Source organism: Hyperolius riggenbachi, chromosome 9 (assembly GCF_040937935.1).
Source record: "Hyperolius riggenbachi isolate aHypRig1 chromosome 9, aHypRig1.pri, whole genome shotgun sequence".
Lineage (NCBI taxonomy): Eukaryota > Metazoa > Chordata > Amphibia > Anura > Hyperoliidae > Hyperolius > Hyperolius riggenbachi.
The window spans coordinates 232072796-232216974 of NC_090654.1; the positions used below are offsets into that span (position 1 = coordinate 232072796).

The window sequence follows — 144179 nt, forward strand, 5'->3', positions numbered from 1 at the left end:
ACTCCCCATCGCTCGGTAAAAGGGAGCATCGCTCAGGCTTTCGCCTGAGTAATGCTCTCTAACGATCGGCCATCGCGCGAAGGATATGGGCAATAGGATTTGCCGGTAATCCTCGCGCGATGGCAAGGTGATAAGTAGCTCGCATCTGCAAGCTACTTATCACCTTGAATAGGATATGGCCCTTTGTGAGAAAAAAAAAAAAAAAAGTTTCCATTTCTTCTAACTTGCGACATAAAAAAATGAAATCTGCCACGGACTCACCATGCCCCTCTCTGAATACCTTGAAGGGTCTACTTTCCAAAATGGGGTCATTTGTAGGGTGTGTTTACTGTCCTGACATTTTGGGGGGTGCTAAATTGTAAGCACCCCTGTAAAGCCTAAAGGTGCTCATTGGACTTTGGACCCCTTAGCGCAGTTAGGCTGCAAAAAAGTGCCACACATGTGGTATTGCCGTACTCAGGAGAAGTAGTATAATGTGTTTTGGGGTGTATTTTTACACATACCCATGCTGGGTGGGAGAAATATCTCTGTAAATGACAATTTGTTAATTTTTTTTACACACAATTGTCCATTTACAGAGATCTTTCTCCCACTCAGCATGGGTATGTGTAAAAATACACCACAAAACACATTATACTACTTCTCCTGAGCACGGCGATACCACATGTGTGGCACTTTTTTGCACCCTAACTGCGCTAAAGGGTCCAAAGTCCAATGAGTACCTTTAGGATTTCACAGGTCATTTTGAGAAATTTCGTTTCAAGACTACTCCTCACGGTTTAGGGCCCCTAAAATGCCAGGGCAGTATAGGAACCCCACAAATGACCCTATTTTAGAAAGAAGACACCCCAAGGTATTCCGTTAGGAGTATGGTGAGTTCATAGAAGATTTTATTTTTTGTCAAAAGTTAGCGGAAAATGACACTTTGTGAAAAAACACAATTAAAATCAATTTCCGCTAACTTGTGACAAAAAATAAAATCTTCTATGAACTCGCCATACTACTAACGGAATACCTTGGGGTGTCTTCTTTCTAAAATGGGGTCATTTGTGGGGTTCCTATACTGCCCTGGCATTTTAGGGGCCCTAAACCGTGAGGAGTAGTCTTGAAACGAAATTTCTCAAAATGACCTGTGAAATCCTAAAAGTACTCATTGGACTTTGGGCCCTTTAGCGCAGTTAGGGTGCAAAAAAGTGCCACACATGTGGTATCGCCATACTCGGGAGAAGTAGTACAATGTGTTTTGGGGTGTATTTTTACACATACCCATGCTGGGTGGGAGAAATACCTCTGTAAATGGACAATTGTGTGTAAAAAAAATCAAAAGATTGTCATTTACAGAGGTATTTCTCCCACCCAGCATGGGTATGTGTAAAAATACACCCCAAAACACATTATACTACTTCTCCCGAGTACGGCGATACCACATGTGTGGCACTTTTTTGCACCCTAACTGCACTAAGGGGCCCAAAGTCCAATGAGTACCTTTAGGATTTCACAGGTCATTTTTGTTTCAAGACTACTCCTCGCGGTTTAGGGCCCCTAAAATGCCAGGGCAGTATAGGAACCCCACTAATGACCCCATTTTAGAAGGAAGACACCCCAAGGTATTCCGTTAGGAGTATGGTGAGTTCATAGAAGTTTTTTTATTTTTTTGTCACAAGTTAGCGGAAATTGATTTTAATAGTTTTTTTTCACAAAGTGTCATTTTCCGCTAACTTGTGACAAAAAATAAAATCTTCTATGAACTCGCCATACTCCGTACGGAATACCTTTGGGTGTCTTCTTTCTAGAATGGGGTCATTTGTGGGGTTCCTATACTGCCCTGGCATTTTAGGGGCCCTAAACCGTGAGGAGTAGTCTTGAAACCAAATGTAGCAAAATGACCTGTGAAATCCTAAAGGTACTCATTGGACTTTGGGCCCCTTAGCGTACTTAGGGTGTAAAAAAGTGCCACACATGTGGTACCGCCGTACTCAGGAGAAGTAGTATAATGCGTTTTGGGGTGTATTTTTACACATACCCATGCTAAGTGGGAGAAATATCTCTGTAAATGACAATTGTTTGATTTTTTTTACACACAATTGTCCATTTACATAGAAATTTCTCCCACCCAGCATGGGTATGTGTAAAAATACACCCCAAAACACATTATACTACTTTTCCTGAGTACGGCGGTACCACATGTGTGACACTTTTTTGCAGCCTAGGTGCGCTAAGGGGCCCAACGTCCTATTCACAGGTCATTTTGAGGCATTTGTTTTCTAGACTACTCGCGGTTTAGGGCCCCTAAAATGCCAGGGCAGTATAGGAACCCCACAAGTGACCCCATTTTAGAAAGAAGACACCCCAAGGTATTCTGTTAGGTGTATGACGAGTTCATAGAAGATTTTATTTTTTTGTCAAAAGTTAGCGGAAAGTGACACTTTGTGGGAAAAAAACCAATAAAAATCAATTTCCGCTAACTTTTGACAAAAAATAAAATCTTCTATGAACTCGTCATACACCTAACAGAATACCTTGGGGTGTCTTCTTTCTAAAATGGGGTCACTTGTGGGGTTCCTATACCGCCCTGGCATTTTACGGGCCCAAAACCGTGAGTAGTCTGGAAACCAAATGTCTCAAAATGACTGTTCAGGGGTATAAGCATCTGCAAATTTTGATGACAGGTGGTCTATGAGGGGGCGAATTTTGTGGAACCGGTCATAAGCAGGGTGGCCTTTTAGATGACAGGTTGTATTGGGCCTGATCTGATGGATAGGAGTGCTAGGGGGGTGACAGGAGGTGATTGATGGGTGTCTCAGGGGGTGGTTAGAGGGGAAAATAGATGCAATCAATGCACTGGGGAGGTGAACGGAAGGGGGTCTGAGGGGGATCTGAGGGTTTGGCCGAGTGATCAGGAGCCCACACGGGGCAAATTAGGGCCTGATCTGATGGGTAGGTGTGCTAGGGGGTGACAGGAGGTGATTGATGGGTGTCTCAAGGTGTGATTAGAGGGGGGAATAGATGCAAGCAATGCACTGGCGAGGTGATCAGGGCTGGGGTCTGAGGGCATTCTGAGGGTGTGGGCGGGTGATTGAGTGCCCTAGGGGCAGATAGGGGTCTAATCTGATAGGTAGCAGTGACAGGGGGTGATTGATGGGTAATTAGTGGGTGTTTAGGGTAGAGAACAGATGTAAACACTGCACTTGGGAGGTGATCGGACGTCGGATCTGCGAGCGATCTATTGGTGTGGGTGGGTGATCAGATTGCCCGCAAGGGGCAGGTTAGGGGCTGATTGATGGGCGGCAGTGACAGCGGGTGATTGATGGGTGGCAGTGACAGCGGGTGATTGATGGGTGGCAGTGACAGGGGGTGATTGATAGGTGATTGACAGGTGATTGACAGGTAATCAGTGGGTTATTACAGGGGAGAACAGATGTAAATATTGCACTGGCGAATTGATAAGGGGGGGTCTGAGGGTAATCTGAGCGTGTAGGCGGGTGATTGGGTGCCCGCAAGGGGCAGATTAGGGTCTGATCTGATGGGTAACAGTGACAGGTGGTGATAGGGGGTGATTGATGGGTAATTAGTGGGTGTTTAGAGGAGAGTAAACGCTGCGCTTGGGTGGTGATCTGATGTCGTATCTGCGAGCGATCTATTGGTGTGGGTGGGTAATCAGATTGCCCGCAAGGGGCAGGTTAGGGGCTGATTGTTGGGTGGCAGTGACAGGGGGTGATTGATGGGTGATAGGTGATTGGCAGGTGATTGACAGGTGATCAGTGGGTTATTACAGGGAAGGCTAGATGTAAATAATGCCCTGGCGAATTGATAAGGGGGGGGGGGGGGTCTGAGGGTAATCTGAGCGTGTAGGCGGGTGATTGGGTGCCCGCAAGGGGCAGATTAGGGTCTGATCTGATAGGTAACAGTGATAGGGGGTGATTGATGGGTGATTGATGGGTAATTAGTGGGTGTTTAGAGAAGATAACAGATGTAAACAATACATTTGGGAGGTAATCTGACGGCGGGTTTGCGGGCGATCTAATGGTGTGGGTGATCAGATTGCCCGCAAGGGGCAGGTTAGGGGCTGATTGATGGGTGGCAGTGACAGGGGGTGATAGGTGATTGACAGGTGATCAGTGGGTTATTACAGGGAAGAACAGATGTAATGAATGCACTGGTGAATTGATAAGGGGGGGTCTGAGGGCAATCTGAGCGTGTGGGCGGGTGATTGGGTGCCCGCAAGGGGCAGATTAGGGTCTGATCTGATAGGTAAAAGTGACAGGTGGTGATAGTGGGTGATTGATGGGTAATTAGTGTGTGTTTAGAGGAGAGAATAGATGTAAACAATGGATTTGGGAGGTGATCTGATGTCGGATCTGCGGGCGATCTATTGGTGTGGGGGGGTGATCAGATTGCCCGCAAGGGGCAGGTTAGGGGCTGATTGATGGGTGGCAGTGACAGGGGGTGATTGACGGGTGATTGACAGGTGATTGACAGGTGATCAGGGGGGATAGATGCATACAGTGCATGGGGGGGGGGGGGTCTGGGGAGAATCTGGGGGGTGGGGGGGGTGATCAGGAGGGAGCAGGGGGCAGGGGGGGGTATAAAAAAAAAAATAGCGTTGACAGATAGTGACAGGGAGTGATTGATGGGTGATTAGGGGGGTGATTGGGTGCAAACAGGGGTCTGGGGGGTGGGCAGGGGGGGGTCTGATGGGTGCTGTGGGCGATCTGGGGCAGGGGGGGGGGGGGAAATCAGTGTGCTTGGTGCAGACTAGGGTGGCTGCAGCCTGCCCTGGTGGTCCCTTGGACACTGGGACCACCAGGGCAGGAGGCAGCCTGTATAATACACTTTGTAAACATTACAAAGTGTATTATACACTTTGTATGCGGCGATCGTCGGGTTAACATCCCGCCGGCGCTTCCGTATGGCCGGCGGGATGTTGCGGCGAGTGAGCGGCGACAGGCGGAGGCGGAGGATCGCGTCACGGATGACACGATCGCTCCGCCCATGCCCAAACAAGGACCGCCGCCATTTGTCAATACGGCGGTCCTTGCGGCGTCTGCTTCCCGGCCGCCATTTGTCTATACGGCGGTCGGGAAGTAGTTAAGGTTATTTTTTTGATTTTCCTTTTGATGTGCTATCTGCCACTGTTAAAATAAACCTACCATTGAAATGATACTGTTCTGAGACTTTTCATTTCTTTGTCATTGGACAAACTTACAAAATCAGTGAGGGGTCAAATAATTATTTCCTCCACTGTATATACAGTATAAATACAGTAATAGCTGTGCTTAGTCCACAAAAATGAAATAAACCAATCAAAATGAGTTACTTGTGCTGCTTCAATAAAGCAGTCCCCGTATTTTTAAAGTCAGATATACATATCTGATTGTGACTGTATATATGATGTGTACACAGGAATCTCTTATATATGTTACGGCCAGAACCCGAAGTTTGGCCACTTTGCGTTCTGGCCGGCCACTTCGGGTTCTGGCCGGTCAATGTGCGAACTGGCCGCGGCGGTGCGGCCAATGTTAGAAATGAAATGATTGCAGTAAAGATTAATGTATGTTCTGGCCGTCTCGCTGCGGCCAAATGTGTCAAAAGTGTGTTCATTTAATGAAATTAAGCCGGCGGCAATGTAGCAGATGAAGCCGCCGGCTTTCTCTCCTCCCCCCTGCCTCTCTCTCTCTCTCGCTCGGGCAGCCGGCGGGGACACGCGTGTCCCCGAGATTCATTTGTCACGCCAGGGCAGCAGAGCGGGGAGGCTGCAGACATTGCTTCTGCCACCACCCGCTCTGCAGAAACGAACAACAGGATTCCCTGCCACGACGAACGACTCTGGGGGGACACGCATGTCCCCGCCGGATGCCAGGAGAGAGAGAGAGAGAGGCAGGGGGGAGGAGAGAAAGCCGGCGGCTTCATTTGTTACATTGCCGCCGTCTTTATTTCATTAAATGAACGCACTTTTGACACATTTGGCCGCAGCGAGACGGCCAGAACATACATTAATCTTTACTGCAATCATTTCATTTCTAACATTGGCCGCACCGCCGCGGCCAGTTCGCACATTGACCGGCCAGAACCCGAAGTGGCCGGCCAGAACGCAAAGTGGCCAAACTTCGGGTTCTGGCCGTAACATATATACTAAATAACATCTATGCTGTAAGTATAAAGCCTGATGTGTAGCTGTGTCACTAATAGAGATGGTCAACGAGATGGAAATAATTCTGCACTGATGCTGATTTATGCAAATGTATGCACTCTCTTTGCTGATGAAATCAAATAATTTGATATGTTATTAAAATTTGGTTTGGTGACTACAAATTAAAGGGTAACTGAGACGGATGAAAAGTAAAGTTTTATACATACCTGGGGCTTCCTCCAGCCCCCTTCAGGCTAATCAGTCCCTCACTGTCCTCCACCACCCGGATCTTCTGCTATGAGTTCTGGTAATTCAGCCAGTCAGCGCTGTCCGGCCGCATGCCGCTCCCACAGCCAGGAACATTCTGCACCTGCGCAATAGTGCTGCACAGGTGTAGTATGCTCCTGGCAGCGGAGTGTGTGCATGTGCACTACGCCCGACTGGCTCAAGTACCTGGACTCATAGCAGAAGATCCAGGTGGGGGAGGAGGACAACGAGGGACTGATTATCCTGAAGGCGGCTGGAGGAAGCCCCAGGTATGTATAAAACTTTAATTTCATTTGTCTCAGGTTTACTTTGTTACACAGTAGTACTATACTCTACATATGCACTCTCCACAGAGCTGCAGGGAATCCACTGAGAATGCTGTGCACATTGAACATTGTTTACAATCTCCTCATTCCCCTGCAGAGTACCTGCACATCATTCTTACATGTACCCACACTTACATTGCCTAGGGCCTGATAGATGTTCTTTGTTCCGGTTTGTACCTTTTACAAGTACTCTTACCAAGGACTAGTTTTAGTCTAAAGGGAATAAATATAGTAGTCTACATATCCTTCTCACTTCAGTTGTCTTGTAAAATTCCTAAGCGTTGGCAGTTAAGAGACGAATTTCATGTTACATACTTTTAACCTCCTTGCCGGTTATCCCGAGCTCAGCTCGGGGTAACCTGCGCAGGAGGATATCTCAGGCCCCGCTGGGCCGATTTGCATAATTTTTTTTTTGTTACAAGCAGCTAGCACTTTGCTAGCTGCTTGTAACTTCCGATCGCCGCCGATCCGCCGCAATCCGCCGCGCCGAGTCGCTCCCCCCCCGCCCCAGAGCCCTGCGCTGCCTGGCCAATCAGTGCCAGGCAGCGTTGAGGGGCGGATCGGGATTCCCTATGACGTCCCGACGTCCATGACGTCATCCCGCCCCGTCGCCATGGCGACCGGGGAAGCCCTGCAGGAAATCCCGTTCTCAACGGGATTCCCTGCATACTCTGATCGCCGAAGGCGATCGGAGTGGGTGGGGGGATGCCGCCGCTTAGCGGCTATCATGTAGCGAGCCCTTGGCTCGCTACATGATTTAAAGAAAAAAAAATGTGCGGCGCTGCCTCCTTGCCGGATTTTTTAGACCGGCAAGGAGGTTAATCAACAAAATTGTAATATGCAAATTAAAGGAGTCTGAGTCAGTGGAATCCTAAACTGAGGAGTCGGAGTCGGTGGATTTTTGGACCGACTCCACAGCCCTGGTTTAAAAGAAAGTGTTCCTTTTACTTACCTGGGACCTGCCGCATATTGCCGGAAACCTGGGTCCCGGCTTGATGACGTCAGTTTTTAACTATCTCTGCACGGAGGGGGCTGCCTGATGGGGGGGGGGGGGGGCATCTGGCTATAGATTCTTGGGGAGAGGGGAGGGGGATATGCAAAGGGGGCATACATATTTACTGGGGGACATCTGAGTAACCAAGGGGAGGGGGGGTTTACAAATTTTGCACATCTGGGCACCTGGGGGGGGGGCATACCTTAATACTGGAGGCACATTTGGCTATAATGGGGGGGGGGCAGCGCTAATCCTGGGGGTACATCTGGCCATAATGGGGGTAATCCTAATCCGGGGACACATCTGGCTATAAAGAGGGGCACTATTCCTGGGGGTGCATCTGTCAATCTATTCTGGGGGTGGCAAACACAGGGGACTCATCTGGCTATGCTAGGGGGGCTGATATTGGGGACACATCTGGCTTTACAGGGGGGGTGATATTGGGGACACATCTGGATATCTATACTGGGGCGACTTTAACTGGTGGCACAGTTTTTATGTCAATCGCACTTTTTGTTTTTAAACAGAAATTGGTCAAAATTGAGAAAGTGTATTTTTTTTATTTTTCCCCCCTTTTTCCCATGAACATGCATAGAGAGGAACATTTTACTTGGGACCAAATACCCCCAATGAAAGCTTAGTTTGTCTTGAAAAAAAAGATATATAGATCATTTATGTGGCATGAGTACAGATGAAGTTATTGGTGATTAAACAGGGACACCGCTAAAGCGTCAAAACTGCTCTGGTCAATAAGGGGAAAACAAGGTCTGGGTGCGAAGTGGTTAAAGGACCACTCCCGCGAATAAATTCATTTTTAACTAACAGTAGATGTATCAAGTATATAGGAGCCTTGCTGTGTCTTTTTTTTTTTGTTTGTGATGTCCCTTTAATGTACTGTATGTCACTGAAATGGGAGTCCGTCAGTCCCTTGCATAACGTTGACGGACTTATGAATCTAAATAAACATAAATAAACGGCTAAAGGTAAGCCCGAGCAGTATAATATTGTCAGTTGAGATTGCGGGGCTAAACCATTTTTTTTCCCCAAACCCTGAAAAGGCTCCCTCTGCAATGTTTATTTAGATACATAAGTCTGTCAACGTTATGCAAGGGACTGACGGACTCCCATTTCAGTGACATACAGTACATTAAAGGGACATCACTAAATAATAAAAATAGACACAGCAAGGCTCCTATAAACTAGATACATCTACTGTTAGATAGCTAAAAATTAATTGATTTGCGGGAGTGGTCCTTTAAATGATGTCATGTAGAAGAAGGGGCTGTGTGTGCAGCTGGCTCTGTATCTGCCTCAGGCTGGGAATGAGGTGGGGTTATCCTGCTACTGCAAACTGTCATTAACAACACAGTTAAATGCAGAAAAATCCCTATTTATTGTTCAGGCTTGCGTAATATGATCATGCTTTATAAATAAAACACTATAAAAAAAAAGACATTCGTCAATGTGGACAGCATTTTAAATTTTAAGTTTTGTTTAGACTTTTATTCACAGTCCTGCTTAAACGGATACTTAAGCCTAGATGAAAAAATCAGTTTTACTCACCTGGGGCTTCTACCAGCCCCCTGCAGCCATCCCATGCACTCGCTCACGGATCCTCCTGTCCCCCACCGCCAGCTAGTTTTGCGTTCCTGTCAATTTTGCGCAAAGAAGATGCCTGGCGACCGAAAGCGAAACTAGCTGGCGCATTGGACAAGAAGATCCGCAAGTGACTGCGAGGGCACGGGACGGCTACAGGGGGCTGGTAGAAGAACCAGGTGAGTAAAACTGATTTTTTTCATCTAGGCTTAAGTAACTCTTTAAAGAGACTCTGAAATCTCCTAAAAACAAGGTTTTTACTTTAAAAACCTCTTTAATCTAATTGCCCCTCCTAAAACGCCGCAATGCCATAAACCACCCCAAATTAGCTGGGGAACATCTGCAGCGCTGCCTCTACATGTGTCTATCAGCACGGATCGCCGCCTCTCCCCCGCCCCTCTCAGTCTTCTTTCACTGAGAGGGGCGGGGGAGAGGCGGAGATACGCGCTGATTGACGCGCATGAAGGCAGAGCTGCAGCTGAAAGCTCTGCCTCCTCCAGCAGCAAAATCCACGACCAAGAAAGTTGTGGATCTTGCAGGGGGTAATTAGGGGTGATTTATGGCGTTGTCAGCTGCGGGGATGCAGCGTTTTAGGAGGGACAATTAGGTTAAAGCGGTTTTTAAAGTAAAAACCTTGTTTTTAGGAGACTTCAGAGTCTTCAGACTTAGGAGCTGCAGCTCTCAAACGCTTTGAGTCCAACAGGAGAAAAGTGCTATACAGCCGTCAGCATGCTATTTGGTTGACTGTCTATTATGCCATAGCACACCTGACAAAATACCACATTTTCAGCACTGCAGTAGAGCGCAATGCAATTGCAGTGTATCCATGTACAAACTCATAGCTACCTGTGCTGTATAGTGCAAATAAGGCCTTAAAGAAAAAAAAAAAAAAAAAACCATCACCTTGGTCTGATGTTATCCATATTTCAGTTCCTTGTCACTTAGTATCATGTGAATTTTAATCCATTCGGTACAGTTATGCAGAACCACTCCTGTTCCCATATTATCTCTGTCCTGGAAATGCCTTAATAAATTACGATAGTCTCTCTGAGGGCACATTTCATGTCTCTAAACCCATTTGTCTCTTTGTAATATAGATGAGCCGTGTATTTCAAGGCTACAGCTGCACAAGTTGGAACTGTTGAATTCTGCCTGTGCCAGCCTCTCCAGCAATGCATTCGATCAGCTGTCCACACTGAGAAGCGTGTGCTTGCGGCACTACAAATCTCTTCAGCACGAGGAACTCATCGAAACCCTCCTAACAAAACTCCCGCAACTGACCGAGCTGCGCATCGAATGTAAGTCTTTCCCTGATTTCCTTCTTCTCAGTTGTCTCTCCTTTCATTTGGTAAAAAGAATAAAAAACAAAACCTGAAACGTAAGCGTTATTTTCCTCATTTCCCTGTCACTTCTCTTCCTTTCACCCCGCTTTGTCTTCTCGTGTCCTCCCTGTGCCTCCAGGGTTGGAACCTTCTGTTACCTCCTCCATGGGGTGAGATGTAGATTATTCCTGGAACCTCTCTGTGTGTTAAGCCTTGACAAGGGGAAAGCAGTCCCAGTGGCAGAGCTCTCCCTCTTTGCTATCAGGTGCGGGACAGTTTTTTGTTTTTTTAATTTACTTTTTTTTCCTTTTTATTTGGGTGCATGTAAGCATTCAGGGGATTAAAGAGTCAGTTCAACATAGTGTGACGTTTTCAGGTATTGGTGGAGCCCAGGGAGCCTGAGTCACCCACTGGATTTTTATATCTTTTGGAGACTCCAGAAATGAGATTTCCCTGCCACAGTTTTTTTTCACCTTAAGGTGAACACGCCGGATTACTGCAAACGACGGGTCGTCAGACGTGCCCGCGGGACGACCGTTCTGCCGACAGTTTGCCTGTGTGTACAGTCTGTCGGCAGGCTGGTTTTGACAGATCCGCCTAGCGGATCTATCAAAACCAGCCTTATCAGCCTGCCGACAGACTGTACATACTGGCTAACTGTCAGCAGACTGGCCGTCCCGCGGGCGGGTCTGATGAACCGTCGTTTGCAGTAATCCGGCATTTGTACGCGCCTTAAAGTTGCATTTGTTCCTATTCCTTTTCAGTCATATAAAACAAAATCCAAACACGAGAGCATAATCATGTGGTTTTGCCATCAATGTCCTGATACTATGGCCTCGATTCATAAAGCATTCCCGCATTCGGAAATGCAGAAAACCGCTCACTTTACCGACCACACAGCAAAATATGTATTCATAAAGGCTTTTTCCGCATGAAAAGCCGACATTCGCGAGCAGAGTGATCAATCACCGCCTTGCGCGGTGATTATCACAGCAAAAGTAACAAATGTCAATTCATAAAGATTAGAGGTAGCGGTATGCGGACGGGTATTACCGCTACCTCTGATGTGGCGAGAAGCATGCGGAATACAGTGCAGTGAATGGGACAGACCTCCCAAGCAGCTGCAGAGAGAACACCGCACGGAGGGACTCCGCCTGCTTCTCCTGTTTCCGCATGTCTCCCGACAGCCTAACGCCTGCCTACAGCGGAATATCACCGCACGCCTGTCACAAGTAGCAAAATTTTTATGAATTACCACCCTGAAGGCGGAAATACCGACAGCGGTGTTTCCCCGCTCGACGTTACCTTCCCGACAGCACTTTTATGAATCGAGGCCTACGTCTTCTGGACACAGTATATTGGTGGGATGAGAGGAAATGTTAACGTACAGTATACCTGACCTGAAGAAAAGCTACCTAAGGAAAGCACAGAGGTATGTCCATGGTGGATTCACTTACTACTTTATGTTGTCTGTTTTACTCCTGGTTCCCCTCCCCCCCCCGGTCTCCATATTTACGCCTTGACTTTTGGCTAAAGTGAAATTTTTAGACAGGTAGATGCAGAATTGCTGCAATGTTTCCTTCTATCACCCTCCCATTCTCTGCTTTTTCCCTGCCCTGTTTACTCCATTTAAAGGACAACTAAAGTGAGAGGGATGTGGAGGCTGCCATATTTATTTCCTTTTAAGCAATACCAGTTGCCTGGCTATCCTGTTGATCCTCTGCCTCTAATACTTTTAGCCATCGATCTTGAAAAACCATGCAGCAGATCAGATGTTGCTGACATTATTGTCATATCTGACAAGATTAGCTGCATGCTTGTTTCTGGTGTTATTCAGAGACTACTGCAGCCAAATAGATCAGCAGGGCTGCCAAACAATTGGCATTGTTTAAAGGAAATAAATATGGCAGCCTCCATGTTCTCACTTCATTTGTCCTTTTAAGGGGCATGAAAGAGGAGGGATAGGAAGGAGTGATTACGAGGACCAGGGGGAACAAGGAAAAACAGAGAACACACAGGGGTATGTGGATACAGCATGACCATACCTTTGTGCTTACCGTAGGTAGATTTTCCTTGGGTCAGGTATACTTTTACGTTCCACTATCTTAAAGCGGATCCGAGATGAAAAACTAACTATAACAAGTAACTTGTCTATATATCTTATCTAAAGTTTAGATAGTTTACACAGCAAATCTAGCTGCAAACAGCTTTAACAGAAAATGATTATTTTTTCCTGTGATACAATGACAGCAGCCATGTTGTTTGTAAACATTACACAGAGCCAGGGTCTTGTGCAAAAAAAACTAATCCCCCCTCCTCCCTCCTCCCCTCTGCCTCTCAATGGTTAGTAACACCCCCCCCCCTCCTCCTGCCCAGACTGAGCTCCCATGAGCCCTTGCTACTGCCAAGGCTCTCTGAAAACCTGTGGGCGTGGTTTATTTAGTTTATAGGGAATTAGAGTATTAAAACAAAAACAAAAAAGTGTTTGGCTTGGGGAATGCCCTATAAACAATAGGAAAGGAACACAATTATGCAATGAGTAAAACCTCATCTCAGATCCACTTTAAGTATATCCCCTCTTTTGTGACTTAACTCAAAACTACCCTAACTCAAACCAGGCCCTTCACAGACCTAAACCTACCCCATTCTCCTTTGCCTAACAAGGACCTCATCGCCACTCTAACCAAAACCTACCAGCCAAACATCCTGAATCCTTTCCTTGATAAAGTCTTAATAATAACCCTGATATTACCTAGAGACTAACACCTGTTGGTATTACTGACCTGAGGGGACCTTAACTGATGGTAAAGAGCTGAATTTACCTGGGGCTTCTACCGGCCCCCTGCAGATGCCCTTGTTTTATATCAGTTAGGGCCCTTTTCCACTTGCAATCGCTAGCGTTCACGCTGAACGCTATCGATTGCTGAATCGCAATTACCGGCGATTCCCCGACGTTCGCCGCCGCGATTTTGCTATGCTATGCACTGCATAGCAAAATTGCGGCAAATATCGCTCCGCCGCGCGTTCGCGTTCCTGACAAAAACGAATCGCGGTAGTGGAAATGACCTACCGCGATTCCTATGTTAAAAAGCAAACCGTAGCGATTGTAAAATCGCTAGCGGTTTGCGTTTTTGCGATTCAGCCAGCGCAAACGCGCTGGTGGAAAAGCGCCCTCTAGGTTTACTTTAATCTATCCTGGTCTAACAGATAATCCCACACTAAATTCCTAACACTAACCTCCCCTGACTTCCAATACTATCAATACTTGCCTTTGAGGATTAGGCGTTCCAATAATGACTTGTTTTCCAACTGCTTCCAGTTGTCATGATGCTGAGATATCCAAATACTAGTGTGGAACCACTCATGAAAGACATGACCTTGTGTGAGGAGGTCTCATTTCCTGCGAGATCGGCAGTTTCCCAAAATATATAAAAAAATTTTGAGTGATGTCAGTTTCCCTTAGCTACAAAATGCTGCAATACCTATTTTGCATGGATTGACCCTTTGTGGAGGGGGAGGTGGGAAACTATTTTCATGTCATTTTCTTTCTAGTTCTCCCTCACTTTGCTCCATCAACGTATTGTAGTTTTTAAGAGGAACTTCAGGCTTAGCATTCATTATAATGACTAGACTAACATTTGAATGTTTTTGTTTTGCTCCCTAAGAAATATTTTAAAGGTGTCTTCTCAAACCATGTTTTTGCTGCATGTCAGATTGACCATCAAGGAGCCTTAAGCCACATATTCTAAGAAGACCACTTTAGGCATGCCACACACGCATCGATTTTCACAGACCGATTCAATCACTGTTATCAGGGATGCAACAAGCTGCATTGATTGCAATTTTGATTGTTTCATGGCAAAAAATGATTGAAATTAAGATCGGACCGAAAGTTAAATTTTGGTCCATTGGAAGCAATGGGGAAGGGAAGTGTAGGTAGCTTGATGGCCCATAGCTTTGCACTGTATTGAACAGTGCTAGGCTGCAGTTTGATAGGTTTGTAATAGATTTCATGGTGAAATCTGCTAAAAAAAGGAGGGAGGGGCTTTGCCTGAGGGGAATTGATCCCTCTCTGATCAGATTTAGATCAGAGAGGAATTGATCTATTTAAAAATCCGTATCTATATGTCCAGCTTAAAGGATAAGCAAGGCGAGAAATTAAATAGCTTTTATTACCTGGGGCTTCTCCCAGCCCCTAGAAGTCATGTGTGTCCCTCGCCATAGCTCCGGTCTTCTCCAGAGTCCCGCTGACAGCCTCTAAGGATCGCCGACCCTAGATGGGTCAGCGTCTTCTGCGCATTGCATTGGTTTCAGTGTTAATGCAAAAATGTGCATTGTGATTTCACACTCGTTGGAAGTGGGGCCCGAGTCCCACTGCGTAAGTTTGCTATAGAGTCAGAATATAGTGTCATCAAGAACATCCTCCTCCCCCCAAGGATAAAACAAGAGAGTACATTGCTGGGGGCACGACATACTTTATCAGAGGCTTTCCTAGGCTTATTCCAATAATTAAATATCAGTAGCTGTAGTTCCTCTTCTGATATAAACTGTGTAGAGAATAAAATGTTTCTAGAATGTGTAATTATGTCTGTGTGAGTCTTTCACCAAACTGACTGAGGTTTTTGTTTGCCAGGGGCTGCCCCGTTTGTGCCAATCATGGGTCCAATACCATGTAAATTAGAAAAGTTGAGCATGGTAGGAACTAAAATTTCCAACGCTACTCTCAACTGGATCGCTCGCAGTGCTGGACAGCTGAAGTGCCTGAACCTCAGTTATTCCCATGGCTACGACCAGGAGATGGTGAAAAGCTTTCCACGGTTGTTTCCACACCTGCAGAACCTCTACCTCAGGTAATTCATCAATGTGTTCATATCAGGGAAGCTTTTGCACGGCCTTAAAAGACCAACCGAATAAACGACCAGAGTGATCTTCAGGTGTACAGCTTTAGAACTAATACAATCTTGTTGTCTACACACTTGTGCAGCAGGATAGATTGATTTGGTTGTTTGCCACCACGTGGACCGGAGTGGACTGCGCAGGCCCAAGTGGCAGTGATTGACAGCGCCGCACGCGCAGGCGCAGTACAGGCCGACCTGCAGGTCGCCCTGACGTCATCGCTGGGGATCAGGACGGAGCTGCGGCGAACGGCTGACTGCAGAGGTGCGGCGAGGGACATGCTGGGAGTTTGGGGCTGGAGGAAGCCCCCCGGTAAGTAGGACTTATTTTTTCTGTATATTGCCTGCTGACTCCTTTAAAGGGGACCCGAGATGAGAGTGATATGGAGGCTGCCATATTTGTTTCCTTGCAAACAATACCAGTTGCCTGGCAGCCCTGTTGATTTTTTGGCATAAGTAGTGTCTGAGTCAAAACCCTGGAACAAGCATATGACTAATCCAGTAAATCCTGAGTCAGGGCCCATTAACACTAGAGCGTTTTGCCGTGATTTCAGCAAACCGCTGAAACGCTAGCGCTTTTAAAAAGCGCTAGTGTAATAAAACCCTATGGGCCTGTTCTTACGTAGGTGATTGCGCTAATCGCAGCGAATCTCCCAAAATCTCTCCATTTTCAGGCGATTTCCCGGTGATCGCGTTTCTGTGCTATAGAAGCGCATAAACATGATCGTGAGAAAATCGCCGCAGTGTCCAGTGATTTTTTTTCATGGGAAATTACCCACGCAAAACGCTGGCAAAAATCGCCAGCGGTTTGCGATTTTAAGTGTGAATTGGCCCTCAGAGTACCAGATCTGCATGCTTGTTCAGGGTCTATGGCTAAAAGTATTAGAGACACAGGATCAGGAGGACTGCCAGGCAATTGTTTAAAAGGAAATAAATATGGCAGCCTCCATATCGCTCTCACCTCAGGTTCCCTTTTTAAGAGGAATTGTCAAAATAACATAATTAATAGAATTGCTTTTTTTTTTTTTTTTTTTTTTTTTAACAATATTCATTTATACGTTCTGTTCTTTAGTGTTGCCCATTGTAAAATCTTTCCTCTCCATGATTCACTTTCTAAAATGTATCACAGGTGGCGACATCTAGTACTGACAGGTGATTTCTGCAGGATGGTTGTTAACTGATAGTTCTAAAATCACCAGAAAACAGCTCATCTCCCAGAATGCGCTGGTGGGTAGAATTCTAATCAGACTAATCAGGCTAATCACATGGGGGCCATGCAGCACCTCTTCATATTAGCATGGCTCCATGATACTGCGCGGCGGGCTCGGGTAGCCACACTATAGAAAGAGGAGCTAAGCGGTCCCGATGTGGATGACGACCATGGAGTAGCGAGGGAAGCCTCAATAGGACCCAGAGGCTTCCCTCTCTTAAAGGGGTTTCCTGGAATGCTGCAAAAAATGACACTTACCTGACGCTTCTATCAACCCCCTGTAGCTGTCATGCGCCGCGCTGTCCTCCTCCAATCACCCGTTCCCCGCCACCAGCAACGATCAATTATTCGCCTAACAAGACGAATAATGCGCGCTCGCGTCTTCGGGAGCTTACTGTGCAGACGCAGTACAAGGTTTTCTTGTACTGCACAATAAGCTCCTGAAGATGCAAACGGGAGCGAGCACGCACAGCCGCAGTAGCGTTAGACGCATAATTGGACCGGCGGCGGGGAGAGAGTGATCTGAGGAGGACGGCGTGGGACATGACAGCTACGGGGGGCTGATAGAAGCCCCAGGTAAGTGTCAGTGTTTGTTTTTTGCAGAACTCCACAGAACCCCTTTAAGGTAAGTATGTGATTCTGATTTTTAACATACTGTATATACTCGCGTATAAGCCTAATTTTTCAGCATAAAAAATGTGGTGAAAAGTTACCCCCTCGGCTTATATGCGAGTCAGTGGAGCAAAACGGATGGTGGAGCAAGTCTTGTTAATGGCAGAGGAGCGATAGAATTGTGCTCTAGTGATCCTGCTCTTACCAGCTTGTGCCCTGCTGTGTCCGTGCCCCGCATCCCCTGCAACATGCAATGATCTGGGATTCTTCCTGTGTGGCAAACGCTGTGTCTCATATCTATGACTCCATCTAGTGGCTTCTTCAGACACAGCTGTATCATTCTGGGGCACATCTGGCTGTGGGGAGGGGGGCTGACTTGTACTGGGGGAACATCTGGCTACTGTGAAGGGGGCTATACTGGGGAGGCGGGCTTATACTCAAGTCAATCACCTTTTCCTGGTTTCTGAGGGAAAAATGGGTACCCCGGCTTACACACGGGTCGGCTTATATGCGACTATATACGTAAAAGTGGGTGTCCTGAATCATTTACTGCATTCTACTATGTGTCATTATGGTTCCAAAGGTTAGGTGACCTGACAAATGTATGTTTACTTAACCTTCTAAACCCACCTTGTGTGGCATGGACAAGTGTGAAGGACAGAATTTAACATGCCTAAAAAAATGTCATGGTTTCCATGATTCATTGCCTGAACTGATCAGCCATTATTTGATCTGATTCTCTCAAAAGCTGAGGACCTGTTTCATATCGGAACTGAGAGGGATAATGGAGGCTGATGTATTTATTTCATTTTAAACCATGCAGATTACCTGGCTGTCCTGCTGAGCCTCTGTCTCTAATTAGCATATCCGGTGCTCTGGTTGAAGTCTGATTGAATTAGCACCATGCTTGTTTCAGGTGTGTGATTCAGACACTACTGCAGCCAAGTAGAGCAGCAGGACTGCCAGGCAACTGAAAAATACTAAAAGTAAATAAATATAGCAGCCTCCATATCTCTCTCAGTTCAGGTGTAGTTTAAGGTACCATCTGGTTTAAATGATGAATCCAGTTTTAATGGATTGTGTGAAAGTGCTATTTTAAACTATAGTTCTTCCTTGGGATTCATGTTACTGTTCCCATGATAATTGGTACTGTGCCTGCCCCTCAAGGAATCTGTTTATTTTATCGTTATCTGTATGTGACCATTCTCAGTGTATTTTCACTCAGCTCTTGAGAAAGGGGCCAATGCTGCCTGAAACCCCTGCATTTCACTATGGTGCTCATTCTCTAAGTAAGGCCGGATCCACACTATAACTGCTTTTTTGGGCGCTTTGTTATGGATTTGCGCTTTTTTTAGCGCTTTTTAAACAGTTTTACCAATCACTTTCATTAAAATTGCAGCCATTTTTTCGCGTAAGCGATTTGTGATTTTTCGCATAATTTTAATTACTGTGAATGGGAGAAATTTTTAAAAGCACTCAAAGGGCTAATCAATCACAAAGCGCTTATAGTGTGGATCCGGCCTAAAAGAGATCATGCCCAAGCTGTTGTAATGTTGAAGTTGCAAAATCACGGTTTGTTTTGTGTGAGAGACATCAGCAGACAGATAATCTCACAGCTTCAAAATATACCTAAATTGGGGGTTTGGGAGTTCGGAGTTATATACTTGCCTCAGTAGTGGGAAGCCTCTGGATAGTTGCAGTGTTCCCCAACCCTGTCCTCAAGGCCCACCAGCAGTGCATGTTTTGTGGAAATCCACAGAGGTAGTTAATCAGCTCTGCTGAGACACGAATTACCTCACCTGTGCATGTATGTGGTTTCCTGCAAAACATGTACAGTTGGTGGGCCTTGAGGACAGGGTTGGGGAACTCTGTTCTAGAGGCTTCCTGGATCCCCTTGCAGCCCACTGATCCAGCATAGGGATCCCTTCTTCAGGCCATGGACAAGTGTATCCAGACCTTTGTTCTGCTGGGTGTACGCAGATCTTGCACATGCCCAGTCCACATGCGCTTGTCATGGCTGGAAACACAGCCGGAAGAAACTATTTGACTTCTGTGCTTAGTCAAATAGATTTAGAGGGTCCCTCTAGAGGTGGTCAATGAGATGCAAATAACTTCATCTACCATGCAAATTGTATGCAGCTTGGAACTGAACTTGTCCACATCAACAGGAAATATATTGGATTGTCCCATTTTTCAGCTGCATATACCGTAGTTTGCGTTCAATGTGCATGCAGGCCAGCAAAATTTGCATCTCATTTGGCCATCTCCAGAAGACAGAAGTACTTCATTGTGATGCAGTGACCCTAGGAAGGGATGGTCAGTGAGCTTTGTACATATGAATTGGCCGCCGGGAGACTTGGGCACAGGACATTGCCGGTATATGGCTTATCCTGCTACTGCACAAGTTCCCGGCACCATAAATACTATTCCCCCTCCCCTCCACATGGATAGTGGGGAATGATATAATTCGGCTTTCAGCTATTGCTAGAGGCCGAATTATAGTGTTTTAAGAGCAACTTCAGCTCCGACTTCTGACGGCGCTGAAGTTACTCATAGTGCGCTGTCTATGGTGGCACCGGCTGCACCCACATCTCCTGCGCTGTTATTACAGCGCTCACAGTGAGATGCTAATGATGCAAAGCTGGAGGAATTTTTATATATGTAGATTGGAAATGGACTGATAAAATGCAACTGCTACATCTATTCAAAGCTTCATACATTTGCATGAATTTTGTTTTTTGTCTTATTGACCATCCCTAATTCTGTCAAATTCAACTAGCCTCTACTCTTCCTACTTTGAGTGTCATCCCTGACTGATCTGTCTACCAGTTGCTATTAGGGCTGGTTTCCAGAGGTGCCTGGCTCTTCTTCTGACCACATATGCTATTGCTCCGTTGTTATTGCCTGATGAAGTGGGATCAAACCTGCGAAACGCGTTGCATATTTGGAGTTCATAAATAAAATATATTGACTGTCTTTACTACAGTCGTTGTGTGTCTACTTGGAGGAGGCAAGTCCACCACCACCTCCTCTATTCACCAAGAATTTGGTTTTTAAGCTCATTTAGCTTCCTTTTATCCTTTTGGCGCTTGAATTAATTAAGGACAAGTGCTAGATTTGGAGAGTTAAAGAACACCTAAAGTGAGAAGTATAATGAGGCTGCCAAATGATTTCCTTTTAAGCACTTGACGACCAGTGGATTTCTGTCTGATCTGTGCTGCGTGGGCTCTCCAGCCCGCAGCACAGATCAGGATTATGCCAGGGCGATCAGACTTACCCCCTTTTTTCCCCACTAGGGGGATGTCCTGCTGGGGGGGTCTGATCGTCGCCGGCTCTCTGCGCTTTGCGGGGGGGCTCTTCAAAGCCCCCCTCCGCAGCGTTTTCGTCGCTCCGTCCCTCTCCCTTCCCTTCTGAGCTGCGCAGGACGGATATCCGTCCGGGCGCGCTGACGTCATCAGACGTCCTCCGGGCTGTACTGCGCATGACATCAGCGCGCCCGCGTGGGACGCAGAAGAGCCCGACCTTGGAGCGCAGAAGAGCCCGACCTGGCAGCCGGCCTGGCCAGGTCGGGTCGGCCACCGAAGACGACCGGAAGCCTCTGGAGCGGTGGCAAGGGCACCTCCTGCCTGCCACGGGCTGGAGGAAGCCCCAGGTAAGTGGATAGGGATTTTTATTTTTTTACAGGTTTCCCTGAACCTTTCCTTTAACACTGTACATATACACAAATACAGTGGTTAAACATTCGTTAGTGCTGGTGTGCTCTGTCCACTGGTTCAGTTTGCAGAGAGATGCATTCCAGAGCGATAAGGACACTAACGTACAGTTGCCACAGTTGCAAAAGTAGCGCATGTCTAGTTTTTCTGAATTTTACAGCAGTCTCCTAATTGAGATATAGAGATTTAGGAGGCGCCCTTAACCACTTCCGGGTTTCGGGTGGTTTTGCTGATCTGTGCTGCGGGGGCTCTTCAGCCAGCAGCACAGATCAGATAGCAGCCAGGGCGATCAGACTTCCCCCCCATTTTTTCCCCACTAGGGGGATGTCCTGCTGGGGGGTCTGATCGCCGCCGGCTGTTTGCGCTTGCGGGGGGGCTCTTCAAAGCCCCCCTCCGCAGCTCTTTCTGGCCTCCTTCCCCTTCCCTCCCTCTCCCCATGAGCAGCGCAGGATGGATTTCCGTCCTGCACAGCCTCAGATAGGCTTCAGCCTATCAGATACCGGCGATCCCCGGCCAATCAGAGGCCGGGGATTGCCGATCTCCTCTACGGCACTGCTGCGCAGCAGCGCCATATGTATGTAAACAGCGGGGAAGATCTTCCCCGCGTGTTTACATTTACCCTGCGAGCCGCGATCGGAGGCTCGCAGGGTGTTCACGGAGACACCCTCCGTGAACTGACATGGAACGGCCACTCCATGGAAACCACTTCAGGATTCAGGGGCGTACTTATGCGCACGCAGAATCCTGAAGTGGTTAAGATATGCTTTAAAAAAAAACAAATATGGACACTCAGAACTCGCATACAATAAGAATGTATAAAAATGTATAAAATAAATATATGTACCACTGCACTGTATAGTATAGTATAGTATAGTAATAGGGTTCTTTTAGATCTATATAGGTATTGACAGCAGTAAAAGTGCATCCAGAACTACATAGGTATAAAATGCCACAAGGTATGTTAAAAACTATTTAGAATAATCAATAAAAAAACCCAGCATTGATAGCAGAGGTATTTATAGACAGATGGTAGTATTGCAAAATCCATTATACATATCCCATATAAGCATGGTATTGCTGTATCAGTGTCCCATATAAGTGAGGCACAGAGGGTAGGCTATTTAGAATACTGTAGAAGGCGTGCAAGGGAGGAAATAGCCTAGAAATGAGTCTCACCTCTAGGAAGATACAGAGACTGGGCACCATTACCTGCCGTTAGGTGGGAAGGTCTAATATAGTTTTTTTTGCAGTCAAACGAACGGAGAAAAGGTGGGAGAGTGACGTCAGCGCTCAGAAGCACTGTGCGCTGCGTCATCAGAGGGCAGGGTGGAAGGAGGAGGCATGGGGAGTGAACGTAGGATAGGTTGCTGTAGCAACATGTAAACGAACCTAGGATAGGTGGCTAGCCAGTAGGGCAGACGTGACGTTGTATGGGGGGAGAGGTGACGCGTGTGATGCGTTCCAAGAGCGGGAACGTGAGGAGAGGAAGTCACGAGACCTTAAGTCATGTGACTGGTATCCATTGTGATGAGACGCTGTAAGTGGAGGGAGGAATACCTTTGTATGCCCTAAGTTAGAAAGATCGATGTGGTCACATGATTGTGTGCCATGTGACCTGTAGTCAGGGCAACCAGATGCTAAGAGGAAGGCTGTTCTTTGTATGATAGTAGGAAGAAGTGGTAATAACGCTAATGGGGCATAATTGGCAGAAATTAAAAATGGATGTTATATGTTAAGGGGAATTTTAGGGAAAGTATATCATAAAGAATCTATGCATCCCAGTGGCTAGTGGAAATAGTTGCTGGCAGTTAAAAGGGGGCCGGTCTTAGTATGGTAGGAGTCAAGCCTTCAGGTACTGATTGTAGGGAGAGGATTAAAGGCCTGTATGCTGGATAAGAGGGGGAGGGGCATGTAGAGCGTAGTATTCTATATGTTAAAGGGGATTGTAGGTGCAAAAAAAAGGGAGATGTGGGGGGGGGGGCTTTTATGCCCACTTCTATGGGGTAGCGATTAATCAATCATAGGATTATGGGACCTAGTAAAACAAAATTCAAAGTTTCAAAGATGCATAGGCGTATAAAATTTACATTAAATACATATGTACATTTTTACAAATCAAGAACATAAGGTATAAAACTAGATAAAAAAATGCAGAATAGTTAAAAACAAAGTATACGACAGAGTAGTTAAAGATTATACATACATTTTATACCAATTTATATTGTATGAATCCCTCATTATATAATTTGGGCTTGGTTATTGGAATCTCCTTCATATAGACATATGTTGGCCTTCTGTTATTCAAAAACTATATGGGGGTAAGAAATGATTTGCTGAGGCGGGGAAAAGGGGTAGGCAGTGAGGGTAGGGGGCAGGGAAGGGGGATAGGTGGGGTGGGGGAGGAGGACGTAGGTAAAGGCAGAGATTGGAGAGGAAAAAGGACTGGGTAAAAGGATGACATGGAGTGGGCGATGGTAGAAAGGGACTCATCATAGGTTATGCTCTAGGCAAATGTTCAGGCCTCTCGGCTGGAGGGTCCTAAATTTAAAGACCCAGAACATTTCTCTGACTTTTAATCTACCTTTACGTTTAGCCACATCGGGAGGTATTCTACAGGACAGACATCCACTATATTGGGGTCTTGATTGTGGAATTTTCTATGGTGTTGAGATAAGCCATGCGCCTCCTACATCTCTATAACATGTTACGCCACCCAAAGAGGTGGGTTCTTCACGACATCCTTGAAGTGAAGGATTTTTTCAAAGGAGCTGCGACCTATCCCTAGAAAGACCAAGTGGGGACGGGATTTCCCCACATGCCTAGCAGAGTGGTTGCCTCATATAGCAACCCAGACTTGTGAGTATTATATACGCTTACGTTCAGTTAATTATCTTACGATAATACACCAAAAGGGCTCCCGGTGTCCCTGTTTGTTCTTTTGAGTTTTACTATAGTTAATTGAGATGGAAAGATGCTTCCTACTTATACCCTCTTACCCTGAAATTAAGACATCCCCTGAAAGTAAGCTCTAATAGGAATTCAGAGCATGCTCAAAATTTAAGCCCTACCCCGAAAGTAAGCCCTAGCTGCAGTAATGGGAAAAAGTATGGCAACTTGTCTGTCTGGAGCCGATGGTCTCACAAGCAGGACCAAGGCTCCTGCAGTGATCAGCCCATTAACAGAGCCATGGTCCAGCCTACGTGATCATCATCTCCAATAGAAGCACAATTTGCCGTACTTCTTCCCCATAGGCTGAAGATCGGGGACAGAGCAGCATGGAGCTGGGGGGAAGAAGAGGATAAGGTAGACATTGCAGTGCACGGGGGGCAGCGCGATATGGAGCTAGGGGTAAGAGGAGGACACAGGGGACACTAGGAGGCCATAGGGTTACATGGGACACAGGCGTTTAGGGGATAGAAGAGGACACAGGTACAGAGGGGGACACCAGAACACTAAAGTTACAAGGGGGACACAGAGGCACATAATAGTTGGATCCAGCAGATGAAGATGTGGCGCAGTGGGGAAGGCAGGAGGACAAATAGCACAGGAACTTGTGTGTTCATAGAAATATGACATCCCCTGAAAATAAGCCCTAGCACAACATTTGGAGCAAAAATGAATATAAAACACTTTTATTTTCAGGGAAACGCAGGTATTAAATTCCAAATACTTGACTTGGATCAAAATATGACTTTGACAATTTGTTTTGTTTTTAAAGAGAACCCGAGGTGGCTTTGTATAACGTTAGTGGGGCACAGAGGCTGGTTGGGCACACTAACACCAGCCTCTGTTGCCCCATGGTGTGTGTCAAAGACCCCCCTGCTCGCCGCTATCCTTCCCGCAGTGCTGGCGACACGCAGCGCGTCGCCAGCACAATGTTTACCCTAGCGCTGTCTGTCAGCGCCGCTCCCCCGCCTCCTCCGCATCGCCGCTACCCGCCCTCGTCCCTTCCCTCCAATCAGCGTGAGGGAAGGGACGAGGGCGGGTAGCGGCGATGCGGAGGAGGCGGAGGAGGCGGCGGAGCGGCGCTGACAGACAGCGCTAGGGTAAACATTGTGCTGGCGACACGCTGCGTGTCGCCAGCATTGCGGGGGTATAGCGGCGAGCAGGGGGGTCTTTGACACACACCATGGGGCAACAGAGGCTGGTGTTAGTGTGCCCAACCAGCCTCTGTGCCCCACTAACGTTATACAAAGCCACCTCGGGTTCTCTTTAATGAAAGCAGATTTTCTTACAAACGTCTCTTCCCTTTCAGTAACACCAGATTGAGCGAGGAAGCTCTGGTTGTCTTGGCCAACTTGTACTCTTTGCGCGTTTTGGATATTTCAAACAACCTGCACCTGACCAGCGAGACTATCCTGGCCTTCAGAAAGATGACCTCCAACAGAATCGGCTTAATTCTCGAGCGGCCCATCGATAGCATGAAGTACTGCTGCTGGTGAATTGCAATCTAAAATAAATGCTGAGGATCTCTGTTGCTTCCTAACACATTCCGCACCACTTCACACCGCCTGGGAAATATTATTTATAAAAAAAAAATGCTGATTTTTCAAAGTTCTTATTTATTTTACAAGCTTTTTGAGTGATGGTATTTTGCAAAGAGAAGAAAATGATACCTTCAATTTTTTTCTTCTTAGCCTTTAGTCTTTGAAATCTACGAATAAAATTTAGCTATGAACATATCGGATTCTTTTTCCAAGCAATAATTGTCTGACAAGACTTAAATCCGTTGTTACAGAATCTCCTGTCTTTTTTCACTGATCCTCTTTCTTGTTTCTTCTCAATGAAATTGTACTCTTTTACATTTTACCTCTAATGAGTAATGAATTCTTACAAACTGTATGCTGGGATAATTCTTCTGTTAAGTGCCTATCTTTTTTTTTTTTAACTTTTGTACATCTTTGAATTCCACTATATTGTAAGTAGCCCAAAAAACCTGTTAGTTGATACTATATATTTTGACTATAATAATGTACGTAAATATTACCATTACCACTTCCCCATATGGTATATAATGAAGCAACCCTGTATTGGATCCGGGGTTAGGGCTATTGTGCATGGAGTCATATGTCACTGTCTTCAACCTTTACTCAAACTTAAAGGACACCTGAAGTGACATATGACATAATAAGATAAACAGAAGTACATATAGTACTAGTCCTACTAAGAAATTGTTAGAAGTGTTTATCCGTTTTCCTGTACAGCAAATATTAAAGTGACACTAAGGCAAAAAAACCTTATAAGAATTGTACGTGTAGAACATTAGTAATAAAGAAACGAGTCTCATTTTTATTTTCAGTTATACTGTATAGCTGTTTTTCTATAACATTGCATCATTCTCTAATATTTGCAGTTTACAAATTACACTCTGTATTTTAAATGATAAAACAGAGCAGAGCTAATGATCCTTTCAACTTCCTGGTAGAAAAACCTTAAACAAACAAGAACCAGTTAGAGACAGCTTGAGATAAGTGCTTCAGAAAATAGCATTTCTCGCTGACTAAATTAGTTGGAGAGCTCAGAGAAGCTCTTTTGCATAGCTACACTAGTGTAACAATAGGGCCTGCAGCCCCTGCACCCACGGGGGGGGGGGGGCGCTCGGGGCCGTTTTGTGGGGGTTGGAGGGGACGCAGCATGAGGGGAAAGCCATGCAGCAATTCGGCGGGGAGGGGGGGGGATGGGATTCCCCCCCCCCTCACCTCGGGGCTCTCCCCTCCCCTTTAAGTCTAAGTCCGGGCAGTGTCTGGGCAGCGGCGGGCAAGCATGGGCTTAAATTCATCTTCGGGTGATCCGGATAGTAGCTATCCGGATGACACCCAGTACTGCTGTGCTGTGCGACGGGCTGGGCGGGGGATCAAGCTTACCCTTCTGACGTTTTCTCTGGCCGTCCCTCGGCGCCTCCCACGATGCGTTCCATTCGGCGCTCACGTGACTTCCTCCTTCAACCCGGAAGGAGGAAGTGTTTGAAGTCACGTGAGCGCAGAGTGGAATGCATCGTGGGAGGCGCCGAGGGATGGCTGGAGAAGACGTCAGAAGGTTAAGCTTTATCCCCTGCCCAGCCCGTCGCACAGCACAGCAGTACTGGGTGTCATCCGGATAACTACTATCCGGATCACCCGAAGATGAATTTATGCCCATGCTTGCTCGCCGCTGCTCAGACACTGCCCGGACTTAGATTTAAAGAGGAGCTGTTAGGTATAAGGTCTCAGAGAAAAAAAACACATATATCAGTAGCTAAAGATTGGCTGTACTTACATTACATATGCATTTCACTGTCCACGTTTGGATTTCACAGAATTTTTATATAGTATTTGCAGAGAATGATGCTCCTGACAGCTCATGGCAGGTTCCATGTTTGTCTGTCTCCTATGAAGCCAAATGTGTCCTCATGTCCTGCCTGCTTCCTGATGATTCACTCACACAAAAGATCCGCAATGATAAACAGTACTGTGCAGTGAATATTGATTAGCCATGTGGCTAGGAACAATAGCGGACTCCTGCAGTGTACTCTGCCTGGAGATTTTTCACTGCTATGCTGTTGTAACATTGTAACATGAGCCTGTACTTTCTCCCTAGCAGCCGAGGGGAGGACCCAAGCAGCCCCAGAATGCTTTGCAGTATGGTATGTGGCTTTTCGTCATTTTGAGAGCTTGGGTCTAACAGCTTTGCTGATAAGCACACATTAAAAGTAAGAGAGATTTTTAACTTCAGTATTGCCTTTTTGGCTTCCTTCTAAACTGTTTAACACAGGAGAATAGAGGTTTAAATTAGCTTTTGCAGCCTGACAGTTACTCTTTAAAGCGGAGGGGAGAGCCCCGAGGTGAGGGAGGGGGGGGGGGACCGTCCTCCCTCCCCGCCGAATTGCTGCATGGCTTTCCCCTCATGCTGCATCCCCTCCAACCCCCACAAAATGGCCCGGGTGGGGGGTGGGGATGGGGCCCGCTCAAATTCTGCAGGGGGGCCCGGTGGGGCCTAGTTACGCCCCTGCATAGATAACTGGTTTCTTAACTGTTCCTGCACTGGAAACAATATGAGACTCATATCTGCGCTACTAATGTTCTATTTCTTAGCTGTACTACACATACAAATCATTATATCATAAGTTTATTTTTACTTCCGATTCTCTTTAAACTAGAGCTGTTGCATTCATGTACAAAAGGCACCTGGAAAAAGGGTGCGTGGGATTGCCGCTAGTAGAATATAGGTAAAATTACAGATATTCAAATACTCAGTTCTAATAAAATATCAGTAACCTTTACCAGTATTTTTCTATGCCTTAAAGAGAACCTGAACTGAAAATTAAAAGTCAAAATAAACATGCACACGTCATATTTGCCTCCTGTGTAGTCTAATCATCAGTGGTTTTCTCCTCTCCTGAGTCCTGTTTGCCCACTGTGGTCAATGGAATTCTGTCCTCCATCTTGAAAATGGCCATTACCCCATAACAGCTTCCTGGTCAGCACACTGTTAAACTGTAATATGGCCCACTTGAGCAATAGGAAACATGGATATTATCTTGTAACTGACAGCAGCTGGTATATTTCAGTTTTTGACAAAATATTGTCAGAACTGGAAGGGATCACTGGTGAGCTTCGGAGAGGAACTGACGGTAAGGTAAGTATGTAATATTCATTTGCAGCTACATCATGTGTTTATTTTAAATCATTTTACTCAGTTCAGGTTCCCTTTAACCTAACCCTACTCTCACACATAACTTTACAGATGCCTAACCCTTAAAGAGAACCCGCGGTGTGTTTAAAGAATGTTATCTGCATACAGAGGCTGGATCTGCCTATACAGCCCAGCCTCTGTTGCTATCCCAAACCTCACTAAGGTCCCCCTGCACTCTGCAATCCCTCATAAATCACAGCCATGCTGTGAGGCTGTTTACACATCTGTAGTGTCAGTCTCAGCTGCTCCCCCGCCTCCTGCATAGCACCGGTTCCTGCCCCCGTCCCTTCCCTCCAATCAGCAGGGAGGAACGGGCTGAAGGCGGGGACTGGAGTTCTGCAGGAGGCGGGGAGAGCAGAAGACTGACACTATAGAGATAAACACAGCAAGCTCTGACAAACTGTTTGTCAGCAGCGTGGCTGTGATTTATGAGGGATTGCAGAGTGCAGGGGGACCTTAGGGGGGGTTGGGATAGCAACAGAGGCTGGGCTGTATAGGCAGATCCAGGCTCTGTATGCAGATAATATTCTTCAAACCCACCTCGGGTTCTCTTTAAAGAGAGCCTGAGATGGGATCAAAAAATGAAAAAAAAAAAAAAGTAGGTTACTTGATCCGTGGGGCTGAGCAGATCAGCTAGCCGCGAAAACCGCTGCTCCCATGGGCTGCAATGGCCCACTTTCACGACCTCTGGGTCATGATGCTGCACTGAGAGATTGTATGTCTCATAATGTGCAGGGAGACGGGTGACCGGCAGGAGGCGCGGCCAGGGAGAGAGAGCTGCCCAATGGCAGTGCAGGAACGCCCCTTGCAGGTATTTTGACCAGGGAATTCCTCTCCTTGTGTTTACCTCCGATTTAGCAACAAATCTTATCACTAAACTCGGGGGGCTATAGCTGGGCCGGTGGGGGACACAGAGCTATGTCATTAGGCAGAGGACATGCCTCTGTGTCCCATCTGCCCCCCAAAAGATCCACCTCGGGTTCTCTTGACCTTCCTATATGCCTAAAGGTGGCCAAACACCATACAATTAAAAGATCCAATTTTACACCAATTCGATAAATACAATTAGTTGTACTAAAAAAAAATCGAAATGTTTTTTCATTTAATTGCAAAATCTGAACGAATTTTCCATTTTTATTCAATAAAAAAAGATCAGTAGTGTTAGATTTTTCTGATCAATTGATATGAAAATTGTATGGTGCGTGGAAGATTGACGATTTCTTGATGTACAGAATATAATTTTTTTAGAGTTTTCAATCATTTTTATCATAAGTGGGGAAAACATAACCTAACATATGTGGTACATAATTCAGATTTTTTTAATGTTACAATCAGTCAGAAAAATTGGTTGCAATTCTTGAATTGAAAAGCTGCTTCAAAAATTGTATGGTGTGTGGCCATCTTAACCCTTCCTCTACCTGTGCCTAAGGGCTCGTTTCTATATAGCACGCTTTCAGGCGTGCTTATGAAAATGCGATCGCATAGACTGCACTCATGCTTTACTTTTGAATCGCAGTGCATGGTTGCCTGCATTTCAGGGCGATTGCACCTGCTATCCCATTCAGTATAATGAATGGGATTGCAAGCTCCGCCCCCGGGAGTGATACACGGCTCTGCATTGCAGTGGAAACAAGCCCTTGCCTTAACCCTCCCAGGTGGTGCTTAACAATTAACCCCCTCCTCCACCACAAAGACTCAATTTGCAGCAAAGAAAGGAAATGTGAGCACGTGATGTGTAATGCCGCAATTTGCATATCAGAAAGCCTCAGCGCACACGTTTTTTTTAAATCAGGCACCTATGTGCACACAATTTCCCTTCTTTGCCACAAATCACGGCTATAATGGGTGCTTATGGCAGCGCCCTTTTTTCCTGTTCCAAGAGCTGTTATCTATGCAAATAAGGCAGTCAGAGAGCCAATTTTAGCCTGATGTCCTTAAAAGTAAATAGAAGGCAAAGCACTTTATCTGGCCAGTAAAGTTTTAGTATTGAACGTTCAAATGGTTCTTCTGTTTGTTTTGCAAAAAATTGAAGCAGATTTTAGATCAGCCCGTCATGGCTGCTGTTTAGAATTTATTTTTTAATCTTAAAGCAGACCTAAACTCATGTACAGCACACAATGAAAACACATAATTGCCAAGAAATGTGTGTGTGGGGGTTTTTAGTTAGACCAGCCTGTCTAGTAATTATCGGCAAATGTGAATCAGGGCTGTGAGCTGTGCCATAGCTCTGTGACAATAACGAAACACTGAAGCTTATGGTGCATACACACATCAGACTATAGTCTTTGGAAAATGAAAGATCACAGACCAATCTTACCACCCTTCATGTAGTATGAGAGCATTTCTACACAGTCTATTCTATGGAGCTGAACTCCCCATCAGAAAAAAATCTTTGCAAGATGCTGCACACAAAGATGCTGTACAGACACAAAAGATCAGTATCTGCAAAAGATCTGTTTCTGCAAAAGATCTGTTCCTGCAAAATGCATTCATAGTCTATGAGATCTGCAGATCATCATACACACCTTGTTTAACTGACATTCATCTGCAGATCAGACAATCATCTGCAGATCTGAAAATCCATCCTGGTGGATCTGATCTGCAGATGAATGTCAGTTAAACAAGGTGTGTATGATGATCTTCAGATCTCATAGACTATTAATGCAATTTGCAGGAACGGATCTTTTGCAGATACTGATCTTTTGTATTTGTACAGCATGTTTGTGTGCAGCATCTTGCAAATATTTTTTCTGATGGGGAGTTCAGCTCCATAGAAAAGACTGTAAGGCCACATACACACATCAGACCATAGTCTTTTGAAAATGAAAGATCACAGACCAATCTTACCACCCTTCATGTAGTATGAGAGCCATACTCTACACAGTCTTTTCTATGGAGCTGAACTCCACATCAGAAAAAAATCTTTGCAAGATGCTGCACACACAGATGCTGTACAGACACAAAAGATCAGTATCTGCAAATGGATTTTTGGCAGGAACAGATCTTTTGCAGATACTGATCTTTTGTGTTTGTACAGCATCTGTGTGTGCAGCATCTTGCAAAGATTTTTTTCTGATGTGGAGTTCAGCTCCATAGAAAAGACTGTGTAGAGTATGGCTCTCATACTACATGAAGGGTGGTAAGATTGGTCTGTGATCTTTCATTTTCAAAAGACTATGGTCTGTGATCTTTCATTTTCAAAAGACTATGGTCTGATGTATGTATGTGGCCCTAGGCTTCTTGCACACAGGGACGTTACAGACGCACGTTTGTGCAGCCTGTAACGCTCCCCCAATGCACAGCAATGTAGCACAAGTGGGCTGTTTACACTGCCCACGTTGCGTTACATTGTAACGCAGCAAAGTGCTGCATGCTGTGCGTTCTAGGCGGCTAAGCCGCGACTGTTTGCACATGCTCAGTCATGTTGGGGAGAAGGGGAGAGTGGCCGGGCACATGGCTAATTAATATTCACTGCACTCAGTGACGTGCAGTGCCCTATAACGTCCCCTAAACGCAACGTCCTGGTGTCACTAGCCTGAAGGTATGGCTCTCATACTACATGAAGGGTGGTAAGATTGGTCTGTGATCTTTCATTTTCCAAAGACTATAGTCTGATGTGTGTATGCACCTTTAACCCTTTCTGTGCTCACAGGAATGTGCAAGAAGTGAACACATCAGGGTTTTTTTTGTAGGATTTCCACAAATTGTAATGAAGACATTTTCCCCTAAGGGCCTGTTTCCACTATAGCGTTGTGGAATCACCGGCAAATCACTGCAGGCGAAATCGCATGCGGGTGCGATTCCGCATGCGTTTTTGCCGCGAATTCGCATAGGTTAGGGTAATGCGATTTTAACCATGTCACTGCGTGTGTGAATTAACATGGGTACCTATGCGAAATCACATGCGAATTCGCGGCAAAAAACGCATGTGGAAAACGCATGCGATTTTCCTATTAAATACATTGCGTGCGATTCGCCTGCATTCCACACGCAAGCGAATTCTGAGGGCTCTGCCGTGCAGAAAAATCCTGCACAGAAAAACGCACAGCAAAACTGACAAGTGGAAACAGTCCCATTCACTTGTATTGGCTGTTCGAATCTGCATGCGGGCAACGCATGCGGATTCGCGATAGTGGAAACGGGCCCTAAAGGTTAGCATGCTATGGCTGATCTTTTAGAGCAGAGAGGAAGTTATGAATTTAGTTCCACTTTAAGGCCTAGTGCACACCAGAGCGGTTCTGCTGCAGTTTGCGATCTGCTTGCGGGTGCGGATCCGCTTCGGTAATGTATTTCAATGGGCTGGTGCACACCAGAGCGGGAGGCGTTTTGCAAAAACGCATACTCCCGGGCTGCTGCAGATTTTGGATTGCGGATGCGTTTCTGCCTCAATGTTAAGTATAGGAAAAACGCAAACCGCTCTGAAAACCGGCACTTCAGATCAGTTTGCCAGGCGTTTTTTGTTACAGTAGCTGTTCAGTAACAGCTTTACTGTAACAATACATGAAATCTACTACACCAAAAATGCTTCACAAAACCGCAAAATGCTAGCTGAAACGCTACAGAAAAAGCGTTTCAAAATCTGCTAGCATTTTGCGGATCTGCTAGCGTTTTTTGGTGTGCACCAGGCCGAAATCAATACTTCAAATTATTATCTCATAAATTTCAGTTCAGGTTTGTGAATACCTGTGACAAACTGAATTCAAACTGCACTGGATCTAATGTTAAAGGACAACTGAAGTGAGAAGAGCATGGAGGCTGCCATATTTATATCCTTTTAAGCAATACCAGTTGCCTGCCAGCCCTGCTGCTGTATTTGGCTGCAGTAGTGTTTGAATCACACCAGAAACGAGCATGGAACTAATGCAGTCAGATCTGACATTGTCAGAAACACCTGATCTGCTGCATGCTTGTTCAGGGTCTATGGCTGAAAGTATTAGAGGCAGAGGATCAGCAGGAATGCCAGGCAACTGGTATTGCTTACAAGGAAATGCATGTCAGCCTCCATATCACTCTCCCTTCAGCTGTCCTTTAAGATGACGGCTAAATAGATATGGTCAAGGACATGCAAATAATGCTGGCTTGCATGCAGACTGTATGCAGCTTGAAATCGGGTCAGACTAAACCAAAATGAAGTGAATTTAATTGGCCCAGTTCCATTCTGCATAGATTGGCATTCAAATTTACCAGAAGTATTTGCATCACGGTTATTGACCATCTTTACACAAGAACTGAAGTCCAGGTTCTGCTTACCCTATTCCATACATTCAGAAATAAAGTGTTTATAAAGTGAACCCGAGGAGAAACTCCAGTCAACAAATACCTAAGGAGAAGAAAGCTCCTGGATCCTCCAGAGGCTTCCTATGCTGCCCTCCGGCTGTGCCTGGCATAGAGCCGCTTGTGCAGGCGCACTACGGCAGTGCTCATGCTAGAAGGGGGAAGCAGCTACAAGCTTGGAATCCAACAATGGTGGACCAGAGGACAGTGTGGGAAGCCTCCTCTATACGATTCCCTCTTTTTAGGTACGGTAAGTATTTGACTTTTCACTTCCGGTACACTTTTTCTTCCTCGGTCTTATCCAGGCCTGTGAAAATCATGCAATTCAAACAGACTGTTGAGTAGTCGAGTCACTGAACTTGCTTACTTCCATGTCGTCACTCTGCACATGGGAGAAAAAGTAAATTGGATTAGGCCCCGTCTCTGTTGTGTCGCAATGGACAACAATCATATTCCTATGGGGCTCTCGCATTGATTGCAGTGTGTAGGGTACTGTTGGAATAATGCAGAGCATTCAGTGCATTTTCATTGTACTGTATGCCTCACTGTGTGGTCCGACTGCAATAGTATCGCGTGATGTGATTTTTCAGCCACGTTCCCGATTGCATGGCATTACAATGCAATTTAGATAATGTGAAAGAAGCTTAAAACAATGGAAATTGCATGGCTGCCTTTAGTACACCAAGGGCCCAGAGTGCGAATTTTGCATAGCGAAAATACAAAAATGAGCACCGAAAGGAATGCAATTTTAATGGAATAGTTTCAATTGAATGCGTTTTTTCTCGCTGGATAGTGTACTGATTCAGGGCTCTGCCTCTGACGCAGGAGACCAATTTTTAATCTCAGCTCTTCCTGTTCAGTAAGCCTATTTAGTAGACCTTGGGCAAGACTCCCTAACACTGCTACTGCCTACTGAGCGCGCCCTCGTGGCTGCAGCTCTGGCGCTTTGAGCTTGCCAGGAGAAAAGAGCAATATAAATGTTATTTGTCTTGTCTGTTCCAATCTGAAAACAAAAATGGCTTGCTGCTGATTTTCACACCACTCTGCAGTCTCCTGTGTAATGCTTGTCAATTACGCTTGATGCATGCAACAATTTGCATAAAAGGACTCAAAAATTGGCCTAGAGAAAAACTCATGCAAAATGTATAATCCTTGTGGAAACATGGCCTCAAGGTGCGTACACACATGCGACTATAGTGGTTTGAAACGATCGTTCCCCGATCGTTTCAAAAAAAAGCAGCCAACGACCATTAAGTCTAACGACGGACGAGCTAGATCGTTCAAAACGAACAATCTAGCTTGGCGGATTTTTCCCAACGACAATCGTTTGCAAAAGTAGTACATCGTTGGAAACGATCGTTCGTACTAGGCTTGACATGCGCATTTCACAATTTCTCTATGGAACTTTTCATTTTTATGGGCAAGCGCAATAGTTGCTTTTACGTGATGTAACGTTCGTTCTAACGATCAGATCGTTACACACCTTTTAAAACTAACTTTACTTAGGTCGTTCCTTCATCAATTAAAAGTTTGTTCGTCGTTCTCAACGAACGATCGTTGTCGCATGTGTGTACGTAGCATCAGCCATAGACCCTGAACAAGCATGAACATTGGATGTTTGACCGAGGTCAGCCTGGATTTGCTGCATGCTTGTTTCAGGTGGGTGACTCAGACACTTATGATGCATTAAAGGTCAGCAGGATGCCATACCTCTGGTATTCTTTAAAAAGGAAATCAATATGGCAGCCTCTATATCCCTCGGGGTGAAAAAAGGTTGCAGTAAGCGGTAATCCAGAGCCTAGCTCGGGGTAACCACGGGAGGTATATGCACGCAGTGCTGCGCGGTTATAACTCTTCCGGTCCTCTGAGGCTCTTAATCTCTTAGGTGAGGTCACCGTTTGTCACATGACAACAGACTACAATCTCACCATAGAAGTAGAGTGCCACCTGGTGGACAGGAGGAAGAATTGCAGCACTAGATCCTGGGAAGATGCAGGGGCTGCTGCAGATCTCTCTTCAATATGAATTTTAGGCTCTAAAAGCTAATAAAGTTGTACCACTTTTAGACCCTAAAAATCCAGAAAGAATCATACTGCCAGGGAGGTTAAAGAGTTTCTCTTTTGCAATAAAACATCTGATCCACACTTTGCATGTCCTGTGTATACAAATTATTATCTGCAAGTGCTGTATAATGATGTGCTTGCATCATTAAAATGTTAACAGTAAGCTGCACAGCTAGAATTCACTTTATGGCAGTAGTGACCAATACATACCTCTGTTCACAGCAATTGGTGACAAGAACTGCAGTCGCCATGGCACACAGGTGCCCAATTCACAGAGACCAAGAGGACATTGGTCCTAGCTTTATTAGGAAGTGTATAGTCTTTTGTGGTAAAGGTTTATAACTCTTGTTTTTTCTCTTGAACCTGATTGGGTTTACGTGAAAAAAGGCAGAATGAAAATGCGCATACATCTTAAAGTATATACGAGGTGACCAGGGTTAAAATAAAAAAACAGTAAATACCTGTAAGGCTGCATAATCCTTCTAGGATGAGGCCTGCATCCCTTTCCCCCGCATTGCATCCAAATGCTTTGCAAAGTGCCCGGACTGGGCCCTGACCCTCCCATGAAAGAGAATTCTGCCATAGCCACCTGCGCAGTTCACATTGTTGCTCGCACAGGTCGGAAGCTCTCTGCCGCTGAGTCCTTGCTCCGGGCGGCCTCCATGACATCCTGAATGCCTGAGCAGCAATGCAAACTGCGCGGGTGGCTATGGCAGAATTCTCTTTCTGGGTTGAGGATGCCAACCCATGGGAGGATCGGGGCCTGGTCCAGGAACTTTGCAAAGCATCTGGATGCAATGTGGAGAAAAAGGAGGACGCAGACCGCAATACTAGAAGCATTATGCAGCTTTAGGCTGTAGCCACACTGTGAGAGCTTTCCGAGCGGTTTTCGTAAAAATGTTACTGCAAGTGAATGGGAGCGTATTTTTAAAAGCTGTCCGAAAGCTCCGATAGTCAAAAAAGCACCCAGAAAGCACTCAGTGTGGCTACAGCCTTACAGTTATTTACTTTTTTTTTTTCTTTAACCCAGTGTTGGTCACGCATTGGCTTGACGACATCAAAGCTGACAAAGGATTGAGCTTAACGGAATACTAGGGGGGGTGTCAGGGTAAAAGAGTTGAACTTACCCGGGGCTTCTAATGGTACCCCGCAGATGTCCTGTGCCCGCGCAGCCATTCACCGATGCTCCGGCCCCGCCTCCGGTTAACTTCTGGAATTTCAGACTTTAAAGTCTGAAAACCACTGCGCCTGCGTTGCCGTGTCCTCACTCTCGCTGTAGTCACCAGGAGCGTACTGCGCAGGCCCAGTATGGTCTGTGCCTGCACAGTACGCTCCTGGTGACTTCAGTGGGAGCGAGGACATGGCCACGCAGGTGCAGTGGTTTTCAGACTTTAACCGCTTGCCGCCCGCGTCACGCCAGCAGGCGTGGCCGCGGCGGCAGCCCCAGGACCAGCTAACGCCAATTGGCGGAAAGTCCTGGGGCAGCAGTTTACGGGAGATCGCGCGCATCTCCCGCTTGGGCCTTCAGCCTTCGAGCGGCGATTGCCGCTCGGGAGACTGTTACACGGCGAAACCGCCGTGTATTTACATGTGCAGCGCTGCGATCAGCAGCAGCGCTGCACTGGGGACAGCCGTGTGACACGGCTGTCCCCATGGGGGACAAGAGAGCGATCGGCTCTCATAGGCAGAAGCCTATGACAGCCGATCACCGTGATTGGCCGGCTGGGGGGAGGGAGGGGATTTAGAAAAAAAAAATAAAAAAATGTCAAAAAATATTTAAAAAAACAAACAAACAAATATTTATAAAAAAAAAAAATAAACACGGGGGGGCGATCAGACCTCACCAACAGAGAGCTTTGTTGGTGGGGAGAAAAGGGGGGGGGGGGGAGATCACTTGTGTGCAGAGGTATACGGCCCTGCAGCTTGGCCTTAAAGCTGCAGTGGCCAATTAATGTAAAATTAGGCTGGTCACTAGGGGGGTTTACCACCATGGTCCTCAAGAGGTTAAAGTCTGAAATTCCGGAAGTGGGCCGGAGCATAGGCGAGTGGCTGCGCAGGCACAGGACATCTGCTGGGGACCACTAGAAGCCCCGGGTAAGTTCAACTCATTTTCCCCCGACCCCCTACAGTATTCCTTTAAGGCAACTGGCAGAAATGGTACAAGATTGGACTGCATGGAGAGAACTAACCCATAGAATCGTCAAGAGTCGGATAACATCATCATCACCCAGTGTATCCTTTAAAGTACACCTGAAGTGAAAGCACATTGTAGCTGCCATATTTATTTCCTTTTAAACAATACCACTAGCCTGATATCCTGCGGATCTTTCAGGCGTCTGAATCACATACCTGAAACAAGCATGTGGCAAATTGAGAGACTGATCTGCATGCTTGTTCAGGGTCTGTGGCTAAAAGCATTGGTGGCAGAGGATCAGCAGGACAGCCAGGCAATATGCATTGTTTAAAAGGAAATAAATATGTCAGCCTCTATATTCCACTCACTTCGGGCATGCTTTAACATAAAGAGAATAGGAGCCAGAATGTGACCTAGTCAGGCGGAGGCAGCTGTCACTGCAGCAGATCTCTGCTTCAAATAAGATTTCGCTACCAGACACTGTAATAAAAGTATTTTATTCAACAATATAGAGAATTATTTAACAGGTTAGACTTGATTTAGTAGATTCATTGGTTTAGCTGTGCTTCAAAGACCTTCTTCAGACACCAGTGTTCTCCTTGTCTTCTGTAGGCTCTCAGTTGCAGCTTGTATCTGTGTACCAGCGTCCTAGTTGCAGAAGCTTTATTGCACATAGACAGGTAACACTGATTACTAAGACATTATTGTATTGTCAGATCTCTGTCTGGTGGTGAGCTTTAGGCTGGTTTCACACATGATGCGGTGCGACTGTTCAGTGGCGGAGGAGCCCGCCGCAGGACAATCGCACTGCACCATTTAGTATTTACTGTAAATCACCCTGCAGCAGAGTCCACCGACAAAGCGATTTGCATAGCTTTGGTCCCCACTCAGTGACGCGCTCCCTGCTGGACAGGAAGTTTGTCACTGATTTTTGAATGATTGGCACATGTGCACCACAACAATCAGTATCGTCATACTGTGGGTAGTGTGGCCAGTCTAGAGACTAATGGCCACTTCGAATAGCTGCAGAGTGGGAGCGTCGAAGGAGAGTCCCGCGACACAAAGGGAATACGAATGAGTATAAAACATGAAGTAACAAAAGTGGTTGTGATCTGAATCTTGCTGCAGGGTTCATGCCTGCTTAATTCCATCCTTTCTTCACTGTGTAATGACGGAGGCAGGCTCACTGCTGTACATTTGCACTGTCACTGGTCAGACCCAGGGCTGTGGAGTCGGAACAAAAATCTTCCAACTCCGACTCCTCAGTTTCTGAAACCACGACTCCAACTCCGACTCCGGGTACCCAAAATGGCTCCGACTCCTTAGTCTAATACTTAACACTTGTACAAAAATCATCAGACTCCGACTCCTCAGTTTATGAAATCAACGACTCCGACTCCAGGTGCCCATAATTGCCCCAACCCCAACTCCGACTCCACAGCCCTGGTCAGACCTACTCCTGGGCCATTTCCTAGGTAGGAGCAACAGGCTGCTTGTCTGGGTTTGGAGATATGGATATACATGATGTTTAAAGAGACTCTGAAGCCTCCAATAAATAAGGTTTTTACTTTAAAAACCTCTTTAACATAATTGCCCCACCTAAAACGCCACATCCCCGCGGATGAAAAAATGAATCACCCCTAACTCCCGGGGAAAAAAATCCATGACTTTCCTGGTTGTGGATTTTGCTGCCCAGGGGAGGCAGAGTTTTGGGCTGTAGCTCTGCCTCTATGCGCGTCAATCTGCGCTGATCGCCACCTCTCCCCGCCCCTCTCAGTGAAAGCAGACAGGGGCAGGGAGAGGCGGAGGATCCACACAGATTGACGCAAGTAAAGGCAGAGCTACAGCCCAAAGCTCTGCCTCTACATGGAAGGAGCCCTGAAATCAGCCCCAGGGATTTTGGGATCATTAATCGAGTTTTCAGCCGTGGGTATGCAGCGATTCAGGTGGGGCAATTATGTTAAAGAAGTTTTTAAAGTAAAAACCTATTTTTTTTGGTGAGTTCAGAGTCTCTTTAACCACTTGATGACTGAGGGTTTTTCCCCCTTGTGGACCAGAGCAATTTTCACCTGTCAGCGCTCCTCCCTTTCTTTCATCAATAACTTAATTACTACTAATCACAGCGTAATGATCTATATCTTGTTTTTCTCGCCACCAATTAGGCTTTCTTTGGGAGGTACAGTATGCCAAGAATTATTTTATCCTAAATGCATTTAAACATGAATAATAAGAAAAAAACTTGAAAAAAATGCACTATTTTTCAGTTTTTGGCCATTATAGTGTTAAAATAAAACATTCTACTGTGGATAAAAGCCACACATTTTATTTGCCCGTTCGTCCCGGTTATTGCAACGTTTAAAAAAAATTTCCCTAGTACAATGTATGGCGTCAATATTTTATTTGGAATTAAAGGTGCATTTTTTCAGTTTTGCGTCCATCACTAATTACAGGCCCATAAATTAAAAATGAATAGTAATATACCACCTTGACATACATTTTTTACACACACACACACACACACACACACACACACACACACACACACACACACACACACATATGTTTGGGTACTAAGTGTGGGAGGGAAATAGTTAATAAAAAATCCCCACACTGACTTTTATAATTAAACAAAAATGAATTTTGGTGTAATATACTATTTGGCCACAAGATATCCTCAGTCATTATTTCCGATTCACGTAGGTAAGCATGTGAATCGGAAGTAATACATAGCAGTGTAACAACAGGAAGATACAATGAATGCCGGCGTCTCCTTGAATCGGGGACTTAAGATTTATCCCCTCTAAGCGGTGGTAACGGCGGTGCGCGCAGGCGAATGGGAGCGAGCGTCGGCTGCACGGCTATTCACGGCCCTGGTGCATCCTGTCTTTGCACGTGTGAGGAAACGAGAAAAAGCCGCCGCAAGTGCTCTGAGTGAGGCGGCTGTTTTCGCGTCCAACATGGCGGCACAACGCGAAGAAACCGCCGCATGGGCAGAGCGGTGGAGTCTGCGTTGGATGCGGCGGATAACACGCATAGCAATGCTGCTGACACTGTGGTTGGACGCGGGGAGGCCACCGCTTGCTTGGAGAGCGGTGCGGCGGCTCCCGCGCCTGAATCAGCGGATACATTACAAAACATATTTGGTGTGGCTGGGACTGCTAGTCCACACAGGTTCAGAGGGATGCGCGCGCTGAGAGGCAAAGTTTATATGACAGCCAGAGAAGGGTCAGCTGGTCAGCTGACATTTTCACCACCTTCCATTGGTCCAGCACTTAGGGGTGGCGCTGGAGAGCGCTATAGTATATATACTGGGTGCTGGTCATTTCTCTGGTGTCTGACGTTGCGATCACTACGTGGTAGCACTCAGACCTTGCCAGTATCTGTGTTCTAGCATAGTTTCCAAAGGTGTTGATGATCAAGGAGCTCACACCTTAGCATTAGGAATATTGAACTGTATTATTTGTTATGACCTTCTGCCTGCCTATTCCTCTGAACTCTGATTCTGTACCTTGCTATTTCTGATATCCTGTTGCCAAACTCTGCTCGTTCCTGGACTCTGCATCTGTCTCCTGATTCTGTACCTTGCTATTCTGATACTCCGTTGCCAGACCCTGCCTGTTCATTGGATTCCGTATCTGTCTCCTGAATCTGTACCTTATCTGTCTGTGTGTTAACGACCTTGGCTTGCCCGACCTCGAGAACTGGCCTTACTGTTAGAGGCAGTACCCAGAACTGTTAGTGACACCCCCTCACTGGTGTCACTCATGCTCTGTCCTTCCCACGTCCTGCCTAGCTCCTCCCCCGGGAGAGTCTAGGCTATCGGAAGGAACTTTCTCCTGTGCAGTACTCCTTACTGCTTCTGTACCTATTCCTGAGGTACAGTCCTCAAAGTGTTACATCAAACACTCACTTCTCACCCAGGTGTCCAGAGGTTAGAGATATATCTGATTATCGGTGATACTGCAGATCATCAATAATCGGGTATATATCTGTATTCTCGGTGATACTGCAGATCACCGGTAATCAGACCCTCTCTGTGTTACACCGATCGTTACAGCAGGGCTGTGAATATACTGCACGGCGTGCATCAAGTAGTTAAATTAGGCGCCATTTAATGTACTCAGTAGGGATGGTCAATAAGGTGCAAATAATTCCAACTTGATCCAGGGTTATGTAAATTTTACATGCACATTTATGCAGCTTGAAAATGGACCATCAAGACTTAACTTAATTGGCCCATTTTCAAGCCACGTATATTTGCATACATAATTTGCATAATCCTGCATCAAGTCAGAATTATTTGCATTGCAGTGGCTGGACAGTGTACTGGTTAAGGGCACTGCCTTTGACATGGGAGACCAGGGTTCAAATCTTGGCTAGGGTCAGTACCTATTCAGTAAAGAGTTGAAGGCAAGACTCCCTAACACTACAGGGTGGCCTCTTGAGCGCGTCCCAGTGGCTGCAGCTCTTAAGTCCAACAGGGGAAAAGCACAATACAAATGTTAGGATTCGGATTATTGACCTTCCCTAGTTCTCGATACTCACTGGTCAATGGTGCTGATGCTGTAAAATTACATTTACATATCAGTGTATCTAAGAGTTCTGGTGTCCTTAGTTCACTTTGTATCACCTGTTAAAAATGTACCTGAAATGAATTGAAAGTAAAAATTTATACTTAGGGCTTCCTCCAGCCCCCTTCGGCCTGATCGCTCCCTTTGCGCCATTCTCCGCCTACCGGAATCTCCGCAATCCTCCCAGTAACTTTGGCCAATCAGCGCAGGGTGGCCTAACGCGCTCCCTTATTGAGTTCCCACAACCGGGAGTGTTCTGCGCCTGCGCAGTAGCACTGCACAAACGCAGAACGCTCCTGGCAACTGGAGTGCAGCTTGGCCACGCATGCGCAGTAAACCCCGACTCCCAAAGTTACCAGGAGCTATAGCGAAGAATCCAGGAGGCAGAGGACGGCACCAAAGAGGTGATCAGGCCGAAGAGGGCTGGAGGAAGCTCCAGGTATGTATGGATTTAAAAATGTGGCAGATGCTCAGTATTTAGCGATTTAGGCCTCTTTCAGGCAGGAGGTGCGATTTCAGTGGTAATTTAAATGCAGCTGAATTGTAGCGGTAGTAACACCACGCGTGTCAAGCCCTGACACACAACGATGTCACAGGATGGCGTGGGAATACATCATGTTGAGTCTGATCCCTGCCGCATTTGAATATGCGCAGGTATCGAGCACTAACCAGCTCCCGGCCGATGCATGAGAGCAGCTGACAGGTGGTAAAATCATTGCCTGTCAGTTGCCCATCTGAATGTATCTGTGGAGAACACATGGAAACACACAGATTCTATATACTGCAGTTTAAAAGTACCAAAAAAAGGAATGTACAATCAATGTAGCTTTTAACCACTTCACATCTTGCATACAGTATTATTCACGCCATTGCAAGTGGCTCATCAAGCCGGGACCCAATCCATTCAGCATACTGAGGCTGACAGCGGTAGTGCAGGGAGGAGATCGCGATCGCCAGTGGAACAAGGTCAGGTGAGAGTTTGTTACCTTTAACGCTTCCCTGCACCCTACTCTGCAGGGGGGGGGGTTAGTGACACACCTGGGATTTGGGGGTGAGAAGGGTGTCTTAAAGGGACTAACAACTGGCTATCCATGGGGGGAGGGGGGGGGGCATTTGAATTAAGGGGCACACAAATGGCTATCAATGGAGGAGGGATACAGGGGCACACATTCTGCTATTCATGGGGAAAGGGGGGGGGGGGTAATAAAAAAAAAAAAAGCACATCTGGCTAACTATGGGGGGGGGGGGGGGGTGAGGGGATAAACAGGCAGGTTTGGCTAACTGGGGGGGAAAGGGGGGGGGGGGGTTACAGACGCACATCTGGGGCTGGGGAGGGGTACAGAGGCAAATCTGTTGGGGAAGGGGGGATATAAAGGGGCACATCTGGCTAACTAGGGGGCGGGGGAGGATTAAAAAGTGCCACATTAACTAAGGGAAAAACTAAAGACATAATGGAAAAAAATGCACCTTTATTTCCAAGTAATATATTGTCGCCATACATTGTACTAGGATCATACTTTAAACACTGTAATAGCCAGGACAAACGGGCAAATCAAATGTGTGGTTATAATCTACAGTGGCACTTATTTTCAAACTATAATGGCTGAAAGCTGAGAAATATTTTTTTTTCATTTCTTCCCCTTATTACCTTTAAAATCTATACAAAATAAAAGAATTCTTAGCAAAAAGTACCACGCAAAGAAAGCCTGATTGGTGGCGAAAAAAACCAAGGTATAGATCATTTATATGTGATAAGTAGCGATAAAGTTATTGGCTAATGAATGAGAGGAGTGTGAAATGTTGAAAACTGCTCTGGTTTTTAACCTCCTGAGCGGTTACGCCCGACACTGTCGGGCATACCGCTGCCTAGAATTACAAGTCCCCCACAAAGATTCTAAAAGATTTAATGTCCCCAAAAGCTTTAGCTAGCACTAGGCTAGCTAGAATAAGTAGCTGGCACCCTCCGATTGCCACCAATACCCCGATCCAGTCACTTGATACATTACCCCACCTGGATCCAGCGATCAGCGCAGCCTCCCCGCACAGCTCCGGTCTCTCTACGGGGAGGATCGGGTCTGCGCATGATATCATGACGTCGGTGACGTCACGTATGATCCTCCCCATGGAGAGACCGGAGCTGTGCGGGGAGGCTGCACTGATCGCTGGATCCAGGCTGGGTAAAATATAATTGTGCGGGATCGGCAGCGATCGGAGGGTGCCGGCTACTTATGCTAGCTAGCCTAGTGCTAGCTAAAGCTTGTGGGGACAATAAATCTTTTAGAATCTTTGTGGGGGACTCAATCTGCAAAACCACCTGAGCAGTGTAACGCTCAGGAGGTTAAGGGGGAAACCCCTAGGGTAGGGAAGTGGTTAATAATGTTCCCATAACAGTCCTAGATCAGTCCCCCATTTGGTGCTAGTTTTCTTTAGGGGTTCCAGCAGGAAATATCATAGGGGACAGTTCTCCAATCACCTTACAGCACAAAGCGTTGTGACTGGCCAAATAGTGAATAGTGACTGGCCCTATGAGATCTCCTGCTGGGTCCCATAAATCAGACTAGTGCCCCTCCTTATATAATATAAATAAATGACAATAATTAAACACCCACACTGATTCATTCATTTATTAATTAATTGAAGTGCCCACACTTAGCCATTGAAGTGCTTTGAAAACCATTGCAAATGTGTTAATCAATTTTGAAAATCGCTTGTGCAAGGAATTCCTACGAGAGCGTTCACATATAAGCGGTTCGATTACGATTCCCACACTAAAGCGCTGCCTGTACCATTTCCAGGGCGATTTGCCTCGATTGAAGGTAATGGATTGTATTTATTCATTTCCAGGTGAAAGAGTTCACTTCCCGACTGACATCAGGAAGTGAAAAAAACAGAATTGCAGTGCAAAAGCGCTTTAGAAAAAAGAAAAAGAAAAAAAAAATGCAACCTGCAGGTAAGCACCGGTGGCGCTAAAGAAAGAAAGACAAACAAAAAAAAAAAAAACATACACAAAATCGCAGATCAAATGTTTGAAGTTTGACTGGATTTGCCTCATGCTTGTTACAGGAGTGCGACTTAGACAGTACCGATGCATGAGAGATTAGCAGTATGCCAGGCAAACGGCATTACCGATGCATGAGAGATTAGCAGTATGTCAGGCAAACGGCATTGTTAAAAAATCACTTATTATATCACTATCACTTAAAGAGGAATTGTCGCGAAAATCTTAAAATTTAAAACCCATACAAATAAGAAGTACATTTCTTCCAGAGTAAAATGAGCCATAAATTACTTTTCTCCTATGTTGCTGTCACTTAGTTAGTAGAAATCTGACATTACCGACAGGTTTTGGACTAGCCCATCTTCTCATATGGGGGGGTTCAGAATTTTCTTTATTTTTGAAAGCACTTAGTGAATGGCAGTTGCTCCGTCCGTGTAGCAGTGAGCAGCGAGGCTGGCCAGCTTCTCTGTATAAATCATTTTCTGGGAATGTCTTTATAAAGAATAAAGGCCATGCTGAGAATCCCCCATGAAGTAATGAACTAACCGAAAACCTGTCGGTAATGTCAGATTTCTACTACTTACTGTAAGTGACAGCAACACAGTCCCTCTTTAAGGTGTTCTTTTGGCCTGGTACAGTACATAACCATGCCATTCTCCTGTCAGATCGAGGGAAGTTTAATGTCATTCGATAATATCTGGCATGTCTGATCTGCATCCGATCAAGAAACAGATCGATTTTGTGCAGTACTGATCCCAAAATTGATCCTTTTCTTGATCGGAAACAGATCGGACACACCAAAATGTTCTGACTAACAGGAAAATTGCATGGCGTGGTCCAGGCATTAAAGCAAATCCGAAGTGATCTTTCGAAAAACCCCAAACAAATAAAAAACATACTACCTGATGCTGATCATGCTCTGGATCACAGCACTTCTTGCTGCACTTGGGAACGAGGACACAGTGAGGAGAACAGGAAGGCTCTATAGGACCCAGAGCCTTCCCTCTCCTTAGGTAAGTATCTGCTCTTTATTTTTATTTCCGCTTCAGACTTTCTTTAAAAAGGAGTCTATAGTGGATCCATGCATGTGAATCACTTTTAGTAGTCAAATCTGTAGCTCAGCTTGCTGACTCCTGTGTGATCCATCTTTCCTCACACCTACCTTCTAATCACTCCTGCCAGGTTTCCGAACTTGGGATAGAAGACAGGATGAGTCATCTGAAGGGAGTGATCACTTGGAAGTCAGTATATGCAGGCAGGTTTCTGAACTTAGGAGAGAAGACAGGATGAGTCTGAAGGGAGTGATCACATGGAAGTCAGTATACGCAGGCAGGAGTCCGATCTTGGGAGAGGACAAGATGAGTCATCTGAAGGGAGAGATTACATGGAAGTCAGTATATGCAGGCAGGAGTCCAAATTTGGGAGAGACAACAGGATGAGTCATCTGAAGGAACATAGCAGGCATGAGTGATCTGCAGAATCTTTTCATGTGGCTAAATAACACCGAAAAAAAAACTTTTTTTAGGGCAAGGAACTGTATCAGTGCTTCTATTAAAGGACAACTGTAGTGAGAGGAATATGGAGGCTGCCATATTTCTTTCCTTTTAAGCCATGCCTGGCAGCCCTGCTGGTCTGTTTGGCTGCAGAAGCGTCTGAATAACACCAGAAACAAGCATGCAGCTAATCTGTCAGATCTGACAATGTCCACAACTCCTGATCTGCTGCATGCTTGTTCAGGGTCTATGGCTGAAAGTATTAGAGGCAGAGGGTCAGCAGGGCTGCCAGGCAACTGGTATTGCTTAAAGAGTAACTGTTAGCCCCCAAAATGGAATTTAAATCTCTATTGCAATGTTTTATTTAGTATTTAAGTGAGCCAAAAAGCCAATGCAGAACTTAAAAATCAATCTATTTTTTTTTACTATGTAGCCTTTTCCCCAAGCTCCGGACGCAAAGCCGCATATCAGATACTGCTGAGCATGCAGAGCACAGTCTGCCCGACCCCCCTCTCCCCCCCAGGACCAGGTGCCGATATATTCTCACCCCAAACAGCTGACCGCTCTGACACGGAGAGAGAGTGGGAGCACTTCCAGCGCCGCCACCGCAGAGCAGCCGCCGCCGAGTCACATGTGAGAGAATCACATGTGAGAGAGATGCACGGCGGCGACCGCAGAGCAGCCGCCGCCGAGTCACATGTGAGAGAATCACATGTGAGAGAGATGCACAGTGGCGGCTGCTCTGCGGTGGCGGCGCTGGAAGTGCTCCCGCTCTCTCTCCGTGTCAGAGCGGTCAGCTGTTTGGGGTGAGAATATATTGGCACCTGGTCCTGGGGGGGAGAGGGGGGTCGGGCAGACTGTGCTCTGCATGCTCAGCAGTATCTGATATGCGGCTTTGCGTCCGGAGCTTGGGGAAAAGGCTACATAGTAAAAAAAATTAGATTGATTTTTAAGTTCTGCATTGGCTTTTTGTCTCACTTAAATACTAAATAAAACATTGCAATAGAGATTAAAATTTCATTTTGGGGGCTAATAGTTACTCTTTAAAAGGAAATAAACATGGCATCCTCCATATACCGCTTGCTTCAGTTGTACTTTAAACACTTATTTTTCAGGGTATAACAGTCTATTGATATAGATGGATACTCTACAGTGTCACTTAAATAATCGTATTAACTATATCCATTCTCAATAGATTTGGAGGTGGTATGGCCACCAAGCAGCAGAAACCAGATCAAAGCACAAAGACAGATTCTGAAACAGGATTCACACTGTGTGCTTTGCACAACACATGTTCTAGTGTGTGTGAACTGCAGTGGAGACTGGACATTAATGCAGAGCCTGCATGCAGCGAGTTAGAATAACGCGATTTGTTACAAAGCAGAGAGGTAAACAGACCCATAGAATTGTATGTATAGATTTTAATTGCAACTCATGCAGTGTGAAAGGACCCTTAGGGCCCATTCACACTTGAGCGGTTTGCCGGCGACTTCAGCAAAACGCCCAAACACTAGCGCTTTTGAAAGCGTTAGTGTAATAAAACCCTATGGGCCCGTCCTTACTTGGGCGATTTGCGCTAATCGCCGCAAATCGCGAAACGAAAACACGTAGCCTACACCATTTTCAGGCTATTTCCCGGCAATCACGTTTCAGTGCTATAGAAGCACTAAATGCGATTGCGGAAAGAGTGTTCAGTGATTTTTCCGCTGAAAAAAAAAAAAAAAAATCACTCACGCAAGTTTTGCGCTTTTAAGTGTGAATGGGCCCTAAGGCCCCTTCCACTTCTAGTCTCTTGCATTGTGATCTTATCGCAATGCAACGTAGCTGAAAAGACGCACCGCATGTTATCGCTGCGATGCAACCAGGGCTGTGGAATCGGTACAAAAATCATCCAACTCCTCAGTATATGAAACCTCCGACTCTAGGTACCCAAAATGACTCAGACTTCGACTCCTTGACACGTTAGTCTAATACTTAACAGGGATGTGGAGTTGGTACAAAAATCATCCAAATCCAACTCCTCAGTTTATGAAACCACCAAATCCAGGTACCCTCGACTCCACAGCCCTGGATGCAACGATACAGTGAAGCATACAGTACAGTGAAAGTATGCCTCACTGCCAAGTAAATACATGCGTTTATCAGTTAACACACGGCATGCCATGCGTTACTGTGTTGGAACCTGCGGTACTGCACTCAGTGTGGAACGCCCCATAGGTATATAAGTGATATTGTCCATTGTTATGCAGCACAAGACTCAACACAAGAAGTGTAAAAGGACCATAATGGAACACTTATTATTTAGCAATGCATTATCCTGCTCCTCAAGGGGTATGGATACTCCCGGTTTAAAGTGGACCCAAATTAAAAATACAAGATTTCAGAAATAAAATCTATTTTCTAAATTATAATAATAAATAGCAGCCTTTTTTCAGCTGCATGATGACAAATATAAAATATTTGACATTTATTGGAGGAACCCCTCCCTTCCTTTCATATTGCCGGGACAGGATCCGGGAAACTGGTGGAGTAGATGGTGTCCAGCAAAGGAGGAATTGCTAATGGCTGCCACCTGTATAACCCTAGTTATGAAAAGAGAAGGGTGAAAGGCACTCACTGAAATGCTCATAGGCTTGAAGGAGTGTTTATTTATATTTGTATGTGTCAGAGTGGTGCAACTAAATATTTTGAATTAAAAAAATGTTTGGTTTGGGTCCGCTTTAAGTGTACCCGAGGCAGTGCGGCGAGGGGGCAGATGGGACAGAGAGGCATGTTCCCTGCTGCAGGACGTGCCTGTGCCCCCCCTGCACCGCACTATCACCCCCCATAATTGGCCACACGCGATTACCGTCAAACTCAAGGGGAAGGGAGAAGTATTGCCGGCTTAAACGCCCACTGAGGCCATTCCTGCAGGCCTTCCCCAGCTGCCATTGGGCAGCTCTGCCTCTCCACAGCTGCTCCCCCGCATGCTGCTCTGTGTGTGACACACAGAGCAGCTCTTCCAGTGTCGTGACCACGAAAGTGAGCCCTAGCGGGCCACGGGAGCAGCAGGGATTGTGGCTACCTGATCCGATCAGCCCCCGCATCAGGTACCATTGCTCGTCCACATGATGAGATGGCCGTGCGATCGGAAAGGAACACGTACGATCACACGCCATCTGCGTCGCTAATCCCACGCTGCTGCACAGGAACTGTATTCTATTATGTAGTATAAGTTTGTAACCCTCTATTTTTCCTCTTGAACCTGATTGGGTATTTGAACTGAAAAAAGGCAGAATGAAAATGCATTAGTAATCAGTGTTACCGCTTTATGTGCAATATAGCTTCTGCAACTAAAGATTATGACTTTCAGGGCCCGTTTCCACTATCGCGAATCCGCATGCGTTGCCCGCATGCGGATTCGCACAGCTAGTACAAGTGGATGGGACTGTTTCCACTTGTGCGTTTTCCTGCACGTTTTTCTGTGCAGAAAAAATCTGCAGGGTAGGGCCCTCAGAATTCGCCTGCGTGTGGAATGCAGGCGAATCGCACACAATGTATTTAATAGGGAAATCGCATGCGTTTTCCCCATGCGTTTTTTGCCGCGATTTCGCATAGGTACCCATGTTAATTCACACAGGCAGTGACATGGTTAAAATCGCATTACCCTAACCTATGCGAAATCGCGGCAAAAAACGCATGCAGAATCGCACCCGCATGCGATTTCGCCTGCGGTGATTCGCCGGTGATTCCGCAACGCAATAGTGGAAACGGGCCCTCAGTCTGTGTGGGTGGAGCTGCTGCTTCTGCTCAAATTGTATCATCCTGTTGTTCAGACTGCAAAGTGAGAAGGCACAGACTGAATCTCTCTGTGAAGGCTGCAGACACACTATCACTCTGTGGTACGGGAAGTTGTCAGTGCCCGGCTCCTGATCAAGTTCTTTAAAAGTGATACACCTCAACATAGAGTAGACACTAAGGGCCCATTCACACTAGAAGCGCTTTTCTGAGGGCTTTGTGATTGATTAGCGCTTTTTAAAACTCGCTCCGATTCACTTTCGCGTACGTGATCACAAAATTGTTGCAATTTTTACTGCAATTTTAATGTAAGTGAATGGGAGCGATTTCTAAAAAACGCTAATCAATCACAAAGCTCTTAGAACAGCGCAGAGTTTATTTACATAGCACAGCGTTCTCAAACTCAAATACAATGTGGGCTGAAATTGAACACTGGGATAAAGTCACAGGCCAACCTCAATGTCTAATGGCCACCTCCCTCCCCTATACAGTTCGCTGTTGTCTAGTGGCTCCCCTCCTTCCCCTATACTGTTCCCTGGTGTCTAGTGATACAGTTCACTTGTGTTTAATAGTCCCCCTTCCTTTACAGTTCCATGGTGTCTAGAGGCCCCCTCCCTCCCTTATATTTATTTGGTGTCTAGTGTCCCCTCGCTCCCTTATACATTTCCCTGGTGTCTAGTGCTTTCTCCTTCCTTCCCCCATATGGCTACTCTGATGATCTAAGTTTTACCTTCAAAATAGCTTCGTTGATGGTTTAGAGTGGAACATAATGCAAATTGGGGATACCACTTGTGGGCCAAATTTGATGGCTCTGTAAACCAGATTTGGAACGTCTCAAATCCTATTATACATAAAATAGCATGTTTACTCCAGTTATCATCCACATCTGGTGGTGGAGAGGGTGGGGTAGGAGTATAATAGATCACACTATATTAGGGAGTATTTTGGGTCAGAATAATGAGCACATTGATACACTAGAATAGGGAGACAGTATAATGAGGGACACTATAATAGTTGATAGTATAATAGTACAGCTATAGGGGAGCACTATAATTTTGGGAGCTATAAGAAACACTAACGTGCACTACTATGATAAGGAGCACTGTAAGAAAGAAACCTGGAATGTGGGCCATTCTTAAAGAGAATCTGTACTCTAAAATTCTTACAATAAAAAGCATACCATTCTATTCATTATGTTCTCCTGGGCCCCTGTTTGCTGTTTCTGACACTCTCTGCTGCAATCCTGGCTTGTAATTGCCAGTTTTAGGCAGTGTTTACAAACAAAAAACATGGCTGCTAACCAGCATGCGATAGGCTGAGAGAATCTCAGTTTGTGACTCATACAGAGTCTGGAGGGGGCGTGAAGAGGGTGTGTATAGCTTCTATCCTATCACAGCAGAGCAGCACATTCTTGCCTGAGCCGACCAAGCTGACAAAGGAGAAGATTACATTATATAACAGAGATAATACAGCCACTGTGCAACTAGGAAAGGCTGCAGTAAAACAGACCACATTAGAACAGGTATAGGAACTTATAGGATAGAATAAGGCTGAACATTTTGTTACAAAGTCTCTTCAAAAGAAAACCTGTAACTACAAAAACCTCCCCTGGGGGATACTCACCTCGGTAGGGGGGGGAAGCCTCCGGATCTGACCGAGACTTCCCCCGTCATCCTGTGTCCCACGGCGGTCTTGCTGTGCCCCTCCGAACAGCGGGCATGTAAATATTTACCTCCCCGGCTCCAGCGTAGGCGCAGTATCTATTCTCCGCTCGGAGATAAGCGGAAATGCCCGATCGCTGTCGGCCACTCTACTGCGCAGGAACAAGTCTCCTGCGCCTGCGCAGTAGAGCGGACCCGACAGAGATCGGATAGTTCCGCCTATCTCCGTACGGTTTGCCGCAACAGCGCCCCCGCTGGAGCCAGGAAAGGTAAATAAATCAGTGCTTATCAGCGCTTCTCAGCCTTGTCGAGTGAGGATTCCGGGACACTTCGGGGGAGCCAGCGCTGCACTGCCTGCAGCTACGGCGGAGGGGGAAGCCTCATTGGGACCCTGAGGCTTCCCCCTCCCGAGGTGAGTACCACCCAGGGGAACTTTTTTTTGTTACAGAGTCTCTTTAAAGACTATCCCTCCTACAAAATAAATCCCTATTCCCCGCTAATGTTGAGGAGCCTTGAGATCCACAAATTATTTTAAGGGTTCCTCCAGGGTTGAAAACCACCAGAGAGAACCAAAAGTTAAAGACGAACTGTAGCAAAAATAACATAATGAATAAAATTGCTTATTTTTACAATAATCATTTATAAATGATTATATTCAGTGTTTGCCCATTGTAAAATCTTTCCTCTCCCCGATTTACATTCTAAAATTTATCACAGGTGGCGACATCTTTAGTTCTGCCAGGTGATCTGTGCGGAATGTTCATTACTGAGAGTCCTATGCACAGAGGGAAATATTGCCTGCTTGGCAGTTGGAAAAAGCTGTAATTTCCCACAATGCAACGAGGTTCAAAGACAGCAAATTGTCAGGAATGTAGTCATGACATCACGCTGTGGGAGGGGTTTTACCATAATATCAGCTACACAAAGCCTCCTGATGATCTATTTGAGAAAAGGTAAAGATGTCTCTTGGGAAAGATGGTATCAGCTACTGACTGGGATGAAGTTCAATCTTTGGTTTAAGTTCCTCATTAAATTGGTAAATGTTCTGTGAAGTTATAGGTACTTGGCATTACCACACCTGTGGTTTACACGCATGAATCAATCCCAAAAATGTACTAAGTGTGACATACGTCACAAACCAGTAACGATATACATTCTTAAAGCCATTTTTACCATAAAGCCCATATATGCCCCCTCCCCCATGGGAACACGCTTACACAAATAGTGTGAGGCCTGGAACCCACTACAAAACGCTATCGCTAATCACAATCACTTTGTATCAGCAGTTTGTAAGCGATTTCCTGAGCGTTGTAGGGAGCAATTTTAAAAAAGTGTATCAATTAGCCAGCGGTTGTGTAGCGATTAGCGTTTTAAAGTCTGATTGGACCTTTCAATTAATTTAGTTACAGTGTGCAGTAACTTCAAAACGCTAGCAAAATCGCTCCGTGCTGATTTTGATGAACGATTACGCCAGCGATTATATACATTACATTGAAGCGCAAACGCTAACAAAATGCTGCATGTCATGCGTTTGCGATTTTGCTAATCGCAATTGCTTCTGTGGAATTTGCACCATCCATTTGCATTGGCAGAGCGTTTAGGGAAATCGCTAGCGATTTATCACGCTCCCTAAACGCTCAAAAAAAAAAAAAAATCGCTCTAGTGGGTTCCAGCCCTTAGTGTGCTATAAAGTGCATACTAATTGTTTTCTACGTGAGTCATAAGTTATGCATACTCTCACCCGAATGTGCATCCCATACATGTGGCATGTCTACATCCAGGTTATGGATATGCCAAGTTGCACATACATTTTGACTTCCAATATATGATAAACCCTGCATGTAACTGCCCATTTATACACTCAATTAATTGGTGAGAAAGCAGTTGATGTCAATGTCTAGATCAGTGTTTGTCAACATTTTATTGGTAGGTACCCCTTTTACAACCCTGTACTCATCAAGTACCCCCTAGCATAGTAAACATCATTACAAGTACCCCTTGACAAATTTATATTTAATCGTAGTACATGATAATTGGTTCTAAACAATTTTCTGAGCATTGACTATTGCTTTTAATTAGCTAAAATACTAATTTGGTGTTGATTAAATAAGGTGTATCATTTTCTAAAACTCTAAATTTGTTCTTCTTGGTTAAGCATATCAAGCCCAAGTACCCCCTGGAACCATCAGAAGTACCCCCTGGGGTACGCGTACCACACGTTGAGAACCTAGGGTCTAGATGACCCAAACCAAACATTTTTTGTAATTCAAAATATTTAGTTGCACTACTCTGACACATACAAAGATAAATAAACACTCCTTCAAGCCTATGAGCATTTCAGTGCCTGCTTTTCACAACTAGGGTTATACAGGTGGCAGCCATTAGCAATTCCTCCTTTGCTGGATACCACCTACTCCACCAGTCTGCCGGTGTTGTGTCTGATTACGCTGCCTGTGGATTTGCGCTGCCCCGCATGCGCAGTAGGAGACTGTGCGGCCACATTTCCTATAGAATGATGCTGCTGGAGGTAAAATACTAAATATCTCCACTGCCACACCTCTTACACTCCCCAAATTTTCAGGGTAGAGAGGGGACCCCCCGAATGACCTCTATGCCAAATTGCAGCCCCCGAGACCCGCTGGTTCCCGAGATAGATTTCTCTAATCCATCTCCTGAACCAGCGGGGCTCAGGGGCTGCAATTTGGCATAGAGGTCGTTCGGAGGGTCCCCTCCCTACCCTGAACATTTGGGGAGTGTAAGAGGTGTGGGAGCGGAGATATTTCGTATTTTATCTCCAGCAGCATCATTAACTTCACACTGAGCATGCGTGCTACTCAGTGTGGAAGGGAGCTTCCGGGCAGCGCAATCAGACATTACACCGGATTCTGTCCCGGCAATATGAAAGGAAGGGAGGGGTTCCTCCAATAAATGTAAAATATTTTATATTTGTCATCATGCAGCTGAAAAAAGGCTGCTATTTATTATTATAATTTAGAAAATAGATTTTATTTCTGAAATCTTGTATTTTTAATTTGGGTCCACTTTAAAGTGTACCTGAGACGACGGATGGTAAAAGTTTTATACATACCTGGGGCTTCCTCCAGCCCCCTCCGTGCAGATCACCCCCTTCCTGGCATCCAAATCCTCCTGGATTCTCCTGTAGCAGCTCCGTTATCTTCGGCCAGTCAGTGCAACCAAGCACGCCCTCCCTTCTTGCTCCCGCGGTTGGGAGCGTTCTGCTCTTGCACAGTAGTACTGCGCAGGCGCAGACTGCTTATGGCAACGGGAGCCCGGAGGCATGCACAATACACCCAACAGGCCACGGAGAACGAGGCCACTATGGGAGAATTCAGGAGGCTTTGGACGCCGGGGAGGGAGCGATCTGCACGGAGGGGGCTGGAGGAAGCCCCAGGTATGTATAAAACGTAATTTCCATCGTCTCAGGTACCCTTTAAAGGACAACTGAAGTGAGAGGGATATGGTGGCTGCCATATTTATTTTCTCTTAACCTCCTTGGTGGTATGGACGAGCTCAGCTCGTCCATAACCGCCGGAGGACACCGCTCAGGCCCTGGTGGACCGATTTTCGTAATTTTTTTTTTAAACCACGCAGCTAGCACTTAGATACCTGCATGTTTGGGACGATCGCCGCCGATGCGCCGATATCCGCCGCGTAACAGGGCGCCCCCCGAGACCCCGTGCGCAGCCTGGCCAATCAGTGCCAGGCAGCGCTGAAGGGTGGATCGGGACTCCCTGTGACGTCACAACGTCGATGACGTCATTCCATTCATCGCCCTTGGCGACGGGGGAAGCCCTAAAGGAAATCCCGTTCAGAACGGGATTTCCGGATGGGCTTGATCACCGGCGGCGATCGGAGGGGTGGAAGGGATGCTGCAGGGAGGGGGGAATCATGTAGCTAGCGCTAGGCTAGCTACAGGATTTAACCACTTGATGACCCAGCCTTTACCCCCCCTTAAGGACCAGCGCTGATTTCGCAGATCTGTGCTGGGTGGGCTCTACAGCCCCCAGCACAGATCAAATAACAGGCAGAGTGACCAGATCGCCCCCCTTTTTTCCCCACTAGGGGGATGAAGTGCTGGGGGGGGGTCTGATCGCTCCTACCTGCGTGTGGCTGGGGGGGGGGGGGGGGGGCACCTCAAAGCCCCCTCCACCGCAGGATTCCCCCTCTCCCTCTCCTCCCTCCCTTCCCCGGAGATCGGAGGCTGCACAGGAACGGATCTGTCCTGTGCAGCCTCTAACAGGCTCCTGCCTGTCATGTGACAGCGATCCCCGGCCGCTGATTGGCTGGGGATCGCTGATCTGGTACATCGCTGCTACTGTTAGCAGCGTTGTACGAATGTAAACAAAGCGGATTATTTCCGCTTGTGTTTACATTTAGCCTGCGAGCCGCGATAGGCGACCCGCAGGCTATTCACGGAGCCCCCCGCCGTGAATTGACAGGAAGCAGCCACTCGCGGCTGCTTCCTGATTAATTAGCCTGCAGCCGGCGACGCAGATATGCGTCGCTGGTCCTGCAGCTGCCACTTTGCCGACGCGCGTTATGAGTGCGTGGTCGGCAAGTGGTTAAAAAAAAAATGCAAAAAATACAGCTGCGCCGCCACCGTGGCGCAATCAATAGAACGCCAGGGTGGTTAAGCAATACCAGTTGCCTGGCTGTCCTGCTAATCCTCTGCCTCCAATACTAGACAAGATTAGCTGCAACACGGTGGGGTAGTGGTTAGCGCTCTCGCCTTGCAGCGCTGGGTCCCCTCTTCTAATCCCTGCCAGTTCTGCAAGGAGTTTGTATTTTCTCCGTGTCTGGGCCAGTGCACACCAACAACCTCTAGCAGATCTGCTAACGCTAGAGGTTTATGAAGCAGATGTTCAGAGTGATTCTAGGCATGTTTAGAGAGACGTTTTCTAAACGTGTTTTTTGGAGCGTTTTTGTAAAGCAGATTTCATATATTGTTACAGTAAAGCTGTTACTGAACAGCTTTTCTGTAACAAAAACGCCTGGAAAACCGCTCTGATCTAATGTCTTTCAGAGCGGTTTTCCACTTTCCTATACTTTGACATTGAGGCAGAAACGCCTCAGAAATCTACAAAATGCTGCAGCCCCTGAGTTTGCGTTTGTGGAAAAAACGAGCCGCTCTGATGTGCACCATCCCATTCACTTTCATTAGCCAAGCGGTTTTCCCCCTGCAAGAGTTTTAAAAAACGCTCCAGAACTGCTCTTGGTGTGCGGCAGCCATCCGCATGGGTTTCCTCCATGCACTCTGATTTCCTCTCACATCCCAAAAACATACCGATAAGTTCATTGACTTCCCCCTAAATTGACCCTAGACTATGATACATGCACTACACAATACATACATAGTCATATGCCTATGGTAGAGACTAGACTGTGAGCTCCTCTGAGGGACAGTAAGTGACAAGACTATATACTCTGTACAACGCTGCATAATATGTCAGCACTAAATAAATAACGCTTGTTTCTGGTGTTATTCAGACACTACTGCAGCCAAATAGATAAGCAAAGCTGCCAGGCAACTGGTATTGAAAAAGGAAATATGACAGCTTCCATATTCCAATCACTTCAATTGTTCTTTTAAGTTTATTTGACCCTCTCCATGACCTAATTTTTTTTTGAAGCCCGCAAAATCTCATGCACCTAGGATCCGATCCATGCGCAAGTATAAAGTGGGCTGATACACTATGTTGCATGCACCTTATTTCAATACTGGAAATACATTTTTTTCCTGCTCTCGTGGTCCTGCCCATATTGCAGATCACTTTCTTACTACATAAGATATACAGTGTGGGTATGATAACAGGTAATAAACCGTCTAATGGGGAATTCAGGAATTTGAGAGGTGTTTTGTTCTGTTGCATGTGGTGTGCCGCCTCTTCATTTCCTTGGATTTATGTATAGTTTGACTCAAGCCTCCTTTGGGGTTCCCACAGCACATGAACAAGCAGCGGGCAGGTGTTGTATATGTGCTATACTAGATAGACTAGCAGGTGCCCAAAAAAGAATTTGGTGTCCCCCTGCTCGGCGCTGTACTGCGAGGCATGCTAATTGACCTGAGGAAGAGGCTTACGCTGTGAAATGCGTTGTCCTATGTGCTGAATAAAAGTCTGTACCTTTTTGTCATAAAGTTTTGCGAGCCTCCTTATTAAAGGAGTCATCAGGGAATATGATGACAATAAGTGCTACTTACCCGGGGCTTCTTCCAGTCCCAAGCATGTCCCTTGCTGCAGCTCCGCGGTGAGCCGTTCGCCTGTGAAGCTTCCCGGTCCCTGGCAATGACGTCAGGCGACCTGGAGGTCGGCCTGTACTGCGCCTGTGCGAGCAGCGCTGTCAATCACCGCCACATGGACTGGAGCATACTGCACAGGCACAGAACTACTGCGCCTGCACAGTATGCTCCAAACCACGTGGTGGTGATGGACAGCGCCGCTCGCGCAGGCGCAGTACAGACCGACCTCTAGGTCGGCCTGACGTCATCGCCGGGGACCGGGAGGCAGCGGCGGTGAACGGCTGAGCTGCAGCGATGGACATTCTGGGAGCTTGGGGCTGGACGAAGCCCCCGGTAAGTAGCACTTATTTTCGTTATAATCGCCCTGATGACTCCTTTAACCACTTGCCAACCTCCCACTCATAACGCGCGTCGGCAAAGTGGTAGCTGCAGGACCAGCGACGCACATCTGCGTCGCCGGCTGCATGCTAATTAATCAGGAAACAGCCGCTCGCGCGAGCGGCTACTTCCTGTCAATTCACGGCGGGGGGCTCCGTGAATAGCCTGCGGGCTGCCGATCGCGGCTCGCAGGCTAAATGTAAACACAAGCGGAAATAATCCGCTTTGTTTACATTTTTACAACACTGCTAACAGTAGCAGCGTTGTACTATGTGACGGAACCGCTTGCTAGACCCCGACCCGGGCCACTCCGTCAAGTCAACGCTTCCAGAACCTCAGGAACCAACTCAGCTGCAGGACGGTACTGGGATAAGCCTTTGCATTGGGCAGAACCAATGTCATTAAGCAAGCCCGCACAGAAGCAAGAGACAGCACTCTGAACTTCTGTGATTCCAAACAGTAACTCACTTTATTTAGTCAAACAAAACAATTTATACATTTAAAGGGAAGGTTCAGGGACTATCCGAAAAAAATAAAAATCCCCATCCACTTACCTGGGGCTTCCTCCAGCCCGTGGCAGGCAGGAGGTGCCCTCGGCGCCGCTCCGCAGGCTCCCGGTGGTCTCCGGTGGCGCGCCCGACCTGGCCAGGCCGGCGGCCAGGTTGGGCTCTTCTGCGCTCCAAGGCCCGGCACTTCTGCGTCCCACGCCGGCGCGCTGACGTCATCGGACGTCCTCCGGGCTGTTCTCCTGCCTGCCACGGGCTGGAGGAAGCCCCAGGTAAGTGGATGGGGATTTTTATTTTTTTCGGATAGTCCCTGAACCTTCCCTTTAACAACACCAGAGCCCCCACCTTTGGGAAGCATTGCCCATCCCAACCATGTGGTACTCACTATACAAAGTTTATCTTATCTATCTGTACACAATAAGGTCCAGCACCTGGAATACACTGCTGTACACATCACAATGGCTCCCCACAGAGATAATTAAATCAGGTGATGATATTCCTGGACTGATTGTCTTTTGAGGACACACTGTCTCTAAAGGCAGCCATACACTGGTCGATGTGCCACCAGATCGACCAGCTGACAGATCCCTATCTGATCGAATCTGATCAGAGAGGGATCGTATGGCTGCCTTACTGCAAACAGATTGTGAATCGATTTCAGCCTGAAACCGATCACAATCTGTTCAGCTGCTCCTGCCGCCTGTCCCCCCCCCGCGCATACATTACCTGATGCGGGCTCCGGGGCGCCTTCTCCTCTTCTTCTCAGCGCTGCACCCGCTCCATCCCGGCGCTTCCTGTGTCACTCCGTGACCAGGAAGTTCAAATAGAGCGCCCTCTATTTGAACTTCCTGGGTCACTGCAGTGACCCAGGAAGCGCCGGGATGGAGCGGGTGCAGCGCTGAGAAGATGCGGAGAAGACGCCTGGGAGCCCGCATCAGGTAATGTATTTTTCGTCGGATCGGCCGCCGCTAGCGACGCGCACTTTACCCGCGGGCGATCGAGGGTAATTTCCCGCACGGCGCGATCGATGGACCGATCCGATTTCGGGAGGAAATCGGATCGGCGGCGGCGTTTACCGCGTACGATTGGCAGCAGATTCGATCCCAGGATCGAATCTGCTGTCGAAACGGGCGAGAATCGGGCCAGTGTATGGCCACCTTAAAGGTGTTAACTGTCTCCAGCCATGTGAGCACCTTCCAAGGGCCTGTGACTTCACAGGGCTAAGTAAGTCCGAGATAGCCCTGAGCCAGTGTTTAAGTGAGGACACAGTCTATCATACAGTCTGTAATGTAGAAGCCTGCTTCTCTCCAACCCATGCATGCTTCTCAAACACCTGGGCTGGCCGGTGCATCAGAGGAACGCTGTATACTTTGAGGACCCCCAAATATCCCCCAATCCATTTGGTCACGGCTCATGTAACATACTAGATCAGCGATCCCCGGCCAATCAGCGGCCAGGGATCGCTGTCACATGACAGGCAGGAGCCTGTTAGAGGCTGCACAGGACAGATCCGTTCCTGTGCAGCCTCCGATCTCCGGGGCAGAGGGGGAATCCTGCGGTGGAGGGGGCTTTGAGGTGCCCCCCCCCCCCCGCCACCCACACGCATGCAAGAGTGATCAGACCCCCCCCCCAGCACATCATCCCCCTAGTGGGGAAAAAAGGGGGGCGATCTGGTCGCTCTGCCTGTTATTTGATCTGTGCTGGGGGCTGTAGAGCCCACCCAGCACAGATCTTAGAAATCAACGCTGGTCCTTAAGGGGGGTTAAATGCTGAGTCCTGAAGTGGTTAAGGTAGGATTAGTCCTTTTTATGCACTTTTATGATTTATTACTTCACAGTTCCACACTGAGCTTTGCAGTACTTTCCATGTTTTGGGCACCTCCTGCTAGTCTATCCTGTTTCCCTCAGTTACCCTACTTCGGTAGGGGACTCAGCCCACAACCTGGCTGTGGCATAAATCCTCTTTTTTGAAGCAACGGTTGGTATATCCTTCCTGAAGGCCAAGTGGGGATGGTACTTTGTCTTGGCTCCCGGGCATACGTTTAATAAAGCCGCAAGTTAAAATAGGCGCAGCTTACAGCAAACTAAGCAAATCAGTATTGCACGCGGCTTCATTAAACCGATACTCTGTCCCGTATTCACTTGCGGTAAATTGTAACACTACAAATCAGCATGTGCCCGATGTAATCTAGTCATTTACCGTTTTATAGACTGCGCTCACAGTAAAAGCCCTTATTTTTCAAAAGATATTACGGTAAATTGTAAAACTCTACAAATCGGCATTTGCCCAATGTAATCTCGCTTTCTTTACCGTTTTATAGACTGGGCTCACATTAACCACTTAACGACCGCCTAACGCCGATAGGCGTCGGCGGGTCGTTAGTGGTATAGCATGGAAACGGCCGCTCAATCGAGCGGCCTCTCCATGCCAGTTCACGGAGGCTGTCTCCGTGAACAGCCGGAGAGCCGCCGATTGCGGCTCGCCGGCGAAATGTAAACAGGCGGGGAAGAAATCCCCGCTGTTTACATCACACGGCGCTGCTGCGTAGCAGTGCCGTGACGTAGATCGGCGATCCCCGGCCTCTGATTGGCCGGGGATCGCCGGCATGATAGGCTAAAGCCTATCCTAGGATGCGCAGGACGGACTTCCGTCCTGCGCATTACGGGTGAAGAGGGAGAGGGAGGTAAGCAGAGGGAGGGCGGAAATGGCTGCGGAGGGGGGCTTTGAGGAGCCCCCCCCGCTGAACGAACAGAGCCGGCGGCGATCAGACCCCCCCAGCAGGACATCCCCCTAGTGGGGAAAAAAGGGGGGAAGTCTGATCGCCCGGCCACATTCCTGATCGGTGCTGCGGGCTGTAGAGCCCACGCAGCACCGATCATTAGAAAAACCCCTGGTCCTTAAGTGGTTAATATCCCTTATTTTTCAACGGATATTACCAGTCTATCATCTAAATACAACGTTAGTGATGCACACAGATATTAGTCGTTAAAAAATAAGTGCTTTGAATGTGAGCAGTATTGCATACGGCTTCATTATACACTCGCACGTATTAGCTTACTGTATATTGTAACACTACAATTCTGCATGCGCTCCATGTTATCTAGTTATTTACAGGGCTGTGGAGTCGGTCCAAAAATCCACCGACTCCGACTCCTCAGTTTAGGATTCCACCGACTCCGACTCCTCTAATTTGCATATTACAATTTTGTTGATTAAAAGTATGTAACATGAAATTCGTCTCTTAACTGCCAACGCTTAGGAATTTTACAAGACAACTGAAGTGAGAAGGATATGTAGACTACTATATTTATTCCCTTTAGACTAAAACTAGTCCTTGGTAAGAGTACTTGTAAAAGGTACAAACCGGAACAAAGAACATCTATCAGGCCCTAGGCAATGTAAGTGTGGGTACATGTAAGAATGATGTGCAGGTACTCTGCAGGGGAATGAGGAGATTGTAAACAGACAACACCTCTGTGTTCAATGTGCACAGCATTCTCAGTGGATTCCCTGCAGCTCTGTGGGGAGTGCATATGTAGAGTAGAGTATAGTACTACTGTGTAACAAAGTAAACCTGAGACAGATGAAATTAAAGTTTTATACATACCTGGGGCTTCCTCCAGCCGCCTTCAGGATAATCAGTCCCTCGTTGTCCTCCTCCGCCACCTGGATCTTCTGCTATGAGTCCAGGTACTTGAGCCAGTCAGGCGTAGTGCGCATGCACACACTCCGCCGCCAGGACCATACTACACCTGTGCAGCACTATTGCGCAGGTGCAGAATGTTCCTGGCTGTGTGAGCGGCATGCGGCCGGACAGCGCTGACTGGCTGAATTACCAGGACTCATAGCAGAAGATCCGGGTGGTGAAGGACAGCGAGGGACTGATTAGCCTGAAGGGGGCTGGAGGAAGCCCCAGGTATGTATAAAACTTTACTTTTCATCCGTCTCAGGTACCCTTTAATTTGTAGTCACCAAACCAAATTTTAACAACATATCAAATTATTTGATTTCATCAGCAAAGGGAGTGCATACATTTGCATAAATCAGCATCAATGCAGAATTATTTCCATCTCGTTGACCATCTCTATTAGTGACACAGCTACACATCAGGCTTTATTCTTACAGCATAGATGTTATTTAATGTATATATAAGAGATTCCTGTGTACACATCATATATACAGTCACAATCAGATATGTATATCTGACCTTAAAAATACGGGGACTGCTTTATTGAAGCAGCACAAGTAACTAATTTTGATTGGTTTATTTCATTTTTGTGGACTAAGCACAGCTATTACTGTATGTATACAATATTTTTATTGACTATTATCTGAGAAATAGAACATTTTATCATATTTTTTAGTTTAATTACAGTTACAAATTCATTAGGAGTCGGAGTCGGTGCATTTTTTCCCGACTCCGACTCCAGGCACCCAAAATTGCCCGACTCCACGACTCCGACTCCACGACTCCGACTCCACAGCCCTGGTTATTTACCGGTTTAAGTTGTCTCCTAGCTCAGACTGTGCTCGCATTAACAGCCCTTACTTTTCAACCTATATTACCAATCTATCATTATTGAGGCTACTTACACACTAAGACGTTGCGTTTTAGGGGACGTTATGGTCGCATAACGTGCCCCTAACGCAACGCGTGGTGGTGTTGAAGTTAGACGTCAGATTGAGATGCGTTATGCAGCTCTCAAAGCAGCCGCTCCAGGTTAGTGATAGGAAGTCCGGATCTTTTTAAAGAGAACCCGAGGTGGGATTTACTTATGCTAGTGGGGCACAGAGGCTGGTTGTGCACACTAACACCAGCCTCTGTTGCCCCATGGTGTGCCTCCGAGACCCCCCTGCGCGCCGCTATACCCCCCGCAGTGCTGGCGACACGCAGCGTGTCGCCAGCACAATGTTTACCTCTTGCCTGTCTGTTAGTGCTGCTCCCCCGCCTCCTCCGTATCGGCGCTACCTGCCCGCGTCACTTCCCTGCAATCAGCGGGAGGGAAGGGACGCAGGCGGGTAGCGCTGATACGGAGGAGGCGGGGGAGAAGTAAATCCCACCTCGGGTTCTCTTTAAGGATTGGATCATTTGAATCGGATCATTGAAAAGATCTGGATCTTTGAACCGAATCATTTGAATCATTTTACTAAGGAAGCAGACTGGGTGAAATGACTAGCAGGACAGCACTTTCCCTGCATTGTACATTCTGTATGTTCCTGTTTTTTCCAGACAGACATCAACTGTGAACTGAATCTTTCATTGTGATGATCCGGATGATTCGACTCACAAAAAAGATCCAGGTCAAATGAACGATTCATTCATGATCCGGACAACACTACAGTCCTACCATGAGTCTCTGCAGTGAATATTAATTAGCCATGTGGCTGGCGGTGGAGGAGGAGGGGAGACCTCCTCCTCCAACATTACTGAGCATGTGCAAGCAGTCTAACGCTGCTTAGCCAAGTATAACGTACAGTATGCATCACTTTGTTTAAACGTGCTGCGTTACTATGTAACGCAACATGTGTACTGTGAACAGCACAATTGATTTTACAGTGCTGTGAGTTAGGCTGCGTTACTGGCTGCTGTAACGTGGGACTTTGACGTCCCACTGTGAAAACAGCCTTAATGTTGTATATATAAATACAACATTAAATCATAACACACAGGTGTTAATCGTTGAAAAATAAGTGCAATTACTGTGAGCGCAGTCTATCAGCTATGAGGCATCATAAAGCGATAAATAAGATACCATCGGGAGCATGTTGAATTGTAATTGGTAGGGATATTCAAAAAAGCGTTTGGTAAAAAAAAAAAAAATACGCCCATTATTCCTGACCGTACAATATTGGTCTTTAATACAGATTTCTTTATATTTAACAATCCTCTCATACAGAACACCATGCCTAATCACAGGTGCTATGCCTGATCCCTTCTGTGGGCGCACACTACGTTATCAATGTCCTCGATGTGTCGCTCACCATACTTTCTTTGTTAGCCACGCTATGAAAAATATAACAAATAGCCGCAGATGACATGCCGATTACAGGCATATCTGTGACCTGCGCCCATATTATGCAGTCTGCGCCATGAAAAGAAGGCATAGTGGATAATTGCATTATCGGAATAGCCACGCCTAATTTAACTTGCGCTGCTATTAGTGTGACCGCTTCCCAGAGTCTGTGTGTTCTTTATGTCACCGCTAGCACTGTATATGTGCTATGGCATTATTGTAATATGAAGGTGGAGCTACACAGGAGGGCTCAGCAGAACCTTGTGTGACCCAATCGGTGGTGTATCCGCCAGCTTCAAGCCTCACGTCTCCGTACGTGTGACGGGTGGCGTAAGATAGAAGGTGTAGTTAACAAAATGCTAGAAGACTAGCGCTGCTCAGTTACGTCCTTTACAATGTAGTGGTTTCAGTTCTATTGCTTCCTTCAAATCACACATGTACCACTAGAAAGATAGCGCTACACAACATACAGAAAGAAACCAACGTTGTCAACAGACATAATGAAGTCCACGTGGATCGTGTATCAATACTGTTCCAAACATGTTTAAATGATCCTCAGGCCACAATATTCATCCATAAACCCACCACCACACCCGATGTGATCAGACTCACCGGATGGGAAGACCTATAAAGCAGGTCTAATCGCACACTGGGAGGATGCTTATGGCCATCCCCCACCACACTGGCCGAGATGTCGATCAGATCATATGCGATAGCCTCTTCAATATAGCAGAGCACTTCTACTCCATCAATCATTATGAAACCTCGAGAAAGAATGAAAAGAAACCTTGAGAAAGAGCACCACAGTGTAAAACTATTTAAATTTAAATCAATAACATGATATTGCACTCACAAGTTTCCCGCAGAATCCGCACTTCAAGCTTTTTTATACGGGCTCTCCCCCGTGTGCTGGTTCCATCTCCACCCTTGATTGGCGCACTTACAATAGATGTGTGCGGGGATATCAACACTGCCTCGAGTGTGTCACACAGCTCTCATTTCCACACTAGAGTGGAGTGTGGATGCGGAATTGAGAGCTGTGTGACACACTCGAGGCAGTGTTGGTATCCCCGCAAACCAGAATCGTGAAGGTGCCAATCGAGTGTGGAGCGGTGGAGACTGAGCCAGTCTGTGCGCAACAAGCCTCTTTCAGACCGGCAGCTAACAGGCGGTGAATTCACCACCTGTCGGCTGCTCTCCTGCAACGGCCGGGTGCTAGTTAGTGCTCAGAACCGGCGTTAGGCAAGTGCCCCCCCAACTGAATCCAATCTGAGCAATGCCAGAGCCTGCAGCCCAGCGAGCTGGCAAGGGGACAATCATTCTATTGATTTCACTTTAACAGAAACCTAAACTGATGAAGAAAAAAATGAGATTGACTTACCTGGGGCTTCTACCGCGCCACCCTGAAGTCGCCATGTGCCCGCCCCGGTATTTAACGGTCCCCTGCCGCGGCTGAGTTTCGATCCTCCCGCTGGATAGCCACTCATCCTTGTACGTGCTCTCATTGCCGGGAGCTTCCTGCGCAGGCGCAATAGAGATTTTCTCGTACTGCGCCTATATAGAATGCTTCCGGTGACGGGAGCGGCGAGGATGCGTGTGGCTAGGGCTGCGCAGGTGCAGTGGCCATCAAATGGCTCTGTTGGCAGAGTCGAAACTGAGCCGTGGAGGGGAACCAGAGAATCCTTGCATACCGGCGAGGGTACAGGGCGACTGCAGGGGGCTGGTAGAAGCCCCAGGTAAGTTTAACTTTTCTTCTGCATCAGCAACGTATGCTTTTTTTTTTTTGTTTGTTTTTTTACAATATATGGTGAAATGTTGGAGCACACACACAACATACACATCACATCATTGCAGCACACGCTCCCTAACATTTCCCAATTACAGGTCACCTCCATTGTCCAGGTAGGGTTGCCACCCGGCCGGTATCTGTCCGGTACTACCGTTAAAATAGTCTATGAAGCCGGAGCCGGAATTATATTTGTACCGGCACGTCATTTGCCGGTAATTCTGTCACTCAGCTCTCTCTCCCCTTGGATTGGCTGGCCACCGGGCACTGCCAGCCAATCATCAGCTGCAGGCTGTTTTTCTCCCCACACGCTGGCTGGTGAGGACTCGTGGAGAGGGAGGAGCCGACAGGAGAGTGAGAGTCTTGGTGGCTGCTGCTTCTGTGCTGCGCAGCGTGTGCTTGAGGTAACTCACTCGTTGAAAAGAAAACTCCATATCATGTTACATGTTCCTACCAGCTGTCACACTAAGATGATTTTATGTACTACTGTATGTCTTGTTCGTTCAGAAATGAAAAGTAGTCTGCAGGTTACACACACAGCAATGGGATTCCCTGCATTTGTGGAGTTACTGCAGGCTGGGGAGAAAGAGGAGAGTGGGACATGGCTGTAGTATTGTGCACACAGCGGCAGAGCTGAGCCAGCCCATCCCCCAGTTAGCAGCCAGCAATGTCAGGAGGAGAGAGGGCCAGGCAAACCTTTACCAGCTGAAGTGCTGTGTGAAAACAAGTAGGTAGCAGAGTGGACTCACACCCACACACTCTCTCTTCTGTTTTCTTTTTCTCTTCCTGACCCTCTATCAGCTCCTATCCCCTCTTCCAGACTCATATGCTAGCTACTCACCATACAGTTTTCTAGCAGATTTACCTACCAGATTGATTTTTTTCCCAACATGTCCGATCTGAATCTTGATCAATTTTCCAATTGATTTCCATAGCAGTGAATGGAAATCGATCGGAAAATCGATTGAAATTCAGGTCAGACATGTTGGAAAAAATTGATCTGGCAAGTAAATCTGCTAGAAAATTGTATGGTGTGTACCTAGCATTTGAGTGCCCATTATTGATACAATTCCACGGGTGATCAATCGTTTCTGCGGTAATCAGTCAAACGATTAAGGGACTTCCGAGGCAAGGGGCAACAATCTATGTTTACTCACCTGGGGCTTCTTCCAGCCCCTAGCAGCCGTTTCAGTACCTTGCTGCAGCCCCGGTCCTCCGCGTGTCCCGCTGGCCGTCTGTAATGACCACGACCCTGCTGGCAGGTTGTGTCGTCTGCTTGGGCACTTGCACCCATGCTTCCACGTCATTTGGCAGGTACTGCGCAGGCGCATTACGTGCTAGATGATGTGGATGCATGGACACCAGAAGAGATGACCCGCCGGCAGGTCAACGATCATTACAAACGGCAAGCAGAATAACGCGGAGGACTGGGGCTGCAGCAAGGTACTGAAATGGCTGCTAAAGGCTAGAAGAAGCCCCAGGTGAGTACACATAGATTGTTTTCCCTCGCCTTGGAAGTCCGTTAATGGCTGAATTCCTGCTAGCCAATTCTATGAGATTGATCCGAAAAACAGGTTGATTCCATTAATCTGATTAACTTAATTCAGTCGTTAATGGGCACAACGGTCATTTCCGAACACTACAGGGTCATTGGAAATAATTGATCAGCTATGGAAGTGTGTCATTAATGGGCACCTTCAGAGTTTACCTGTAGGGAAAAAAGTGCACCTGGGGGTACTCACCTCAGGAGGGGGATCCTAATGAGGCTTCCCTAATCCTCAGCAGAGGGGATCCAGCTCTAGTACCCCCAAAAGTCTGCTTGTTGGTGGTGTGTGCAGGTGCAATAGTGGCTTTTCCCTCGGACTCTGGCGTAAATAGCCGAGCCTGAACAGGTCCGCTTTACTGTGTATAGTGGTCACGATGGGGCTCGGCTATTTCCGCTGGAGCCTGAGCAGTAAGCCGCTAGTGCACCAGCTACATGTCTTTTTCCGGGGCTGCCAGCACTGAGTAACATGCTGAGTAAGATGGGGGAAGCCTCCTTAGGATCCAGAGGCTCTCCCTTACATGTGGTCTTTAAACTATTTCTGTATATATAGTATAATCTTGTTATAATCTCTGCTATAGTAAACATTTGGGTTTAGTAAACTACCTCTCCAGGTCCCGGCCAATCTCCATTGTAAGTCTATGGTAGCATTTTGTTTGTGTGCTAAGTTGTATGGCTGTGCAGCAAGCTGACAAAGCTGCACAGCCCTATGTTGCGAGAAATGGCCTGGTCACTAGAGGGGTGTAAGCCTGTGGTTAAGAAGCCCTGGATACTGTACCAGTGATTTGTTTCCAGCTTGGCTATGCAGCCCTGAGGTATACTTAACCTTGTAGTCCACTAAATATGCAAGTGCATCCGAACACGCTGAAGCCAGCGCAGGAGATTTGGGCACAGCCGGCGCCGCAATAGGCCGTAATAGGAACTACGGCTATAGCAGGCACAGGGAGTAACTTCAGCGCCGTCAGAAGACAGAGCTGAAGTTGCTATTAAAACGCAATAATTCGGCTTCCAGCAATTGCTGAAAGCCGAAATTATATCATTCCCCCACTATCCATGGCAGCCTGGAGGAGGAATAGTATTTAATACGGCCGGGACTTGTGCGCCAGCAGGATCAGCCATATACCGGCTGTATCCTGCACCCAAGTCTCCAGCGCCGTTATCTCTCGTACGCAGTGCATCTACTTTACCTCCGATGGGAGGGCAATGTTGGTCCTTTGCAACAGAGAATGTACCAGGGCATGCTGGGCTGTTTTTAGGACATTTTATGATATAGTAAACCAGTTTTCCTGGTGCCTTGGAGTTTACTATAACAAAATTATGCTGTATTCATGTTTCTTGTGCTATTTTTGAAAAATGGTCGTAATAAACCCCTCCCACTTTTAGGCCACACCCCCAGGCTAAACCCCAAAGCCGGTATTTTTTCAGTCACAAGGTGGCAACCCTATGTCCAGGTACCTGTGTCTTCAGCAATAATAAAGGCCGTGCAGTCTAGTGGTGGTGACAGGCTGGGACTAGGGCTTAATTTACCTTCTAGCATGACTCAGCAAAAGCAGAGGGCATTGGTCACGTGTGTCACTGCTGGTACCATCCTCAGCGGTACACGAGGCCCGCGTGCGTCACAATAGCTGCCATGACGTCATCCTGGCATACATTCTTTCTGCAGACCGAGCGGCGGCAGCAGCGGAGACGGACGTGTGACCTCTCTCTGCATCCCCGATAGCCCGACATGCACCGGCAGAAGCTCCAGGAACAAGCAGGCTAGAGAGCGGCTGTCTTGATAGTGAAGACCCAGAGCTCCCCCTAGCGGCCGGTAGTAGAAATGACACCGTACGGTAAATAAATAGATGGGATGTATACAAAATTATGAGATTCGGAAGTCGTAGAGTTCTGATGCTTATACTGGGCTGATAAATGATGTAGACTGTAAAAAAAAAAAAAGAAAAAACCTGCCGTGAATGCCACTCGGTAGCAATTATACATTAACCAATCGCGTCTTTTGTAAGGGGATCTTTGCCCTGAACTGCTTCTTAGGGCACTATAATGTTCCCCTCCAAAAGGGCTCAGAGGCTACCGCGAAAAGCCCCTCCCCTACGCGCACTAAGCCCCGCCTCCACAGTCATATGCTTGTGTGCGGCTGCCTGGGAAGCTGGAGAGGTTATTTAATTCACCCCTCTGCTTTGCTCTGTAATGGGGGAGGGGGCTCTATCACATATACATTATGCAGGGCTTGTTGGTGACCTATATGGGGTGCTTGGATGAGGAATTTGGGCAACGCCATAGACATCCATTCAAATACCGGCATTGAGGAAAAATATCAGGCACTGGGGCTGCCTGCAATGCCACTGTGGGCTCCTGAATAATGTTTTTTTTCCTGCAATTTGTTAAATGGTTAAGATTAGCCATCAGGGGGTGGGGTGACTAAGATAAGCCGTGGGAGGTTTAAAAAAGAAGTAGTAGCTGTGCTCAGGCAGCGCTACTTATGCCGATTGCATATTAGCGTAGCCTGCGTTATCTAAGTAAAGTGAATGCTGCTAGTGTGACATGCGCTGTTACGCAACTGATGTAAGGACCCTGTTACACCAGTGATCATTTTATGGGTTGTTTTGTTTTGTTTAAAAAAAAAAATGCTTCCTTTGACTTTAACTTAAATCGCTGCAAAATTGCTGTGATCAAAATTATTAAAAAAATCACAGTCTCAGCTATTTTACAGAAATTTGTATGCAAGTCAATTGAAGCATTTTTTTTAAAGCAAAATAAACCGCAAAACTCTCTGTGGTGTGACAGGGCTCATAGTAATGATAGAATTCCCATGTGCTTTATACACATGGCTTTTTTACCTCTGTTTAGTGAATATGCCCCAATGTGCTCACTTGTTGCTTATATGTCGATATCTTTTAATGGCCCAGTGCATGTGTGTGTGTGGAGGAGGGGGACCAAATTCAAGTTTCGGTCAGGGTGTTGTGAAGGCCGGCCCCAGTCTTTTCTGACCGTTTGGTGTCCCAAAGAACACCCCTCTGATGCCTCTTCCTCAAATATCCCTGAGGCCCCCTACACACTACAAATCCGATTCTCAATTTCGATTTGCAATTCCGATTTTCCCTGGATACTATCAAAACAAGAAGAAAAACGCAGCATGCTGTACCGGTTAAAAAGCATGTAAAATTGCAAATTGGAATCGCATATAGTGTGCAAAAGGCCTGAATCTCCTTAAGCTACATTCACAGTGGGGTGTTGCAGTGCGACTTTACATATACATTGTACTGCAGAAAGTCGCACTGCAATGATAACCCTGTGCGTGATGTTCAATGTGCGACCAGACCGGTATAACTATTAGAGATGCGAAGTTCGGATCTTTTCAATGATCCGGATGATTCAATCTCGGATCATTTTACTAGGTAAGCATTCGGGGGTGAAATGACTAGCAGGAAAGGAGAAGGGGAGGGGGGGGTGGACACACAGAGAAGGGGAGAAGATGGACAGAGGGCAGGGAGTGGACAGAGAAGGTAGGAGGGACGAGCAGAGAGCAGAAATGTTTGTTTGCACGTAATACCCATATGCTACAATCATATGCTTTATGACATAGAGCAGTGGTCCTCAAACTAAGGCCCGCGGGCCGAATGTGGCCCCCTGGGGCTTTTTTACCGGCCCCCCACACACAAAATTTATTATAGATGCAGTCAGCTACATCTTTAAATATTGGTGGTCCGCATATAGAATGAAGCCAGAAAGCAGTAATTTGCTGGTTTCCAATCAAATTCCACATCAGGTGACACTGTTGTTCAATTGGACTGCAGGTTGTCACCTGGGTATGCTTCCCTGTCTGGCCCGTAAAGACTTGTACATTATTTTATATATGTTCCGGCCCCCCAGCAGTCTGAAGTATGTTGACCCGGCCCTCGACCCAAAACGTTTGGGGACCCTTGACATAGAGAGACAAGACATCGCGAGGCAAGACATCGCGAGGCAAGACATTGAGAGGCAAGACATCGCGAGGTAAGACAAGACATAGCGAGGCAAGACGTCGAGAGGCAAGACGTAGAGAGGCAAGACATAGAGAGGCAAGACATCGAGAGGCAAGACATCGAGAGGCAAAACATCGCGAGGCAAGACATCGAGCGACAAGTCATCAAGAGGCAAGACAAGACATAGAGAGGCAAGAAATCGAGAGGCAAGACAAGACATCGAGAGGCAAGACATCGAGAGGCAAGACAAGACATCAAGAGGCAAGACTTCGAGTGGCAAGACATCGCGAGGCAAGACATCGCGAGGCAAGACATCGAGAGGCAAGACGTCACGAGGCAAGATATCGAGAGGCAAGACATCGAGAGGCAAGACATCGCAAGGCAAGACATAGAGAGACAAGACATCGCGAGGCAATACATCGAGAGGCAAGACATCGCGAGGTAAGACAAGATATCGCGAGGCAAGACATCGAGAGGCAAGACATCGAGAGGCAACACATCGCAAGACAAGACGTCGAGAGGCAAGACGTCGAGATGCAAGATGTCGCGAGGCAAGACGTCGCGAGGCAAGACATCGCGAGGCAAGACAAGATATCGCGAGGCAAGACATCGCGAGGCAAGACATAGAGAGACAAGACATCGAGAGGCAAGACATCGAGAGGCAAGACATTGCAAGACAAGACATCGAGAGGCAAGACGTCGAGAGGCAAGACAAGACATCGCGAGGCAAGACATCGAGAGACAAGACATCGCGAGGCAAGACATCGAGAGACAAGACATCGAGTGACAAGACATCGAGAGGTAAGACATCGAGAGGCAAGACATCGAGAGGCAAGACGTCGAGAGGCAAGACGTCGAGAGGCAAGACATCGCAAAGCAAGACATCGCGAGGCAAGACATCGAGAGGCAAGACAAAACATCGAGAGGCAAGAAATTGAGAGGCAAGAAAAGACATCGAGAGGTAAGACATCGAGAGGCAAGACATCGAGAGGCAAGACAAGACGCAAGACATCGAGAGGCAAGACTTCGAGAGGCAAGACATCGCGAGGCAAGACATCGCGAGGCAAGACGTCACGAGGCAAGACATCGAGAGGCAACACATCGCAAGACAAGACGTCGAGAGGCAAGACGTCGCAAGACAAGACGTCGCGAAGCAAGACAAGACATAGCGAGGCAAGACGTCGAGAGGCAAGACGTCGAGAGGCAAGACGTCGAGAGGCAAGACGTCGAGAGGCAAGACGTCGAGAGGCAAGACATCGAGAGGCAAGACATCGAGAGGCAAGACATCGAGAGGCAAGACAAGACATCGAGAGGCAAGACATCGAGAGGCAAGACAAGACATCGAGAGGCAAGACATCTGGAGGCAAGACAAGACATCGAGAGGCAAGACTTCGAGTGGCAAGACATCGCGAGGCAAGACATCGCGAGGCAAGACATCGAGAGGCAAGACGTCATGAGGCAAGACATCGAGAGGCAAGACATCGAGAGGCAAGACATCGCAAGACAAGACATAAAAAGACAAGACATCGCGAGGCAAGACATCGAGAGGCAAGACATCGCGAGGTAAGACAAGATATCGCGAGGCAAGACATCGAGAGGCAAGACAAGACATCAAGAGGCAAGACTTCGAGTGGCAAGACATCGCGAGGCAAGACATCGCGAGGCAAGACATCGAGAGACAAGACATCGAGAGGCAAGACGTCGAGAGGCAAGACGTCGCGAGGCAAGACATCGCGAGGCAAGATATCGAGGGAAAGGAGATCGAGAGGCAAGAAATTGGGAGGCAAGACATCGAGGGGCAGGACATCGAGAGGCAAGACAAGACATCGAGAGGCAAGACATCGAGAGGCAAGACAAGACATCGAGAGGCAAGACAAGACATCGAGAGGCAAGACATCAAGAGGAAAAACAAGACATCGAGAGGCAAGACATCGAGAGGCAAGACATCGAGAGGCAAGACATCGCGAGGCAAGACATCGAGAGGCAAGACGTCACGAGGCAAGACATCGAGAGGCAAGACATACAGAGACAAGACATCGTGAGGCAAGATATCGCGAGGCAAGACATCGAGAGGCAAGACATCGCGAGGTAAGACAAGATATCGAGAGGCAACACATCGCAAGACAAGACGTCGAGAGGCAAGACGTCGAGAGGCAAAACCTTGAGAGGCAAGACATCGCGAGGCAAGACATCGCGAGGCAAGACATCGAGAGGCAAGACATCGCGAGGCAAGACATCGCGAGGTAAGGCAAGACATCGCGAGGTAAGGAAAGACATCGAGAGACAAGACATCGAGAGGCAAGACATCGCAAGACAAGACATCGAGAGGCAAGACGTCGAGAGGCAAGACATAGAGAGGCAAGACAAAGAGAGACAAAACATCGCGAGGCAAGACATCGCGAGGCAAGACATCGAGAGGCAAGACATTGCGAGGTAAGACAAGACATCGAGAGGCAAGACATCTAGAGGCAAGACATCGAGAGGCAAGACATCACAAGACAAGACGTCGAGAGGCAAGACATCGCGAGGCAAGACGTCGCGAGGCAAGACATTGCAAGACAAGATATCGCGAGGCAAGACATCGCGAGGCAAGACATAGAGAGACAAGACATCGAGAGGCAAGACATCGAGAGGCAAGACATTGCAAGACAAGACATCGAGAGGCAAGACGTCGAGAGGCAAGACAAGACATCGCGAGGCAAGACATCGAGAGACAAGACATCGCGAGGCAAGACATCGAGAGACAAGACATCGAGTGACAAGACATCGAGTGACAAGACATCGAGAGGTAAGACATCGAGAGGCAAGACATCGAGAGGCAAGACGTCGAGAGGCAAGACATCGCAAAGCAAGACATCGCGAGGCAAGACATCGAGAGGCAAGACAAAACATCGAGAGGCAAGAAATTGAGAGGCAAGAAAAGACATCGAGAGGTAAGACATCGAGAGGCAAGACATCGAGAGGCAAGACAAGACGCAAGACATCGAGAGGCAAGACTTCGAGAGGCAAGACATCGCGAGGCAAGACATTGCGAGGCAAGACATCGCGAGGCAAGACGTCACGAGGCAAGACATCGAGAGGCAACACATCGCAAGACAAGACGTCGAGAGGCAAGACGTCGCGAGGCAAGACAAGACGTCGCGAGGCAAGACGTCGAGAGGCAAGACGTCGAGAGGCAAGACGTCGAGAGGCAAGACATCGAGAGGCAAGACATCGGGAGGCAAGACATCGAGAGGCAAGACAAGACATCGAGAGGCAAGATATCGAGAGGCAAGACAAGACATCGAGAGGCAAGACATCGGGAGGCAAGACAAGACATCGAGAGGCAAGATTTCGAGTGGCAAGACATCGCGAGGCAAGACATCGCGAGGCAAGACATCGAGAGGCAAGACGTCATGAGGCAAGACATCGAGAGGCAAGACATCGAGAGGCAAGACATCGCAAGACAAGACATAGAAAGACAAGACATCGCGAGGCAAGACATCGAGAGGCAAGACATCGCGAGGTAAGACAAGATATCGCGAGGCAAGACATCGAGAGGCAAGACATCGAGAGGCAACACATCGTAAGACAAGACGTCGAGAGGCACGACGTCGCGAGGCAAGACATCGCGAGGCAAGACATCGCGAGGCAAGACAAGATATAGCGAGGCAAGACATCGCGAGGCAAGACATCGCGAGGCAAGACATAGAGAGACAAGACATCGAGAGGCAAGACATCGAGAGGCAAGACATCGCAAGACAAAACATTGAGAGGCAAGACGTCGAGAGGCAAGACAAGACATCGCGAGGCAAGACATCGAGAGGCAAGACATCGAGAGACAAGACATCGCGAGGCAAGACATCGAGAGACAAGACATTGAGAGGTAAGACATCGAGAGGCAAGACATCGCAAGAAAAGACATCGAGAGACAAGACATCGAGAGGCAAGACATCGCGAGGCAAGACATCAAGAGGCAAGACAAGACATCGAGAGGCAAGAAATTAAGAGGCAAGACAAGACATCGAGAGGCAAGACATCGGGGGGCAAGACAAGACATCGAGAGGCAAGACAAGACATCGAGAGGCAAGACATCGAGAGGCAAGACATCGCGAGGCAAGACATCGCGAGGCAAGACATCGCAAGACAAGACATCGAGAGGCAAGACGTCAAGAGGCAAGATGTCGAGAGGCAAGACATAGAGAGGCAAGACATCACGAGACAAGACATCGCGAGGCAAGGCATCGAGAGACAAGACATCGAGAGGCAAGACATCGCAAGACAAGACATCGAGAGGCAAGACGTCAAGAGGCAAGACGTCGAGAGGCAAGACGGGACATCGCAAGACAAGACATCGAGAGACAAGACATCGAGAGGCAAGACATCGCAAGACAAGACATCGAGAGACAAGACATCGAGAGGCAAGACGTCGAGAGGCAAGACGTCGCGAGGCAAGACATCGCGAGGCAAGACATCGAGGGAAAGGAGATCGAGAGGCAAGAAATTGGGAGGCAAGACATCGAGGGGCAGGACATCGAGAGGCAAGACAAGACATCGAGAGGCAAGACATCGAGAGGCAAGACAAGACATCGAGAGGCAAGACAAGACATCGAGAGGCAAGACATCAAGAGGAAAAACAAGACATCGAGAGGCAAGACATCGAGAGGCAAGACATCGAGAGGCAAGACTTCGAGAGGGAACACATCGCGAGGCAAGACATCGCGAGGCAAGACATCGAGAGGCAAGACGTCACGAGGCAAGACATCGAGAGGCAAGACATCGAGAGGCAAGACATACAGAGACAAGACATCGTGAGGCAAGATATCGCGAGGCAAGACATCGAGAGGCAAGACATCGCGAGGTAAGACAAGATATCGAGAGGCAACACATCGCAAGACAAGACGTCGAGAGGCAAGACGTCGAGAGGCAAAACCTTGAGAGGCAAGACATCGCGAGGCAAGACATCGAGAGGCAAGACATCGCGAGGCAAGACATCGCGAGGTAAGGCAAGACATCGCGAGGTAAGGAAAGACATCGAGAGACAAGACATCGAGAGGCAAGACATCGCAAGACAAGACATCGAGAGGCAAGACGTCGAGAGGCAAGACATAGAGAGGCAAGACATAGAGAGACAAAACATCGCGAGGCAAGACATCGCGAGGCAAGACATCGAGAGGCAAGACATTGCGAGGTAAGACAAGACATCGAGAGGCAAGACATCTAGAGGCAAGACATCGAGAGGCAAGACATCACAAGACAAGACGTCGAGAGGCAAGACATCGCGAGGCAAGACGTCGCGAGGCAAGACATTGCGAGGCAAGACGTCGCGAGGTAAGACAAGATATCGCGAGGCAAGACATCGCGAGGCAAGACATCGAGAGGCAAGACGTCGCGAGGCAAGACGTCGAGAGGCAAGACGTCGCGAGGCAAGACATCGCGAGGCAAGACATCGCGAGGTAAGACAAGACATCGAGAGGCAAGACATCGAGAGGCAAGACATCACAAGACAAGACATAGAGAGACAAGACATCGTGAGGCAAGACATCGCGAGGCAAGACATCGAGAGGCAAGACATCGCGAGGTAAGACAAGATATCGCGAGGCAAGACATCGAGAGGCAAGACATCGAGAGGCAACACATCGCAAGACAAGACGTCGCGAGACAAGACGTCGCGAGGCAAGACAAGACATAACGAGGCAAGACGTCGAGAGGCAAGACGTCGAGAGGCAAGACATCGAGAGGCAAGACATCGAGAGGCAAGACAAGACATCGAGAGGCAAGACATCGAGAGGCAAGACATCGGGAGGCAAGACAAGACATCGAGAGGCAAGACTTCGAGTGGCAAGACATCGCGAGGCAAGACATCGCGAGGCAAGACATCGAGAGGCAAGACGTCATGAGGCAAGACATCGAGAGGCAAGACATCGAGAGGCAAGACATCGCAAGACAAGACATAGAAAGACAAGACATCGCGAGGCAAGACATCGAGAGGCAAGACATCGCGAGGTAAGACAAGATATCGCGAGGCAAGACATCGAGAGGCAAGACATCGAGAGGCAACACATCGTAAGACAAGACGTCGAGAGGCACGACGTCGCGAGGCAAGACATCGCGAGGCAAGACATTGCGAGGCAAGACAAGATATCGCGAGGCAAGACATCGCGAGGCAAGACATAGAGAGACAAGACATCGAGAGGCAAGACATCGAGAGGCAAGACATCGCAAGACAAAACATTGAGAGGCAAGACGTCGAGAGGCAAGACAAGACATCGCGAGGCAAGACATCGAGAGGCAAGACATCGAGAGACAAGACATCGTGAGGCAAGACATCGAGAGACAAGACATCGAGAGGCAAGACGTCGAGAGGCAAGACATCGCGAGGCAAGACATCAAGAGGCAAGACAAGACATCGAGAGGCAAGAAATTAAGAGGCAAGACAAGACATCGAGAGGCAAGACATCGGGGGGCAAGACAAGACATCGAGAGGCAAGACAAGACATCGAGAGGCAAGACATCGCGAGGCAAGACATCGCGAGGCAAGACATCAAGAGGCAAGACATCGAGAGGCAAGACATCGCAAGACAAGACATCGAGAGGCAAGACGTCAAGAGGCAAGATGTCGAGAGGCAAGACATAGAGAGGCAAGACATCACGAGACAAGACATCGCGAGGCAAGGCATCGAGAGACAAGACATCGAGAGGCAAGACATCGCAAGACAAGACATCGAGAGGCAAGACGTCAAGAGGCAAGACGTCGAGAGGCAAGACAGGACATCGCGAGGCAAGACATCGCGAGGCAAAATATCGAGAGACAAGACATCGCAAGGCAAGACATCGAGAGACAAGACATCGAGAGTCAAGACATCGAGAGGCAAGACATCGCAAGACAAGACATCGAGAGACAAGACATCGAGAGGCAAGACATCGCAAGACAAGACATCGAGAGACAAGACATCGAGAGGCAAGACGTCGAGAGGCAAGACGTCGCGAGGCAAGACATCGCGAGGCAAGACATCGAGGGAAAGGAGATCGAGAGGCAAGAAATTGGGAGGCAAGACATCGAGGGGCAGGACATCGAGAGGCAAGACAAGACATCGAGAGGCAAGACATCGAGAGGCAAGACAAGACATCGAGAGGCAAGACAAGACATCGAGAGGCAAGACATCAAGAGGAAAAACAAGACATCGAGAGGCAAGACATCGAGAGGCAAGACATCGAGAGGCAAGACTTCGAGAGGGAAGACATCGCGAGGCAAGACATCGCGAGGCAAGACATCGAGAGGCAAGACGTCACGAGGCAAGACATCGAGAGGCAAGACATCGAGAGGCAAGACATACAGAGACAAGACATCATGAGGCAAGATATCGCGAGGCAAGACATCGAGAGGCAAGACATCGCGAGGTAAGACAAGATATCGAGAGGCAACACATCGCAAGACAAGACGTCGAGAGGCAAGACGTCGAGAGGCAAAACCTTGAGAGGCAAGACATCGCGAGGCAAGACATCGCGAGGCAAGACATCGAGAGGCAAGACATCGCGAGGTAAAGCAAGACATCGCGAGGTAAGGAAAGACATCGAGAGACAAGACATCGAGAGGCAAGACATCGCAAGACAAGACGTCGAGAGGCAAGACATCGCGAGGCAAGACGTCGCGAGGCAAGACATTGCGAGGCAAGACGTCGCGAGTTAAGACAAGATATCGCGAGGCAAGACATCGCGAGGCAAGACATCGAGAGGCAAGACGTCGCGAGGCAAGACGTCGAGAGGCAAGACGTCGCGAGGCAAGACATCGCGAGGCAAGACATCGCGAGGTAAGACAAGACATCGCGAGGCAAGACATCAAGAGGCAAGACATCGCAAGACAAGACATCGAGAGGCAAGACATCGAGAGGTAAGACATCGAGAGGCAAGACATCGCAAGACAAAACATAGAGATACAAGACATCGAGAGGCAAGACATCGCAAGACATCGAGAGACAAGACATCAAGAGGCAAGACATCGAGAGGCAAGACATCGCAAGACAAGACATTGCAAGACGTCACGAGGCAAGATGTCACGAGGAGAGACATCGCGAGACAAGACGTCGCAAGACATGGAGAGGCAAGACATCGAGGGGCAAGACATCGAGAGGCAAGACAAGACATCGAGAGGCAAGACATCGAGAGGCAAGACTTCGCGAGGCAAGACATCACGAGGCAAGACATCGAGAGGGAAGACATCGAGAGGGAAGACATCGCAAAACAAGTCATCGAGAGACGAGACATCAAGAGACGAGACATCGAGAGGCGAGACATCGCAAGACAAGACATCGAGAGGCAAGACATCGGGAGGCAAGACATCGAGAGGCAAGACATCGCGAGGCAAGACGTCGCGAGGCAAGACATCGAGAGGTAAGACAAGATATCGCGAGGCAAGACATCGAGAGGCAACACATCGCAAGACAAGACATCGAGAGGCAAGACAAGACAAGACATCGAGAGGCAAGACATCGAGAAACAAGACATCGAGAGGCAAGATATCGAGAGGCAAGACATCGCGAGGTAAGACAAGATATCGCGAGGCAAGACATCGAGAGGCAACACATCGCAAGACAAGACATCGAGAGGCAATACAAGACATCGAGAGGCAAGACATCGAGAGGCAAGACATCGAGAGGCAAGACATCGCAAGACAAGTCATCGAGAGATAAGACATCGAGAGGCAAGACATCGCAAGACAAGACATCGAGAGACAAGACATCGAGAGGTAAGACAGCGAGAGGCAAGACATCGAGAGGCAAGACATCGCAAGACAAGACTTAGAGAGACAAGACATAGAGAGGCAAGACATCGCAAGACAAGACACCGAGAGACAAGACATCGAGAGACAAGACATCGAGAGTTAAGACATCAAAAGGCAAGATATCGCAAGACAAGACATCGAGAGACAAGACATCAAGAGACAAGACATCGATAGGCAAGACATCGAGAGGCAAGACATCGCGAGGTAAGACAAGATATCGCGAGGCAAGACAATCGAGAGGCAAGACATCGAGAGGCAAGACATCGCAAGACAAGACATCGAGAGGCAAGACATCGAGGGGCAAGACATCGAGAGGCAAGACAAGACATCGAGAGGCAAGACATCGAGAGGCAAGACATCGAGAGGCAAGACAAGACATTGAGAGGCAAGACATCGAGATGCAAGACAAGCCATCGAGAGGCAAGACTTCAAGAGGCAAGACATCGCGAGGCAAGACGTCGAGAGGCAAGACATCGAGAAACAAAACATCGAGAGGCAAGACATCGCAAGACAAAACATAGAGAGACAAGACATCGAGAGGCAAGACATCGCAAGAGAAGACATTGAGAGACAAGACATCGAGAGACAAGACTTCGAGAGGCAAGACATCGCAAGACAAGACATCGAGAGACAAGACATCGAGAGGCAAGACGTCGAGAGGCAAGACGTCGAGAGGCAATACATAGAGAGGCAAGACATCGCAAGGCAAGACATCGAGAGGCAAGACAAGACATCGAGAGGCAAGACATCGCGAGACAAGACATCGAGAAGCAAGACAAGACATCGAGAGGCAAGACATCGAGAGGCAAGACAAGACATCGAGAGGCAAGACATCGCGAGGCAAGACAAGACATCGAGAGGCAAGACATCGCGAGGCAAGACATCGCAAGGCAAGACATCGCGAGGCAAGACAAGACATAGAGAGGCAATACATCGAGAGGCAAGACAAGACATCGAGAGGCAAGACAAGACATCAAGAGGCAAGACATCGTGAGGCAAGACATCGAGAGGCAAGACATCGCGAGGGAAGACATTGCGAGGCAAGACATCGCGTTCAAGACATCGAGAGGCAAGACATCGCGAGGCAAGACATCGAGAGGCAAGACGTCGAGAGGCAAGACATCGAGAAACAAAACATCGAGAGGCAAGACATCGAGAGGCAAGACATCGCAAGACAAAACATAGAGAGACAAGACATCGAGAGGCAAGACATCGCAAGAGAAGACATCGAGAGACAAGACATCGAGAGACAAGACTTCGAGAGGCAAGACATCGCAAGACAAGACATCGAGAGACAAGACATCGAGAGGCAAGACGTCGAGAGGCAAGACGTCGAGAGGCAATACATAGAGAGGCAAGACATCGCAAGGCAAGACATCGAGAGGCAAGACATCGAGAAGCAAGACAAGACTTTGAGAGGCAAGACATCGCGAGACAAGACATCGAGAGGCAAGACAAGACATCGAGAGGCAAGACATCGCGAGGCAAGACATCGCGAGGCAAGACATCGCGAGGCAAGACATCGCAAGGCAAGACATCGCGAGGCAAGACAAGACATAGAGAGGCAATACATCGCGAGGCAAGACAAGACATCGAGAGACAAGACATCGAGAGGCAAGACAAGACATCGAGAGGCAAGACATCGTGAGGCAAGACATCGAGAGGCAAGACATCGCGAGGGAAGACATTGCGAGGCAAGACATCGCGTTCAAGACATCGAGAGGCAAGACATCGCGAGGCAAGACATCGAGAGGCAAGACATCGCGAGGTAAGACAAGATATCGCGAGGCAAGACATCGCAAGACAAGACATCGAGAGACAAGACATCGAGGGCAAGACATCGCAAGACAAGACATCGAGAGACAAGACATCAAGAGACAAGACATCGAGAGGCAAGACGTCGAGAGGCGCTCACTTCTGCATTTAGACACATTGAGTTATACTCCTGTTTGCCTGATGAAGCGAGACCACACCCGCGAAACGCGTTGCACTAAGTGGAGTTGAATAAAACATTTTTTTGTATTGATATATTGTGACTCAATTGAGTTTTATATTTTTGAGGGAAGTAAGTCCACCTGAACATCCCCCTCTTTTAGACGTTTTTTAAACGTTTTTATTCTACTCTGGCGCCTCTGTACACCAAGCTTGCTGAACTCTGCCTCTAATACTTTTAGCCATAGACCCTGAACAAGCATGCAGCAGGTCAGATGTTTCTAACATTATTGTTACATCTGACAAGATTAGCTGCATGCTTGTTTCTGGTGTTGTTCAGACACTATTTCACCCAAATACTGTAGATCAGCTGGGCTGCCAGGCAACTGGTATTGTTTAAAAGGTAAAACAATATGGCAGCCACCATATTCTTCTCACTACAGTTGTCCTTTAAAGAGAGACTGAAGCGAACAAAAATTACTATTTTTACCTTCTAGTTCGCTTCACTACTCTCATTAGATGTAAACCGCTGCATCCCCGCTGCAAAACGAGGGCTTTTGACCCCCCAAATCCCGGGGGGGGGGGGGGGGGGGTGGATCTGGGGGGGATTCGGCCGGCGCTTCCTGAAAGAGGCAGAGCTTTCAGCTGCAGCTCTGCCTCTACTGATGGCAATCGCTGCGGATCGCCTCCTCTCCCTGCCCCTCTCACTTTTCCTTCACAGAGAGGAGCGGGGAGAGGCGGAGATCCGCACGGCGATTGACATCAGGAGAGGCAGAGCTGCAGCTGAAAGCTTTGCCTCTCAGGGCAGCACAATCTTTGCCCAGGGATTTGGGGGGTCTAAAGCCCTCGTTTTGTGCCGGGGATGCGGCGGTTTACATCTAATGAGACTACTGAAGCGAACTAGAAAGTAAAAACAGCAATTTTTGTTCGCTTCAGAGTCGCTTTAAAGAGACACTGAAACGAATAAAAAAAATTGATATAACGAATTGGTTGTGTAGTACAGCTAAGAAATAAATCATTAGGAGCAGAGACATAAGTCTAATATTTGTTTCCAGTACAGGAAGAGTTAAGAAACTCCAGTTGTCATCTATGCAAATAGCCATTGAGCTCTAGGACTTTCAAAGTCGCAGAGAGCTCTGACTTCTGATGGTTTTTATCTCAACTGTATTGTTTTTTCTTTTGCAGAGAACAGTTCAGGACAGGTCAAAAGTTCACTGCCTGTTCTGTAAAAACATTTAGAATGCTGAGTAGTGTGTAAATTGCAAGTATTAAAGAATGATGCAGTGTTATAAAAAAAAAGCTGTAAAACTGAAAATAAAACTATGAGAATTTTTTTTGCTACCAATGTTCTAGTAATTATCCATACTACACAACCAATTCATTCTATCTTTTAATTTTTTTTTATTATCGCTTCAGTGTCTCTTTAAAGGGAACCTAAACTGAGAAGAAGATGGATTTTTCCTTTTAAATTAATAAAATCTAATTCCTTCAGCCACAGCCCCTGAACAAGCATGCAGATCAGGTGCTCTGACTGAAGTCAGACTGGATTAGCTGCATGTTTTTTCAGGTCTATGATTCTGTCACTACTGCAGCCAAAGAGATCAGCAGGGCTGCCAAGCAATTGGCTTTGTTTAAAAGGAAATGTCCATATCCCTCTCAGTTTATGTTCCCCACTTAAGGACCGGGGCTGTTATTGCAGATCTGCGCTGCGTGGGCTCTCCAGCCCGCAGCGCAGATCGTGTTTATGGCAGGGCGATCAGACTTCCCCCCTTTTTTCCCCACTAGGGGGATGACCTGCTGGGGGGGTCTGATCGCCGCCGCTCCGTGTGGCCGAGCGGGGGGGGGCTCTTCAAAGCCCCCCTCCGCAGCGTTTTCCGTGCTCCCTTCATCCCCTTACCTCCCTCTCCCTCATTCAGCGGCGCAGGACGGATATCCGTCCTGCGCATTGTGGGATAGGCTTCAGCCTATCAAATGACTGCGATCCCCGGCCAATCAGAGGCCGGGGATCGCCGATCTGCCTTACGGCGCTGCTACGCAGCAGCGCCGTATGATGTAAACAGCGGGGATTTCTTCCCCGCGTGTTTACATTAGGCGTGCGAGCCGCGATCGGCGGCTCGCACACTGTTCACAGAGACAGTCTCCGTGAACTGACATGGAAAGGCAGCTCGTACGAGCGGCCGTTTCCATGTAGTAACCACTTAAACCCGCCGCCGCCTATGGGCGTTAGGCGGTCCTTAAGTGGTTGGAACTTTAACCAAGGATTGAACTTTATTCCAATCAGTAGCTGATACCCCCTTTCCTTTAAAGAAATCTTTAGATCATCAGGGGGGTCTGTATGACTGATATTGTGGTGAAACCCCTCCCACAGTGTGATGCCATGACCATGGTCCTGACAGTTTGCTGTCTGTGAACCTCGTTGCATTGTGGGAAATAATGGCTTTTTCCAACTGCCAAGCAACCGGTATCTAAGTCTGTGCATAGAACATTCCGCACAATCACCTGGCAGAGCTAAAGATGTCTCCACCAGTGATACATTTCAGAATGTTAATTTGAGATAGGAAAGATTTTACAATGGACAAACGCTGACTAATAAGTGAATAATGTAAAAAAAAAAAGCAGTTTTATTAATTGTTATTTTCACTTCAGTTCCTCTACAAGGACTATAGTGGAATAAAACATAACCTTCAAATCACATTTTGTGTAATCTGTTTCAGTTTTGACTGTGGTATATTGTATGTTGTAGTTTGGACTGAAAATAACAGGCAGTACATGTGTAGCATATTGGAAGAAAGGTTTCTTAGCACAGTTGAGGATTTCCAGCAATTTTGTAGTATAAATAGTAGCAGGAACATGCTTGTATTTTAAAATGGGTAACCAGAGACCCCAACATGTAGCACTTTTGTTTGGTAATTTGCAGCACATTAGTACACTAAGGCTGGATTCACACTGTGCTGGATGTACAGTGGCACGTTAACAGTGGACCTGCTCGGGATATGCTGTGTTCTGTTCCTTCACATTGCCTTCCATTCTGCATTCAGTCTGCTTCTGCGGCCATCCATCCAGTTCACCTGCCGCTGGATCCCCCACAGCTTGATCCACTGCCGGAATTGCAGAGAAGCATCGGTATACAGATCAAAGCCCCACCAGATGCATATGGCGCTTCCTATTGGATTGCAACAAACCAATAGGAATCCTCCCTCCATCAAGGAGTATTCTTATTGGTCCACCACTCAGTGAACCAATGAGTATCCTTCCTGGGGAGCCCCATACTTCTGCCAGGCCTCAGATTTGTATACCGCTGCTTCTCCCCTGCAGTGTAGCGAGCGGCTGGTGGACCTGAGGTGACACAAGACAAGCAAGTTCTCATAAGCTTCCACTGAGTCCATCGGCATCCATCTTGAATTATCGTCTCTTGCAGAACCTTGAGTTCAGCTTATCGGAAAGGAACAAACAGACCTATGTGAACAGACCTATTGCTTTGTATAGAATCTATTTGCATGTCTGCTGATCCATTCCAATAAGAGGAAGGTTTTTACAGCCAGTGTGAACCCTGCCTAACACTTTAAAGGGGACCTGAGGTGAGAGGGATATGGAGGATGACATGTTTATTTCCTTTTAAACGATGCACATCGCCTGGCTGTCCTGCTGATCCTCTGCCCCTAAAATGTTAAGCCATAGACCCTGAACAAGCATGCAGATCAGATGTCTTTGACAAATCTAACAAGATTAGCTGCATGCTTGTTTCAGGTGTGTGATTTAGCTGCTACTGACCAGGAAGAGCAGCACTGCCAGGCAACTGGTATTGTTTAAAAGGAAATATGGCAGCTTCCATGGGTCTCACACCTCGGGTTCTTTTTAAAGCTATGAAGAGGTATTAAAGTGAACTTGAGGTGAAAATACACGGATGAGATCAACAATTATATTTATCCTACTCCTAAAATGCCTTTTTTTTAAAAAAGTATCCCATGGTTTTCTTTTATTTTTAAACAATTACAAAGTAGGTTGAATGTTTTACTGTCTCTTATCAGTGACCGCTTTTTTTTAACCACCCTGGCGTTCTGATTAAATCGCCAGGGTGGCTGCGGGAGGGGTTTTTTTAAATAAAAAAAAAACTATTTCATGCAGCCAACTGAAAGTTGGCTGCATGAAAGCCCACTAGAGGGCGCTCCGGAGGCGTTCTTCCGATCGCCTCCGGCGGCCAGAAGTAACACGGAAGGCCGCAATAAGCGGCCTTCCGTGTTTCGCTTACCTCGTCGCCATGGCGACGAGCGGAGTGACGTCATGGACGTCAGCCGACGTCCTGACGTCAGCCGCCTCTGATCCAGCCCTTAGCGCTGGCCGGAACTGTTTGTTCCGGCTACGCTGGGCTCGGGCGGCTGGGGGGACCCTCTTTCGCCGCTGCACGCGGCGGATCGCCGCTGCACGCGGCGGATCGCCGCGCTGCAGCGGCGATCAGGCAGCACACGCGGCTGGCAAAGTGCCGGCTGCATGTGCTGCTTTTTATTTCATTAAAATCGGCCCAGCAGGGCCTGAGCGGCAGCCTCTGGCGGTGTTGGACGAGCTGAGCTCGTCCAGACCGCTCAGCAGGTTAAGTGTCCCAGACTTAAAATACATGAACTATTGACCTTTTTCTATCTCTCTCCTGCCCTCAGAAGTTGTATTCTGCCAGGAAAACTTGTATGGCTGTAATTTGCTTATCAGTTATGTTTACTATATTCCTGACAAGGTATGACAAGACAGAAGCTGTCACTTCCATGCCTAGAAATAAACTATTTCAGGCAGCAAAATAAAGCAAGTAAAACAGCCTGGTTATTAAGATGTTTTGTACTGTGCATGCACGGTTATCTCATTATGTCACATGTCGCTGGCGGTACATTTTAAAAGTACAGTACTCCTTTTAATGAAATATTGTGCGTCTTATGCTAGCCTAGTAATGAAATTATATATTTGTTTAGATGTTTTACTAGCTGTACCCTGACTTTTTGTCTGGTGTTTAAGGTGTGTCACTCCAGCATTTTGCCTGCAGATGCAGAATGGGTGAAATTCTCTCCTGACACAAAGGAGCCATTGTAATTCAGGTATTTTTTTTTCTTTATTTCCGTTGCTTATTGAATAAGACCATGAAGCATGTTCAGTGCAGTTCTAATACCTTTCTTGAGATGAAACACACTTCATGTTTGCTCATTGTATATTGTAAACATCATGTTAAGACATGCAACTTCTCCTTTTGTTTTGATCTTTGTAGCAGTTATACATGAAGCGGAGCATGTGTTCCTTCCAGTAAAAGCTTATTAAAGGCTTACTGGAATGACAGCTGTAACTATCCTATATGTGAACTTTCCTTCGAGTGCGTCTGTCTATTTTTCCGTCTCTCTCATCTCTGGAACTATTGCACTCAGACATCTGACTTCCTAGAATGCAGTGTTCAGTTGTAAGTCCTCCTGTTTTCCTGCAACAGAATCTTTAGATGTAAGGATTTATTTTTGTTGGGCACAGTGGATCAGTTTCAGTGTTACAGTTGGCACTGGGGATAGTGGAAGGGTTAAAGTTGGTATAAGGCATAGGGAAAGGGTTACAATTTATGCTCGGCTGTGACTGGGCACAGGGGAAGGCTGTAGCTTGGTCCTGAGCATAGGGGAAGGCTATGGCTTGGAGCTGGGGATAAGGGAAGACTGTGGCTTGGCGCTGGGCATAGGGGAAGACTGTGGCTTGGCACTGGGCATAGGGGAAGACTGTGGCTTGGCTCTGGGCATAGGGGAAGACTGTGGCTTGGCGCTGGGCATAGGGGAAGACTGGGGCTTGGCGCTGGGCATAGGGGAAGACTGTGGCTTGGCGCTGGGCATAGGGGAAGACTGGGGCTTGGCGCTGGGCATAGGGGAAGACTGTGGCTTTGCACTGGGGACAGGGGAAGGCTGTAGCCTTACACTGGGGATAGGGGAAGGCTGTAGCCTTGCGCTGGGCATAGGGGAAGACTGTGGCTTGGCACTGGGGACAGGGGAAGGCTGTAGCCTTGCACTGGGGATAGGGGAAGGCTGTAGCCATGCACTGGGCATAGGGGAAGACTGTGGCTTGGCACTGGGGACAGGGGTAGGCTGTGATTGGGCACAGGGGAAGGCTGTGTCTTGGCGTTGGGCATAGCCGATGGCTGTGGCTTGGTGTTGGACATAGTGGACAGAAGTGGCTTGGCATTGGGCATAGCAGATGGCTGTGGTTTGGCACTAGGCACGGGGAAGGCTGTGGCTCGGCGCCGGGCATATGGGAAGGCTGTGACTTTGCACTGGGAATAGGGGAAGGCTTGAGGTTGGCACTGGGGATAGGGCAAAGCTGTAGCTTGGCGCTAGGCATAGGGGTAGGCTGTAGCTTGGCGCTGGTCATAGAAGAACACTGTAGCTTGGTGCTGGGCATAGGGGAGGACTGTGGCTTGACTCTGGGCATAGGGGAAGACTTTAGCTTGGTGCTGGGTATAGGGGAAGACTGTGGTTTGGCCCTGGGGATGGGGAGAGCTGTAGCTTGGTGCTGGTCATAGGGGAAGGCTGTGGCTTGGTGCTGGGTATAGGGTAGGTCTGAACGATTTTAGGAAAAACAAAGGAGACACCAAGAGCCCAATATAGTGTAGTATGCGGAGGGTAAGTAGGTATAATGAAAAAGTGAGACAATTATACTCACAAACACGGGTCACCGCTAAGGTAACCACTGTAAATGCAGGTGAAGAAATTGAGATTTCGATTCACGATTTCCTTCAAATCAAGCTTTGTTCCCCCTCTGTGCCTGCTCATTTCTCCTCTGTCCCCCTGACTCTCTTTGTGCCCCCTTTGCCTCTTTATGCTTCCTCTGAGTCTCTCTCTTGTACCCTTTGTGTCTCTGTGCCCACTCTGTGTCTCTCTGTGCCTCCTCGACTGTCCCCTAAGCTGCAGCAGTGCTGGACATAGCTTCCAGCAAGAGTCCGGCGATGCCTGTCTATCCACTTCGCCTCCTGCAGGCTCTAATGCACGGAATACTTCCTGTATGTCATGTGACATACAGGAACTCGGAAGTTTTGCCAAGCACAAGAGTCAGCAGATGGCGATGGAGGCCGGACAGTGTTGGACTCGTGCGAAAGGTATGTCCAATGCTGCGGGCCGCACACACTGGGACTTTGGGGAAAATTGAAGCTGCTTCTTCACACTTCCCCATGTGGAAATGACGTGATCGTGATAATTACCACTTTGACGATTCGCAAATTGTGATCTTGGTGATTGCGATTTCGGTTTAAATTCGATTTATCTTTCAGGCCTAGTATAAGAGAAGACTCTGATTTGGCGCTGGCTATAGGGGAAGGCTGTGACTTGGCGTTGAGCATAGGGGAAGGCTGTGGCTTGGTGCTGGTCTTAGGGGAAGGCGTGTGCAGGGCACAGGGGAGGGTTAAGTCTGTATTATATTACCCTGCAAGTTTCTATGTTAACTTTTCACTTAAACTGGATGCAAACCAAAGTCAACATTTCACATGCGCTAGTCCTAAAGATGATCTTTCTCTGGCTTTCTTTTTAACTCTTGTTTTTGTGGATCAGGTATAAATTGAGAACATTCCACGTTGTGTTGCGATGCCAGAAATACAGTGGCTCCAGCTGCCACAGGAAGTTCTCCTTCACATATTTGCATACCTTTCCCCGACGGAAAAGGCAAATGTTCGGGCCCACGTGCACATATTTACGGATGCAGGTGGACCACCCATCCCTGTGGAAACACAGCACCATAATCTTCAAGAGTATAGGTGGTTTTAATGCTCGCTTCTGGGACACTCTTCAGAGCCGGAAAATCTCATCTGTAGAGGTGACCCGTGTAACATTGAAACAGTTCAAGAAAATGACGAGCTCCTTGCCGGACTTGACCAGCGTCACCATGGACTCTTGCCTAAAAGGAGAAATCCTCCAAGGATTAAGACCACTGGTGATCCTGCAGCAACTGCATTTGACAGACTGTTCCAGTGTGACGGACCAAGATATCTTTTCAGAGATCGCACTTTTCCAACAACTGACCCATTTGTCTTTATGTCGGGTGACTTTCTCAGGTTTCTTCCTATTAACTAGCATAGTCTTGTTGCAGAACTTGTACTCTCTATCTCTTCATTCAAAGGAAGGCAATATACCAGAGAGGGTTCTCCAGTACATCCTGTTTAGACTACCAAAGCTTCGTGAGCTCTCCTTAGCTGTCGGTAGCATGAATAAATGGAAGCTGTCCCTGTGCTTTAATGTTCCAGATAATTTTGTATCCACCGCTGAAGGTGAGTGTCTATGACCTGTATATTTATGGTACTATCTGTGTTATTTAGTGCAGCGTTCTGCCAACCCTGTCCTCAAGGCCCACCAACAGTGCATGTTTTGTGGAAATCCACAGAGGTAGTTAATCAGCTCTGCTGAGACACTAATTGCCTCACCTGTGCATGTTTGTGGTTTTCTGCAAAACATGTACTGTTGGTGGTGCTTGAGGACAGGGTTGGGGAACTCTGATTTAGTTGAAAGTGTTGGTTTTTGAATTTGGCATATTGAATTTGGAACACCTGAATATTTCCGAACACCACATCTTGGTGCCATTTCAGTACGAAAAGTGGACAGGGTCAGGGGGAGTTCACTTACTTGTGCTTCACAACGCGCTTCATGTGACTGATGCTTTCTCCTTCCAGCTTTAGAAGTCACGTGAAACACAAGCTATGTTAACTTCCCTGATTCTGTCCACTTCTTTGCATTGACAAGACAAGACACAGAACATTTATACCGCGCTTTTCTCCTGGTGTACTCAAAGCGCCAGAGCTGCAGCCACCAGGACGCGCTTTATAGGTGGTAGCAGTGTTAGGGAGTTTTGCCTAAGGACTTCTTACTGAATAGGTGCTGGCTTACTGAACAGGAAGAGCTGAGATTCAAACCCAGGTCTCCTGTGTCAGAGGCAGAGCTCTTAACCAGTACACTATCCAGCCACTGGGGCAGAAGTGTTCTATTCGAGAGTATTTGGATGTTCCAAATTCAGTATGCTGAGTTCGAACACCAACAATAGCCATATGTGTCATTCATAGTGCTGGATGGTGGGAAACCAGCACTCTGCAAGAAGATGGCTGAGGGGCCTTAAACGAATGTTCAGGACTTTAGAAATTAAGGCAATTTCATCTCTATTGTTTTATTGTGTCTTATTTTTGTCAGAAAATCCACATCCTATGTAATTCTGAGACCTCTTAAACATGCTAGGGTACCAGTAATCCTTGGCGCTGTCATTTTGCAGCCCACTGTTTGTAAATTGTGAAATGATGAATTAGACCATTGTGTCCTTTTCTACTGCTCACTCTACTCTCTAGAGAAGGGTACCCTCTGTTCAGTTATAGTGGAACAGCATGTCTGTGCAGCACTCACTCCTGAAACTGTCACCCTAGAAATAGATTGATTAAAGGAATACCAAGGCGCAGTTGCGTAGCTGAGGAGTTTGGGGCCCCAGTGCAAGTTTCACATGGGGCCCCAAGCACTCTATTGGTTTGAAGCCCCAAAACCTACCAAGGACAGTTTCAGTGTAATCAGGGTAAGGAAACAGTTTGGTTAGGATTACCACTATTCAGGGCACATATAGAGGTGTTTATTACCATCACAGCATCAATAATAAGCCAGTGTTCTCCCAATGCTCTTTTAGCCGGGTACTCCACCCGGCTAGTTTTGGCAAGCACCCGGCTGTCATCGGCTCACCTCCTCCTATGATGTAAGCAGAGTTGTGCACAGAAGCACCGGCCCTGCATTCTCTCATATTGCCCCACTCGGCTACTATTTCATGCCACCCGGATGGAAAAAATTCTGGGGAGAACACTGAAAAAGCTAATAAGATGGATGAACAAGGGCCCCCCTGGTCCAGGGGCCCCGGTGCAGTCACAGCCTCTGCATCCCCTATTGCTACGCCGCTGCCAAGGCGGAAAACCATAAATAGGTGAGAGCATTGTTGCAGTCACTTACTGCAGTGTTCATTCGCTCCCGAGAGGCTCAGGAGAGTACACTTTCCATTTTCCTGCGAAATGACTGCTGCCACTTTCTTCTTTCTGTAAGTTCAAATAACTTATCACAGACAAATAAGAGGCAGTGAAAGTTGTTAAAGGATACCTGAGTTGAAAAGAAAGTGTTCCTTTTACTTACCTGGGACTTCTTCCAGCTCCCATAGTCTTGTAGGTCCCTTGCTGTCCTCCTGGTCCTCTTACTTGTTCCACTGTGCAGCCCGGTAAAGTGCGCAACTTGGCTAAGGCTACTGTACATATGCTGGCGCAGTAGCGCATCCTTGATCAAGCTCTCCTAGGGGGGGTAATTCTGCGCCTATGCTGGTCCAGCGGAACATCTTTGATCACACTCCTGTAGCCGGGAGCATCTGCACATGCGCAGTACATTAAGACTCGTAACCGCGCATGCGTAGAATCCTCCCAGCCATGGGAGCGCGATCAAGCATGTGCCACTGGCCCAGCATATGCACCGAATGCTCCCAGCTACGGGATCACAATCAAGGAGGCATGCTGCCTGTCCACTCATGCGCAGAAGTGCGAAATTTACTGGGCTGCGCAGCGGATCAAGGAAGAGGACCAGGAGGACAGAGAGGGACCTACAAAACTAGGGGGCTGGAGGAAGCCCCAGGTAAGTAAAAGGGGCCACTTTCTTTTCAACTTAGGTATCTTTAGAGAAGAGATAATCTTTAGATTGATTTACTGAAGTTTGAGAACAGAGGAGGACATCAGTAACCATTGAAGGATAGTGGAGAGTGGACACGCAGTGACCAGCACAGGAAGAATGGTCATGTTAATCTGTTTTTCTAAGCAGTTTCTGCAGAAGGTTACAGCTGTACAGTACAGGCACATCTTGTGGCTTTTTACATATGCAGGAACAACGTATGTTGTTGTTTTTTAGTTCTTTGTGTTTTTTTTTGTCTAGTGTTATTTAAGTTCTTCTTTAAGATCCTCTTGGACTCGTTGACCGCCACAATGAAAAGGAAGTAGATCTACTGTTTATTTACTTTTCTCCATTTGATATCTGTTAATGGGTTTCAAACTGCAGCTAGATCAGTAGCACCTTTGGGAATGTTGGAAAGTCTAGACAGGCCTGTGCAACAACACACTGAAGTTCAGCACTGCTGTAATTTTGGTATACCAATTTGTAATTTCTTTTGACATAGATCAGAATTAAAATTAAATTCTTCTTGTATTCATTTTTTTCCCTACAAATATGGATCAGTGCTGCACAAATTGTTTTATAACTAAACCGCTTTCTACTGTTTGGGAGCTGTTATTCCTGCCAGGGTGTAGGTTTCACTCACCGCCACTATGAGCTCTCAGCGCTACCGCCGATCTCCCTCGCAGCCCACTCGCTCTGAAGGCAGAGCTCTGTGAGCCGGTCAGGAGCTAGTTTAATTGGCTCCTGACCCCATGTTCACTGTGAGCCAATCACATCGGCTCACCTTGATGACAGGGTCAGGAACCAGTGAAATCGGCTCTTGACCTGCTCACAGAGCTCTGCCGTCATAGTGACAGCAGAGCGAGTGGACTGGGGTGACGGTTGAGCGGTGTTAGCGTCGGTATCGGTGTGCCGTCGGCGAGTCCCGGTTTTTGGTGCAGCAGTCTCTAGGCCTTAAGGAGCCAGAGACCACTGGTACTAAAGTGGTTAATTTAATGGTACTTAACAATAAATTTCCACCTCAGTGTGTAACCAGTGTAAACTTCCAGAACTGGCTGTAGCTGTAAGTCCAAATATTTTATCCTGGAATTGGCACTTCTAGCTGTATGAAGAGCTGTACTGAAGGGATTGCTTTTCTGGTTAGGCTTTCAAGATGAAATGAGCAGGTTTTGAGACTGCAAATACATTTCATCTAATGCCCAGAATGCCACAATAAGGAAAGTATAAACGTAAGTTGATTGTTGGACATTATTATTATTCAGTATTTATATAGCAAGAACATTTTATGCAGCGCTTTACAAAGTATATAGTCTTGTCACGAACTGTCCCTTAGAGGAGCTCACAATCTAATCCCAACCAAAGTCATATGTCCATTCTAGTCTTTAGGAGGAATCTAAATAACTTCAGTTTGTTTTTGGGATGTGGGAGGAAACCGGAGCACCTAGAGGAAACCCACGCAGACACAAAGAGCATATACAAACTCCATGCAGACGGTGCCTTGCCTGAGGTTCAAACCAGGGACCCATCGCTGCAAGGCAAGAGTGCTTTCCACATTGCCACTGTGCTGCCCAAACCAAGACATGGAACCAAAGATCACTCCACTTTTGTTGAAGATGTGCAAATGCCTCTTGGCTTAGCATAGACGGTCATTTCTATTGATGGGAGTGGGGAAGAAAAAAACAGGAGAGCCTTCCAGGGAACAATTTATGTTCTACTCTCGTGTAGCTGGGAGAGGACGGAAAATCTGTCAGGCCTCCTCTTGTCCTCTTGGTTATAAAGCTACAATCTTTAATGGGGTCTGATTACCCCTTATGTAGTCTACGCTCTGTGGTGTCCCTGCGGCCGCTTCTATGTGGGTAAAACCACCCGTCCTTTAAAAGAAATAATCCAGGAGCACTGGCGCTCCATTGATAATGGGAAGGGTGCCCCAAGGCTAATCGAGCATGTACGCAACGAGCATGCCAGTGACCCTGCAGTCCTTACATTTTGTGGGCTCACTCAGGTTAATGTCCCTTCAAGGGGTGGGGACCGGGCACGTCTCCTTCTGCAGAGGGAATCGCTAATCATAATAAGAAGTGGAGCAATGGGACCTCTGGGATTTAATGACCACAATGACCTTGCATGCTTTCTAGAACCCTAACTGGATGAGGACTATAGGTGAAAAAGGATCATCTTGAATCAACTCCCGAACGGAGATACTTACTTGGAAATTGTCATATTTACAGGTTCTGGCAGCTTTTAAGTTAGGCTACTTCATGAAGTGAATAGTACTAGACAGAGGCGTAGCTAGGGCTTTCAGCGCCCGGGGACAAAGACTATTAATGCGCCCCTAAGGTGAAGGGTGCGCCGCGGAAAATAAGAGGGCGTGTCCACATATTAAATGTGGGCGTGGTTATGGGTGGAGCCAAATGTACAGGAAGTTAGCAGGCTCACGCTCACCCACTCTCCCTCAGTATGTACCTTCCAGCATGTTCCAAGACAAATTGAGCAATCATGAGCCCCCCCCCCCCCCCCATCAAGACAAATTGAGCAATCATGAGGCCCCCAACAAGACAAATTCAGCAACCATGAGGCCCCCAACAAGACAAATTCAGCGATCTTGTGGCCCCCAACAAATCATGAGGCCCCCAACAAGACAAATTCAGTAACCATGAGGCCCCCAACAAGACAAATTCAGCAGTCATGAGGCACATAAATAGACAGCATTTCACATCAATAGGCAGACCCTTAATATGGTAGACACCTTGTGTTAAACAGTTTTTTATGTTTCCTGTACCCAAGGTTTGTAGACCTTATACAAGTCGAACCAACCAAGGGTTCTCCCATCATATACTTAACCCCCCTTTGTTGCAAAAGGAAGCAGTATAGCGTTATGGTACCTATTGTTCACCTGAGGTTTTATATAGCAATGTACGCGCTGACTAGTCATTAATATGTCTCTAAAGATTACATCTATTAATGTTCGCGGGTTAAACTCACCATACAAAAGATACCTCTTGTGGAATGAGATCAAACAGCACAACTCCCAAATTATTTTTGCACAAGAGACTCATTTGGTAGAGAAAGACACACATTTATGTGTAAATAAACAATACCCATTGATTCTCCATAGTACCTTTTCAAAGAAAAAAAGAGGTGTCATGATGGCATTCCACAAGGACCTTAAAGTTGATACCCTTGAGATCATCAGAGATATAAATGGCAGATTTTTGATCTTCATTGGTTATATCAACGACCAATTAATGACACTGGTTGTAGTATACGGCCCAAACAATGCTCAAAAAACCTTCCACCAAAAACTCTTTGCAAAGGCTAAATCAGTTCAGAAGGGTCAGTTACTGATAGGAGGAGACTTTAACGCCTGCCCCTCACCTACTGATACCACCTCCAAGGCTCGCCACCATATAGCCACCATAGATAAACAACTACAGTGGCACGACTTATTCGACCCATGGCGCATTTTCAATCCCTCAGCCAAAGATTTTACCTTTTTCTCCCCAGTACACAAAACGTACTCCAGAATCGACCTATTTGTAACTGACAAAATGCTATTGCAAAAAGTTTCAGATTCCCTTATTGATACTAAGACATGGTCGGACCATGCCCCAATTCATATAATACTAGACGGTAATCTGTCAAATACGAAACCCCCTCTTTGGAGATTAAACACCTCCCTATTGTTAGACAACAACTTTGCTGACAAGTTAAAATCTGATATTAACTCATTCATACAACTGAACCGTACTCCGGATATGGGTGTGGATGTGATCTGGGCAGCATTAAAAGCTTATACAAGAGGTATATTAATAAGAAAAGGAGCCTTTGAGAAAAGAAAACGGACAGAGAAGTATAATTCATTGCTAAAACAAATCCAAGAACAGGAAAAACAACATAAACAATCCCCCACCATAGGGAAAGAAAGGCAATTATTTAACCTGAGACAGGAACTGAACAATATTCTGCAATCTAAATATGAATATCTAAGACAGAAACTAAACCTAGATACCTATTCTTTAAGCAATAAGACAGGATCATACCTAGCTAGAATTATAAAATCAAAACAAGTTAGAACTAAGATACACTCAGTTAGACACCCCATCTTTAACAAACAAATAGCCAACCCCAAATTAATTGCAGATGCATTTTGTGACTATTACGCTACTCTTTACAATCTGCAATCTGACAAATCTACTCACCAACCCACTGAAGAGTCTATTTCGGAATTCTTAAACGCCATTAATCTACCCTCTCTCACTCCCTCACAACTGGAGCACCTCAATTCTCCATTCCAAACAGAAGAAATCATCTCAACAATCAAATCACTTAAACGTAACAAAACACCAGGTCCTGACGGATTTGGTAATGAATTCTACTTAGCTGTCAACCCAAGCATTGCACCTCTACTCACAGACCTATTCAATAAATATGCTAGCTCAGGTGCAATCCCAGAAGAACACCTACAGGCCATTATCACGGTCATTCCCAAACCTGGAAAAGATCAAACATTAACGTCTAATTACAGGCCAATCTCATTATTAAATTCAGATACAAAAGTGTACGCAAAGTTGTTAGCTAACAGGCTGATGAAATACACACCCATTCTACTGGATCAAGACCAGGTGGGTTTCACACCTGGTCGCCAAGCGCTGGACGCCACCAGACGAGTAGCTACGGTAGTAAAGTACGCACAGCTCTGTCGGATGCCTTCTCTGCTCCTAACTTTGGATGCGGAGAAGGCATTCGACAGAGTTCACTGGCAGTTTCTTAAAGCCACCTTGACCAAATTTGGAATTTCAGGCACAATATTATCAGCCATTATGGCCCTGTATGCTGCTCCGTCTGCCCGAGTGAACGCGGCTGGTTTTATTTCCAAATCTTTCCCCATTACCAACGGTACACGACAGGGATGCCCACTTTCTCCTATTATTTTTGTCCTAATCATGGAAACCATCGCACAAAAAATTAGATCAAACCCCTTAATTTCAGGCATCCAGATTAATAATACCCACCACTTGATTAGCATGTTTGCTGATGATGTTGCTTTACTCATATCAAACCCTACACTGTCTATTCCACACCTCTTAGAAGATCTGAACTCCTTCTCCAAAGTTTCCCTCTATAAACTGAACCATAATAAATCATATGTACTCCCCCTGAATTTACCCGCTGAAACAATATCTCAACTTAGGGGGATGTTCGCGTTCTCTTGGGCAGACGGGGCGGTATCTTACCTAGGTATTAAGCTCTCCCATAATTCATCTGAACTATTTAGACTCAACTTCAGCCCACTACTAACAGAAATTAAAGAGGAATGTACCTCAATGTCAAAGTTCTGGATGTCTTGGTCGGGCCGCATCGCTGCTTTTAAACTATTCCTACTACCCAAAATTTTATACATACTACGCACTTTACAGATCCCAATTCCCAAATCATGGTTTACAGAAATGAGAAAAGTTATAAATGCCTTTATATGGCAAGGAAAAAAAATCAGAACTTCCTTTCAAGTAATGACACTCCCAAAACACCACGGGGGCATGGGTCTGCCCGATATCGAAAGATACTACCATGCAGCCAATTTAGAACTAACAAAACAATGGTGGAATACACACTCACCAAAACCATGGGTCAAACTCGACACGATCCTCCTAGGGGCAAATCCAAGAGCTATACTAACAAGTATATATATAGGCGCAAAACCTCCTCAGTCCCCTTACCCATCTATACAAGCCTCTTTAAGATCCTGGGAATATTTTATCAAACACCCACCTCCATCCAATGAATCTACCACTCTACCAGTTGCCCTCGAAGCCCTTGAACATTATATCACTAATATCAACCTACGACCTTGGATAAACTCAGGCATTATATCATTACAAGATCTTCTCAAAGACTCACAGCCTAAACACTTCTCAGACCTACAAACACAATACAATCTTCCACTATCCCAAACATTTACATACCACAGACTCTTCCACGCAATCAAAAAGGACAAAATCTCCTCCCCAAAAATCCACCCTTCCATCTTGAACATGTTAAATCATACAGGTTACTTCAAAGGCAGTATCTCTGTCTGGTATAAATATCTCACAACAGGAGCCATCTCCCCCCTTAACAGGTATGCTACAGTGTGGTCATTAGACCTCAATAGCGAAATTTCGCCTGCCAAATTAATAACTGCTAACACCCTAATATCAAAAATCTCCCGTTGTAACTCACACTGGGAAATGGCAAAGAAAATACTATTTAAATGGTACATAACCCCTAGACAATTAGCCACATTCTCTGCTACTAACTCCCCAATCTGTTGGAAATGCAAATCCTCTGCAGGTACATACCTACACATGTTCTGGCATTGTCCACTTGTAGCTCACCTCTGGCACCATGTAGAAAAATATATTCGTAAAATTCATAAACCGAACTTCATTCTCAAACCGGAATTCGCCCTTCTTTTCATACAGGAAGAGCCGATTCCCGCAAAAATACGCCCCTCGATCATCCATCTAATACTGACTGCACTTCATCTAATAACAAGTAATTGGAAATCCCAAGAGAAAATATCACCCTATCTGCTCCTTTCACACACGAAGAACAATATATTTTTAGAACAAAAAATAAGAACTAGACTAGCAATTGACTGCTCCAACTTCAATATTCCTTTAAGTTGGACTGACCAACACAATGAATAATGCCTGAGTATCCCCTCCCTAGATAACATATGGTATAAAATCTCCTAAAATAACAGAATAGAGTGCCAAATTAGACCACTCCCTTGGTACACTTTTCTTTCAAAACCCTGGGTCTGCAACTATCTGTTGTGTTTATGTTTAGGCTCATGTTGTTGCCTATATCCATGCTTCTCCGACTAAAATCTAACAAGTTAGTTTACTATCAGTTCCAGCCGATCCGTTCATACGTAACCTATACTTAATACATTTCTCCAGACTACAACCAATACAAGATAGACTGCTGTATAAAATCAGAATTCAAATCAACGTTCTAGTGGGGGTCCGTTCTGGCCCACTGGTACCACTAGAATACATAGTATTCCCACAAATAATGGATACTCTCTGCTTGGCTGCCCACTGGGTAAAGTAAAAGTCAAGCAAGAGATTATCTTAAAGAACCCTAGCCCACACTGTAATACTATTTTCACTCAATTAATAATAAGCATATATCATATTAGACTTTATCTGTATTGTACAATGTGATGTATATTGTCCTTTATATACATATTGGAGCTGTATGTATTGTACTCATGTAAACCATTGTTTAAAGGATCTGGCACAGCTTATCTACTTTGTATGACCAACTTTATTATCTCTTAATAAAAACTTTTTGAATAATGAAAAATATGGTAGACACCTCTCACCTGGCAGCAGTTCCCCAAAATACACTCAATCTGACAGCAGTGGTTCCCCAAAAATAGGTAGCCCCAGGTCTATAGGTGTCCCCAGAATAGGTGGCCAGCAGTATAGATGTCCCCAGAATAGGTTGCCTGCGGTATAGATGTCCCCAGAATATGTGGCCAGCGGTATAGATGTTCCCAGAATATGTGGCCAGCGGTATAGATGTCCCCAGAATAGGTGGCCAGCGGTATAGATGTCCCCAGAACAGATAGCCAGGGGTAGAGATGTCCACAGAACAGGTAGCCAGGGGTATATGTGCCCAGTATATGTAACCAGGGGTATATGTGCCCATTATATGTAGTCAGGGGGTATATGTGCCCAGTATATGTAGTCAGGGGGTATATGTGCCCAGTATATGTAGTCAGGGGGTATATGTGCCCAGTATATGTAGCCAGGGGGTATATGTGCCCAGTATATGTGTAGCCAGGGGGTATATGTGCCCAGTATATAGGTAGCCAGGGGGTATATGTGCCCAGTATATAGGTAGCCAGGGGGTATATGTGCCCAGAATAGGTAGTCAGGTGTGCCCCCCAGCAGGAGGGGAGCAGCGCAGTGTAGGGAGAGCTGTGAGCACCTTAGGGGGCTCTCCCTCGCTCGCTCTCCCCTCCAGAAGTAATGTCCGGGTGGCTGGCTGGCTCACCTGGGGGCTCCACGCTGTCTGCGGCCTGCCTGGCCCTGTTTAGCCTCCAGAGGGATGGTGCTGGCTGGGGCTCAGGGCAGGGGCCGGGCTGCGGGGCCGGGCTGGCTCGCTGGCTGGCGGCGCCTCTTCTTCTGACTTGCCGCTCTGCGCAGCGTTCCACTTCTATATGGACGCTGCGCGGCGGTGCGGCGGGCGACCATGACGTGTGACGTCAGTGACGTCACCCGCTGACTGCGAATGGGGAGATCCGGATTCCGGCCCGGGCCGGCTGGCGGTGAGTGCTGCATAGCAGCGCGTATTGATTAAAATAATTGAATATTAAAAAAAACAAAACACTGCAGCTGAGCTGGGGGCGCCCTATGGGGACCTAGTGCCCGGGGGCACCCGTCCTACCCCGACCCCCCCCTAGCTCCGCGCCTGGTACTAGATTGTTTATTTCACTTGAAATTGATAGCGCAATGTAATATGTCTTAATTCATTCTAATGAATCTAACAACAAGTGATTTTCAATAGTGGTACCCATATGATGTTTGGCCATACTTATATATGTTTCCCTCTCTCTCTAGATCCACCGAGTGTCGTCAGATGCAAGGCCTCCAGGCTCCATGGAGAGGCTTTGCTGAAGACGACACGTCTCCCAATCCATGTTGCAAGACTTGCTTCTTTTTCTTGCATCTTTTACTTTATTTACAATTTTCCTTTCATTTTTCTCTATTTAATTCAACACTTAATCTTGGCACCTATCACTATTCACGTTTCATCACTTTACCTTTTAGCAAGCCTATCATGACGCTTAGCGCATCAGATGTCACGCTGGTTGGCTGGGGAATACACCAGCCTTTGTTTACATTGTGCGTCACGCCGACGTCATTCGGCGGTAGCCAGTGGACGAACAGCGTGACTCTGCACGGCCAGGAATCCCATTGGCCACAGTCGATGCGTAGAGCGTCCTGCTAATGCGACCTCCTGTTCACGCCCCTAGTTGCGTCTGCTTGAACCATAGGCCTAGCTGAGCACAAGTAGGCGGGGACACGTGACGCGGACTTTTATCCGCCTACCGCCCACTGCAACCAGGAAATATAAACCTGGTTTACACTGTGTGCCGGCGTGGTCAAGCCTTAGAAGAAGCACCGCCGTGCGAAACGGCCGTCAGGCTGCCCTACTACACCCTGCGCCCACTGCCAACTCTACACCCATGGTAGGACTGTATTGTTCTTGTCACTGAACTGTTTGCTGTATGCATTCCATTGTTTGAGCACAGCCCGGAATAAATGAAGTCTCTATTGCTACAGTGCCAGATGTTTTTTGTATCTTTCTTGTGATCTAGGCCTTATACAATACAATACAATAACATTTCTATAGCGCTTTTCTCCCATAGGACTCAAAGCGCTTCTGGCGCCTTAAGGCGCCAGAGACCACTGGTACTAAAGTGGTTAATTTAATGGTACTTAACAATAAATTTCCACCTCAGTGTGTAACCAGTGTAAACTTCCAGAACTGGCTGTAGCTGTAAGCCCAAATATTTTATCCTGGAATTGGCACTTCTAGCTGTATGAAGAGCTGTACTGAAGGGATTGCTTTTCTGGTTAGGCTTTCAAGATGAAATGAGCAGGTTTTGAGACTGCAAATACATTTCATCTAATGCCCAGAATGCCACAATAAGGAAAGTATAAACGTAAGTTGATTGTTGGACATTATTATTATTCAGTATTTATATAGCAAGAACATTTTATGCAGCGCTTTACAAAGTATATAGTCTTGTCACGACTGTCCCTTAGAGGAGCTCACAATCTAATCCCAACCAAAGTCATATGTCCATTCTAGTCTGTAGGAGGAATCTAAATAACTTCAGTTTGTTTTTGGGATGTGGGAGGAAACCGGAGCACCTAGAGGAAACCCACGCAGACACAAAGAGCACATACAAACTCCATGCAGACGGTGCCTTGCCTGAGGTTCAAACCAGGGACCCATCGCTGCAAGGCAAGAGTGCTTTCCACATTGCCACTGTGCTGCCCAAACCAAGACATGGAACCAAAGATCACTCCACTTTTGTTGAAGATAATAATAATGGCAGTATTTGTATAGCGCCTTTCTCCTGTCGGACTCAAAGCGCTTGCGAGGCAGCCACTAGAGCGCACTCAGTAGGCAGTAGCAGTGTTAAGGAGACTTGCCCAAGAAACTCCTTACTGAAATAGGTGCTGGCTTACTGAACAGGCAGAGCCGAGATTTGAACCCAGGTCCCCTGTGTCAGAGGCAGAGCCCTTAACCACTACACTATCCAGCCACTGTGCAAATGACTCTTGGCTTAGCATAGACGGTCATTTCTATTGATGGGAGTGGGGAAGAAAAAAACAGGAGAGCCTTCCAGGGAACAATTTATGTTCTACTCTCGTGTAGCTGGGAGAGGACGGAAAATCTGTCAGGCCTCCTCTTGTCCTCTTGGTTATAAAGCTACAATCTTTAATGGGGTCTGTTACATTGTGGACTGTTATTGAAATCCTGTACTTGGGCTTGTCTTCACTTATATTTTTTATATGAAGATCTATTTTTAATCCATATGATTTAGTTGCTATTATTGGGCTATAGTGCCTATTTAGGTTTATGTTTGTTTTGTTGTTTTCTTTTACTGGTGTTTAGGCTGTTTCTGGGGAAACTTCTTTAAATTTCCTGTTCGAGCAGTTACAGTGAAACTTCTGCATTAGGAAGAAAAAACACAAAGCATTTTTTATTACCGTGGTATAATGTGGTGCGATGACAGCCAGGCAACTGGCATTGTTTATAAGAGAATGAAGATGGCAGCCTCCAACTTCCTCTCACTTCAGGTTACCTTTAAATGATGTCATGTAGAAGAAGGGGCTGTGTGTGCAGCTGGCTCTGTATCTGCCTCAGGCTGGGAATGAGGTGGGGTTATCCTGCTACTGCAAACTGTCATTAACAACACAGTTAAATGCAGAAAAATCCCTATTTATTGTTCAGGCCTGTGTAATATGATCATGCTTTATAAATAAAACACTATAAAAAAGACATTCGTCAATGTGGACAGCATTTTAGATTTTAAGTTTTGTTTAGACTTTTATTCACAGTCCTGCTTAAACGGATACTTAAGCCTAGATAAAAAATCGGTTTTACTTACCTGGGGCTTCTACCAGCCCCCTGCAGCCATCCCGTGCACTCGCTCACGGATCCTCCTGTCTCCCGCCGCCAGCTAGTTTTGCGTTGTCTTTGCGTTCCTGTCAATAGCATCCTGTGCAGGACGCTATTGTGGACAGGAACACAAAGAAGGAGATGCATGGCCAGGCCTGCGCAGGCCCAGTGAGCCTGGTGACCGAAAGCGAAACTAGCTGGCGGCGGGGGACAAGAAGATCCGCAAGTGACTGCGAGGGCACGGGACGGCTGCAGGGGGCTGTTAGAAGCACCAGGTGAGTAAAACCTGATTTTTTTTTTCATCTAGGCTTAAGTAACTCTTTAAAGAGACTCTGAAATCTCCTAAAAACAAGGTTTTTACTTTAAAAACTTCTTTAACCTAATTGCCCCTCCTAAAACGCAGCAATGCCATAAACCACCCCAAATTAGCTGGGGAACATCTGCAGCTCTGCCTCTACATGCGTCTATCAGCGCGGATCGACGCCTCTCCCCCGCCCCTCTCAGTCTTCTTTCACTGAGAGGGGAGAGGTTGGAGATGCGCGCTGATAGACGTGCATGGAGGCAGAGCTGCAGCTGAAAGCTCTGCCTTCTCCAAGAAAGTCGTGGATCTTGCCGGGGGTAATTAGGGGTGATTTATGGCGTTGTCAGCCGCAGGGATGCAGCGTTCTATCAACCCCCCCTGTAGCTGTCATATGCTGCGCTGTCCTCCTCCAATCACCCGTTCCCCGCCGCCAGCACCGATCAATTATTCGCCTAACAAGATGAATAATGCACGCTCGCGTCTTCGGGAGCTTAGTGTGCAGACGCAGTCCAAGTTTTCTTGTACTGCACAATAAGCTCCCGAAGACGCAAACGGGAGCGAGCATGCACAGCCGCAGTAGCATTAGATGCATAATTGGACCGGCGGTGGAGAGAGAGTGATCGGAGGAGGACGGTGTGGGACATGACAGCTACAGGGAGCTGATGGAAGCCCCCGGTAAGTGTCAGTGTTTGTTTTTGCAGCACTCCACAGAACCCCTTTAACCTCCCTGGCGGTAAGCCCGTGCTGAGCACGGTCTATGTCGCGCAGGAGGATTTCTCAGGCCCTGCTGGGCCGATTAGCATCATTTTTTCTTTGCAACACGCAGTTAGCACTTTGCTAGCTGGGTGTGCACTCTGATCGCCGCCGCAGTGACCCTAGCGAGGGATGGTCAGTGAGCTGTGTACATATGAATTGGCCGCCGGGAGACTTTGCCGGTATATGGCTTATCCTGCTACTGCACAAGTTCCCGGCGCCATAAATACTATTCCCCCTCCACGTGGATAGTCGGAATGATATAATTCGGCTTCCAGCTATTGCTGGAGGCCGAATTATAGTGTTTTAAGAGCAACTTCAGCTCCGACTTCTGATGGCGCTGAAGTTACTCACAGTGCGCTGTCTATGGTGGCACCGGCTGCACCCACATCTCCTGCGCTGTTATTACAGCGCTCGCAGTGAGATGCTAATGATGCAAAGCTGGAGGAATTTTTATATAGGTAGATTGGAAATGGACCGATAAAATGCAACTGCTACATTACTGCTGGTTCTATTCAAAGCTTCATACATTTGCATGAATTTTGTTTTTCGTCTCATTGACCATCCCTAATTCTGGCAAATTCAACTAGTCTCTATTCTTCCTACTTTGAGTGTCATCCCTGACTGATCTGTCTACCAGTTGCAATTAGGGCTGGTTTCCATTGGGAGCTGTGGCCATTCCCTATTCAGCCACAGCTCTCGTTCTGCGGAGCACCCGCAGCCCAAATCGCTAAGCCATGACTATAGTGATTCAGCTGTGAGCTGCATAAAACTGCACCATGCTGTCCATATTCACACCGAAGTACGATGTGGCTGGCATGCAATGTAAGGAGATGGGCAGCATTTCCCAACTGGCGAATCTGTAGGTAGTGGAAAACTAGCACAGGGAGCTGAAGTCTGCTCTAGTAATGTTATGCAAAGCACATTGGGCTCGATTCACAAAGTGGTGCTGTGAAGATGCGCGGAAGAGCCGCCGCCATGAGCCAGGCGGAGGCGGCTCTTTCCGCGCACAGCGGGGCAGAGCACGGGGAGGCAGCCGCCTCCACTCAGTCTGAGGCGGCTGTCCCCGTGCAAGGCATGGCGGAGCGCGGAAAAACCGCCGCGTTGGACGCGGCGGTTAGCGCGCAGGTCCCCCTTGCAGAGGCACCGCAGAGCGGTGCTGGTGTGGCTGGGACACATAGTCCCTCCAGGTTTAGAGTGACGCGCGCGCACATTTAGGCAGGGAAAATATGACAGCCAGCTGACTCTGGCTCCACTCCTCATTGGTCCAGCACTTAGGGAGGTGCTGGAAAGATGCCTGTGTATATATACTGCTAGCTGGTCATTTCTCTGGTGTCTGGCGTTGCGATCACATACGTGGGAGCACTCAGACCTGCAGTCAGATCCTTAAGTGTGCCGGGACCAGCTGGAGCTGTAATCCTACACTTAGCTAGATTCTGTTGATAGCTTAAAGAGGAGCTGTTAGGTATAAGGTCTCAGAGAAAATAAACACATATATCAGTAGCTAAAGATTGGCTGTACTTACATTACATATGCATTTCACTGTCCACGTTTGGATTTCACAGAATTTGTATATAGTATATGCAGAGATAGATGCTCCTGACAGCTCATGGCAGGCTCCATGTTTTTCTGTCAAATGTGTCGTCATGTCCTGCCTGCTTCCTGATCACAGAAAAGCTCCTACTTGAACAACACAGTGTGCAGTAAATATTAATGAGCCATGTGGCTAGGAACAATAGCTGACTCCTGCAGTGTACTCTGCCCGGAGATTTATCAGTGCTACGCGCTGGACTGATTACAAGCTGCTGTAACGTCTCATTAGCAGCCGAGGGGAGGGCCCCAGAATGCTTTGCAGTATAGTATGCGGCTTGCGTCCTCTTGGGTTTTAACAGCCTTGCTGATAAGCACACATCAAAGGTAACTGAGATTTTTATCTTCACTAATGGCTTTTGGGCTTCCTTCTAAACTGTTTAACACAGGAGAATAGAGGTTTAAATTAGCTTCTGCAGCCTGAAAGTTACTCTTTAAAGTACTAGTTTGATTGTGATTATCTGTTATGACCTTTTGCCTGCCTGACTATCCTCCTGAACTCTGATCTTGTACCTCGATATTTCTGATACCCTGTTGCCGAACCCCGGCTCGTCCTTAGACTCTGCTTCTGCCTCTTGATCTTGTACCTCGATATTTCTGATACCCTGTTGCCGAACCCTGCCTGTTACTAGACTCCGCATCTGCCTTCTGATACTGTACTTTATCTGTCTGTGTGGTTACGACCTGACTTGCCCGACCTCGAGAACCGACCTTACTATTGGAGGCGGTTCCCCGTCCTGCTAGTGACACTTCCTCCAGAGTGTCACTTGCAGACTATTCTTCCTACTCTCAGCCTGACTCCTCCCGCCTTGGAGGGTTCAGGTCTTCGGAAGGAATCCGTGCAGTATTCCTCACTGCACTGAGGCCTAGTCCTCCAAGTGTTACTGTTACACCAAACACTACACTCTACTCAGGTGAACAGAGGTTAGCTGGTATATTGGATTATCGGTGATACTGCAGATCACTTATAATCTGGTATATATCTGTATTCCCAGTGATACTGCAGATCACCGGTAATCAGATCCTCTCTGTGCTTCACCGATCGTTACAGAACGCCAGACCAAAAACAAAATGGACGCACGCTCTGGTCCTCTGGGGGAACTTGCCACTTCCGTGGAGAATGTCAATCGAGTGTTGGGTGAACACAAAGCATTGATTGAAGCTTTGTCAGGGTTTGTACAAACCCTCCAGACGTCAGTAGATGAGGTGCGATCCCCTCCTAGCCTGGACATATGCATGCCCGTTCCTGAACGGTTCTCAGGCCACAGATCTGACTTCCGCAATTTTAGAAGTAGAGTGTTATCCTATTTTGAATTGAGACCCCGATCCTCTGGTACTGAGGCCCAGAGAGTCACGTTTACCAAAACTTTATTGGCCGGTGACTCTCAGACTTGGGCATATAACCTGCCCCCTGGAGACACAGCTCTGACCTCGGTAGAGGAATTCTTTAAAGCCATGGCAGTAATTTACGACGACCCAGACCTTGCTGCGACCTCTGAGCGGAAGCTCAAGCTTTTACGGCAAGGCAAGGGTCCAGTCGAAGATTACGCGGCCGAATTTCGTAGGTGGTCAGTTACATCCAGGTTACGGCAGTGGACGATTCTCCTCTGCAGAGGAATCATCCGCTGTCCCAGACTCCAGAGATAGAGATCACGGTAGGGGTTTTACATTGGGAGAGGTTACAGTTTTTTGTGTTACACATGTCTACGTCCACCATTATACTTGGTATGCCATGGCTGCACCTCCATTCCCCCCAGATTGATTGGGTCACAGGTCAGTTAACCAGCTGGTCTGATCATTGTCGCCAGCAGTGCTTAGGGAAGGTGACATTGGCCCAGACCAGGATTCAGTTGGAAGAGGTTCCAGTACAGTATTCCGAGTATGCCGATGTGTTCTGTCCCAAAGCCGCTGACAAGTTACCGCCACATCGCCCATTTGATTGCCCCATTGATCTCCAATCTGGTTGTATGCCCCCTAGGGGTCATCTTTACAATTTGTCCAGGCCAGAGAAACTGGCCATGCAAGAGTATATTCGTGAGAATTTAGCCAAGGGGTTTATTCGACCATCCCGGTCGCCCGCCGGTGCAGGGTTCTTTTTTGTTAAAAAGAAAGACGGAGGTCTGCGGCCGTGCATAGATTACCGGGGCCTGAATAAAATCACGATAAAGAATCGCTACCCCTTGCCCCTGATAGATGACCTTTTTACACAAGTTACCAACGCTAAAGTCTTTTCAAAATTAGACTTACGGGGCGCATACAACCTGGTGAGGATCAGAAAGGGCGATGAATGGAAGACGGCCTTTAACACGCCCGACGGGCATTACGAGTACTTGGTGATGCTCCTAGGGCTGTGTAACGCCCCGGCCGTCTTCCAGGAATTGATTAATGAGGTCTTCAGAGAGGTGTTGGGCAGGTTCGTGTTAGTATACCTGGACGATATACTTATCTTTTCCAACAACCTCTCTGAGCACAGAACACATGTCTGAATTGTACTGGACAAACTGAGGCAGAACATGCTATATGCGAAATTGGAGAAATGTATATTCGAGGTGACATCCGTCGCTTTTTTGGGGTACATCATTTCCACCTCGGGCCTGTCAATGGACCCTGCCAAGGTCTCTGCTGTGTTAGAGTGGCCCCAACCCGTGGGGTTAAAATCTCTGCAGAGATTCCTGGGCTTTGCTAATTATTATCAAAGGTTCATAAAGGGGTACTCCACGGTTATTTCACCCCTCACCAATCTCACGAAAAAAGGGGCAGATACTAACCACTGGACCCCAGAAGCCCTGCAAGCATTTTCCACTCTGAAAAACTTGTTTTGCTCGGCACCCATCCTGAGGCACGTTGACACTTCTTACCCCTTTATTGTTGAGGTGGACGCCTCAGAGGTCGGGGTAGGGGCTGTGCTGTCTCAGCGATCAGGGTTGCAGGGAAGATTACATCCCTGTGCCTATTTCTCTCGTAGGTTCTCTCCGGCAGAGAGAAACTACGATATAGGCAACAGAGAGCTCCTCGCCATTAAACTCGCCTTTGAGGAGTGGCGTCACTGGCTGGAAGGAGCTGAACATACGATTACAGTATACACTGATCACAAAAACCTGGAATACATCGAGGGGGCTAAGAGGTTAAGTCCCCGTCAGGCTCGATGGTCATTATTCTTTTCGAGGTTCAGGTTCATTATTACGTACACCCCGGGCAGCAAGAACATTAAGGCAGATGCTCTGTCCAGATGCTTTGAGCCGGAGACAGCCCAGCCCAATGCCCCAGAGTTCATTATCCCACAGAGACTGGTGTTAGCTGTGACAGAGACTTGGGAAGACTGGACAGAGACCCTGAGCCCCTTTCAGCAGGATGTCCCCGAAGGGAAACCTGAAGGGGTTATGTTTGTGCCTTTGCCCTTTCGTCTCCGCATTTTGCAAATGTTTCATTCTCACAAAAATGCGGGACACCCTGGGGCGTCTAGAACACAAGATCTTGTATCCAGGTGTGCTTGGTGGCCTTCTTTAGCAGCAGACTGCAAGGAGTTCGTTAGGGAGTGTGCAGTGTGTGCAAAAAATAAACCCTCCCAGCTGGCACCTGTGGGTACCTTGCAGCCTTTACCCACCCTGAGTGAGCCATGGACCCATTTGTCCATGGATTTTGTGGGTGAGCTTCCCAGGTCAGAGGGCATGTCGGTCATTTGGGTGGTGGTCGACCGCTTCAGTAAAATGGCCCATTTTGTGCCCTTGAAAGGACTCCCCTCGGCCCAGGAATTGGCCGACTTGTTTATCACACATGTGTTCCGGCTGCACGGCATTCCGGAGAACATAGTGTCGGATCGGGGAGTCCAATTCGTTTCTAAATTCTGGAGGGCATTCTGCCACCAAATGGGCATGAAGCTGTCATTTTCATCGGGCTACCACCCACAGACCATTGGTCAAACGGAGAGAATCAATCAGTCTTTGGAACAATTTTTGAGGTGCTACGTCGCAGAAGCGCAGAATAACTGGGTAAATTTTTTGCCTTTCGCAGAATTTGCACAAAATAATCTAAAAAGCTCTTCCACCGGGTTCTCTCCGTTCCAGGTAGTGTCTGGAAGAATGCCCAAATTCTCACCATTGCCAGTAGCCGCCACTCCGTTTCCAGCACTGGAGGCCTGGCAAAGGTCCTTTAAAGACATTTGGTGGAGGGTAAGAGATGGTTTGGAAAAGGCGTTCCGAAGTCAGAAGGGTCAAGCGGACAAGAGACGCTCTTTGGAGTGGAAATTCCAACCGGGAGACTTAGTTTGGGTTTCCACACGTCACTTGACTCTAAAACAACCTTCAGACAAATTGGGCCCCAGGTTTGTCGGTCCGTTCCCGGTAGCGAAAAAGATCAACAGCGTTACTTATACCGTTGACCTTCCCGCCAGCATGCGTGGGGTAAGGTCCTTTCATGTATCCCTGCTCAAACCAGCAGTCCATGTGGGTCCTACTCCTCCTCCTCCGATCATAGTGGATAGTCAAACTGAGTTCGAAATAGAGAAGATTTTGGACTCACGCATAGTACAAAACTCGGTACAGTATCTGGTGCATTGGAAAGGGTATGGCATTGAGGAGAGACAATGGGTACCGGGGAGTCGCATGCATGCAGACAAGTTAAGGAAGGAGTTTCATGCCTTACATCCAGAAAAGCCTGGAAGGAGCTGTCCGGAGTCCACTCCTCGGGGGGGTACTGTGAAGATGCGCGGAAGAGCCGCCGCCATGAGCCAGGCGGAGGCGGCTCTTTCCGCGCACAGCGGGGCAGAGCACGGGGAGGCAGCCGCCTCCACTCAGTCTGAGGCGGCTGTCCCCGTGCAAGGCATGGCGGAGCGTGGAAAAACCGCCGCGTTGGACGCGGCGGTTAGCGCGCAGGTCCCCCTTGCAGAGGCACCGCAGAGCCGTGCTGGTGTGGCTGGGACACACCAGACAGGTCAGGGATAAAGTTTTTGAGACATTTAAAGCAGGCTTAGGCTACAAAAAGATTTCCAAAGCCTTGAACATCCCACGGAGCACTGTTCAAGTGATCATTCAGAAATGGAAGGAGTATGACACAACTGTAAACCTACCAAGACAAGGCCATCCACCTAAACTCACAGGCCGAACAAGGAGAGCGCTGATCAGAAATGCAGTCAAGAGGCCCATGGTGACTCTGGACGATCTGCAGAGATCTACAGCTCAGGTGGGGGGATCTGTCCATAGGACAACTATTAGTCATGCACTGCACAAAGTTGGCCTTTATGGAAGAGTGGCAAGAAGTATATATATATATTATATTACATTGCATAATTCTGTCATATTTGCACTTACAAGCCACGCTCTGTATTTTAAACTATAACACATGCAGAGCTACTGACCCTTTCAACTTCCCTGCAGTAAAAATCTTATCTAAATCTGTCTTTATTTCTTTGATGTATAAGTGCTCCAGAAAACAGCAACTAGTGGCTCAGAAAGGCTCTTATGCATAGATAATTGGAGTTTCCTAAAGGGACTTGAGCAGTAAAAATAAAAAAAAAAACCTTGAAATCTGGACTTACCTGGGGCTTCCACCAGCCCCCCATAGCCCGCAAGGTTCCCCGACATCCTCTTCGGCTCCTACTTGGTCCCGCTAGCGGCTCTGGTCATCCGACTGAAATGTGTTCCCCTCCCCCAAACTAGCTACAGACTAGCGACAAACTAATGGTCGCTATCCTCCTTTGCCCTGCCAACCTTCAATCAAATTGTTTCCCCCGCATTGCTCCCCCACCTCACTCCTCCGCCTCCTCCAATCGGGAGCTAAGCCATGACCCAGGAAGTACTTCCGGGTTGCAGCCATCTTGGATTCGTCTGCCAGTGATCAGAGGCTGCGGAGGATGAGTGGAGCCATGGAGAGTGGCACAGATGCATCCGGGAGGTGGCGTGGACCAAGTAGTATTTTTATTTTTTTTAATCTTGTGATGCCGCCTCGGGTTCTTTTTAAAGAGACACTGAAGCGAGAATAAATCTCGCTTCAGAGCTTATATTCAGCAGGGGCATGTGTGCCCCTGCTAAAACGCCGCAATCCCGCGGCTAAACAGGGGTCCCTTACCTCACAAATCCCCCCTGCAAAATCCGCGACCAACTTGGTCGTAGATTTTGCTGCTGTTGAGGCAGGGCTAACGGCTGCAGCCCTGCCTCTCAGCGCCGTCTATCAGCGGCGCATCGCGGCCTTTCCTCCGCCCCTCTCAGCGAAGGAAGACTGAGAGGGGCGGGGGAGAGGCGGAGATGCGTGCTGATAAGACGCGCATGGAGGTAGGGCTGCGGCCATTAGCCCTGCCTCACCAGGAAGAGATCCCCGGGACTCCACGCGGGGATTTGGGAGGTAACGGACTCCCGTTTAGCCGCGGGATAGTGGCGTTTTAGCAGGGGCACACATGTCCCTGCTGAATATAAGCTCTGAAGCGAGATTTATTCTCGCTTCAGACTCTCTTTAAGCTGGCATACTAACGATTACACTTCTTGGTATTGTACATTACCCAACAACAGTCTCAGTAGTTCAGTACTGCAGGTCGCTCTAATAGCATAACTTGCGGTACACTGCAGTGTCAGTAGTAAGGATAATATTGCAGTGCAGTGTCAATATTACCATGCTTTCGTGCATCAGGCCCAATGACACTTGAATTAATTAAGGACAAGTGCTAGATTTGGAAAGTTAAAGGACACCTAAAGTGAGAGGTATAATGAGGCTGCCAAATTATTTCCTTTTAAACGATACCAGTTGCCTGGCAGTCCTGCTGAACTCTTCGGCTGCAGTAGTGTCTGAACCACACACCTGAAATAAGCATGTAGCTAATCCAGTCAGACTTCAGTCAGAGCACCTGATCTGCATGATTCTTCAGGGTCTATGGCTTCCAGGCAACTGGCATTGTTTAAGGGGAAATAACTATGGCAGCCTCCCTCCATATTTCTCACTTCAGGTTTCCTTTAATGTTAGGGGTTGGTAGAGGATAGAACTAATGACTAGGATTAGACATCGGGAAGGACTTGACACTGCACATATACACAAATACAGTGGTTAAACATTCGTTAGTGCTGGTGTGCTCTGTCCACTGGTTCAGTTTGCAGAGAGATGCATTTCTGGGCAATAAGGACACTAACGTACAGTTGCCACAGTTGCAAAAGTAGCGCATGTCTAGTTTTTCTGAATTTTGAATTGAGTCTCCTAATTGAGATATAGAGATTTAGGAGGCGCCCTTAGGATACGCTTTAAAAATAAACAAATATGGACGCTCAGAACTCACATACAATAAGAATGTATAAAAATGTATAAAAGAAATACAGTATATGTACCACTGCACTGTATAGAACCTACATAGTAAAAACCTAGTAGTTTGTATTCATTACATATTCTATATTAGGTAATTTTTAAATGAAACAGACACCCAGATATGTTTATAGCATATTGCCAAGTAATTTACATAGATTAGGTAAGAATAGTAATAGGGTCTCTTCAGATCTATATAGGTATTGACAGCAGTAAAAGTGCATCCAGAACTACATAGTTATAAAATGCCACAAGGTATATTAAAAACCATTTAGAATAATCAATAAAAAAACAGCATTGATAGCAGAGGTATTTGTAGACAGATGGTAGTATTGAAAAATCCATATACATATCCCATATAAGCATGGTATTGCTGTATCAGTGTCCCATATAAGTGAGGCACAGAGGGTAGGCTATTTAGAATACTGTAGAAGGCATGCAAGGGAGGAAAAGACTGGGCGCCATTACCTGCCGTTAGGTGGGAAGGTCTAATATAGTTTTTTGCAGTCAAATGAATGGAGGAAAGGTGGGAGAGTGACGTCAGCGCTCAGAAGCACTGTGCGCTGCGTCGTCAGAGGGCAGGGTGGAAGGAGGAGGCATGGGGAGTGAACGTAGGATAGGTTGCTGTAGCAATATGTAAATGAACCTAGGTTAGGTGGCTAGCCAGTAGGGCGGAAGTGACGTAATATGGGGGGAGAGGTGACGCGTGTGATGCGCCCGATGCGTTCCAAGAGCGGGAACGCGAGGAGAGGAAGTCACGAGACCTTAAGTCATGTGACTGGTATCCATGGTGATGAGACGCTGTAAGCGGAGGGAGGAATACCTTTGTATGCCCTAAGTTAGGGAGATCGTTGTGGTCACGTGATTGTGTGCCATGTGACCTGTAGTCAGGGCAACCAGATGCTAAGAGGAAGGGCTGTTCTTTGTATGATAGTAGGAAGAAGTGGTAATAACGCTAATGGGGCATAATTGGCAGAAATTAAAAATGGATGTTATATGTTAAGGGGAATTTTAGGGAAAGTATATGATAAAGAATGGATTAAATCTATGCGTCCTAGTGACTAGTGGAAATAGTTGCTGGCAGTTAAAAGGGGGCCGGTCTTAGTATGGTAGGAGTCAAGCCTTCAGGTACTGATTGTAGGGAGAGGATTAAAGGCCTGAATGCTGGATAAGAGGGGGAGGGGCATGTAGAGCGTAGTATTCTATATGTTAAAGGGGATTGTAGGTGCAAAAAAAGGGAGATGTGGGGGGCCTTTTATTCCCACTTCTATGGGGTAGCGATTAATCAATCATAGGATTATGGGACCTAGTAAAACAAAATTCAAAGTTTCAAAGATGCATAAGCGTATAAAGTTTAGATTAAATACATATGTTCTTGATTTGTAAAAATGTACATAAGGTATAAAACTAGATAAAAAAAAAATGCAGAATAGTTAAAAACAAAGTATACGACAGAGTAGTTAAAGATTATACATACATACATTTTATACTAATTTATATTGTATGAATCCCTCATTATATAATTTGGGCTTCGTTATTGGAATCCCCTTCATATAGACATATGTTGGCCTTCTGTTATTCAAAAACTATATGGGGGTAAGAAAGGATTTGCTGAGGTGGGGAAAAAGGGATAGGCAGGGAGGGTAGGGGGCAGGGAAGGGGGATGGGTGTGTGTGTGTGTGTGGGGGGGGGGGGGACCGGGGGAGGACATAGGTAAAGGCAAGGATGGGAGAGGAAAAAGGACTGGGTAAAAGGATGACACGGAGTGGGCGATGGTAGAAAGGGACTCATCATGGGTTATGCTCTAGGCAAATGTTCAGGCCTTCTGGCTGGAGGGTCCTGAGTTTAAAGACCCAGAACATTTCTCTTGCTTTTAATCTATCTTTACGGTTAGCCACGTCGGGAGGTATGTGTTCTATAGGACAGACATCCACTGTATTGGGGTCTTGATAGGGGAATTTTCTATGGTGTTGAGATAAGCCATGCGCCTCCTACATTTCTATAACTTGTTACGCCACCCAAAGAGGTAGGGTCTTCACAACATCCTTGAAGTGAAGGATTTTTTCAAAGGAGCTGTGACCTATCCCTAGAAAGACCAAGTGGGGACGGGATTTCCCCACATGCCTAGCAGAGTGGTTGCCTCATATAGCAACCCAGACTTGTGAATATTATATACGCTTACGTTCGGTTAATTATCTTATGATAATACACCAAAAGGGCTCCCGGTGTCCCTGTTTGTTCTTTTGTGTTTTACTATAGTTAATTGAGATGGAAAGATGCTTCCTACTTATACCCTCTTACCCTGAAATTAAGACATCCCCTGAAAGTAAGCTCTAGGAATTCCGAGCATGCTCAAAATATAAGCCCTACCCCGAAAGTAAGCCCTAGCTGCAGTAAGGGGAAAAGCATGGCAACTTGTCTGTCTGGAGCCAATGGTCTCACAAGCAGGACCAAGGCTCCCGCATTGGGCCAATCACTGCACTTACTGCTACTCAGCGAGTGCAGTGATCAGCCCATTAACAGAGCCATGGTCCAGCCTACGTGATCATCAGCTCTAATAGAGACACAAGTTGCCGTACTTCTTCCCCATAGGCTGAAGATCGGGGACAGAGCAGCATGGAGCAGGGGGGGGGGGGGGGAAGAAGAGGATAAGGGGGACATTGCAGGACATGGGGGGCAGCGCGATATGGAGCTAGGGGTAAGAGGAGGACACAGGGGACACTAGGAGGCCATAGGGTTACATGGGACACTTTAGTTTAGGGGATATAGGAGGACACGGATACAGAGGGGGACACCAGGAGGACACTAAAGGTACAAAGGGGGCAGAGGCACACAATAGGTGGATCCAGCAGAGGAAGATGTGGCGCAGTGGGGAAGGCAGGAGGACAAATAGCACAGAAACTTGTGTGTTCATAAAAATATAAGACATCCCCTGAAAATAAGCCCTAGCACAACATTTAGAGCAAAAATGAATATAAAACACTTTTATTTTCAGGGAAACGCAGGTATTAAATTCCAAATACTTGACGTGGATCAAAATATGACTTTGACAATTTGTTTTGTTTTTAATGAAAGCAGATTTTCTTACAAACGTCTCTTCCCTTTCAGTAACACCAGATTGAGCGAGGAAGCTCTGGTTGTCTTGGCTAACTTGTACTCTTTGCGCGTTTTGGATATTTCAAACAACCTGCACCTGACCAGCGAGACTATCCTGGCCTTCAGAAAGATGACCTCCAACAGAATCGGCTTAATTCTCGAGCGGCCCATCGATAGCATGAAGTACTGCTGCTGGTGAATTGCAATCTAAAATAAATGCTGAGGATCTCTGTTGCTTCCTAACACATTCCGCACCACTTCACACCGCCTGGGAAATATTATTCATAACAAAAAAAAAATGCTGATTTTTCAAAGTTCTTATTTATTTTACAAGCTTTTTGAGTGATGGAATTTTGCAAAGAGAAGAAAATGATACCGTCAATATTTTTCTTCTTAGCCTTTAGTCTTTGAAATTTACGAATAAAATTTAGCTATGAACATATCGGATTCTTTTTCCAAGCAATAATTGTCTGACAAGACTTAAATCCGTTGTTACAGAATCTCCTGTCTTTTTTCACTGATCCTCTTTCTTGTTTCTTCTCAATGAAATTGTACTTTTTTACATTATACCTCTGAGTAATGCATTCTTACAAACTGTATATTCTGGGATAATTCTTCTGTTGTTAAAGGGACTCCGAGCAGTGCAGAAACTATGGAAAGATGCATATCATTTTAAAGCTCTCTTTCTCCTCTTTCCAATGATATATAAATCAGCGCACTAGGCCTTTTAGTTTTCGCTATTTTCGCGATTGAAATTGCCGCGGCCGCGATTTCAATCGCGAAAATAGAGAAAACTAAAAGGCGTAGGGCGACGATTTAGGTGTCACCAGAAAGAGAGCTTTAAAATGATATCCATCTTTCCATAGTTACATTGTATTACACAGGGCGACTTTTTCCTAAAGTCAGCAGCTCCATTCTGCTGAATGGAGCTGCTGACACTGGGGAAAGTGTCGTCCTGTGTAATACAAGTAACTATTGAAAGATGGATATCATTTTAAAGCTCTCTTTCTCCTGTAGAGATATGCGGAAGCATCACCACGGACGGTGGTTTTCTCTGGACGTTGGTCCACCTGGTGTTGGTCTTCATATCTCTACAGATTGTGGTCTGTGGTCTTCTTTTGGATCCACATGTGATGTACATGTATACTGAATGCCTCTGAGGAAGCGATCTTTGATCGTGAAACACGTGTCAGGCAATCGGTTTGGTTGTTATTGAGAGTTCTGGAAATGATGTCTACCTGTGTGTCCGTTACTGTGAAGACCTTTTTGATATGAAGAAATAAAAGACGAATATTTGTTCATTTAAAGCCCCAATTTGTCGTGTTTGCAATTGGATGTGTATTAGGGGTGGAACTGTACTGCTGTGTTTTATCTGTAACGACCTGGAAAAAGGGTGCGTGGGATTGCCGCTAGTAGAATATCTGTAAAATTACAGATATTCAAATACTCAATTCTAATAAAATATCAGTAACCTTTACCAGTATTTTTCTATGCCTTAAAGAGAACCTGAACTGAAAATTAATAGTCAAAATAAACATGCCCACGTCATATTTGCCTCCTGTGTAGTCTAATCATCAGTGGTTATCTCCTCTCCTGAGTCCTGTTTGCCCACTGTGGTCAATGGAATTCTGTCCTCCATCTTGAAAATGGCCATTACCCCATAACAGCTTCCTGGTCAGCACACTGTTAAACTGTAATATGGCCCACTTGAGCCATAGGGAAACATGGATATTACCTTGCACATTCAGTTGTAACTGACAGCAGCTGGTATATTTCAGTTTTTGACAAAATATTGTCAGAACTGGAAGGGATCACTGTAAGAAGAAAATGGTGAGCTTCTGAGAGGAACTGACAGTGAGGTAAGTATGTAATATTCATTTGCAGCTACATCATGTGTTTATTTTAAATCATTTTACTCAGTTCAGGTTCCTTTTAAAGGAGAACTGTAGAGAGAGGTGTATGGAGGCTGCCATATTTATTTCCATTTAAGCAATACCAGTTGCCTGGCTATCCTGCTGATCCTCTGCCTCTAATACTTAAGCATGCAGCAGATCAGGTTTTTCTGACAATTTTGACAGATATGACAAGATTAGCTGCATGCTTGTTTCTGGTGCGATTCAGCCACATAGATCAGCAAGGCTGCCAGGCAACTGGTATTGCTTAAAAGGAAATAAATATGGCAGCCTCCATATACCTCTCACTACAGTTCTGCTTTAACCTAACCCTACTCTCACACATAACTTTACTGATGCCTAACGCTTCAAGAGAGCCCGAGATGGGATCAAAAAATGAAAAAAAAAAAAAAAAAAAAAGTAGGTTACTTGAGCTGTGGGGCTGAGCAGATCAGCTAGCCGCAAAAACCGCTGCTCCCGTGGGCTGCAATGGCCCACTTTCACTTTCGTGACCTCTGGGTCATGACGGTGCACTGAGAGATTGTGTGTCTCTCATAGTGTGCAGGGAGACGGGTGACCGGCAGGAGGCGCGGCCAGGGAGAGAGAGCTGCCCAATGGCAGTGCAGGAACGCCCCTTGCAGGTATTTTGAACAGGGAATTCCTCTCCCTGTGTTTACCTCCGATTTAGCAACACATCTTATCACTAAACTCGGGGGGCTATAGTGCGGCGGTGGGGGGGCAGAGTACGGCGGTTGGGGGTACACAGAGCCATGTCATTAGGCAGAGGACATGCCTCTGTGTCCTATCTGCCCCCAAAAGATCCACCTCGGATTCTCTTGACCTTCCTATATGCCTAAAGGTGGCCACACACCATACAATTAAAAGATCCAATTTTACACCAATTCGATAAATACAATTAGTTGTACTAAAAAAATCGAAAGGTTTTTTTTCATTCATTTGCAAAATCTGAACGAATTTTCCATTTTTATTCAATAAAAAAAGATCGGTAGTGTTGGATTTTTCTGATCAATTAATATGAAAATTGTATGGTGCGTGGAAGATGAACGATTTCGTGATGTACAGACCCAAGCAAATTTTTCAGAGTTTTCAATCATTTTTATCATAAGTGGGGAAAACATAACCTAACATATGTGGTACATAATTTAGATTTTTTTAAATGTTACAATCAGTCAGAAAAATTGATTGCAATTCTTGAATTGAAAAGATGCTTCAAAAATTGTATGGTGTGTGGCCATCTTAACCCTTCCTCTACCTGTGCCTAAGGGCTCGTTTCTATATAGCACGCTTTCAGGCGTGCTTATGAAAATGCGATCGCATAGACTGCACTCATGCTTTACTTTTGAATCGCAGTGCATGGTTGCCTGCATTTCAGGGCGATTGCACCTGTGATCCCATTCAGTATAATGAATGGGATTGCAAGCTCCGCCCCCGGGAGTGATACACGGCTCTGCATTGCAGTGGAAACAAGCCCTTACCCTTAACCCTCCCAAGTGGTGCTTAACACTTAACCCCCCTCCTCCACCACAAAGACGCAATTTGCAGCAAAGAAAGGAAATGTGAGCACATGATGTGTAATGCCGCAATTTGCATATCAGAAAGCCTTAGCGCACACGTTTTTTTAATCAGGCACCTATGTGCACACAATTTCCCTTCTTTGCCACAAATCACGGCTATAATGGGTGCTTATGGCAGCGCCCTTTTTTCCTGTTCCAAGAGCTGTTATCTATGCAAATAAGGCAGTCAGAGAGCCAATTTTAGCCTGATGTCCTTAAAAGTAAATAGAAGGCAAAGCACTTTATCTGGCCAGTAAAGTTTTAGTATTGAACGTTCAAATGGTTCTTCTGTTTGTTTTGCAAAAAATTGAAGCAGATTTTAGATCAGCCCGTCATGGCTGCTGTTTAGAATTTATTTTTTGATCTTAAAGCAGACCTGAACTCATGCACAGCACATAACGAAAACACATATAATTGCTAAGAAATGTATGTGTGCGGTTTTTTAGTTAGACCAGCCTGTCTAGCAATTATTAGCAAATGTGAATGTGAGCTGTGCCATAGCTCTGTGACAATAACTAAACACTGAAGCTTAACCCTTTCTGTGCTCCCAGGAATGTGCAAGAAGTGAACACATCAGGGTTTTTTTGTAAGATTTCTACAAATTGTAATGAAGACATTTTCCCCTAAAGGTTATCTTGCTATGGCTGATCTTTTAGAGCAGAGAGGAAGTTCTGAATTTAGTTCCATTTTAAATCAATACTTCACATGATTATCTCATAAGTTTCAGTTCAGGTTTGTGAATACCTGTGACAAACTGACTTCAAACTGCACTGGATCTAATGTTAAATGACAACTGAAGTGAGAAGAGCATGGATGCTGCCATATTTATATCCTTTTAAGCAATACCAGTTGCCTGGCAGCCCTGCTGCTGTATTTGGCTGCAGTAGCGTTTGAATCACACCAGAAACAAGCATGGTGCTAATAATGTCAGAAACACCTGATCTTCTGCATGCTTGTTCAGGGTCTATGGCTGAAAGTATTAGAGACAGAGGATCAGCAGGAATGCCAGGCAACTGGTATTGCTTACAAGGAAATACATGTCAGCCTCCATATCACTCTCCCTTCAGCTGTCCTTTAAGATGACGGCTAAATAAATATGGTCAAGGACATGCAAATAATGCTGGCTTGCATGCAGACTGTATGCAGCTTGAAATCGGGTCAGACTAAACCAAAATGAAGAAGTGCATTTAATTGGCCCAGTTCCATTCTGCATAGATTGGCATTCAAATTTGCCAGAAGTATTTGCATCATGGTCATTGACCATCTTTACACAAGAACCGAAGTCCAGGTTCTGCTTACCCTATTCCGTACATTTGACTTTTCACTTCCGGTACACTTTCTCTTCCTCGGTCTTATCCAGGCCTGTGAAGATCATGCAATTCAAACAGACAGTTGAGTAGTCGAGTCACTGAACTTGCTTACTTCCATGTGGTCATTCCGCTCATGGGAGAAAAAGTAAATTGGATTAGGCCCTGTCTCCGTTGTGTCGCAATGGACAACATAATCACATTCCTATGGGGCTATCACATTGATTGCTGTGTGTAGGGTACTGTTGGAATAACGCAGAGCATTCAGTGCATTTTCATTGTACTGTATGCCTCACTGTGTGGTCCTACTGCAATAGTACCGTGTGATGTGATTTTTCAGCCACGTTCCGATTGCATGGCATTACAATGCAATTTAGATAATGTGAAAGACGCTTAAAACAATGGAAATTGCATGGCTGCCCTGCTGATCCTCTGCCTTTAGTACACCAATGGCCCATTTCCATTGAGTGCGAATTTTGCATAGCGAAAATACAAAAATTAGTACCAAAAGGAATGCAATTTTAATGGAATAGTTTCCACTGAATGCGTTTTTTCTCGCTGGATAGTGTACTGGTTCAGGGCTCTGCCTCTGACGCAGGAGACCAATTTTGAATCTCGGCTCTTCCTGTTCAGTAAGCCTGCACCTATTTAGTAGGAGACCTTGGGCAAGACTCCCTAACACTGCTACTGCCTACTGAGCACGCCCTCGTGGCTGCAGCTCTGGTAGTTCGAGCTTGCCAGGAGAAAAGAGCAATATAAATGTTATTTGTCTTGACAGTTCCAATCTGAGAACAAAAATAGCTTGCTGCAGATTTGCACACCACTCTGCAGTCTCCTGTGTAATGCTTGTCAATTACGCTTGATGCATGCAACAATTTGCATAAAAGGGCTAAAAAATTGGCCTAGAGAAAAACTCATGCAAAATGTATAATCCTTGTGGAAACATGGCCTTAGCCATAGACCCTGAACAAGCATGAAGATTGGATGTTTGACCGAGGTCAGCCTGGATTTGCTGCATGCTTGTTTCAGGTGGGTGACTCCGACACTTATGGATGCATTAAAGGTCAGTAGGATACCAGACCTCTGGTATTCTTTAAAAGGAAATAAACATGTCAGCCTCTACATCCCTGGGGTGAAAAAAAGGTTGCAGTAAGCGGTAATCCAGAGCCTAGCTCGGGGTACCCATGGGAGGTATATGCATGCAGTGCTGCGAGGTTATAACTCTTACGGTCCTGAGGCTCTTGATCTCTTAGGTGAGGTCACCGTTTGTCACATGACAACAGACTACAATCTCACCACAGAAGTAGAGTGCCACCTGGTGGACAGGAGGAAGAATTGCAGCGCTAGATCCTGGGAAGATGCAGGGGCTGCTGCAGATCTCTCTTCAATATGAATTTAAGGAACTAAAAGCTAGTAAAAAAAGTTGTACCACTTTTAGACCCTAAGGCTGCTTTCACAGTAATATGTTACAGGCGCACGTTAGAGCAGCCTGTAACGCAGCCCAACTCACAGTAATGAAAAATCAATGGGCTCTTCACAGTGCCCACGTTGCGTTAAAAGTGCAGCATGCTGTGCGTTCTACACGGCTTTAGCTGCGTTAGACTGTTTGCACATGCTCAGTATTGTTTTTTTTTATTTTGAGGCGGAGGGGAGAGTCCGCTATTGTTAGCCACATGGCTAATTAATTAATTAATATTCACTGCACTGCCATGTAGTGATGGGAATTTGGGCTCGATTCATTAAATCGATTCATTGAAAAGAGCCGGACTTCCCATCACTAGGTTCAGTCCTGCTGCTCTGAATCGTTTCTGAACAGTAGAGCTAGGAAGTCTGGCTCTTTTCAATAAATAGATTCATTGAAAAGAGCCGGACTTCCCATCACTTCTGCCGTTTTCTTCCTGGAGCTGCCCCTGATTGGCTGGCAGGACCACGTGATGCGGAGTGTTCCGATCACGTGGTCCCCGCAAGGTACGAGACAAAAAAGGTGCACCAACAGCCGCACAACGTGGCTCACTCTGGTGTCCACCTCCAACACCACCATGCGTTGCGTTAAGGGCACGTTATGCGACCATAACTTCCCCTAAAACGCAACGTCCTGGTGAGAAAGGGGCCTAAAAATCCAGAAAGAATCATACTGCCAGGGAGGTTCAAGAGTTTCTCTTTTGCAATAAAACATCTGATCCACACTTTGCATGTCCTGTGTATACAAATTATTATCTTCAAGCACTGTATAATGATGTGCTTGCATCATTCAATTGTTAACAGTAAGCTGCACAGCTAGAATTTACTTTATGGCAGTAGTGACCAACACATGCCTCTCAGTTCACACAGCAATTGGTGACAAGAACTGCAGTTGCCATGGCACACAGGTGCCCAATTCACTGAGACCAAGAGGACATCGGTCCTAGCTTTATTAGGAAGTGTATATTCTTTTGTGGTAAAGGTTTATAACTCTTGTTTTTTCTCTTGAACCTGATTGGGTTTACGTGAAAAAAAGGCAGAATGAAAATGCGCATACATCTTAAAGTATATACCAGGTGACCAGGGTTAAAATAAAAACAACAGTAAATACCTGTAAGGCTTCATAATCCTTCTAGGATGAGGCCTGCATCCCTTTCCCCCGCATTGCATCCAAATGCTTTGCAAAGTGCCCGGACTGGGCCCTGACCCTCCCATGAAAGAATTCTGCCATAGCCACCTGCGCAGTTCACATTGTTGCTCGCACAGGTCGGAAGCTCTCTGCCGCTGAGTCCTTGCTCCGGGCGGCCTCCATGACATCCTGAATGCCTGAGCAGCAATGCAAACTGCGCGGGTGGCTATGGCAGAATTCTCTTTCTGGGTTGAGGATGCCAACCCATGGGAGGATCGGGGCCTGGTCCAGGAACTTTGCAAAGCATCTGGATGCAATGTGGAGAAAAAGGAGGACGCAGACCGCAATACTAGAAGCATTATGCAGCTTTAGGCTGTAGCCACACTGTGAGAGCTTTCCGAGCGCTTTTCAAATTTTTTTTTTACTGCAAGTGAATGGGAGCGTATTTTTAAAAGCTGCCCGAAAGCTCTGATAGTCAAAAAAAGGCACCCAGAAAGCACCCAGTGTGGCTACAGCCTTATTATTTACTTTTTTTCTTTAACCCAGTGTTGGTCACGCGTTGGCTTGACGACATCAAAGCTGACACAGGATTGAGCTTAAAGGGAACCTAAACTAATAAGGATATGGGTTTTTCCTTTTAAAATAATACCAGTTGCCTGACTCTCCTGCTAATACTGTGTTTCTAATACTTTTAGCCACAGCCCCTCAACAAGCATGCAGATCGGGTGCTCTGACTGAAGTCGAACTGGATTAGCTGCATGCCTGTTTCAGGTGTGAGAGGCAGATACTACTACAGCAAATTGATCAGCAGGAGGGTCAGGCAACTGGTATCGCTTAAAAGAAAACATCCATATCCCTCTCAGTTTAGGTTCCCTTTAAAGGAATACTGTAGGGGGGGGGTAAGTGAGTTGAACTTACATAGGGCTTCTAATGGTCCCCCACAGACACCCTGTGCCCACGCTGCCACTCACCGATGCTCCGGCCCCGCCTCCGGTTAACTTCTGGAATTTCAGACTTTAAAGTCTGAAAACTACTATGCCTGCGTTGCCATGCCCTCACTCCCGCTGTAGTCATCAGGAGCGTACTGCGCAGGCCCAGTATGGTCTGTGCCTGCGCAGTACGCTCCTGGTGATATCAGCGGGAGCGAGGACACGGCAACGCAGGTGCAGTGGTTTTCAGACTTTAAAGTCTGAAATTCCAGAAGTTAACCGGAGGCGGGGCCAGAGCATCGGTGAGTGGCAGCGTGGGCACAGGGTGTCTGCAGGGGACCATTAGAAGCCCTGGGTAAGTTCAACTCATTTTCCCCCGACCCCCCTACAGTATTCCTTTAAGGTAACTGGCAGAAATAGTACAAGATCGGACTGCATGGAGAGAGCTAACCCATAGAATCGTCATGAGTCTGATAACATCATCATCATCCCCCCCCCACCTGAAGTGAAAGCACATTGTAGCTGCCATATTTATTTCCTTGTAAACAATACCACTAGCCTGATATCCTGCGGATCTTTCAGGCGTCTGAATCACATACCTGAAACAAGCATGTGGCAAATTGAGAGACTGATCTGCATGCTTGTTCAGGGTCTGTGGCTAAAAGCATTGGTGGCAGAGGATCAGCAGGACAGCCAGGCAATATGCATTGTTTAAAAGGAAATAAATATGTCAGCCTCTATATTCCACTCACTTCGGGCATGCTTTAACATAAAGAGAATAGGAGCCAGAATGTGACCTAGTCAGGCGGAGGCAGCTGTCACTGCAGCAGATCTCTGCTTCAAATAAGATTTCGCTACCAGACACTGTAATAAAAGTATTTTATTCAACAATATAGAGAATTATTTAACAGGTTAGACTTGATTTAGTAGATTCATTGGTTTAGCTGTGCTTCAAAGACCTTCTTCAGACACCAGTGTTCTCCTTGTCTTCTGTTGGCTCTCAGTTGCAGCCTGTATCTGTGTACCAGCGTCCTAGTTGCAGAAGCTTTATTGCACATAGACAGGTAACACTGATTACTAAGACATTATTGTATTTTCAGATCTCTGTCTGGTGGTGAGCTTTAGGCTGGTTTCACACATGATGCGGTGCGACTGTTCAGTGGCAGAGGAGCCCGCCGCAGGACAATCGCACTGCACCATTTAGTATTTACTGTAAATCACCCTGCAGCAGAGTCCACCGACAAAGCGATTTGCATAGCTTTGGTCCCCACTCAGTGACGCGCTCCCTGCTGGACAGGAAGTTTGTCACTGATTTTTGAATGATTGGCACATGTGCACCACAACAATCAGTATCGTCATACTGTGGGTAGTGTGGCCAGTCTAGAGACTAATGGCCACTTCGAATAGCTGCAGAGTGGGAGCGTCGAAGGAGAGTACCGCGACACAAAGGGAATACGAATGAGTATAAAGCATGAAGTAACAAAAGTGGTTGTGATCTGAATCTTGCTGCAGGGTTCATGCCTGCTTAATTCCATCCTTTCTTCACTGTGTAATGACGGAGGCAGGCTCACTGCTGTACATTTGCACTGTCACTGGTCAGACCCAGGGCTGTGGAGTCGGAACAAAAATCTTCCAACTCCGACTCCTCAGTTTCTGAAACCACGACTCCAACTCCGACTCCGGGTACCCAAAATGGCTCAGACTCCTTAGTCTAATACTTAACACATGTACAAAAATCATCAGACTCCGACTCCTCAGTTTATGAAATCAACGACTCCGACTCCGGGTGCCCAAAATTGCCCCAACCCCAACTCCGACTCCACAGCCCTGGTCAGACCTACTCCTGGGCCATTTCCTAGGTAGGAGCAACAGGCTGCTTGTCTGGGTTTGGAGATATGGATATACATGATGTTTAAAGAGACTCTGAAGCCTCCAATAAATGAGGTTTTTACTTTAAAAACCTCTTTAACATAATTGCCCCACCTAAAACGCCACATCCCCGCGGATGAAAAAATGAATCACCCCTAACTCCCGGGGGAAAAAATCCATGACTTTCCTGGTTGTGGATTTTGCTGCCTAGGGGAGGCAGAGTTTTGGGCTGTAGCTCTGCCTCCATGCGCGTCAATCCACGCTGATCTCCACCTCTCCCCGCCCCTCTCAGTGAAAGCAGACAGAGGGGCAGGGAGAGGCGGAGGATCCACACAGATTGACGCAAGTAAAGGCAGAGCTACAGCCCAAAGCTCTGCCTCTACATGGAAGGAGCCCTGAAATCAGCCCCAGGGATTTTGGGATCATTAATCGAGTTTTCAGCCGTGGGTATGCAGCGATTCAGGTGGGGCAATTATGTTAAAGAAGTTTTTAAAGTAAAAACCTATTTTTTTGGTGAGTTCAGAGTCTCTTTAACCACTTGATGACTGAGGGTTTTTCCCCCTTGTGGACCAGAGCAATTTTCACCTGTCAGCGCTCCTCCCTTACTTTCATCAATAACTTAATTACTACTAATCACAGCGTAATGATCTATATCTTGTTTTTCTCGCCACCAATTAGGCTTTCTTTGGGAGGTACAGTATGCCAAGAATTATTTTATCCTAAATGCATTTAAACATGAATAATAAGAAAAAAACTTGAAAAAAAATGCACTATTTTTCAGTTTTTGGCCATTATAGTGTTAAAATAAAACATTCTACTGTGGATAAAAGCCACACATTTTATTTGCCCGTTCGTCCCGGTTATTGCAACGTTTAAAAAAATTTCCCTAGTACAATGTATGGCGTCAATATTTTATTTGGAATTAAAGGTGCATTTTTTCAGTTTTGCGTCCATCACTAATTACAGGCCCATAAATTAAAAATGAATAGTAATATACCACCTTGACATACATTTTTTACACACACACACACACACACACACACACACACACACACACACACACACACACACACACGTTTGGGTACTAAGTGTGGGAGGGAAATAGTTAATAAAAAATCCCCACACTGACTTTTATAATTAAACAAAAATGAATTTTGGTGTAATATACTATTTGGCCACAAGATGTCCTCAGTCATTATTTCCGATTCACGTAGGTAAGCATGTGAATCGGAAGTAATACATAGCAGTGTAACAACAGGAAGATACAATGAATGCCGGCGTCTCCTTGAATCGGGGACTTAAGATTTATCCCCTCTAAGCGGTGGTAACGGCGGTGCGCGCAGGCGAATGGGAGCGAGCGTCGGCTGCACGGCTATTCACGGCCCTGGTGCATCCTGTCTTTGCAGGTGTGAGGAAACGAGAAAAAGCCGCCGCAAGTGCTCTGAGTGAGGCGGCTGTTTCCGCGTCCAACATGGCGGCACAACGCGAAGAAACCGCCGCATGGGCAGAGCGGTGGAGTCCGCGTTGGATGCGGCGGATAACACGCATAGCAATGCTGCTGACACTGTGGTTGGACGTGGGGAGGCCACCGCTTGCTTGGAGAGCGGTGCGGCGGCTCCCGCGCCTGAATCAGCGGATACATTACAAAACATGTCTGGTGTGGCTGGGACTGCTAGTCCACACAGGTTCAGAGGGATGCGCGCGCTGAGAGGCAAAGTTTATATGACAGCCAGAGAAGGGTCAGCTGACCAAGCTGGTCAGCTGACATTTTCACCACCTTCCATTGGTCCAGCACTTAGGGGTGGCGCTGGAGAGTGCTATAGTATATATACTGGGTGCTGGTCATTTCTCTGGTGTCTGGCGTTGTGATCACTACGTGGTAGCACTCAGACCTTGCCAGTATCTGTGTTCTAGCATAGTTTCCAAAGGTGTTGATGATCAAGGAGCTCACACCTTAGCATTAGGAATATTGAACTGTATTATTTGTTATGACCTTCTGCCTGCCTATTCCTCTGAACTCTGATTCTGTACCTTGCTATTTCTGATATCCTGTTGCCAAACTCTGCTCGTTCCTGGACTCTGCATCTGTCTCCTGATTCTGTACCTTGCTATTCTGATACTCCGTTGCCAGACCCTGCCTGTTCATTGGATTCCGTATCTGTCTCCTGAATCTGTACCTTATCTGTCTGTGTGTTAACGACCTGGCTTGCCCGACCTCGAGAACTGGCCTTACTGTTAGAGGCAGTACCCAGAACGGTTAGTGACACCCCCTCACTGGTGTCACTCATGCTCTGTCCTTCCCACGTCCTGCCTAGCTCCTCCCCCAGGAGAGTCTAGGCTATCGGAAGGAACTTTCTCCTGTGCAGTACTCCTTACTGCTTCTGTACCTATTCCTGAGGTACAGTCCTCAAAGTGTTACATCAAACACTCACTTCTCACCCAGGTGTCCAGAGGTTAGAGATATATCTGATTATCGGTGATACTGCAGATCATCAATAATCGGGTATATATCTGTATTCTCGGTGATACTGCAGATCACCGGTAATCAGACCCTCTCTGTGTTACACCGATCGTTACAGCAGGGCTGTGAATATACTGCACGGCGTGCATCAAGTAGTTAAATTAGGCGCCATTTAATGTACTCAGTAGGGATGGTCAATAAGGTGCAAATAATTCCAACTTGATCCAGGGTTATGTAAATTTTACATGCACATTTATGCAGCTTGAAAATGGACCATCAAGACTTAACTTAATTGGCCCATTTTCAAGCCACGTATATTTGCATACATAATTTGCATAATCCTGCATCAAGTCAGAATTATTTGCATTGCAGTGGCTGGACAGTGTACTGGTTAAGGGCACTGCCTTTGACATGGGAGACCAGGGTTCAAATCCTGGCTAGGGTCAGTACCTATTCAGTAAAGAGTTGAAGGCAAGACTCCCTAACACTACAAGGTGGCCTCTTGAGCGCGTCCCAGTGGCTGCAGCTCTTAAGTCCAACAGGGGAAAAGCACAATACAAATGTTAGGATTCGGATTATTGACCTTCCCTAGTTCTCGATACTCACTGGTCAATGGTGCTGATGCTGTAAAATTACATTTACATATCACTGTATCTAAGAGTTTTGGTGTCCTTAGTTCACTTTGTATCACCTGTTAAAAATGTACCTGAAATGAATTGAAAGTAAAAATTTATACTTAGGGCTTCCTCCAGCCCCCTTCGGCCTGATCGCTCCCTTTGCGCCATTCTCCGCCTACCGGAATCTCCGCAATCCTCCCAGTAACTTTGGCCAATCAGCGCAGGGTGGCCTAACGCGCTCCCTTATTGAGTTCCCACAACCGGGAGTGTTCTGCGCCTGCGCAGTAGCACTGCACAAACGCAGAACGCTCCTGGCAACTGGAGTGCAGCTTGGCCACGCATGCGCAGTAAACCCCGACTCCCAAAGTTACCAGGAGCTATAGCGAAGAATCCAGGAGGCAGAGGACGGCACCAAAGAGGTGATCAGGCCGAAGAGGGCTGGAGGAAGCTACAGGTATGTATGGATTTAAAAATGTGGCAGATGCTCAGTATTTAGCGATTTAGGCCTCTTTCAGGCAGGAGGTGCGATTTCAGTGGTAATTTAAATGCAGCTGAATTGTAGCGGTAGTAACACCACGCGTGTCAAGCCCTGACACACAACGATGTCACAGGATGGCATGGGAATACATCATGTTGAGTCTGATCCCTGCCGCATTTGAATATGCGCAGGTATCGAGCACTAACCAGCTCCCGGCCGATGCATGAGAGCAGCTGACAGGTGGTGAAATCATTGCCTGTCAGTTGCCCATCTGAATGTATCTGTGGAGAACACATGGAAACACACAGATTCTATATACTGCAGTTTAAAAGTACCAAAAAAAGGAATGTACAATCAATGTAGCTTTTAACCACTTCACATCCTGCATACAGTATTATTCACGCCATTGCAAGTGGCTCATCAAGCCGGGACCCAATCCATTCAGCATACTGAGGCTGACAGCGGTAGTGCAGGGAGGAGATCGCGATCGCCAGTGGAACAAGGTCAGGTGAGAGTTTGTTACCTTTAACGCTTCCCTGCGCCCTACTCTGCAGGGGGGGGTTAGTGACACACCTGGGATTTGGGGGTGAGAAGGGTGTCTTAAAGGGACTAACAACTGGCTATCCATGGGGGGGGGGGGGCATTTGAATTAAGGGGCACACAAATTGCTATCAATGGAGGAGGGATACAGGGGCACACATTCTGCTATTCATGGGGAAAGGGGGGGGGGGGGGGGTAATAAAAAAAAACAAGCACATCTGGCTAACTATGGGGGGGGGGTATGGGGTGAGGGGATAAACAGGCAGGTTTGGCTAACTGGGAGGGAAAGGGGGGGGGGTTTACAGACGCACATCTGGGGCTGGGGAGGGGTACAGAGGCAAATCTGTTGGGGAAGGGGGGATATAAAGGGGCACATCTGGCTAACTAGGGGGCGGGGGAGGATTAAAAAGTGCCACATTAACTAAGGGAAAAACTAAAGACATAATGGAAAAAAATGCACCTTTATTTCCAAGTAATATATTGTCGCCATACATTGTACTAGGATCATACTTTAAACACTGTAATAGCCAGGACAAACGGGCAAATCAAATGTGTGGTTATAATCTACAGTGGCACTTATTTTCAAACTATAATGGCTGAAAGCTGAGAAATAATTTTTTTTCATTTCTTCCCCTTATTACCTTTAAAATCTATACAAAATAAAAGAATTCTTAGCAAAAAGTACCACGCAAAGAAAGCCTGATTGGTGGCGAAAAAAAACAAGGTATAGATCATTTATATGTGATAAGTAGCGATAAAGTTATTGGCTAATGAATGAGAGGAGTGTGAAATGTTGAAAACTGCTCTGGTTTTTAACCTCCTGAGCGGTTACGCCCGACACTGTGTCGGGCATACCGCTGCCTAGAATTACAAGTCCCCCACAAAGATTCTAAAAGATTTAATGTCCCCAAAAGCTTTAGCTAGCACTAGGCTAGCTGGAATAAGTAGCTGGCACACTCCGATTGCCACCAATACCCCGATCCAGTCACTTGATACATTACCTCACCTGGATTAAGCGATCAGCGCAGCCTCCCCGCACAGCTCCGGTCTCTCTACGGGGAGGATCGGGTCTGCGCATGATATCATGACGTCGGTGACGTCACGTACGATCCTCCCCATGGAGAGACCGGAGCTGTGCGGGGAGGCTGCACTGATCGCTGGATCCAGGCTGGGTAAAGTATAATTGTGCGGGATCGGCAGCGATCGGAGGGTGCCGGCTACTTATGCTAGCTAGCCTAGTGCTAGCTAAAGCTTGTGGGGACATTAAATCTTTTAGAATCTTTGTGGGGGACTCAATCTGCAAAACCACCTGAGCAGTGTAACGCTCAGGAGGTTAAGGGGGAAACCCCTAGGGTAGGGAAGTGGTTAATAATGTTCCCATAACAGCCCTAGATCAGTCCCCCATTTGGTGCTAGTTTTCTTTAGGGGTTCCAGCAGGAAATATCATAGGGGACAGTTCTCCAATCACCTTACAGCACAAAGCGTTGTGACTGGCCAAATAGTGCCGGCGTAGTTTACTACAACATACTGGAAACCTTGCAGTTAGATCTCATAGTTCCCTATGAGATCTCCTGCTGGGTCCCATAAATCAGACTAGTGCCCCTCCTTATATAATATAAATAAATGACAATAATTAAACACCCACACTGATTCATTCATTTATTAATTAATTAATTGAAGTGCCCACACTCAGCCATGGAAGTGCTTTGAAAACCATTGCAAATGTGTTAATCAATTTTGAAAATCGCTTGTGCAAGGAATTCCTAAGAGAGCGTTCACATATAAGCGGTTCGATTACGATTCCCACACTAAAGCGCTGCCTGTACCATTTCCAGGGCGATTTGCCTCGATTGAAGGTAATGGATTGTATTTATTCATTTCCAGGTGAAAGAGTTCACTTCCCGACTGACATCAGGAAGTGAAAAAAACAGAATTGCTGTGCAAAAGCGCTTTAGAAAAAAGAAAAAGAAAAAAAAATGCAACCTGCAGGTAAGCACCGGTGGCGCTAAAGAAAGAAAGACAAACAAAAAAAAAAACATACACAAAATCGCAGATCAAATGTTTGAAGTTTGACTGGATTTGCCTCATGCTTGTTACAGGAGTGCGACTTAGACAGTACCGATGCATGAGAGATTAGCAGTATGCCAGGCAAACGGCATTACCGATGCATGAGAGATTAGCAGTATGTCAGGCAAACGGCATTGTTAAAAAAGGAAAATAATTTGGCAGCCTTTATATCACTATCACTTAAAGAGGAATTGTCGCGAAAATCTTAAAATTTAAAACCCATACAAATAAGAAGTACATTTCTTCCAGAGTAAAATGAGCCATAAATTACTTTTCTCCTATGTTGCTGTCACTTACAGTTAGTAGAAATCTGACATTACCGACAGGTTTTGGACTAGCCCATCTTCTCATATGGGGGGGTTCAGAATTTTCTTTATTTTTGAAAGCACTTAGTGAATGGCAGTTGCTCCGTCCGTGTAGCAGTGAGCAGTGAGGCTGGCCAGCTTCTCTGTATAAATCATTTTCTGGGAATGTCTTTATAAAGAATAAAGGCCATGCTGAGAATCCCCCATGAAGTAATGGACTAACCGAAAACCTGTCGGTAATGTCAGATTTCTACTACTTACTGTAAGTGACAGCAACACAGTCCCTCTTTAAGGTGTTCTTTTGGCCTGGTACAGTACATAACCATGCCATTCTCCTGTCAGATCGAGGGAAGTTTAATGTCATTCGATAATATCTGGCATGTCTGATCTGCATCCGATCAAGAAACAGATCGATTTTGTGCAGTACTGATCCCAAAATTGATCCTTTTCTTGATTGGAAACAGATCGGACACACCAAAATGTTCTGACTAACAGGAAAATTGCATGGCGTGGTCCAGGCATTAAAGCAAATCCGAAGTGATCTTTCGAAAAACCCCAAACAAATAAAAAAAACATACTACCTGATGCTGATCATGCTCTGGATCACAGCGCTTCTTGCTGCACTTGGGAACGAGGACACAGTGAGGAGAACAGGAAGGCTCTATAGGACCCAGAGCCTTCCCTCTCCTTAGGTAAGTATCTGCTCTTTATTTTTATTTCCGCTTCAGACTTTCTTTAAAAAGGAGTCTATAGTGGATCCATGCATGTGAATCACTTTTAGTAGTCAAATCTGTAGCTCAGCTTGCTGACTCCTGTGTGATCCATCTTTCCTCACACCTACCTTCTAATCACTCCTGCCAGGTTTCCGAACTTGGGATAGAAGACAGGATGAGTCATCTGAAGGGAGTGATCACTTGGAAGTCAGTATATGCAGGCAGGTTTCTGAACTTAGGAGAGAAGACAGGATGAGTCTGAAGGGAGTGATCACATGGAAGTCAGTATACGCAGGCAGGAGTCCGATCTTGGGAGAGGACAGGATGAGTCATCTGAAGGGAGTGATCACATGGAAGTCAGTATATGCAGGCAGGAGTCCAAATTTGGGAGAGACAACAGGATGAGTCATCTGAAGGAACATAGCAGGCATGAGTGATCTGCAGAATCTTTTCATGTGGCTAAATAACACAGAAAAAAAACTTTTTTTAGGGCAAGGAACTGTATCAGTGCTTCTATTAAAGGACAACTGCAGTGAGAGGAATATGGAGGCTGCCATATTTCTTTCCTTTTAAGCCATGCCTGGCAGCCCTGCTGGTCTGTTTGGCTGCAGAAGCGTCTGAATAACACCAGAAACAAGCATGCAGCTAATCTGTCAGATCTGACAATGTCCAAAACTCCTGATCTGCTGCATGCTTGTTCAGGGTCTATGGCTGAAAGTATTAGAGGCAGAGGGTCAGCAGGGCTGCCAGGCAACTGGTATTGCTTAAAGAGTAACGGTTAGCCCCCAAAATGAAATTTAAATCTCTATTGCAATGTGTTATTTAGTATTTAATTGAGCCAAAAAGCCAATGCAGAACTTAAAAATCAATCTAATTTTTTTTTACTATGTAGCCTTTTCCCCAAGCTCCGGACGCAAAGCCGCATATCAGATACTGCTGAGCATGCAGAGCACAGTCTGCCCGACGCCCCTCTCGCCCCCAGGACCAGGTGCCGATATATATTCTCACCCCAAACAGCTGACCGCTCTGACACGGAGAGAGAGAGTGGGAGCACTTCCAGCGCCGCCACCGCAGAGCAGCCGTGTATCATCCTGTTGTTCAGACTGCAAAGTGAGAAGGCACAGACTGAATCTCTCTGTGAAGGCTGCAGACACACTATCACTCTGTGGTACGGGAAGTTGTCAGTGCCCGGCTCCTGATCAAGTTCTTTAAAAGTGATACACCTCAACATAGAGTAGACACTAAGGGCCCATTCACACTAGAAGCGCTTTTCTGAGGGCTTTGTGATCGATTATCGCTTTTTAAAACTCGCTCCGATTCACTTTCGCGTACGTGATCACAAAATTGTTGCAATTTTTACTGCAATTTTAATGAAAGTGAATGGGAGCGATTTCTAAAAAACGCTAATCAATCACAAAGCTCTCAGAACAGCGCAGAGTTTATTTACATAGCACAGCGTTCTCAAACTCAAATACAATGTGGGCTGAAATTGAACACTGGGATAAAGTCACAGGCCAACCTCAATGTCTAATGGCCACCTCCCTCCCCTATACAGTTCGCTGTTGTCTAGTGGCTCCCCTCCTTCCCCTATACTGTTCCCTGGTGTCTAGTGATACAGTTCACTTGTGTTTAATAGTCCCCCTTCCTTTACAGTTCCATGGTGTCTAGAGGCCCCCTCCCTCCCTTATATTTATTTGGTGTCTAGTGTCCCCTCGCTCCCTTATACATTTCCCTGGTGTCTAGTGCTTTCTCCTTCCTTCCCCCATATGGCTACTCTGATGATCTAAGTTTTACCTTCAAAATAGCTTCGTTGATGGTTTAGAGTGGAACATAATGCAAAGTGGGGATACCACTTGTGGGCCAAATTTGATGGCTCTGTAAACCAGATTTGGAACGTCTCAAATCCTATTATACATAAAATAGCATGTTTACTCCAGTTATCATCCACATCTGGTGGTGGAGAGGGTGGGGTAGGAGTATAATAGATCACACTATATTAGGGAGTATTTTGGGTCAGAATAATGAGCACATTGATACACTAGAATAGGTTGACAGTATAATGAGGGACACTATAATAGGTTGATAGTATAATAGTACAGCTATAGGGGAGCACTATAATTTTGGGAGCTATAAGAAATACTAACGTGCACTACTATGATAAGGAGCACTGTAAGAAAGAAACCTGGAATGTGGGCCATTCTTAAAGAGAATCTGTAAAATCTTACAATAAAAAGCATACCATTCTATTCATTATGTTCTCCTGAGCCCCTCTGTGCTGTTTCTGCCACTCTCTGCTGCAATCCTGGCTTGTAATTGCCAGTTTTAGGCAGTGTTTACAAACAAAAAACATGGCTGCTAACCAGCATGTGATAGGCTGAGAGAATCTCAGTTTGTGACTCATACAGAGTCTGGAGGGGGCGTGAAGAGGGTGTGTATAGCTTCTATCCTATCACAGCAGAGCAGCACATTCTTGCCTGAGCCGACCAAGCTGACAAAGGAGAAGATTAGATTATATAACAGAAATAATACAGCCACTGTGCAACTAGGAAAGGCTGCAGTAAAACAGACCACATTAGAACAGGTATAGGAACTTATAGGATAGAATAAGGCTGAACATTTTGTTACAAAGTCTCTTCAAAAGAAAACCTGTAACTACAAAAACCTCCCCTGGGGGATACTCACCTCGGTAGGGGGGAAGCCTCCGGATCTGACCGAGACTTCCCCCGTCATCCTGTGTCCCACGGCGGTCTTGCTGTGCCCCTCCGAACAGCGGGCATGTAAATATTTACCTCCCCGGCTCCAGCGTAGTATCTATTCTCCACTCGGAGATAAGCGGAAATACCCGATCGCTGTCAGCCACTCTACTGCGCAGGAACAAGTCTCCTGCGCCTGCGCAGTAGAGCGGACCCGACAGAGATCGGATAGTCACGCCTATCTCCGTACGGTTTGCCGCAACAGCGCCCCCGCTGGAGCCAGGAAAGGTAAATAAATCAGTGCTTATCAGCGCTTCTCAGCCTTGTCGAGTGAGGATTCCGGGACACTTCGGGGGAGCCAGCGCTGGACTGCCTGCAGCTACGGCGGAGGGGGAAGCCTCATTGGGACCCTGAGGCTTCCCCCTCCCGAGGTGAGTACCACCCAGGGGAACTTTTTTTTGTTACAGAGTCTCTTTAAAGACTATCCCACCTACAAAATAAATCCCTATTCCCCGCTAATGTTGAGGAGCCTTGAGATCCACAAATTATTTTAAGGGTTCCTCCAGGGTTGAAAACCACCAGAGAGAACCAAAAGTTAAAGACGAACTGTAGCAAAAATAACATAATGAATAAAATTGCTTATTTTTACAATAATCATTTATAAATGATTATATTCAGTGTTTGCCCATTGTAAAATCTTTCCTCTCCCCGATTTACATTCTAAAATTTATCACAGGTGGCGACATCTTTAGTTCTTTGCAAAGGGAGAAACAGAGGTGTGTGCATCTAACCAGTTTCACCTGACTTATATACTGGCTGCCTCAAGTCTATTGACTCATTCAAATTTGAAATTTAACTGACTTTCGCCTAATTAAAATGGCAGAGCGTTGCAAACTGCAATCGCCTACCAGTAGTGCAGGATCTAAGGCTAACTCCCTGACATACCTGCAGGAGTTGGCCCACGCAAATACTTGCATCTCAACAGGGGCGCCTCGTGTAGGCCTCCTTGTACCCCCAGGAAATGAAGGGCAGCGCAAACGCCCCCACAAAGCATCCACTGCCCGGGAGCGCCGCAACTGCCCCCCACAGGGGGGGGGGGGGGGGGGCGAGAACGCATGAACGGCATACTCCCCAGACGCGGCCTACGCCCGGAGAGAACCGTCCACGCTGCCCCCCAAAGGATAGATGCCCTAACCTTGCGAATATTGCTTACCTGTGGTGCATATGCGCATCCTGGGTGCAAACACACCAAAAAGGGGCGAGGGGGGGGGGGGGACACAGACACACCCCCGGTGCAACACTACTGCCGGGGGACCCATCCGCGCCCCCCCCCACCACACCAACACCCCCAAGAAAAAAGAACATACTGCATTGCAAAGAGAGAAACAGAGGTGTGTGCATCTAACCAGTTTCACCTGACTTATATACTGGCTGCCTCAAGTCTATTGACTGGTTAGATGCACACACCTCTGTTTCTCCCTTTGCAATGCAGTATGTTCTTTTTTCTTGGGGGTGTTGGTGGGGGGGGGGGGGGGGCGCGGATGGGTCCCCCGGCAGTAGTGTTGCACCGGGGGTGTGTCTGTGTCCCCCCCCCCCCCCCGCCCCTTTTTGGTGTGTTTGCACCCAGGATGCGCATATGCACCACAGGTAAGCAATATTCGCAAGGTTAGGGCATCTATCCTTTGGGGGGCAGCGTGGACGGTTCTCTCCGGGCGTAGGCCGCGTCTGGGGAGTATGCCGTTCATGCGTTCTCGCCCCCCCCCCCCTGTGGGGGGCAGTTGCGGCGCTCCCGGGCAGTGGATGCTTTGTGGGGGCGTTTGCGCTGCCCTTCATTTCCTGGGGGTACAAGGAGGCCTACACGAGGCGCCCCTGTTGAGATGCAAGTATTTGCGTGGGCCAACTCCTGCAGGTATGTCAGGGAGTTAGCCTTAGATCCTGCACTACTGGTAGGCGATTGCAGTTTGCAACGCTCTGCCATTTTAATTAGGCGAAAGTCAGTTAAATTTCAAATTTGAATGAGTCAATAGACTTGAGGCAGCCAGTATATAAGTCAGGTGAAACTGGTTAGATGCACACACCTCTGTTTCTCCCTTTGCAATGCAGTATGTTCTTTTTTCTTGGGGGTGTTGGTGTGGGGGGGGGGGGGGGGGGGGGGGGGGGGCGCGGATGGGTCCCCCGGCAGTAGTGTTGCACCGGGGGTGTGTCTGTGTCCCCCCCCCCCCCTCGCCCCTTTTTGGTGTGTTTGCACCCAGGATGCGCATATGCACCACAGGTAAGCAATATTCGCAAGGTTAGGGCATCTATCCTTTGGGGGGCAGCGTGGACGGTTCTCTCCGGGCGTAGGCCGCGTCTGGGGAGTATGCCGTTCATGCGTTCTCGCCCCCCCCCCCCCTGTGGGGGGCAGTTGCGGCGCTCCCGGGCAGTGGATGCTTTGTGGGGGCGTTTGCGCTGCCCTTCATTTCCTGGGGGTACAAGGAGGCCTACACGAGGCGCCCCTGTTGAGATGCAAGTATTTGTGTGGGCCAACTCCTGCAGGTATGTCAGGGAGTTAGCCTTAGATCCTGCACTACTGGTAGGCGATTGCAGTTTGCAACGCTCTGCCATTTTAATTAGGCGAAAGTCAGTTAAATTTCAAATTTGAATGAGTCAATAGACTTGAGGCAGCCAGTATATAAGTCAGGTGAAACTGGTTAGATGCACACACCTCTGTTTCTCCCTTTGCAAGACATCTTTAGTTCTGCCAGGTGATCTGTGCGGAATGTTCATTACTGAGAGTCCTATGCACAGAGGGAGATATTGCCTGCTTGGCAGTTGGAAAAAGCTGTAATTTCCCACAATGCAACGAGGTTCAAAGACTGCAAATTGTCAGGAATGTAGTCATGACATCACGCTGTGGGAGGGGTTTTACCATAATATCAGCTACACAAAGCCTCCTGATGATCTATTTGAGAAAAGGTAAAGATGTCTCTTGGGAAAGATGGTATCAGCTACTGACTGGGATGAAGTTCAATCTTTGGTTTAAGTTCCTCATTAAATTGGTAAATGTTCTGTGAAGTTATAGGTACTTGGCATTACCACACCTGTGGTTTACACACATGAATCAATCCCAAAAATGTACTAAGTGTGACATACGTCACAAACCAGTAACGATATACATTCTTAAAGCCATTTTTACCATAAAGCCCATATATGCCCCCTCCCCCATGGGAACATGCTTACACAAATAGTGTGAGGCCTGGAACCCACTACAAAACGCTATCGCTAATCACAATCACTTTGTATGCGATTTCCTGAGCGTTGTAGGGAGCAATTTTAAAAAAGTGTATCAATTTGCCAGCGGTTGTGTAGCGATTAGCGTTTTAAAGTCTGATTGGACCTTTCAATTAATTTAGTTACAGTGTGCAGTAACTTCAAAATGCTAGCAAAATCGCTCCGTGCTGATTTTGATGAACGATTACGCCAGCGATTATATACATTACATTGAAGCGCAAACGCTAATAAAATGCTGCATGTCATGCGTTTGCGATTTTGCTAATCGCAATCGCTTCTGTGGAATTTGCACCATCCATTTGCATTGGCAGAGCGTTTAGGGAAATCGCTAGCGATTTATCACGCTCCCTAAACACTAAAAAAAAAAATAAAAAAAATCAAAAAAAAAAAATCGCTCTAGTGGGTTCCAGCCCTTAGTGTGCTATAAAGTGCATACTAATTGTTTCCTACGTGAGTCATAAGTTATGCATACTCTCACCCGAATGTGCATCCCATACATGTGGCATGTCTACATCCAGGTTATGGATATGCCAAGTTGCACATACATTTTGACTTCCAATATATGATAAACCCTGCATGTAACTGCCCATTTATACACTCAATTAATTGGTGAGAAAGCAGTTGATGTCAATGTCTAGATCAGTGTTTGTCAACATTTTATTGGTAGGTACCCCTTTTACAACCCTGTACTCATCAAGTACCCCCTAGCATAGTAAACATCATTACAAGTACCCCTTGACAAATTTATATTTAATCGTAGTACATGATAATTGGTTCTAAACAATTTTCTGAGCATTGACTATTGCTTTTAATTAGCTAAAATACTAATTTGGTGTTGATTAAATAAGGTGTATCATTTTCTAAAACTCTAAATTTGTTCTTCTTGGTTAAGCATATCAAGCCCAAGTACCCCCTGGAACCATCAGAAGTACCCCCTGGGGTACGCGTACCACACGTTGAGAACCTAGGGTCTAGATGACCCAAACCAAACATTTTTTGTAATTCAAAATATTTAGTTGCACTACTCTGACACATACAAAGATAAATAAACACTCCTTCAAGCCTCTGAGCATTTCAGTGCCTGCTTTTCACAACTAGGGTTATACAGGTGGCAGCCATTAGCAATTCCTCCTTTGCTGGATACCACTTACTCCACCAGTCTGCCGGTGTTGTGTCTGATTACGCTGCCTGTGGATTTGCGCTGCCCCGCATGCGCAGTAGGAGACTGTGCGGCCACATTTCCTATAGAATGATGCTGCTGGAGGTAAAATACTAAATATCTCCACTGCCACACCTCTTACACTCCCCAAATTTTCAGGGTAGAGAGGGGACCCCCCGAATGACCTCTATGCCAAATTGCAGCCCCCGAGACCCGCTGGTTCCCGAGATAGATTTCTCTAATCCATCTCCTGAACCAGCGGGGCTCAGGGGCTGCAATTTGGCATAGAGGTCGTTCGGAGGGTCCCCTCCCTACCCTGAAAATTTGGGGAGTGTAAGAGGTGTGGGAGCGGAGATATTTCGTATTTTATCTCCAGCAGCATCATTAACTTCACACTGAGCATGCGTGCTACTCAGTGTGGAAGGGAGCTTCCGGGCAGCGCAATCAGACATTACACCGGATTCTGTCCCGGCAATATGAAAGGAAGGGAGGGAGGGGTTCCTCCAATAAATGTCAAATATTTTATATTTGTCATCATGCAGCTGAAAAAAGGCTGCTATTTATTATTATAATTTAGAAAATAGATTTTATTTCTGAAATCTTGTATTTTTAATTTGGGTCCACTTTAAAGTGTACCTGAGACGACGGATGGTAAAAGTTTTATACATACCTGGGGCTTCCTCCAGCCCCCTCCGTGCAGATCACCCCCTTCCTGGCATCCAAATCCTCCTGGATTCTCCTGTAGCAGCTCCGTTATCTTCGGCCAGTCAGTGCAACCAAGCACGCCCTCCCTTCTTGCTCCCGCGGTTGGGAGTGTTCTGCTCCTGCACAGTAGTACTGCGCAGGCGCAGACTGCTTATGGCAACGGGAGCGCGGAGGCATGCACAATACACCCAACAGGCCACGGAGAACGAGGCCACTATGGGAGAATTCAGGAGGCTTTGGACGCCGGGGAGGGAGCGATCTGCACGGAGGGGGCTGGAGAAAGCCCCAGGTATGTA

The 144179-nt window shown here is 46.8% G+C and overlaps 2 protein-coding genes, 1 long non-coding RNA gene and 1 pseudogene across 4 annotated transcripts in view; 3 read left to right on the plus strand and 1 right to left on the minus strand.

Annotated features, from left to right (window-relative positions):
- Positions 1–25747, plus strand: part of LOC137533027 (volume-regulated anion channel subunit LRRC8D-like) — a 50333-nt gene extending 24586 nt beyond the window's left edge. For both annotated transcript variants that reach the window (XM_068254162.1, XM_068254161.1), the window contains exons 4-6: positions 10411–10611; positions 15269–15485; positions 25321–25747. In XM_068254162.1, the coding sequence (XP_068110263.1) occupies positions 10411–10611; positions 15269–15485; positions 25321–25507 (605 nt within the window). In that variant the 3' untranslated portion in view covers positions 25508–25747. The remainder of the gene's footprint in view (positions 1–10410; positions 10612–15268; positions 15486–25320) is intronic.
- Positions 25748–47180: 21433 nt separating this feature from the next.
- LOC137533030 (uncharacterized) lies at positions 47181–70892 on the minus strand. Its single transcript, XR_011024118.1, has 3 exons — positions 70721–70892; positions 66477–66628; positions 47181–47269 (listed from the first exon to the last, which is right to left on the minus strand). It is a non-coding gene; the product is annotated as an uncharacterized lncRNA (long non-coding RNA).
- Positions 70893–73696: 2804 nt separating this feature from the next.
- Positions 73697–83944, plus strand: LOC137533601 (trichohyalin-like). The gene is made up of 3 exons (XM_068254951.1): positions 73697–73736; positions 75774–76720; positions 77186–83944. The coding sequence occupies exons 1-3, from the start codon at positions 73697–73699 to the stop codon at positions 78137–78139; spliced, it is 1941 nt and encodes a 646-aa protein (XP_068111052.1). The 3' UTR covers positions 78140–83944.
- Positions 83945–87117: 3173 nt separating this feature from the next.
- On the plus strand, positions 87118–119156 carry LOC137533029 (uncharacterized; annotated as a pseudogene).
- The last annotated feature ends 25023 nt before the right edge of the window (positions 119157–144179 follow it).

Bases quoted from the DNA above. Each gene is read 5' to 3' on its own strand.
- LOC137533601 (XM_068254951.1), top strand. From the start codon at position 73,697: ATGTCGCGAGGCAAGACGTCGCGAGGCAAGACATCGCGAG. The intron at 73,737-75,773 runs GCAAGACAAGAT...AGACATCGAGAG, and splicing joins GCGAGGCAAGACATCGCGAG to GCAAGACATCGAGAGGCAAG. The intron at 76,721-77,185 runs GTAAGACAAGAC...TCGGGGGGCAAG, and splicing joins ACATCGAGAGGCAACACATC to ACAAGACATCGAGAGGCAAG.